The sequence below is a fragment of the Talpa occidentalis genome, unplaced genomic scaffold, assembly GCF_014898055.3.
Source record: "Talpa occidentalis isolate TD23 unplaced genomic scaffold, MPIMG_talOcc4v2.1 talOcc4.3, whole genome shotgun sequence".
NCBI classification, from domain to species: Eukaryota; Metazoa; Chordata; class Mammalia; order Eulipotyphla; family Talpidae; genus Talpa; species Talpa occidentalis.
In genome coordinates, this window is record NW_023603184.1 from 25,748,091 (window position 1) to 25,867,825 (window position 119,735).

A 119,735-nucleotide genomic window follows, 5' to 3' on the forward strand; every position below is an offset into this window, starting at 1 on the left:
TGTTAGGGGTAGGGAGAAAAGCTCACCCTGTGCCGAGTCCATCGTGCTGGGCTCTCAGACAGTGCAAAGTGGAAATGGTGTTTCCCCAGAGCCACCCCAGCCCTCACCATCCTTTCAACCTGGAAACCCGACTTGACAGAAGTATTTCCCGGGCTGACAGCACTCCAGGATGTTAATTAAAAACAAAAGACTTTTGAAAGTATTGCAAGTCCAGCTACCACAGAACGTTGGAGAACTTATCTCCAGCTGCTGAAAACCCAGGCTTGTTTTCAAGGGTTAGCTTAATGGTGTTCCCGGGTCCTCAAACAGCGGCTGTTCCACATAAAATCCCAAGGCAGAACCTGAAGACTGCAGGAGAGCTTTCCCGTCCCGAGGAGCTGCCCCGACCTCACAGACCTACCCGGCCGGAGCCCTCAGTTTCCCCATCTGCACGGTGAGGCGCTGCCCGGGAGGCTCCAGCACCGTCTCCCTGCTCAGCCCTGGCGGGTCTGGCCAGCCGCGCCCTCCGGGGACTCCGGGCGGCGGGGTCGGGGCGGGGAACTGTCACCAGCCCCGGGTCCGAGGCCGGGCCGCGGCACTCGGGCCTCCGGCCTCTGGCCCCAGCGGTGGCGGCGCCTTGGCCTGGCGGGCGGGCGAGGGACCCAGCGGCGCGGGGTCCCCGCGGAGCTCTGGCGGGCGCGCTCCCAGCCCGCCTCGGCCCCGCGGGGGCGACCCCGCTGGGGACTCGGGTCACCCTCGGGAGCCGGACTCTCCCGCGCCCTGCCAGGTGCGCCCCCGAGGCCGGACACTCACCCTCCGGCGGCCCCGGGGCGCGGCCCCGGCCGGGCGGGACCGCCTCAGGCAGCAGCAGCGGCAGCAGCAGGAGCGGCAGCAGCGCCCGGGCCGCCCCGGGACGGCCGCGGCCCGCGACCCCATGGATGGCGCGGCGGCTGCGGGCGGAGGCGGGGAGCGCGGGCAGCGCGCGCGGCGGCTCCGGGAGGTGTGTGCGGGCGCCCTGCGCGCCGCGCTCTGACACCCCCGGCCCGGCCCCGCCCGGCCCCCGCGCCCCAGCCTCATTTTCACACGGTCCTCCCCGGCCCGGGGCGGGCGGCGCGAGGGCAGCGCGGCCCCTCCCGGCCCCCTCGCTCCCTCCTCCCCGGCCCCCGGCGGAGGGGGCGCGGCCGCGGCGGCCCGGGGGCGCCTGTCAGCCGGGCGGGGACCCGCCGAACGCGCCGCGCGAAGCCCCGCGCTCCCCGGGCAGGCCCCCTCCCCCCACGCCAAGCCCGCTGCAGCCCTCAGGGAGTCCGCGCTCCGCCTGTTTGTGGTGTCTGACAACTTGAACCCAGTCCCTCTTGTGAAGAACCGCCCTTCGAGCCTGAAATACTCTGCCACAGGGCGCCCCGAAAGTGTCCTGTGTAACTGAGGGGCCTGGAGTTCTGAAGTACTTCGGGAGGGGGCGGGTGGATGAGTGGGAATGAGTGACGTATTTCTTTCTTTTTTTTTTAAATTTACCTCATTTATTTATTTATTTTTAAAGATTTTATTTATTTATACAAGAACTGGGGTACAGGCCAGAGGTGCGGGGGGTGAGAGGATTCACCAGAGACAGAGTGGGGAGCAGAACAAGTAGACTGACTGAAATACACTGCTGAGGGGAGCAGCGGGCGCGACAGGAGAGGTCTGCGGTGCCATGTGGGTTGCTCCGAGGCCAGCGGGGATCGAACCGGCACTGCAGAGGCTGTGGACAGCTTCACAGCGGGGCGCTCAACCGCCTGCTCCACAAGGGAGGCCCAAGTCCATTTCTGACCCTCAGGAGAACTCAGTGAGGAGAGCGACCCCAGCTTTTCTGTTCATTGCAGCACACAAGCTGCACCTTTCTCCATTCTGCTGGGCCCCCTCTGGCCTTCACCCCCACCCCCAACCCTCACATCCAACAGTCCTCTGAGGACAGTGGCCCACTTGTCCCACTGCCTGTCACGTTAAGCTGACCCTCTCTTAAGCTGGGCCCGCAATCACAGCAGAAAATGTTGCTTTCACTGAAAAATCAGTTAAATGTATCTCAGGGCAGCCTAAAAGATGAAGGGAAGGAATGGGGGCCTAGAGGTGAAGGGTGGCCAAAGGGTCAACTTTGTCTACAGGTCAGGTGATATCTACCACCTGAATCCATAAACACCAGGTCTGGCCAAACGTAAATACAAACAGCGCCTGAACCTGGCCCTCCAAGTTTGACAGTCTTTCCAAGGTGACACCAGTGTACAGGACTTTCCCACAGTCCCAGGCACAGATGAGTATATCGCTCCAGGAACAAATGTAGCAATACCTCCTCATGCAACAAAACACCATACTCAGGGATTTTAATCAGAGCATCTCCATTTTTTTAATTTTCTCCTGTGAATATATACAAACTTACACGTGTGTATGTGATATATATATGAATTAATTAATTAATAGATATATTCATTGCTTCAGTAATAGCAGAAAAGAAATGTCACAAAAAATCCCCACCTAGCTCATGCACAAAAACACATCTTTCTGAGGTCCAGCCTCCACACAAAGTTTCCCTCCACTGTGCCCAGGACCCTCCCATGCCCATGAGCCAGGCTGAGACTGCCTCTTCCTACTGCCTCCAGGAGAATCTGAGAGAATAACTTTTCTGTGGTTGTTTTTCTTTTGACCTTTTCATCCCCAGTGAAGGCAGGCAGGTTGCATCTCTTTTTCAGTCTTTTGCCCCTCCCTCCTACCCCCTTTTGTTTGGTGCTGAGAGAGACACTCAGCTATTTCTAGTCCAAAGGGTGATTTTTACACATTTGTAAATCTTCACTTAGTGAAATGTTCCCTCCGCCTTTGTCTTTGTGTCCTTAATGGTAGCCATAAATTACTGCCTTCTTTTCTCTCCCTTGTATCAGGCTTCATTGCTTTTGAAATGATCAAAGTTATTTTCCTTTAAAATCCAACTAGAAGCTGCCCATTGTGTGGCACAGACCGCTTTAGCTCCAGTCAAAGCATATAAATACATAAAGCTGCCCATTAAACTCTAGAGGAGCCTCCTCCAGCCCCCTTGTGCCTGGTAAAGAAATAAACATGTGCTGTGCTTTCACCATTTCCCCAAGTTTATGGTTCAGTAGTATACAAATTAATAACAAGGCCCAGTGCCTTTTGCCTAAGAGGGTCAGTTTTTGTCATGTTTCCTAGAAAAGTTCGCCACTGGCACAGATCTCAAAAAATGTCCTGAATCCTATTTTGTTTGCTCTGACTTTCATACAACAGTGTTTTCAGTTGGTTGGCTCCCAGACTCCTAGGTAACCATTCTGACACTGCAGATTAAAGTCAATATGGTTTACAACAGGGAATTTCCATAGGGGAAAGGCTCCAGGGGAAATCTGCGCTCAGTTGTCTGTTTTCAGTGTTCAGTCAGGAGGTATTTGATGGGCTCTGAGTTGGCTGCTGTCTGCCCTCTGTTGTCCAGCTGAGGTCCCCACAAACTTTACAGAAAGGCCACAGGCACCATCTATGGCCTGAGCTTGAATCTGCTTCTCCCTCTCCCCTCCCCTACGGCTAAGAGTCCATGAACCAGGCCTTGGGTGACAGGCAGTTCAGCCAGGCCCTTGTGACACAGAATTCTTGCACAGCTGAAAAAAGACTGAGAAAGTCAAGGACCATGGGTGACTGTGCACTGAGCATGGCAAGGTTGAACTCTGTAGTCACTGGGCACCTTTTAATGCCCATCTTTTTTTTTAACCTTTGTAGCTCCTTTTGGAAACTCCTTTTGAAAATTCTCCCCCCACAGCCCCTGGGTTTTCATCACAGCAGGCAAGCTCCTGGTTTCCCTCCAACCTCTCAGGAAACATTCTCTAGATCATCTTGGATCCTCTTCCTACACCCTTTCCCTGAGGATTCTATAGCAGAAAGCTCTAGCACAGATCTCTCCTTCTAGTTTCAGTTCTGTGTAACCAGTTGCCTGTTGGATACCTCCACCTTGACCTTTCACACAATCCTCAGACTCAAGATGTTCAAAATGGAGTTCATCTTCTTCCTCAGTTCTGCTCCTTCACAAGTGCTCCCTCTCTTAGAGGACACCGTCATTCTGCCAAGACCAAGTCAGAGACCTGCCATTCATTCCAGCTGCCATTCTCTCCTTTCCCTCTGCATCCAAACATTCATATCAGGGGCCTCCCTGGTGGTGCAGGGGTTAAAGTCTCAGTACTATCAAGCTATCACCTGAGTTGAATCCCAATCCAGGCCAGGGAGCTAAACCACATGGCGCAGCAGACATCTCCTATCTTACCTACTGCTCCCCTCAGCAGTGTATTTCTGCCTGTTCTGCTCCCCACTCTGTCTCTGGTGAATCCTCTCACCTCCCAATACCTCTAGCCTATATGCCAGTTCTTATATGCATAAATAAATAAAAGTAAATCTTAAAACAAACAAACATTCATATCAATTCTACTTCTCATCATCCATCAAAACCATCCTCTTCCTCCAAGCAAGCTGCCTGAGCTAAAAGCCTCATCACCCCTCACTTGGTCTCTTGCTCCTACTCTATAGTTCCTTACTGGTCTGTTAAAAATCTCATCCCCCTCTTGGAGCTGGAAGGGATCATGCTCAGCGAAATAAGCCAGAAAGAAAAAGAAAAATACCGGATGGTCTCACTCATAGCAGGAATCTAGAAAACTTAAATAAGGGGCCAGGAAAAAGAGTAACTATAAGAAAGAAAATATCAAAATCAAAAAACAACTATGAACCAGAGACACTCTATGGGGGGTGGAGGGTGGGGAAAGGAGGATTTGGGGTCAAAATAAGGGGGTTGTAATTGTATGGGGAATATAAAAATAAAATTTAAATTAAAAAATTTTTTAAATTAAATTTATAATGTTAAAAAAAAATCTCATCCCTCTTTGAGTGCATCTTTTACCAGATAATGCCAGAATTAATCATACGTTTCATCATACTACTACTCCCAGTCTTCCCTGGTCTAAAGTTAAAACTCCCTTGCTACAACCACTCTGGAGAACTACTGAACAGTGCAACTAAAGTGAAATGTGCCTACCACTTTTTGAACACACTCAAGAGAAATTAGTGTGTCTATGCACCAAAAGACATGCATAAGAATGTTCACTATAGGGCCTCCCCGGTGGCGCAGCGGTTGAGCGCTGGGTTGCGAAGCTGCTCGTGGCCTCTGCAGCGCCGGTTCAATCCCCGGCTGCTCCCCGGCCACCAGAGGAGGGTCCCACATGGCGCAGACCTCTCCTGCCGCCCGCTGCTCCCCTCAGCAGTGTACTTCTCTTCTGTACCCAGTGCATGTATAAACAAGCAAACAAACAAACAAATAAATAAAACATGCCTCTATTAGAAAAGAAAAGAAAAGAAAAGAAAAAAAAAAGAATGTTCACTATAGTTGTATCCAAACTAACACAAAGCTGGAAATAACACAAATGTCTACCAACTAGAGGATGCACAAACCAACCATGAGGTGTTCATTTAATAGACTGCAATAAAGTGAAGAAATTCTGATACACTCAACAACATGTTACATTGAGTGAAAGAATCCAGGTACAAAAGGGTGTTATATAATTTCACTTCTGTGAGACTTAAGAACAGACAGAACCAATTAAAATTGTGGAATAATTTTTCTAAAAAGATTTAATTCTTTGGGCCTCCCTGGTGGCACAAGGGGTTAAGCACCGCACCGTGAAGCAATCCGAAGCCTCTGCAGCATGAGTTTGACCCCCAGCCATCCAGGGAACAACCCACATGGTACAGCAGACCTCTCTATCTTGCCCGCTGCTCCCCTCAGCAGTGTATTTCAGTCTGCCTGTTCTGTTTCCCACTCCTCTCACCACGCCCCCCCCCATCTCTGGCCTGTGCCCCAGCTCTTGTGTGCATAAATAAATAAATCTTTAAAAAAAAAAGATTTAACTCTTCATACCCTTTGGGATGAAGTTGTAAATGTATATAATGGCATAATATAAGTTTAATGTATATAATATAAATGTATATAATATAAGTTTAAGTGTAAATGTATATAATGGCATTTCAGTACTTTCTATGCCATTTCCTATAATTTGCTAACTGAAAGTGGTTTCATGAGTTGTATGACTCAAACCCCCTGCTTCCATATTCATCACTGTATCTTCAATTTTAAGGAAAATTAATTTTAAAATGATCTTCCTTGTTAATGATTGGTTAATCTGACGCTTTATATAAAAGTGGTGTTCTATATTTGGTTTCTATTTCTAGGCTTTGCTTCACACCATTGCACCAAAGGTTCTAAACTAAACTTCAGCAAATTCCAGTAACTCTCTGCCATGCAGGATTTCAGTGTGCATGTACTTATTTTTACTCTGTAACAATTTACTGACAAAGTTTACTGCCTGAGGGTTGGCAATTCCTGACCCAGCGCTCAGAGTTAATATTTGTACAGACACACAGGAACAGACTGGGGTGGATAGGCCATGAGATCTCAGCACTGCCCCATGCAGGGACCCTCTTCTGTGGCTACTTCTGCTGCCATTGCCTCAGCTGCCCATCTGACCCAGCACTAGTATCTGAACTAGTTTATTATTCTCATAATAGGAAAGTCACAGATTCTACTTAAAGCAATGTAAGGTGAAGGATATCATAGAGGGTTATAATTATGAAGGCAACTATAAGAAGAAGATTTCTAAATAGCAGACATGAACACAAAAGTCTTTGAAAAGAGAGCTAAATGATGGCAACCAATTTGTATGGTAGTCAAGTCTGTGCTCTGACTGCATGGTAGGCTGGCTTCTTCCCACACCCCATGCCCCCATACTGTCTCTAGCCCTCTATGCACAGCTATTGGTGCTAAAAGCACTTCCTAATAAATAGCCTACACACTAAACTCCATCTCAGAGTTCACTTTCTGGAACCCCCAGTGTTCAGCATAAGCCAACTCCAGAGAAAAGAAAATTTGTAGAAGGACAATTCATCATAGTTTACAACACCACATAGCTACAAACAGTGCTTACATAACCACAATAATGTAAATTCGGCATTATAATTGACAATGATGTTACAAATGATGTAACTACCACATCATTTATCAAGAAGATAGAAGAGTGAGGAATGTGCATGAGTCTTGGGAGTGTAGAAGGAAAGTGAGGTAAATCCTCAATTTCCATAGCAAGAAACCAAGAAATAAAATGAAAAGTCACCAAATTACAATTCTAGCCAGTTATACAGAGACACAGGGATAAATACTAAAATAATGCCAAATACCAAAATAAATAATTAGCTAAAAAGGAGGTCAAAGTGATTGTCTCTGTTCCTAAGTAAAGAAGGAAAGAGGGTAAAGGATTACTATTTTTCACAGCAAATTTTATAAAAATATTTGACTATGAGCATGTCTAACTTTCACAAAAACACAAACCAAACACTAAGCTCATGACAGTCAGGGATAACTTCTGGAATCTATGACAAATATGCATAGAAGTTGACCAGATGTCTTCTGGCAGGAGGAGACTCATTTACCAGCTTGATCCAGCCCAATTTTCTGCCGAGAAAGGCTATGTTTTATTACTGGCCATGTATCAATATAGTCTTAGAAATTATCTATACTAAGCCAGTTTCCAAATCAGTCATATTTCTAAAGTCTCAAGTGTCCCTTGCAATTGATCTTTCATGATTTTGCAATAAAAAGGTGTTCCACAGACCTTTAAATTTAAACCTTCCAAATAACAGCAAATTCCAATATGCAACAGCCATTTCTAAATCTGTGGCCATGCCAGAGCACTACAGTGATTCCTGTGGTCCTGCTCATTAGTCTACACCCTTATCACTTACTAACATTAACTGAAATCTATACTCAATTCTCCTTCACGATAGAAAACTCTGAAAGTGTGAGCAAGGGATTTGAGAGAAGGGCAAAACTTTCTATGACAGGGTCCTTAGCAAAGGTGAATGTAAACTGACAGCCTTAAATTTTGCATGATCTTTGTGCTCTTGCTCCAGTCTGAGCAGAAGGGCTTTCAGCTTGTCTGCGCTATTGCAGCCAAGCTCTGCCATACTCTCTACAAATTCCTTTTTGCTAAATTCACATTGAGTTGCTGCCCTGAATTTCCATGCTACGACCAAAATACTGATGCTGGCAGGATCTAGGCTCAAATCATCACAAAACTGATGCATCCCATCAATTCTGATTTTCTTTTCATTTTGTGGATCTCTATACTGGTGGTACAGCTACTTCATCTTCCTCTCGTCCACTGCGCTTCTCATGACTTCCTTGGGGACTGAGCCCAAGTTGTGGAAGGAGGTGTCCATGGCCACATCTAGTTTTTGACCACTCTGCACTCTGCAGCAGGTGGCAGCCCCTCGCCTGCCTGAGCAAATACAGGACATGGTGCCCCGGTCCTTCCAAGATGACTGAGCTTATTCATACTCTTGGATGCAGGAGCAGGAAAGCCGTGGAGGCAGGCCCCAATCTGCTCCAACAGCCAGTGCTTGGACTTTGTTCTAAGTGGACTTGGTGTTTCTTGTCGGATGACTCAATGTCACTGCAATTCAGATTCCCCTCATCCATTCCTACCTATGCGCAGAGCAGTTTCCTTTCTCCTGGTGCTCCCCAGCTTTTCTCCAGCCTGGCTGACTGTGCTTTATAATTCTTTTGTTAAAGATTCCCAAGTTTTTTATTCTTTTTGATGCTACTGCAAATAGAAATATTTTTTAAATTGTTTTCTGTCCCTGTATAAAAGTATGATTTATACTTGTAGGTTGATCTTGTATCCTGAAACCTCGCCAAGCTCGTTTATTAGTTCTAGTGGCTTTTAGTCAGACCCCGTAGGATGTTCCACATACAGGATGATGTCATCTGCAAGTATTTTTACTTCTTCCTCTTCAATTCAGATACCTTTTATTTTCTTGCCCAAGTGCTACTGATTCGTTTTTGAAAAGCATTTATTTGCTAGGTCACTTTATCTTCAGCATTGATGAGACTGATGTGCTCATTTTGTGTATGAGGAAATCGAGGAACAGGAAGACACATTACCTGGGTGTGAGGGTCCTACAACACTCTAAGGCTAAAATCTAGCAGCTACACCTTCCCAGATTAATGCTCACCTTTGAGGTTTAGCAACCTTATCCTAAATTAAGAACCATCCAATGGAATCATCTACAATTGTGATCTAATAGATTGAATTTTGTTGCAAACAAAAGCAAGCACCAATTTTAATTTTAATTCAACTTTGATTGCTTTTTGCTACAAACTCAGACAAATGCATGTGGTTTCACGATGTTAAAGAATTAATGAGGTGAGTTACAGTGACTGAGGTTACACAAGTCCAGCCTTCACCAGAGGTGCCTCTAAACCCCAAAACTAAAATAAAGTACAACTCCAAGATCAGGAAAAACAACTTTTACAAAGTCATACAAGATCATGGCTAAAGGTTTTCTGTACTGGAAACACTGTCCCTACTGTGTTCTACATTTTTGGTTCTCAGTTATAACAGCACCGTGACAGCATCATTTTAGGAAAGTGGAACGTAAGGATTCAAAGAGCTCCCTGGCCCTATCCCTATAGGGATAGGAGACAGTGTTGCCTGACCCCAGTGCTTGCACTTACCAAGGAAAGATGGAAAATAACAGTTTGGTCCAGGGATGCCCTTGGCCCACCTCAGGGGTCAACAGTTGAGCAATCAAAACCAGGTTTTTTGCATTTAATCCTGCAGTTTCCGAGGTTGTTACAACTGTCCAGCCTGTGCAGCTCAAGTTAAAGGTCAGACCCTGTAACAAACTTCTTTTGGAAGTTGAGGTCACTGTGACCCCAGTCTCAGGGCCAGGGAAGAAGTGTTCAGGACCCCACTTGGAAGAAAGAGCAGGATCAAGGAAAGACAGGAAGGAAACTCAAGTCCCAGGAATGCTTCCTTAGAAGCTCAGTGAACCCCCACCCCCAACAGTCTGAGTAAAGGAAATTCAAATCAGTTCCAGGGTGTCCCACAGGTGACTATGAGCTAGTGAGCATAAGCCACCCGACACATCCACCCGGCTGAAAGCACTTCTGTGTAGTGGACTACAGTGGCAACTGTGTACTCCCAAGACTTAGGCGACATCCCTGCTGTAGGGTTGACTGCTGTATGGCACCTTTCAGTAGGCACATAGCCAAGTGCTGAGTGCTGCACACCCACCACGCAGAAGCATACCCACTAGATAGTTGAACAAGTGAGACCCATGATAACATATAGTCACTTAATTCAAACTGATCTGAACAAAGCTGGAAAAAGATAAGGGACTCCCCAGGCTCCCTAAACAATCCTCTCCTTGCCTGAGATATATTGCCCTGTCATGGGGAGAGACCCTTTGTTATGTACACACATTCCCAGTACTTGTTCAGGCCACATGCTGCACTTGAAACAAGCAGTCTTTATGTCTCAGCCTAGAAGCTGGGCTCTGACCATGAGTTCCCATTACTCCCATCAGACAATGACCCAGCAGCTCAACCTGCCCAGGTCTAAGTGTGCCCTGGGAATGGTATTACTGGTGGCATGGCTCTGGGCTTTAGTGCCTAAAGCATGTATTCATACACTCAGTCCATGTCTACTGCACACTAGCAATAGTCAAGGCCTTGGGTTACCTGCCAAGGCTTTTGCCTCCCACTTTTTGGCTGTGGGGCTCACAAATCTGCTTCCCTCTCCTACCTCACCCTCTGTTCCAGCACTAGTCTAGCCTACACCTAGCAATTTGCAATTTTCCTGATACTGTTACATCTTCACTCATGCTGTTCTCTCTAGAGGCAATGTCCAATTCTCTGAAAATCCTGAATCCTAAGCAGAACTCCTCATGGTACCTCCCCTGATGTCATACTGCCCACAGAATTTGCCTCTGAATTCCTTGAAATTAGGGGTTGATAAAACAGGGTAATAAACACCAATAACATTTATTGAGCACTTACCCTGGCCTTGTTTCAGGCATCTACGTAGACTCACTTAATTCTCAAATCCATCCCAGGAGGCAGCACTACCACCATCCCGTTTGAGATGCTGAGCAAACTGAGGGTTGGGAAAGTTATGTAGCATGCTCTGAGGTCACAGCAGCAGAGCAAGAATTCAACCTAAGGACTTCAGTGTCCATACTCTGTAATCTTATCACTACCAATGAATTCATTTATTCCACAGATACTCACGGAGTACCTACCTACCTGCCACGTGCCAGTTACTCCTTAGTGGACAAAGTAGACTGTGTCCCTCCTTTAAAAAGCTTATACTTAGAATCAGTAAACAGTATGATGGCTGCAGGTGATAGGAAGAAAAATAAAGCAGAATAATGGAGTAAAATGTGACAACAGGACCTGCTAGTATTTTAGAGTGGTCAGGATAAGCCTCTCTGAGGACACCTGAGGAAAGACCTGAATCAAGTGAGTGGTTAGCAATGGAAAAGCCACAGCTGGGAAGGAAACAGTCTGGTAACTGCAAAATATTTATGTGATGTGTGGCCTTGGACAGGTGACTTAACTTCTCTGAGCTTCAATTTCTTTATCTATAATCTAGGGATATAATGTGTATTTGTCTTATAGAGTTGTGAGGAAAAGGGAGAGGTGTGTGTAAAGCACCAGGCTTAAAGTCATCTCTGGCCTAGGCCAATAGACACATACAACTCAGTTCCATGTGCCCCTCTTGCCAAGCCAGGAATCCCTCTTCCTGCTCTACAGGCTAGGTCCACTTCCTCTACCCCCAGAAAAAAAAAAAAAAAAAAAAACTGGAGACTCCCCTTCAGGTAGACAACTGCATCGCAGCCCATTCACAGCTCCTGATGGCAGATTGTTGCACTGGGACTGTCCTCAAAGCCTCTAATCTCTTTCTTCATCTCTTCAAAAAGCCTTACCTGAGCACTCACCCCCTGCCAGGCACTAGGGATGGAAATGAAAGAGACCCTTTCTGTCCTCCAACAGCTCAGACTAGGGGGTGGCCTCAACATGAGGCAAGAGGAGCCAGTAAAATAAGGAAAGGACTCGCTGTGCCAAAGGGGGTTAGGAAAGGCTTCATAGAGGCTGCCTCCTAAAGTAAACCTTGAATAGTGAACAGCTAGCGGACATGAGGTGAGGCATTCCACATAGCAGGAACCGTGCAGGCAAAATCAGGGAAGCTAAAAGAGGACATTGATTGGTTTGAGCTACACTACGCCAGCGTCCTATCAGAGCAGCTTGGTTGAAAAACTGACCGTAAAGCTCTCCACTTGCAATCCTGGAAAAAGCAAACCCTTTTCTCATGAAAAGGGATTTCTTCCCAAGGGTCTCATGTAGCTAATGTTGCCCAATGAATGGCCCACCCGGTCCTGATGATCAAGGGACAATCTTTACAACCTTGGCCGGGTCTTTTCTTCTCTGTGCCTGTCTCCTCCTCTGTGGAGCAGAAAACTAATCCTTGTCTGCATTCCTCTCAAACAGCCATCTGAGCTAACAGCTATGAAAATGGGAAGGACTTACCCCTACACCAGCCCTCGGGGCATCCTGTGCGGTCCACAGCCCTGAGAAAGAGGACGGGCAATATCTCGGTCATCTCAGAGACACCAAATGACAGCCTCCAATCCCCACTGCCCACAAACCCCCACAAAAGTTAGGGATCCATACAGTTTTGTTTCAGGTGTTTTATTAAGTGGGCCATATTGTAGCTGGTTTCTAAGTTGCAAAACAACATAAACTGAACAGTAATAACATAGCCAGTTAGACTGTGACAAGCCTTTCCTTTCCTTAAAAAAAGAAAAGAAAAAGACTTAAAAACACACAATGGAGGGTTAAATAAATAATACATTAAAAAAAGAAAAGAAAAACCTGTTAAAACATGCTTATGTTTACTTCTGTGCAACGCCTGTGTGATTTTTCTGCACGATGACACATCCCGGCATGTCTCCCTCCCAAATAATACTGACAAAAAAGAAAAGATGTGGGACTGACTCATCATCAGTGCTTGCAGAGGCACTACTGAAAATCCCTTTGATTGGAGCTTGGGGCTTCCCGCTCAGCACACCTGTGTGTGGCCCATGAAAGCCAAATATCCATAATAATGTTAATATAGAAAACATTAGTTTAAAAACGATGTAGAATGGCCTCATTGACACGGCAGGAGGAGGAAGCAGAACCGCCCCACACACAGTGCCGCAGGCTCAGTCTGGGGAGGCCGCAGGCTCCCAGCAAGGGCCAAGGCGAGGGAGGGCACCAGCTTTAAAATAAGCGGCACCAACCTCGTCTCCCTCTCCCTATCACTCTTTCACATGAAAGTGTGTAAAAAGCAAATCGGCAAATAAACTCTAAAATAGATTATTTATTCCAAAAATCCTCTAGTTTTCTTTTTACAGTGAGTGTACATCTCTCCGTCTCCTACACAAAGTCCCTCTGGGAAGAAGGGTCAGAGCTGCAGGTTGAGTCTTTCTCAGTCCTGCTCCTAGCTGGTGCTGGGAGGTCAGATGTCGATGCCCTTGACAAGTGATGTTTCCAGCGTGATGTTGAACTCCTGCAATGTCTGCAGCACGCGGATCAAAGAATTGACAAGTGTATGGTCTTTGATCAGCGCCACATCTTCATACATGTGTGCGGTGATGGGGCAGTCAGCCAGCAGGGCAATCCAGTGGTGTAGGAGGTGATCTCTGGCAGGGCAGGAACAGTCCAGATGGGTCAGAAAAAAAAAGGTAGTTAGTGCAACGTTAAGAGGGAAACTTGCTTCCCATCACTCCTTGAACAAAGTCTGAAGCTGGAAAGGCTGATTGCTCCTTACAGCTCCTTCCCCTTGCCTAGCAGGAACTGGCAAAGAGGACTGGCATGGCTTTAAAAAGTTCCCACTTGGGGCTGCTCAGCCCCAAGGACATCAATCCAACCTGACCCAAACTGCCCTGTCATCCATCACCAGGCCTGTTCCTCTACGCCTCCCTCTCCCTCTCTGGACACGCCCACCACTAATCAGACACCACTTTCTCCACCTCAACGGCCAGAGCATCACTCAGTAGTTCCCAGAGCATCACTCCTCCCCACAGCTACCACCACCAGGAAAGATACTCACAGCTAGCATCTACAAAGCACTTAGCATGTGACAGGTACTGTTGCAAGAACTCTAACCTTCCTCACAACCTTATTGTATGAGATAGATGCTATTAGTGCTATTATTATCCCCACTTTACAGATAAAGAAATTGAGGTACACAGAGATGACAGAGCTTGTCCATGGTCACACAACTACCAAGCGGCTATTCTAAGGTATGAAGCTAATCAATCTGCTTCCAGAATCTCTTCTTAACCATGTCAACTCTCCCCCGCCAATGCCTGCACAAACTACTGTTGTTAAGTTTATTTAGGCTTCGTGTCCTTGCCTGACTTACTAGAACAGGCCCTAGTAATCTTCTTGCTCAAATGCACCAAAGCAGCAAGTCAGCCCCTGATTGAATAAATCTGCTCTGATATGGAAGGACTTTCCCCAGCCCATCTCCTCCAGGGCCCTGTCCTTTCATCTGTTCCACTACTGTCCTTCCCACATTACACCTGCTATTTCCTGACTCTCTGTACTCCCGTTAGGGCCTCTTCTGACTGTTCCAAATTCCCTCTGCACTACTTCTCTTCCATAAGGCTTACTCAAGCACTACTCCATGATACCTACTCTGACCTTCGTCTGCACTTTCAGCATACTGTATGTATTGGTACTTCTGCTTTGAATTCTCACAATTAAATATAGTAACTATGTTTAATTAGGGTGAGTAAACTTCTGAATGACACTCTGCTTCAAATCTCAACAGTGGGGTGGCTTTTTTCCTTCACACCAGAATGTGGCTCTTCCTCCAATTACACACAAACTCTCATCCCAACTCCCATGGATCCCAACACATATGCGCGGTAGATGAAGGAAATGGAGGACCTCTAGAAAGCCCTCCAAGGCCTCACCTGCCCAGTAGTGTCTAATCATTAGCTACTCCCCACTCCTGCAACACACTAGGGCAACAGCAACAGCTCTGCGGCTGGCGGCTACACCCCTGAGGCCCGAAGCCTGCAGTACCTGGCCCCCAAGCACACCAGCGTCTGAAACTTGCCGTCCTTGCCAATGTTGCGGGGAGTGTTGTTGATTGCAGTGACAAACCGGCAGAAGTTCCGGGCTCTTGTATGCCAGTTTTCCTCAGGAGCAGCTTCATTCTGCTCTAACGTCTCATAATAGGTTTGTGCTTTTTCTGTGAAGAAGAGAAAAGCTTGCCAATGCAAAAGATTTTCCAAATTGACCTATCTCTGACTATGCTGCAGGCGACTTGCCATGGGTCTCTCCACATTGAGGCAGGTAACTTAATGAGAAAAACACAAATGTTCTGATGTCACTGATCACATTTCAAACAATCCTTATGTTCTCGATCCTTATGCTTTAAGTTTATTTATGTGGCCTTTCATATGAAGATGGTCCTTTACTTAGTCTGAAGATTAAAAATTAAAGAGAGAGAATGAAGTTTCCTGCATGAAAATTCTCCAAGTAGATACAACACAGAGCATGGGGTCCACTGCTATGAACTTGCTTTTTGATTCTAAAGGAGAAAGGGGACTTATGACTAAGTCCGTACTATACAGCAGATTCCTAGAATCTTTCCCGTCCGATTCTCAGGAGATGAGGGATGAAGGTGGAGGGAAGGCTTCCATCACTTACTTCAAGAAAAGCCAGAACAAACAAACAACAGATCTAATTTGAGAGTCACCTGATTCAGGTTCTCACCTCCGGGCCAAGTGGTAAGCACCTACGTTATGTTGACAAGTTCCCATGTCTCTGCATGCTTTTCCCACCCTCACATCCCAGCCCAACTCACCCAGGAAATCCCAAATGAAGACATTTTTGAAGAGTCGGGGTGATTTAAATCCATGCTGGAAAGCCTGCTCCAGGGCCGACACCAAGCCACACTCTCCACAAAGCAATAATGTCAGACTGCCTCGCTACATAAGGAAACAGGGGAGAAGCCAGGCTTCCTTCAGTCAAGCTGCCTCCCACCACTGTATCTCCACACCTACCACCCATGGTGTGGGGCAGAGGGTGGGGGGATGGGGTCCACAGCAAAAGACAAGCAGGGACCTTGCCTATCCCCCCCCCCTCCCCAGCAAGGCTCAGAGTAGTTCGTTCAGAGCTGCTGAATGAAGAGATGATGGATCTGGGTCATACACAAGAGTCCACACCAGGAGGACAAAGCCCCTGTCGCCAATGATCAGGGAGACTCAGGCACATCCAGAACAAAACAGGAATACACACTGTTTGCCAGGGGACTTCAGTGAGTCATCAGTGTTTAAAAAATATAGGGCAACCCAAGGCAGAGGGCCGTAGAAGAAGTCATCTACTAAATCCCAACATGCTGAGCTGTCCACAGCACATAGGTCTGGAACAAAATTATTCTCATCTAGTTAATATAAGGCCCTGAGTTGCAGAGCAGGAAGGCTTACCTCTTTCTCCGGCTTATGGAAGTGCTTCACAATGCCATTGACTGCCTCCCCTATGGACTCCTGGATCTGTCCAGTGTTCAGCTCTAATAAAAATCAAGCAGACATCCCTAACAAATCAGAATCAAACAGACATCTCTAAACAGTCAGAGGCTAACACTGCTTAACTGACTAAACAAGAGACTGAGGACACAGGGCAGGCCCACAAGAAAGACAGGGCAGCTTCGACCCTGGAAGGGGCGATTCTTACCAAGAATCTTAGCTAATTGCTGAGCTAGCTCTTCTTACAACCTTGGGAAAAAAAGAAAAGCCAGGGGCCTCCCCTGGTGGCGCAGCGGTTGAGTGCTGGGCTGCGAAGCTGCGCGCAGCCTCAGCAGCACCGGTTCGATCCCCGGCCGCCGGGCAAGGGTCCCACATGGTGTGCAGACCTCTCCTGCCGCCCGCTGCCCCCTTCAGCAGTATACTTCGTCACTCTGCCTGTTCTGCTCTCCGCTCTGGCTCTGGTGAATTCTCTCACCCTCCTGCGCTTCTGACTGTACCCAGTGCTTGTATGAATAAATAAATAAATCTTTAAAAAAAAAAAAAAAGATATAATCATTCTTTGAAAAAAAAAAAAAGCCAGTACCTTAGCGTTCTATCTCTAAGAGATGCTGACAAAGTTTATTTTTCATTGTACTTTAGAATTTTTTGCAACCAAATGAGTGTCACCGTGACTGAAAAGGCCAGGAATAAGGAAGAGAAAGCCAAAACGCAGAGCCCTCTCCTTTCCAGGATTATATACGAATAGCACAAAGGATCCAGGGTGAGCTGTATGAGGGCTTCCCTCTCATACAGCTCCCATCTTAGAGTCCCTTTCAGGCCTCTAAGGAGAGCATTGATTCAAAAGTGGAGGGTGACAGATGCCTGTGGTTGCTTTGCTAGCAGAAATGATTCCTGAGTAGCTACAAAGGCTGGAATCTGGGCTCCCATATCAGGGATCCCAGATTCTGCCCACCCTCCCCAAGTTGGTTGACATGAAACCCTTCTCTCTCTTACTGGGCTTGTTGTTGGGTGAGATGGTAACAAGCCTCCGGATGACGCTGGGGGACTGCTGCAAGGGCGGTGTCCGGCATGGTCTCTCATCCACCTCGGGCTGGGATGTAAGCAGTTCCCCAACTAGAACCCGCTCTAGGCTTCCATCATCCATGCCTTTTCCCAACCACCGGCCACATGGGAACCTAAACGCCAGGAAAGAACTTATTAGAACTGCCAGCTTCGCCACTGTCCCTCCTCTTGCTGCTCAGCAAGAGCAACCAATAAAGCTGTTCCCTAGCCTACTTATCCCACTATGTCATGAAGAAGCCACACAGCAATCAACCTGAACACAGAAATACCATATATCTTCACTTGGAAAATGCTACTTCCATTTCTTTTCGAGGTGTGAGTGAGAGCCAAATAGGTAGTTGCTTCAGCCTATCATAACATAATGAGTCCCCTAGAGAACTCCAAATATCCAAGCATCAAAGTCCCTGGTGGTAAACTTTATCCCTCTATCTTAGGGCATCACTGAGGGAACACTTACTTGTAGGTATGTCCTGTGATCTCATTCCTGACCATCACATACTCCACCAGCCATTTGGCATACAGCCCCGAGTTATCATGGCCTATCTGCACAGTAGTGAGCTTCCCCAAGTTCTGGCACTGTGAAAGAACAGTCAAACAGAGAAGATGGAGTAGGTCAAGAAAAGAGGAGAAAGGAGCATTACTCCTTGGAGGCACAGATCTGAGTGGCTACCTGCAACTTGGGCACTCAGCATGTGCAGGAACAGAGCTCATGGCTCCACCTACCTCCAGAGCTGGGAGTACAGCACTCCCCCTAAGGGGGTCCATAGCTAAGAAAGAAGATGCTGCTACCTGGAGGAAGACTAGGGCATGGGAGCAGAAGGTTCTGGAAGTGGGAAGGCCTGAGATCCAGGGGTTTCTAGGGACACCTGAATTCAGCAAGTGAAAGCTCTCTCAGGATTTCTCAACACACCATGGACAGAAAGGTCTGCAAATCCAGAGAGCTAAGTGCCTTTTAGACAGAGATAATTTAGATAAGGTAGGCTTCCTCCCTCTATTCATTCAGGACAGCTCAGTTATGCTGATGCATAATAGTGTAAATAGCAAGGTCTCTGTGAAATCCTGAAGAAAGCTCCACAAAGCAGCTGCTGCAAATTCAGATCCCCACAGAGCCTGGAGTTTTGATCCCTGAGCACATACCTCAAAAGTCATCTCTAACACGTTCCTGGGAACCTGCAGGATCTGTGTTTCACCCAGTTCTCCCGAGATGCAAATCCATGGGTTGGCAGTGAACATGGAGCCCCCCAGTTTCTTGCTGGGTACAATCAGGATGTGGTATGGGATCACTATTTAGGAGAAGGCATTGAGAAGAATCAGGAATTCCCTGCAAGCCCTTGCCACTCCAGGTGTGCTGGCATGACGGCAGTCCCTGTATTAGCAGATCCCCCCACCTCCAGTATCATTCCTCCCAGGGTTACCACCCAAACAGCAAAGATCCGAGCACAGCTGCAGGTTCAGGACCTATGTAAACCTGTTTCTTAAATAACACACAAATCGTAACACTGTATTAAACTGTTTCAGAGCACTTTTCAAGCTACCATCTTACGAATTCAAATGACAATTTTAGGAGAAGCCACACAGGTGTTAACCATCATTTTTGAGGCAGTGATGAGGAATTACTTCCCTTGGGTCTTCTAAATTTTAGCCCAGTGCTGCTTTTATGGAAGCCTACAACCCTTATCTCTAAAAAGGAGGACTGGTGTCATACAGAAATAAAAGTCCACAATGATGAGGCTACTGAGCCACTGGCCAAACAACCAGTCATGGGGCAAATTTAGAGAATATCCCTACTCATCAAAGAAAGATGAGGTTCCAAAGGTCTCCTTAGACCATACTGAACTGTTTTCTTCACTATGCAAATAGCGGGAGTGAGGCCCATAGCAGGGGTAGACTCTGCTCACAGACACATAAGGAGTTAAGGCAGAGAGCCCCAGACCCAAGTCTCCCATTACCATCTAGAATTCTTTCTGTTAGTTCAGAAAACCTGTTTCTCCCTGCAGGCTAGTCTGAAACTCTCTGTGATTCTGAGTGATTCTCTCAGTCCAAAAAAAGGGGGGATATTCTTTGCAGATGTGCAAGAGGGCAGTGAACTTCACCACCCTACCCCATCCCACTCCAATTTCATGACCTTGGACTTTCAGAGCAGTGCTTAGGACAACCATGATAACACAATGGTGGAAAGGACTGAGTTTCCCATTTCAGAACAATAATAACAAGCTTCAGAGAAAAAAAAACTTCAAGGCAGGCAAGTACACCAGGCAGAAGCAAAAGACAAAGTATAAGTAAAAACCTTCTTTGCTAAAAAGGGGAGCAATGCATTAGCCTCATGCAGGCTTGTGAAGACTAGAGCTGAGAAGACCAGCAGGAGCACAGGACTACTCACAGATAGTTGTGAAGACATTGGTGAAGCAAAAGTAATCGACGGCATTGAAAGAGAGGAGGTGATAGAGGAACTGCTCCTTTTCATCGTCACAGCGCAGGAAGGCATAGCGTTTGTATAACTTTCTGTAGAAGAGAAGGCAATATATCAGTCTCCCAACCAAAAGGAGGAGAAAGTGGCTAGAATATTCAGGCCTTGAAGGAAATAGCTACAGGAAGAGTAGATGTCAAGCCTCAAGTTTTTTAGGGTCAACTGAAAAAGAAACAAAACCAGCTACTCTAAATGAGGGCTAGAGGAAAGTGACTTCAGTCACAGTGGGAACAACAAAAACCAAACTTTTTTTTTCAAGGTTGAATATCAAGTGTCAGAGGGTCATGGGTCCTTCCTAAACTGGAGGCTGGAATAAATTCCATCAGGGATGACCCAGGCCCTGCAGGGTTCTAGCTAGGTTACTGCCCCAGCATGTGATGTGAAGTAGTAATGGTAGGAGGTCTCTGATCACCATTCACACTAGAGCGAGGCTGACCCTCAGCCAACCTGAGACCTATGAGTCAGAACATTGCTCTGAATGTGAATGTGAGCCCAGGAAAGCTTTCCAGGTAAAAAGGGAATGATCCAATCACAGGCTGCACAGCTCATGTACTTACTTAACATCTTCTCAGACTTTCTCTCTTTCCCACCTCCCCTCTCTACTGCTTACTTAAAGGTCCACTTCTCTGTCTGGCAATGTGAGCCTTCTGCAATTTTACAACAATGACATCTTCCCCAAGTAGAGGAGATGTAGAGAGCCAAATGCGCCGGTCCCCACCACAGAGAAATACAGAGAACAAAAAAGGCAACTGTCCTGGTTGCCAAGACTACAATCATAGTAGCCAGAGAGGTATGGGATTTAATAGACTTGTAAGGTTCTGCCTAAACAGACTTTTAAGTTATTTTCAACAAATAATTCACAACCAAGGCCTACTATCTAAAGACACTAGAGAGGGAAACACCTGTCCTCAAATACAGTCTAGGTAAATAAATCGGCTCAAGGCCATAAGACTGCCCAAGAGTTGCCAAATGAAAGGCTCTCTCGGAGAATTTAAAGAGCCAGAAGCTGCAATGCTCCTGGAAGGTTTTCTACAAGAGGGACTTGGAAGACAACATGAATTTAGACAGGAAAAAAAGGGGTGTGCGTAGAAACCAGTCTGGCTAGAGCTGAAGGCTCAAGGAAGTGAGTGGTTAATAATGAGGCTGAAAAGTAAGGCTAGAGTCAAATGAAGGAAGGTCCTAAATGCTGAAGTTAAAGAATCAGCAATCTGCCTTGTAAATCATACGTTTGCAATTTGCCCTAAAAGTAAAAGCCAAAACTAACTTCAGAAAATTTAAATTCAGTGCGGCTGAGAGATGAAGAGGGAATTAGGATGAAAATGAGACCTTGGTAGGGAGTGATAGGTGGGGGCACAAACTAAGGACCTGAAATGTGTATATGGGCAGTAAAGCAAAGCAAGAAGTCAAGCTGACTCCAAATTTTGAGCCTAAGAAGGGAGGTATGGGTACAAGAGAAGAGTGGTGACATTAACAAAAATTTGAGAGAAAGGTAGTTATAGTGAAGACTGTAAAGCTTGCTTTTGTTCTCTCTCAGCTAAAAGACATTTGAATGAAAATAAATGCAGAACTAGAACTCAGAAGAAACGCCAGAGCTAGAGCTTCAGATGTGGGAGTCACCTGCTTAGCAGTAATAGAATCCATGGAACAGTGAGATCACTAAGTGAGACGAGCAAGTGAGACAGAGAAAAGAACGTGTGTGAGTGCAGAGAACTGAGAACTGTGGAAGCCAACATCCTGAAAGTGTAAGGGGAGAGAGAGAGCAGATGGTATAGGGTCATGGCAGTCATGCAAAGTGAATTTCATGGTAGAGGTGGCACTGTACAGGGAGCACCCTACCTGCAGAGACATCAATGAGAAGAGTCCGGGCCCACTATATGAGAGCTAAGTAACTTTTCCCCTTGGAATCATAGTTCACTAGCAGGTACAAACCCAAAAGACGGCAGCAGTTGGATAGGACCATCTTGGAGCAAATGGCTTTGGCCCTTGCTGCTCTGGAGCCTGAGCCTGCCGGCCACAGTATTATTACCTCCAGTCTGGCTCTCTCATAAGAAAGCTGTTAATAATTATGAATATCCTAGAAATGTGAGTTCCCTTGACAAGACATCTAAAAACAGTGGAACTGGATCAGTGGGGGCTCCAACATGTGATGATATGATGAAATTACAGATTTAGATGAATGAAAAGGGAAAGATTGAGATACCAGGTTTAAAACATTTTGCTGTGGTTCTGCAAGTGCCTCCAGCTCTTTAGCCACTGAATGGCTAGAAAGGAAGACAGTGGAAGAAGCCTTGACAATAAAAAACACAGACATTGGGCCTCCCCTGGTGGCGCAGGCAGGTGAGCACTGCGCTGTGAAGCTGTCCGCAGACTCTGCAGTGCAGGTTTAATCCCAGCTGGCTGGCAAGGGTCCCACAAGGTGTAGCAGACCTCTCCTGTCTGGCCCACTGCTCCCCTCAGCAGCATATTTCGTCAGTCTACCTGTTCTGTTCCCTGCTCTGTCTCTGGTGGATCTTCTCACCCTCCTGCGCATCTGGCCTGTACCCTGGTTCTTGTATAAATAAAATAAATAAATCCTTAAAAAAAAAAAAAAAAAAAAAAAAAAAACCACAAACAGACATTGCCAGAAAACTCTGCCTTCTTCCTGTTAAGCCACAGGAAGCATGCTGGCTGAAAATGCAATCAAGGTCACCCTGGCTGATTACAAATTAAAACAACAACCCAAGAAAGGAAAGGCAGAGAAGAAATGATCCTTTGGCAATACCCTCAGCACATCACATGGCTATTTGCTCAGCTGCCATGCAATCACCACAGATTAACTGAAGCACCTCATACCGCAATAAGAGAGCTATGAAATGGACACATTTGCTGTTCACATTGTGGCACCGAGGCAAGCAAAACACAGTTTCATTGTTCTGAATCTGTGGTTCCTTTCAGCCTACTTTTATGACCTTAACTCAATTCACATATATTTTAAATTGTGGGTCTAGCCTCAAAACTGAAATGAAAATGAAGTCTCAAGTTTTTGATGTCCATGAAGTGCACAAATACCTAATTTTATCTGAATCCATTTTGGGGAAACTTAGTAACAGGATGCCTTGGTATGATTTGTTGGTAGAACCAGTAACTGACATAAAGGCAGGTCTGCATATGTACAATATATAAAAGAATCTAAGATATATTTTAAAAAAAGAATTCATAATTCAATAGGCCCCATAAATATAAGACCCCCTATGCTACCTCCACCTTATCTCTACCTCCAAGCTACAGTCTTGGGGCAACCTGGGAATTTCAGAGACTCAATAATAATCCTCCCAAGGTGGTTTACCTCTTCCTATACACAGCCAGGCTCACATTTTATGTGCACAATTGAATATCTACTAGGTGTTTGGCAACAGGCTCAGCATTAGGAAAGGTACATGATTCATGCTTTCAATGAACAAATTTATTTTTTTTTTAATAATAAATTTTATTTTTATATTCCCCATACAATTGCAGCCCCCCCATTCTGACCCCAATCTCTCCCCTCCCACCCCCGCCCCCTTAAAAGTGTCTCTGGTTCGTAGTTTTTTGTTGATTTTGATTTTCACTTTCTTATAGTTATTCGTTTTCCTGGTCCCTTATTTAAGTTTTCTAGATTCCTGCTATGAGTGAGACCATCCGGTATTTTTCTTTTTCTTTTTGGCTTATTTCACTGAGCATGATCCCTTCCAGCGCCATCCATGTTGATGCAAATTGCATGTGTTTATCTTTTTTGAATGCTGAGTAATAGTCCATGGTATATATGTACCACATCTTCTTGATCCAGTCATCTATTTTTGGGCATTTGGGTTGTTTCCAAAGCTTAGCAATTGTAAACAGTGCTGCTATAAACATAGGGGTGCAGGTGTTCTTTGGAATTGATGTTTCTGTGTCCTTTGGGTAAATACCTAGGAGTGGAATTGCTGGATCATATGGAAGCTCTATGTTTAGTAGGTCCAGAAATCTCCACACAGCTCTCCACAGTGGTTGGACCAGTTTGCACTCCCACCAACAGTGCAGAAGAGTTCCTTTTTCTCCACACCCTCGCCAACATTTGTTGTTGCTAGTTTTTTTAATATGTGCCATTCTCACTGGTGTAAGATGGTATCTCATGGTAGTTTTGATTTGCATTTCCCTGATGACAAGTGATGTTGAACATTTTTTCATATGCCTGTTGGCCATTTGCATTTCCTCTTCAGAGAAGTTTCTTTTTAGCTCTTCTGCCCATTTTTTGACTGGATTATTTTCTTTGTTGTTGTTGAGTCTCATCAGCTCTTTGCAGATTTTTGTGATCAGTCCTTTATCATTAGTGTTGGGTGCAAAAAATGTTCTCCCAGTTGGTGGGGTTTCTCTTTGTTTTTGTTATTGTCTCTTTTGCTGTGCAGAAGCTCTTTAATTTGATGTAGTCCCAGCTGTTTATCTTTGCCTTCACTATCACTGCTTTGGGTGATGTGTCTGTAAAGATGTCTTTGATGTGCAAATCCCGTAGTGTTTCGCCTATATTTCCTTCTATGTATTTTATGGTTTCAGGTCTTATGTCTAGTTCTTTAATCCATTTTGAGTTGATTTTTGTGTATGGTGTGAGGCAGTGGTCAAGCTTCATTCTTTTGCATGTAGCGACCCAGTTTTCCCAGCACCATTTATTGAACAAACTTTCTTTGCTCCAATGCATAGTCTTTGCTCCTTTGTCAAAGATTAGTTGACCATAAATCTGTGGGTTTATTTCTGGATTTTCTATTCGATTCCATTGGTCTGTATGTCTGTTCTTGTTCCAATACCATGCAGTTTTGATGATTATGGCTTTGTAGTAGAGTTTGAAGTCTGGGAGTGTGATGCCTCCATTCCCTTCTTTTTTTTCAGGAGAGCTTTGGCTATTCAGGGTTTTTTGTGATTCCATATGAATTTCATCAATAATTGTTCTATTTCTTTGAAAAATGACATTGAAATTTTGATTGGAATAGCATTGAATCTGTATATTGCTTTTGGGAGGATGGCCATTTTAATAATGTTTATTCTTCCAATCCATGAGCAGGGGATGTCTTTCCATTTCTTCGTGTCTTCTTCTATTTCTTTTAACAGTGTTTTATAGTTTTCTTTGTATAGGTCCTTTACCTCTTTTGTTAGATTTATTCCCAAATATTTGATTTTTTTTGTTTCAATAAAAGAAGGGATGGTTTTTTTGATTTCTTCTTCTTCAGATTTATTGTTTGTGTATAGGAAGGCTACTGACTTTTGCGTGTTGATTTTGTATCCTGCCACTTTACTGAACTGATTGATGAGTTGAATTAGTTTTTCTGTGGACTTTTTGGGGTTCTCTATGTATATTATCATATCATCTGCAAATAGTGATAGTTTGACTTCTTCTTTTCCTATTTGGATTCCTTGGATGTCTTTCTCTTGTCTTATTGCTCTGGCTAGGACTTCCAGTATTATATTGAAAAGCAGTGGTGAGAGTGGACATCCTTGTCAATGAACAAATTTAAATAAGCAGCAAGCAAATAGATAATAATAATACAGGCCCCATCCATGGTAAAACAGGGATGAGCGAATATTGTAACAAATGCGATGGCTACATGGCGGAGGAACCGACCAAATCTAAGGAATCTAGTCAACTGCAAAAATCTCTTCTGAGTAGGCCTTAAGAGAGTTTACCACGTAGAGTGAGGAAAGGGACTAGGTCACATAGGAGTACAGCAAATAAAGTGCTAAAGCTATCTTGAGACAGGTGAGGGGTTTGATGTGGCTGGAGCATTAAACAAATTAAGTAGAAAGAAGAGACAGAAAAGAAGAGACAGAACAGGATGGAGAAAGAGGTAGCTTTGATGAAGAACCCCTTTCTCTCCCTATACTCCATCAGAAATGCAATCTATAGCAGCCAAATTCTCCTCATTTTCCAATCACTGGAGTAGCACTGGGGTCAGAATATCAGGGGAGGAGTTAGTAAATACTGAGTAAATTCTGAGCTTATGTCCTCTAACAAGGATACGGTTTACAGAAACCAAGATTAGCCTCCTCACTGAGGTCTCTGCCCTTTTGTTATTTCCTCCCACACCCCAAACCTACCCAGGGTCCTGGATTCATAAAGTTCTTATGCTTGATGCCCTTTAGTTACTTCTCTGCCTTCAGTTACCTCTATCCTCCTGATGACTTGCAACCCTTCCTGACATACTGGCCCACAGGAATCATTCCTGTTCTACCAGGCCTTGGTGCCCACAATTACAGTTACAGAATTTTCCAGGACACACAATTGTCCTGTTATATCTGGTTTGCAAACATTTTTCTTTCAAATTCCAGGCTAACATATTCATGTGGTCTCTTTTAGTTATCTTTTCAAATTTTGTTTCTAAACCTTGTTGTCCCTACAGGAAATCAAATTTAAGCGCTGCTATCTTATAATCTCTCAAAGTGAGCTCTTTAATCTATCACAGTTCTAAATCTGTTTTTTTGCTGTGGTTTATACATTTAATAAACTGTCTAAAATATTATGCTGTTACTCTGAATAAAAACTGATTTTGCAGTTTTAATCAATTGGCTTACACAGAATTTCTCCAAGGTCCACTGCTCTGTTTATTATCCTCAGGGAAGTCACACAATAAAGGATACAATAAAAAGCCAAAGATGACTTAAAAAAAAAAAAAAAAGAAAAACACCCAGGAGCCGCCCTGGTGGCACAGGGGTTAAAGTCGCAGTGCTATCTAACTATCGCCAGCCACTGCAGCATGAGTCCAATCCCCAGCCTGGGAGCTAACCCACATGGCACAGCAGACCTCTCTGTCTCTCCCGCTATTCCCTTCAGCAGTACATTTCAGTAAGTCTGCCTGTTCTGCTCCCCACTATCTCTGGCGAATCCTCTTACCCCCCCACACTTCTGGCCTACACCCGAGTTCTTGTATGCATTAAAAAAAAAAAAAAAATACACCCAAAAGCCTTGCCCGTGAAGGAAGACCCAAATATATTGTATTCAGGAAAAGACACAGAGAAGTGCTAGTTGCAGAAACCAAGGAGAGCTTTCCTTCCCCACCTTCTCTAGCAGCCAGGGTATAGAAAGAATGCAAAGGATATACAATCAAGAGTAAGGAACTGTAGGTTTAGTGAAATTATTGGAATCCTTCCTTTCCCTCTCTCTCTGGGTGGAAAGTCTGGAAGGAAAGGACCTAGAAGGGTCATCTGAAAAAGCCCTTTTAAAAAACGCCAGGGAGATTTAGGCAGGGTCCAGAGAGGAACAGCAAGGACTTGGTTACTTTGGGCTGGCCCTGGGCTCAGGGGAAAACAAAAGGTAACAGGTCATTTTAATTCCTTTTAATTCTCCAATCCTCTTCTCCCCAGGACAGGAAAGAAACTGAGAAAATGTCCTATGCCCAAGTCACAAGTGTGTAAAAAACATAGGAGGAGCTCCAAAACTGAGGTAATTGATGAAAAACCCATCCTTCTCACTACTTCTTCAAGAAAGCCATTTTTGGGCATGCAGATTGAGAAGGCAGGAAGAGCAGATATATTTAAATTAATTGTTCTTCCACAGACAAAGAGAGAGAAAAGAGGAAAAACTGCAAAATCTCACATGCAATGTGAGTTTAGCTAAATATAGCAACAATAACATACTAAATACATCCCCTACCCACACAGGTGGTTCCAACCCTCCCCACCATTCCTGGAAGCCTGTTTCCACAGGTGGAGTGATCTTACTTAGTAAGCTCATGGTCTGAGAGAAGCTGCTTCAGGTGTCTGGAAAGTAACTTTTTTTCCATGGACAGTCGCACCCATGCTCTGGCCTTTCCCACATCAGTCTTGATTTCCCCGATGTTCTGGATGTGCCTGAGGAAAGAATGGGAAAAGGGAAATGAAAGGTAAGGTAGGAGACGAACTCACTACCAATACTTACCCTCTAAATCAAAGCAGGTCTTGGGAGGCAGCCCTATCCCAGCCTATGAGTTCACTTCTTTTGTTCTCCAAATTCTGGGCCTCCATTTAGCTTTACCATATCTGGGGGAGGATTAGGAGGAGAAAGTGCAAAAAAGCCAGGCTAACCCTGTAACCTTGAAAGACATTGGTGTAATTCTCTAAAAATGTCAGGAAACCCAACTATTTATATATCTCTACAAATGTACCATGAAGCACAAGATAAATGAGGAGAGCTTCCTAGTTAACTAAGATGCCACAGAAAACCAAGTCACTGAGACCATAATTTTCAAAGTGAACATCTAAGCAGCAAATGAAAACAGGATTTTAATGGCTTATTACAGATGATCCCAGGCTGACCTCATATCCTGAATAAGAGAGATCCTCAGGGGAGACATGACTGAGCTGGCATCAGACTTCCTCCGTTCTGAATCAAGAAGTATTCCTAGGACAAAAAATGTTGGTCATATCCAAAGAAATCTGAATATCCAAAGTGCTAGCTATACTTCTTTATCTCAAATTACAAATTTCTGCAGGAACAATTGGTTACTTTGGTAAAATTTTGACAGATCATTTCACTAACATTTATTAAGTACTTAACAGTATCAGATTTTATGCTTTTAGGGATATCATCTCACTTAATTTCTCTAATAATTTGCAAGACAAGAAAGGTATCTCCACTTAACAGAGGAGGAAACTGAAATTCAGAAAGGTTAGCTACTTTGCCCTCGTGACCAAGTGGCAAACTCAGGACTGAAACACAAGAGTTCTTGGTTCCTCAGCATAATCTATGGAGGCAGTGCTTCCACTTGAAACTACTATTCATGTCCTCCTCAGCCTTAAAATGAGTTACAAAAGAGCCAAGGGGATGTGTTAAGTGCACGTGAAGTATAAGCTTAGGACCTATAGATAAAATACTTATATATCTTCGTGTCTAACTCAATATTTAAAACTTAGCATCTTCATCACCTAAGAATTTTTGGTTACAGTTTATAACCCTTAGCAATAACTTCTATTGCCTTCCTGAAAAGACACTGCTCTCATAACCAGCAAGTAGACCAAAAAACTCCTTATAAAGTTACTTAAGGAGCTGTAGTACCTGATCTTAAACAGCTATCATCCCAATGTTCAGTGCTAGTTGAGGTTACTAGCTCAAAGACAAAGATAACACTGAGGATGATGCTCATCTTTTCACCCCCATTTAAACTCACCCATTAAAATAAGAACATCCCAAAAAGGTAAACTCTCTGGCAGAGAAGGAAGAATGAGGACGATATGAAGGGAAGATGCCATCAATAAATAATAAAGAGGGGACTGCCAAAAAAGGGACAATGTAGATGGGATTAAGAATATCAGACCAGGAGGCCAGAAACCTGGCTCTTAATCTGATCTCTTTCATTAATTCACCATGTGGTCTTGAATAAATTCAATTCCTCTCTGGATCCCGGTTTCCTCCTACTATAAAATAAGGGGACTGGACTAGATATCTGAGGTCCCTGCCAACTCTGACATTTTTAGAACACAAAGAGTGTATAAGGACTCATTCACATCAGGCCTTGACATTGAGGAATTCTAAGGTAGAACACTGACAAGCAAAACTCTCTTAACTGATAAGACATAACATCAATGCCCTTCAAAGAGAAATAAAAGCCTGAAAACAGCTTGTGCCAAACAAGGGATATCGGATTCACACAAATTCATTTAAAACTTATATTCATTCTAAGACTGATATGTGGATATAAATCTTCTAACTTGATCAAAGAGGCATAGAGCCACATGATGATAACAAATACCATGGCTTTGGCATGTTCTAGAGAGTATATGGTTTAGAGAGTACATGGTTTAACACTTAAAACAGAAAACATTCCAGACCAAGTTTCATGAACCTGGAATAGCCTGCACTCCATGGGGATAGGAAAATGGGGGGAACAAGTTCCTCTCCAATTGTGTAGAGACCATCTTACCTGAGGTATTGAGGCTTCCCGAAGTGAGTTTTCTCTGTCTGTTTTCCTGATAATGTAACAAGTGGGACCACAAGGCTGATTTCCCCTGGAGTCAGTGCAAGTGAGAAATATCTATCAGTTTAGATTTTAGAGGCCAAAACATGCAGTGAAGAGTCAGAGATAATTTGAACATATACATACAGGCTTTTGCTGAACAGTATCAGTATTATTTCTTATCTCAATGCACACCCAAATGCAATGTATATAAATATATCCCCTCCCTAAAATCCAGGAGCAATATAACAGAGATGGAAGGGAACAGAAAAGGGAAATAGTCCCCCACGGGAAACAGAAAGGATATAGCCAAAGAGAACTCACAGAGGGACCAGTAGATACAAAAGAAAAGGTAAATAACCAATTAACCATCAAATGTCCTATTATTGGTTGAAGGTCAGCTTGGAAAGAGCATGATGACTTTTGCACTGAAGAGTTGACATCCAGGCTATAATTCTATGATAGTTCCTGAATTTCATTTTTCCCCCCAAAAAATTTATTTTTATTATTTATGCATACAAGAACTGGGGTGTAGGCCAGAGGTAAGGGAGGCGGGGGTGAGAGGATTCATGAGAGTCAGAGTGAGGAGCAGAACAGGTAAATCTACTGAAATACACTGCTGAGGGGAGGAGAGGGCAAGACAAGAGAGGTCTGCTTCACCATGTGGGTTAGCTCCCTGGCAGGGTACAAAACTCATGTGGCAGTGGCTGGTGATAGCTTGACAGTGCTAGACTTAATGCCTTGCACCACTAGGGAGGCCCAACAATTCCTGAATTTCCTAAAATATCTAAAGATATTCTTGCCCTTAGTAGTGCAGGCTGGGAAGAATAAGTCATCACTATAATGAGGATTTACTATTGAAGGTTCATTTGAAGAGGTCTGCAGGAAGATAGGCTAATACTTACTTGCAAGCTGAATAAAGTGCCCCTAAAAGGGAGGGATAAGATCACTCTTTGAGTGAATTCAGTCACAATCTAAATGCATGATGGAGGAGACCAGGTAACCAGGTTACTACCTCTGGATGAGAACAGACCTGAAGATTATCTCAGCAGGAGAAAGGTTTTCTAGAAACAATTCAGTTGTTCAAGGATCCAACACAGACAGGACTAATCCCTAGCTGAACATGTCCCTAAAGGCATAAATACGTTGCCAGCAATGAAGATTCTCACTTCCATTTGTTGACACTGACAGTGCTCTACTTTTGGAGCTCCAAAAGCAGGACTCAGAACAAAATGGGACCTCAACTGAAAAAACCCCATTATTTTGTACTGGAATGTACTGTTTCTCACCAAAAAGGTGCTGTCTAATGACAGGAAAATCAAGCAGGCCCCAGAAGAAATTCCCTATGCTTTGGGAATTCTAGCAGAGTATGGCTGCAAAGCCTCCAAGAACAGTTAAGAACACCTGATGATATGGAACTTTTTAATTTAGGAAGAGGCTCACTAACTCCCTAGAGATTTTTGATGGTGAATATTCAAAAGTTCTGGGAGTAGACTTCAAACTATACTACAAAGCCATAATCATCAAAACTGCATGGTATTGGAACAAGAACAGACATACAGACCAATGGAATCGAATAGAAAATCCAGAAATAAACCCACAGATTTATGGTCAACTAATCTTTGACAAAGGAGCAAAGACTATGCATTGGAGCAAAGAAAGTTTGTTCAATAAATGGTGCTGGGAAAACTGGGTCGCTACATGCAAAAGAATGAAGCTTGACCACTACCTCACACCATACACAAAAATCAACTCAAAATGGATTAAAGAACTAGACATAAGACCTGAAACCATAAAATACATAGAAGGAAATATAGGCGAAACACTACGGGATTTGCACATCAAAGACATCTTTACAGACACATCACCCAAAGCAGTGATAGTGAAGGCAAAGATAAACAGCTGGGACTACATCAAATTAAAGAGCTTCTGCACAGCAAAAGAGACAATAACAAAAACAAAGAGAAACCCCACCAACTGGGAGAACATTTTTGCACCCAACACTAATGATAAAGGACTGATGACAAAAATCTGCAAAGAGCTGATGAGACTCAGCAACAACAAAGAAAATAATCCAGTCAAAAAATGGGCAGAAGAGCTAAAAAGAAACTTCTCTGAAGAGGAAATGCAAATGGCCAACAGACATATGAAAAAATGTTCAACATCACTTGTCATCAGGGAAATGCAAATCAAAACTACCATGAGATACCATCTCACACCAGTGAGAATGGCACATATTAAAAAAACTAGCAACAACAAATGTTGGCGAGGGTGTGGAGAAAAAGGAACTCTTCTGCACTGTTGGTGGGAGTGCAAACTGGTCCAACTACTGTGGAGAGCTGTGTGGAGATTTCTGGACCTACTAAACATAGAGCTTCCATATGATCCAGCAATTCCACTCCTAGGTATTTACCCAAAGGACACAGAAACATCAATTCCAAAGAACACCTGCACCCCTATGTTTATAGCAGCACTGTTTACAATAGCTAAGCTTTGGAAACAACCCAAATGCCCAAAAATAGATGACTGGATCAAGAAGATGTGGTACATATATACCATGGACTATTACTCAGCATTCAAAAAAGATAAACACATGCAATTTGCATCAACATGGATGGCGCTGGAAGGGATCATGCTCAGTGAAATAAGCCAAAAAGAAAAAGAAAAATACCGGATGGTCTCACTCATAGCAGGAATCTAGAAAACTTAAATAAGGGACCAGGAAAATGAATATAAGAAAGTGAAAATCAAAATCAACAAAAACTATGAACCAGAGACACTTTTTGGGGGGTGGGGGGCGGGAAGGGAAGGATTGGGGTCAGAATGGGGCTTTTGCAATTGTATGGGGGAATATAAAAATAAAATTTATTATTTAAAAAAAAAAAAAAAAAAAAAAACAAAAGTTCTGGGAGTATATGTTCTACCAAAAAGCTAAAAGAGCTCAACTATTATGTCAAGCGTGCTTTAAGGAAAATGATAAAATATTATGTATATTCTTATTTGCTATAAATAGAAATCTTTCACATAGAACCCAGAAGTTAAGAACAGGGCCTATTCAATTAAAAAAAAAAAAAAACCTAGGATAATAACAGCTAGTAAGTGTTGGATAGTCCATGTGTCAGTAGTTATTTTATTACATCTTATTATCACAAACAACCTTGAAAGGTAGGTTTTATTAACGCTGTACAGTATGAATAATAAAGATGAGGCTCAAAGATTGCAAGACTGTCATTCAGTGGAGACAGGATTCAAATCCAAGTCTGACACTAAAGCCTAGAGTGTTGCTACTACATTACAGGGTTCTCAAAATTTTACTACCAAGGGTAGGATGTGATACACAATTGTTAAGATTTTTTAAAAATCTGTATCATACCGTTGTTTATAATGCTGAAAAATTAAAAATAACCTAAATGACTAATAAGGGGCTGATTCAATTATTACACATCAATACAATGGACAGAGTCATTAAAAATGAGATTTTAAGAATCTGGCAAGATGCTGGGGTTACCTCCTACATATACTCACAATTGAATTGCGACAGAACAAGGTCAATAACCCATCATAGAAAAATGGACGCATACAGCACGCCTCAGGAGCCACAGCAAGGGGTAGGGGAAACTTTAATAATTGGACTGTGTTTACAGCAATACCAGGGCAATACAACCACACAAGAGGGAGGAGGGCTGTTGTATGTAACCCCCTGCAGTTTTTGAGCCAGGGAAACATACTGTATCAGGGACTTTGGGGACCTGGCACTGCAATTAGGGGGTGCAAAGCATTGGCATCCAGGACACAGGGTGCACTACTGGAGAACTATAGGAGCAGGGGAAGACTGAAGATTACTAGCTTGAGCCTGAAACTCCCAATATAAAACAGCTGGAGCCTGAACTGGTGGAGAGAACTAGGTTGGATCACCTATGTCTCTTCATAGAAGAAGCTACTACTTACAGCCTGAGATTGGTATATTCAAACAAACACACACAAATAGCTAAAACAGACTACAAATGAACATTTTCATTAACCAGAGTTTAAGCACCTGTTAACAGGAACAAACTTCCCAAAAGAAAGCTCTGTGCTGAAAAAGAAAAAAGAACAACTCCCAGACTATGAACCTATCTCAACTGTGATTCATGTCCAGCACTGCATAGTACCTAGAGGGTGGGAGAAGCTAGACAAGACACTATATAAGACACTTGGACCAAGGAGCTGGCCTGGAGGAAGGGATTACTATAAATTCCTACCACACAACTCTGGTATCCACAGCACAGTAGGAATACTTGAATGATTCTCAACTATGGACAATTCAAAAGAAGATATCCAAATGGACAACAGATATATGAAAAAAATGTTCATCACATCCAGTAAGACAGATGCAGGTTAAAACGATAATGAAGGTACCATCTCACACCTATGAGAATAGCACATATTAAAACGACCCCCAAAAACAAGTGCTAAAGAAGATGCAGAGGAAGCGGAACCCTATTACACTGTTGGTGGGAATGAAAACTGGTGCAGCCATTATGGAAAGCAATCTTAATTTACCTTAATAGAGGTAAGCTACCCAAGAACATGAAACCATCAAAACAAAAAACTATATACTTTACAGTGTTTACCGCAGCACTGTTACAATAACTAGGACATGGAAGCAGCCTAAACATTCACCAACAGATGACTGGATCAGGAAATATGATATGGAATACTATTCAGCCATAAGGAAAGATGAAATGTAGCCATTTATAGCAAAGTGGAAGATGTTTGAGGGAAGTGAGTGTAGTAAAGCAGGTCAGAATAACCAAGACAAACACTAGACATTTATATAGTGGACAATCTGACAAAGTAAAATACTTGAAAAACCAGAAAACATTAATAAACGCCATGAGGACTCGGAAGTTAAGAGGGAGGGAGGAGGGAAACATGATATAAGGGATGGTGGTGGTGAAAAAAATACTACTACCAAAATAGTCTAGTGGAAATTGTATTATTATCCAAAGAATGAAAAAAATAAAAAAGAAATAAAAAATTAAGAGGCAAAACATTGTCTTTTATGTTTAATCAAGAATGGCAACAAAGTGTAATTTGTAGTCTTCATAACAAGCAGAAAAGTAAAACTAAGGGTGAATCTAGTTAGATATACATGGTTTACAGACCACTGATGGCCAGGAGAAACTGTTTCATACAAGCACACACTTCAAAGTTCCAATGATATGATAAAGGAACTAAAGCAACTTTTTATTTATTTTGAAATATAAACCTCAATGAGATACTGTTTGCATACGGAACTAAATGCAGAAACAATGCTGATGTGAGTTTAATTTGTGAAATGAGTATAAGATTTGATGAGCTGTGATGTTTATTATTTAGAAATAGAAAACTTCTTTTAATTTTACATAGTCATCTGAGGATTGACACAAACATAAAATATAGAAGCTCTTTGAATTAACTTAAAGTCTGCTATTAATCTCACCAAAAAAAAAATTTAATGTGTAAAAATATGTTTAACTCCATACATAATACCTCAATTAAAAAACACTCGGATTTGAAACAAAGAGAAACCCACCAACTGGGAGAACATTTTTGCATCCAACACTAATGATAAAGGACTGATCACAAAAATCTGCAAAGAGCTGATGAGACTCAACAACAACAAAGAAAATAATCCAGTCAAAAAATGGGCAGAAGAGCTAAAAAGAAACTTCTCTGAAGAGGAAATGCAAATGGCCAACAGGCATATGAAAAAATGTTCAACATCACTTGTCATCAGGGAAATGCAAATCAAAACTACCATGAGATACCATCTTACACCAGTGAGAATGGCACATATTAAAAAAACTAGCAACAACAAATGTTGGCGAGGGTGTGGAGAAAAAGGAACTCTTCTGCACTGTTGGTGGGAGTGCAAACTGGTCCAACTACTGTGGAGAGCTGTGTGGAGATTTCTGGACCTACTAAACATAGAGCTTCCATATGATCCAGCAATTCCACTCCTAGGTATTTACCCAAAGGACACAGAAACATCAATTCCAAAGAACACCTGCACCCCTATGTTTATAGCAGCACTGTTTACAATTGCTAAGCTTTGGAAACAACCCAAATGCCCAAAAATAGATGACTGGATCAAGAAGATGTGGTACATATATACCATGGAATATTACTCAGCATTCAAAAAAGATAAACACATGCAATTTGCAGCAACATGGATGGCGCTGGAAGGGATCATGCTCAGCGAAATAAGCCAAAAAGAAAAAGAAAAATACCGGATGGTCTCACTCATAGCAGGAATCTAGAAAACTTAAATAAGGGACCAGGAAAACGAATAACTATAAGAAAGTGAAAATCAAAATCAACAAAAAACTACGAACCAGAGACACTTTTAAGGGGGTGGGGGTGGGAGGGGAGAGATTGGGGTCAGAATGGGGGGGCTGCAATTGTATGGGGAATATAAAAATAAAATTTATTATTAAAAAAAAAAAACACTCGGATTTGAGAAGAATAACAACCACAAACATGTATATAGAACCTATAAGATACCATGCTCTGAGCTCAGCTCAGGTTTTACATGAATTATCTTATCAGCTCTTCACAAGAATCCTATCAATGTGGATACTTTTAACATTCCTTCATATATATACGGAAACAAGTTTAAAGATGCTAGATATCTTGTTCAATTGTATGAAATTAGTAAGCAGGAATCAAATCTATTTGATTTACAGACTCAACCCATAGTCTGTGCTCTTAAACACTATACTATCACCTAAAACTTAGTTAAGAACATGGAAAATATATTACCAGTTGACTAAAAGCAAGTTACAAAATATTATGTATAGCATGATGCCATTTCGATTAAAAAAAATTCGTTGAGGTAATTCATATCACATCACAATAAAATTCACACAAAGTATAAAATTTCTGTGCAAAAAAATTCTGGATTTTAGTATATTCAGAATTGTACAACCATCACCACTAATTTTAAAACATTTCATCACTCCCAAAAGAAGTCCCACAGTCATTAGCAGTAACTCCCTGCTTTTTCCCTCCAGCTTCTAGCAACTCTTAATCTACTTTCTGTTTATGAATTTGCCTATCCTGGACATTTTATATATAAATGGGTTCAAACTATACATGGTCTTTTGTGACTGGATTCTTTCACTTAGTGTGCTTTCAAAGTTCATCCATGTAGTATCATGATTTTTTAACTTGATTACTTAACTTGATTTTTTTTACTGTTGAATATTCTATTGTATGGATTTACTATATTTCACTTTCATCCATTCATTAAGTGATAGACATTTGGGTCGTTTGGCTATGAAAACGCTACTGTGAATATCTGTACAAGTTTTTATGCAGAAATATGTTTCCATTGCTCTTGAGTACATAGCTAAAAGTATTGCTTGGTCATGTAACTGTAGGTATAACATTTTGAGGAATTGCCAGACTGTCTTTCAAAGGGCTGCACCATTTTACATTCCCACCAGCAATGTATGAAAGATGCAATTTCTCCACATCTTTATTAACACTTGTTACCATCTGTCTTTTTTGTTTTAGTTATCTTAATGAGTGTGGAAAAGTATCTCATTGTTGAGTCTGTAGTATTTTTTAATATACCACTGCATATAGGTATACATGCACAGAAAAATGTTTTGAAGTACAGACAGGGTAAGACTGTCTCTACATGACTAAAAACAGAAACTCCAAGAGGGCAGGTATCTAGGTCTGTTTTGTTCACTAAGGTAGCTCAAGTACTTACAAAGACTAACTGAAACTCTATCAGCCCTCCTTAAATATTTTCAGGATATTTACATGTATTTTCTAATTTTTCCACAAAAAAAACTGCTTTTGGGGCCTCCCTGGTGGTGCAAGGGGTTAAGGCGCAGCACTATGAAGCCATCCACAGCCACTGCAGTATGAGTCGGATCCCAGGCCCACCAGAGAGCTAACCCACATGGCACAGCAGACCTCTCCTGTCTGGCCCACAGCTCCCCTCAGCAGTGTATTTCAGTCAATCTGCCTGTTCTGTTCCCCACTCTTTCTCTGGTGAATCCTCTCACCCACTCCCCGCACCTCTGGCCTGTACCCCAGTTCTTATATGCATAAATAAATAAATCTTAAAAAAAAAACTGCTTTTGAAAAATTTTCAGGTTACTTGCAATTTTAAAAATACATAAAAGTGAAAGTTGTTCTACTTGACTAGCTATTCAAAATAGAGTATTTTGAAATAAGGAAATTTTCTGGGTGTTAAGTAGTAGAAATCAAACTTAACTTCCTGCAGTCTTCCTTTCGATGGTTAAATTCTCTACATATAAGAGAAATGTTAATGACAGCCTTTTCCCACTGGAAATATAAAATTAGTGAAGGATACTTAGAGTATGTTTGTTATTTCCTGAGCTCTCTTTGTGTTCTATCTCAAACTGGAGTCAGCTGCCAAACAAGACCTATCAGGTTGTTTTACTCTATTTGCAGGAAATAATATGGCCTTTTATAATCTCAGACATAGAGATTTATGAAGCTTATTTTTAAATAAAATAATCTGGATTACATTTATTTACTTGTTTGTTTGTCTACTTAGCTATTTCACATCTCACTCCATCAGCACTGTGCATATAATTCAAAGGTATCAGTGGAGGAGTACAGAAAAACTAGTAAATGAAAACAGGAAGACGGGGCCTCCCCGGTGGCACAGCAGTTGAGCACTGGGTTGCGAAGCTGCCTGCAGCATCTGCAGCACCGGTTCGATCCCTGGCTGCTCCCCGGCCACTGAGGAGGGTCCCACATGGCACGCAGACCTCTCCTGCCGCCTGCTGCTCCCCTCAGCAGTGTACTTCGGTCCTTCTGCCTGCTCTGCTCCCCGCTCTGGCTCTGGTGAATTCTCTCACCCCCCCACGCTTCTGACTGTACCCAGTGCTTATATAAATAAATAAATAATTTATTTTTTTTGGGGGGGGACAGGAAGACGATTTGCTCAGCAGGGCAAGGTTACCTGTTTCATTACCTGTTTCACTTGTAGTCCATGACTCCAGATCCTTTCCAGAAGGTCACAAAGACTGGCAATCAAGGTGTTCTCTTCCACTCCTGTGATGTTCACTTCTCCATGCCCTAGCTCCACAGCTTCTCGGCCCATCTTCTCCACCAGCATCCTCTTGGTCTACAAGAATCAATCGGGAGGATTAGATAACCACAGTGAGCAGGATCACATGCAAATGCATTCTTTAAAAGTTTGTTTAAAAAGAACACAGTAATCACTGTATGATCCTGGGCAAACCACTCTGGGTTTATTTTTGGCATTTATGAAATGGAAAGAACAAAACCCATTGGTCAAACTCACATCTTACAGTCTCTGTTTCTCACTGTTTAACTGACCTTATTAAACAAACCTTCAAGCATTTAATTCTAGAAATATATCTGAACTAGCTCTCAAGGGGATAAAAAATGAAGAAGGAATAATTTACTTTTAGGTAAAACTTTTCAAATGCTATAAAAGAACAAAAATGTATAATGGTGGCCACAGCTTTTATTACTATGTATCAGGCACTTTATTAAACATTCCATTATTTCACTCAGATAAACATTACTGCTGTTTCCAATTTACTGGTAAGGAAATTGAGGTCAGAAAATTTAAACTGTTTAAAAATCACACAGCAAAAATGTAACAGATTTGACCTTTGATCTAAATTTAAGTCTGCCTAAACACTGAGTCCAAGTTCTTAAGATTCAATCATGTCATAAATTTGTGACATATAAAAATCTAAAGAGCACGAGAAAAAAAATCACTATTTCTACATTTCAAAAGCAACAACTCTTAATACTTAAGCATATTTCTTTCCAGTGTTACTATTTTTAATGCTTTTATTTATTACCTCATACATATAATATACATATGTGGACACATGTGCATACATTATACTAACACAATTATAACTAATAGTATCTGCCAATACGCTTTTATACTATTATAACCATCACCCAGGATAAGAAATAAAGTACTGCCCATCGTATTCCTATGAAGTACCTCATTTGCCCTCTCTAATCACCTTCCCACTTAATACCCTGACTTGTACAATAAAACTAAAAAGCAAGGAAATGACTCTCACCTAATTTGGATCCCTAAACAATAGTTTAGTTTTCCCTATATGTTTTCTTTTGTGATTTGCTTTTTCACTCAACTTTATGAACCTCATCCATGTTGATGGGTATAGCTACTGAGCATTCTGATTGCTGTGTATTACTTCAATATACGAATATACTACAATTTATTTATTAACTCTCCTACTTATTAGTATCTAGTTTATTTCCAGTTTGGGGCTATTACAAAGAAAGCTCTTGTGAACTTGTATGCATTTGCTGGGTCATGATACAAAACTTTTTTTTTTTTTAAAGATTTATTTATTCATTTATACAAGCACTGGGTACAGTCAGAAGCGCGGGAGGGTAAGAGAATTCACCAGAGCCAGAGAGGGGAGCAGAACAGGCAGACAAGACGGAGGACACTGCTTAGGGGAGCAGCGGGCACAGCAGGAGAGGTCTGCGCGTCATGTGGGACCCTCGCTGGTGGCCGGGGATCAAACTGGCGCTGCAGAGGCTGCGGGCAGCCTTGCAGCCCAGCGCTCAACTGCTGCGCCACCGGGGAGGCCCGATACAAAGCTTTCATTAGGGAATATTCTCAAAAGACAAACGCTAGATAATGCTTGCTATTTTCCAAAACATTCATACAATTTACACTTCCAACAGTTTCAGAGTTCCTATTGCTGTACATTATAATCAACACTTATTAGTGTTAGAATGATCACTGTATATCTCCAATTCCAAGTGCTACATTTTCTTATATATTAACACCTCTGAAATTTGCATGTAGCTCACAATCCTTGTTGACCAGGAATGGAATGTAAGGAAGCTGTCGTTGACTGGACATGCATCTCAGAACTTGAGGATGAATGTCAGTGGTTTGGAAAGTAAAATTCCACAGACAATAGAGGAGTCCTCTTTCAAGAAAGACTGCATCATTAATGTTCTTGATGGCATGAAAGGCAATGTTGTGTGGGAAATCATGGATATCAATGACTCAGAGTAAACTGATGGAAGCTTTTTTTAAAACACATAAAATTAAATTATTGATACTGATACATCAATCTAACTTGTAACAGCAATAATGTATTCTACAAGAGAAAGCACATTTGATTTCATCCTACAAATGTGTGCCACTTAGAAACTGAAAATAAATAGGATGTAGCTGAGACCAAGTTAGTAGGGTTGTTCTAAAAGATACAACAGACTGACTTGGTTTCATGAAAAACTTTAATTTTATAGAAAAGAAAAGTCAATAATTAAAACATTAAAAATTAAGATGTCTTAATCAAGCAATCCACTTCTGGGTATATCTGCAAAAAAACTAAAATAAGGATCTCAAAGAGACATCTGCACCTTCATATTTACTGCAGCATTACTCACAATAGCCAAGATGTGAAAACAACCAAAATGTCAGATGAATGGATAAGCAAAATGTGGTAAATAAACACAATGAAACATTATTCATTGTCTTAAGAAACAGGAGACCCTGTCATTTGCAGTAACATGGAACCTGGAGGACATTTTGCTAAAGAAGTCACAGCTCGACAAATCTCTGATTCCACTAATATGATGTATCTAAAACAGTCAAACTCAGAAAAGAGAATAGACTGGGGGTTTTCAGGGACTGAAGGGAGGGGAAAACAGGAATTGTTGCTCAGTTTCAGTGTACAAGATGATTAAATTCTAGAAATCTGCTGTACAACATGTACTTATAATTAACAATACAACAACATGTGCTTTAAAATATGGTAAGATGTTATATCTCATATTCTTACCACAAAAATAACAAAAAAATACAAAAGAACACAAGGAAATTTTAGGAAGTAATAGATATATGTTTACTGCCTTGATCATGGTGACAGTATCATGAGTGTATGTATATACCCAAACTCATCAAAATGTATACATTAATATGTATAATTATTTGTCTATCAATTATAGTTCAATATAGCTTTTTGAAAAACAACTATCCTATGAAAAACGTAGTGGTTACCAGAGGGAATGGGGGAAGGAGGCAAGAGAGGATAAGGTAAGTAATAGAGTACTGGCACTGGACCTTTGATGGAGGGTGAATAAGCAAGTGTACATGTGGAGATGTGAAATTATACTACCAAATTTACCATTATAGAAATGACTAACAAATCAATAAAATTTGCAAAGGAAAAAAAATGCCAATAAACTGAAATTGAATAATACACTTTGGCCAGGCACCTAGCAAGTAAGCTTTCAGTAAATTCTGGTTTCTAGATATGAGATCATTGCTACAAGATTAAAAGAGAAAGGCAAAAACATTTTCATATGTATAAGATTAATCTGCTAAAGACAATTCAACTACACTGATTTTAAGTAAATAGGGTATAATGTCTAAAATTAAAAATTATATCATCTCTCAGTTTTAAAGACTATGTTAAGTTTATATCAAGCAAAGAGTACTTACTCTCAATTATGGTATATTTTATTTAAAACAAATATATCTAATTGCAAATTAATAGGATCTTAAAATGAGTACTATTAAAAAAGAGAGGTCAAAGCCAAGACTTGGCTGCCAAGAGAAATAGCAATTATACAGAGGCATCCACAGCTCACCTTGTTGCGGCATTCCTTCAGCAGACCCTCTACAAACTTCCAGTTAGTTTGAGCAATCACTGATGGGGAGAGGTTGGACAGTTTGGGCTGGCGGATGGTGCTGCCCATGCTCCTGGCTTCCTGGATGTATTTCTGCAGCAAACAGAAATATCAGTGTCAATGCACACAAACCACAGGTGACCAGTACTGATGGGTACCTGAAGAGGGCACTATCACCTCAGGCTCTCTTACCTCCTCTTTCCTAAACTCAGTTAAAGTTGGAAGCAAAGTTTAAAATGCAACTCATATACTAAAGGGAAAAAATGAGGCAATGCGATGAATTCCATTTTCCTTATGATGAAATGCACTCCATAAAAGGAAAGGTCCTGTAATTACTTTTGTTTTAATGATACAGAAAGTAAAAAGTATATGGTTAGAATATGTATAGTCCAGTATATAAACCCACTGAAATCAGTGAACTATTGAGAAAATAATTTTTCCCTACCAAATTGTGAGGAATATAACTCCTCTGCCATACCAAGAACATCTACCCTTGTAACAGGGTGGTCCCCAGGGAAAGGGAGGTTCCAGATTTCCTGCCCCACCCAAGGAAGGGTGGAGCTGAGCAGGGAGAGAAGAAACGGAAGAGGAGACTGAGGGAAAGAAGGATGGAGAGTGAAAAGGAGACCTGCAGGAGGGACATGGAGCAGTGAAGAAGCTGCACTTGCTTTTTGGTCTTGGACTGGTTGAAACAGATGTGGGTGAGAGACTCTTGGGGAGGTTAACAATGGCAGCTTTTATCTTGATTTTGCTCCTTCTGCCTCAGATATGCTAGGCCCTTTCTACCCCTTTCCTACGGGTCCCCACCAGGAGGTGACTTAGACTTGTGGCAGGCTTTCAGGCCTCAGTGACCCTGCTTTGGGACAGCCCTGTTTGACTGGACATTTACTCACGAGGTGACGGGTAACTTTGGGTGCTTGATTTGAAAACTACATTCTTTGTCTTTTCTTTGTTGCACACTGTTTCCATTAAAGGTCTTACGCACTAGAATATGTTTTGTCTTGATGTGGAGGATGGCAGAACCTAATCAGAGCAGGCAGGTTTGAGGGTTATGGGTGCCCCTCTCCCTGCCCTGTAATACCCTTTCTTTTTAAAAAAAAAAAAAAAGATTTCTTAATTTATGCATACAAGAGCTGGGGTACAGGCCAGAGATGCGGGTGATGAGAGAGGATTCACCAGAGACAGAGTGGGGAGCAGAACAGACTGACGACTGACTGAAATACACTGCTAAGGGGAGCAGCGGGCGAGACAGGAGAGGTCTGCTGCGCCATGTGGGTTGCTCCCTGGCTGGCTGGGGATCGAACTCATGCTGCAGAGGCTGCGGATTGTTTCATAGTGCTGTGCCTAACCCCTTGCGCCACCAGGGAGGCCCCCTGTAACACCCTTTCTACCATAAAGCATAACCTTGCTAAAGTAGGGCCTAGAAAATTTAGACTGCATATTCAAAACAACTCTTTTTTGTTTTTCTGCACTACTGGGGAGTCTCTATATATTGTTTAACATCACATCAAAGCAATTAACTGCATGCTAATATCCACTACATATCCTAGGTTCACAACCAACATTTTATTCCAGACTTCTTCCTCCTCTATATTTTTTTTCCACTATAAAATACTCTCCATTCTATCTTCGGACCCCTCAATCAGTCCCTAACACCAATCCCCAAGGTTAGCTTTCAATTACTATCACCAGGACTATTGCTACCTGCCTTTCTACTTGCTAGTTATCTCAACTATCTCCTTGCTCTGAAATATTCTGTTTATAGCCTCCTTTACACATCACCAAGTTTTTGATTGTCATTTTCTCTACTTGAGATACTGTTCTTTGTCTCTAACAATTCTATCATCCTCCAAAATTTAAATACACGCTGGTTCCTCTAAACAGTCTTCTTTGATAACTAGTCCAAGTAGAAATTACCTGTTTTCTCCAGCAGTGATCAAATACTGCCTCGCCTCTCATAAGTTATTTGTGTACCTGACTTTGCTCCCTTAACAAACTAGTATTCACTGAAGAGCAAGTCTACCTCCTTGTCATCTTTGTGTTTCAACATGCTTATTACAGGAATTTTGACCAAAAAGGGGGAGGGGAGGAGATAATGTGTAGTAGAAGAGTCAGAGGAGATTATATTTTTAGTTTTAGTTTTTTCTTTTTATTTGAGGTTATGGTAAACTATTAAAATAGCACCAATACTTTATAATACCTTCACAAAACCTCCAAGCACAACTATAGCCTCTAAATCAAGATCATGGATTAAAATCCATTATCTTAATTTGCAATTTTAATTTAATCATTTAAAAAATAACAAAAGCAAGCTGTTATTTATTTTCCCATTCATTGAGGTATCAGACATATATGAAAAACACTAAGCTTTATTGGGTTTTATGTATACAAAATAAAAAGTCTGCAGGATCTTTACTCAAAGAAAAATTCCTGAAATGGATTCCTGAAGATGAAGCTTCATTTCACAATTTCCTTGCAGCTAAGAAAGATAGGGTCTCTTACTGCAAATAAGTTATGGCAGAGCTGAGAAACTCAGCTTACAAGCAAAAAGAACTAAGGAGATAAATTAATCATCAATCCCTAGTCACCTGATAATAACATTCCTCTCCTTTACTCTTCTAACAGAAAAAAGCTTAGGAAAAAAAAAAGAAAAAAAAACTCCCTCCACAAGTTCAGAGATCCACAACATTAACTCAAATTCAAATTTTCCTTCTTCTCACTCTAGCAGAATTCTTAGTAATACACTAACTATATCACCCCCACAAAAAGCCTCATGAATTTAAATGAATTCCTCCCCCTTCAGATTCCTACCTTTTGAAATTTCTGTCACTCCCCCTTTTCCCCCTAGTCCTGCCCCTCCAAGCCCCCAGCCCTAGGGCAGGGAATGAACTGGTTCAGGGAGACAGTTGACTATGAGGTTGGAGGCAAGCAGTCACAGACAAAACAATGTATATCCTGGATCTGTCACAACCACAGTCCTGTATCAGAAACCAACCCAGTTATTAATTCTTCTTTATAGGGAGAGGTAACTGCTAAAGCATCAGAATCAGACCAAGGGCCAAAGAAATGGGAAAGATAAGAGCGTAGCATGATAATTCTTTGTCCTTCTTAAGGTATCTTACCTCTCTCTGATCATTGTCTAAACGTAGGTGCTCTGTGTGCTGTTTCTGTCGATCTTTCCGCCTCCACTGGGCAGGAGCATTCCTTTTTGTCCACCTGACAAAATCCAAGCAGACAATTAAGAACATCCAAGAAATTAAGGTGACAGGTGAAAACTTAAGTATCTAGAAAACAACACTAACCACAGGAAACCATCAAGAAATCACCAGACAGAGCTCAGTAACCTTGCAGAAAGGTTAACTTAAAGATCAGTGAATGGGCATGAAAAAGATAATTCCCCAAGGAGCACAAATAAATTCCTTTTGAAATATCTACAAAAACTTCAGATGCAGATCTGTAAGTATACTCATTCAACTCTGCCCAGGTTTTGATATACTTATCTGCAAAATAACTAAAGAATAGCATCCTGCTATATGACCTATTTTCAGTTCAGATACTAACTCAACTACAAATTATCAAAGACAAACGGCTACACAGGTGTTGTCTGAGAGATTAACCCATCCACAGCCTCACTTTTTGCAGTTCCTGGACATGTGTGATCCCAATTTGCACAGCGAAGACAGGAGCTTACAATACTCCTGATAGTTTGGGTTTCCTCCATATTTGCTTTAAAAAATTCATGGGCCCTTTGGGGAGATCAGCTCAGGCCACAGGTAACTATTTCCACTAGGGCCTGTGAAGCTATATAAAAGGAATCCCTGGGGTTGACTCACTTGTTGCTGGCTGGTCCGGTGGAAAGCACATCAGACTGAAGTTTAGGGAAGAAGCCTGGTTCATACTTCCCTTGTCCAATCTTCATGTCAAGTAAATGTGGGTGAATTGCAGTATGGTCAATTTTTGCCAGACGCAACTCAATTGCTTTCTCTGAGTAAAAGAATAACGACAACAAAGATAAGTCAAACACTTTAAAATGTATATCATATTCTGGGTCATAAAACAAATCTCAACAAATGTAAAAATAATTTTAATCATAAAAAGCATATTCTCTAGCCACAATAATAGTATCTTAAAACGAATACACTTGTAAATAACCTATGGTCAAAACATAAAGCAAAGAGAAAATAGTTATTTGAACTGAATAAAAATGAAAACATAAAATATCAAAATTTGTGGGAAGTCATTAAAATATCACTTGAAAGTACTAAATTCCTCTTAGAAAAGATGTCAAACTCAAAAGACTGTAAATTGGTCATTGTTAAAGTGCAGGTGACAAGGATATTTGCCTAATATTTAGGCATATGATATTTTAAAATAATAATCAGAATTGTGAGTAATAATTTAATACCAGGACATTTTAGATTTTTTTGTGATTTTAAGATCTTTTAGTATTACTTCTCATTTGACCATGCTTGTTCCCATGCAACTGAATAAACCAAGTTAAGACTTAATTAATTTTACAGCCTTCTTTTTTATAAGGAGAGTGAACAAATCTATGTGATATTGTTCCAGGGGTACTGTGGGGGAAAAAAATCTCATAGTAACTAAGTCAAAGGGCATCATTTAGAATTTGTTTTGGGCAAGTTTGTCAAAAACATTAAAAGAGTTTAAAACACTTGAATAAATGGGATCACAGCTATTATAAAACAATGCTTAATTATCCACTTAACCAAAGATTTTAAAGGCATATATATAAACTATACATAGTTCTAAACTAAACTTAGCTTTTACTATTGAAAAGACTAGACTTACTTAGTCAATCAAAGATCTGATGATAGAAATAACATAAAGCACAAAACTACTTTGAGGGCTTCCCTTGTGGTACAAGGGGTTAAGCACAGCACTATGAAGCTATCCGCAGCCTCTGCAGCACCAGCTCCATTCCTGGCCCGCCAGACACATAGCACAGCAGACCTCTCCTGCCTTGCCTGCTGCTCCCCTCAGCAGTGTGTTTCAGTTAGTCTGCCTATTCTATTCCCCAATCTGTCTCTGGTGCATCCTCTCACCCCCTGCACCTCTGGCCTGCATCTCAGTTCTTATATGCATAAATAAATAAATCTAAAAAAAAAAAACAAAAAAAAAAACTTTCACTCTCTAGGTAGGTATTTTTCACATTGACAAATTATATAACAGAGATAGCTTGAGCTTATTTGATTAGTAAGCCCATGTATAATAAAAAATATAACTCTAAAGACACGTTTGTTTTTATTTACGCAAAAAATTTAAGCTAGGTAGTAAAAAATTATTCCAGAGCACATGAACTTGAAGAAAACATTTGGGGCCTCCCTGGTGGCACAGCGGTTGAGCACTGGGCTGCGAAGCTGCCCACAGCCTCTGCAGCGCCAGTTCAATCCCCGGCCGCCGGCAAGGGTCCCACATGGCAAGACAGACCTCTCCTGCAGAGCCCGCTGGTCCCCTCAGTGGTATATTTCATCAGTCAGCCTGTTCTGTTCCCCACTCTCGGTCTGGTGAGTTCTCTCACCCTCCCGCGCTTCTGACTGTACCCAGTGCTTGTATAAATAAATAAATAAATAAATCTTTAAAAAAAAAAAAGAAAGAAAAGATGTCAAACTAATGATTTCAGCTTCTACCCTAAGATGCTAGAAAAAGGAATGCAAATTGAATCCAAAAAAAGTACAAGAAGAAAAACAATAAAGGCAAGAGTGAATGCAATGAAATAGCAAGCAGAAAATTAATAAATCCAGGAACTAGTTCTTTCAGAAGATCAGTAAAATAGATAAACTTCAATTATTCTGATCAGGATAGTAAGAATAATATGACAAAAGAGATGAAAAACCTATACTCTGAAAAGTACAAAACACTGCCGAGAAGAACTAAAGAAGCTCTAAATAAATGAGATATTCCATTATCATAGATCAAAAGACTCAGGTTATCCCATTCAGAATCTCAGAAGGTTGTTTGTAGAAAACGGTAAGTTAATTTTAAATACATGTGAAATACAAAGAGATCCAAAATAGTCAAAACAACTTTGAAAAGAAGAACAAAGTTGGAGGATTAATATTACCTGATGTCAAGATTTAATATAAAACTACAATAACCACTTTTACTCAGCCTGGAAAACCCATCTCAGCTTAATTTCACTTACTGGGTAAGCTTCCTTGTTCCCTAGCCTATTCCTCTTTGTTATAAGCTCTATGTAACTTCAAGTTATTCTTTATAGTCTTAAGATCATTTGTAATCAATTACATGATGACCTGTTTGTCCAACACACTCTACCAGACAATAAAATGCTCCTAATGGCAGGGAGCAAATCATTTTAAATCAAATCATATCAGATCATCTAAACAACATCAACTCAGTTCCACAATTTTTTTTATTTAATATTTTATTTTATATAATTCTTACATCATTTTTCATCTTTGTGCAATGTACGCATTTTCATTTTGGTTATATTCCCCATACAATTGCACCCCCCCCTTATTTTGACTCTAGTTCTTCCTCTCCCTGCCCCTCCCTAATCCCCCCTCCCACTCCTGTAGTGTGTTTCTGGTTTATAGTTGCTTGTTGATTTTGATTATTACTTTGCATTGATAAGTCTTTTTCCTGGTCTCTTATTTAGGTTTTCTAAATTCCTGCTATGAGTGAAACCATCCAGTATTTTTCTTTTTCTTTTTTTTTTTTAAGATAGATAGATAGATTCATTCATTCATTCATTCATTCATTCATTCATTTATACAAGCACTGGGTACAGTCAGAAGCGCGGGGGGAGGGTGAGAGAATTCACCAGAGCCAGAGCGGGGAGCAGAGCAGGCAGAAGGACCGAAGTACACTGCTGAGGGGAGCAGTGGGTGGCAGGAGAGGTTGGCGCGCCATGTGGGACCCTCCTCCGGTGGCCAGGGAGCAGCCGGAGATCGAACCGGTGCTGCAGAGGCTGCGGGCAGCTTCACAATCCAGCACTCAACCACTGCGCCACCGGGGAGGCCCCAGTATTTTTCTTTTTCTTTCTCACTTATTTCACTGAGCATGAGCCCTTCTAGCTCCATCCATGTTGCTGCAAACTGCATGTGTTTATCTGTTTTGATTGCTGAGTAATATTCCATTGTGTATATGTACCTCATCTTCTTGATCCAGTCATCTATTTTGGGGCATTTGGATTGTTTCCATATCTTAGCTATTGTAAATAGTAACTCAGCTCCACAATTTATCATATAAACCAATACTTAAGTTTTTGCCAAGAAATTAGTATACAAGCAGACAGTGGATAAAGAAATACTCTATTTAAAAATATAGATTTGGAGGTACAAGAAGACCAAAACAATTAGATTCCTTATTCCCTTTAAGAGGTATTTCAGTTTCTTTAGTGATATACATAATAAAATAATGGAGAAAATAATGAAACAAACAAACAAACAAAAAACTACAATCAACACAGTTATGTATTGGAGTAAATGCAGACTATCCAATCAATGAAATATAAGAGAGCATTAAGAAACAGACTTACACTTATACAGATCTCTGATATTTTGACAAGGGTAAAAAGGAAATTCATTGGTATAAGACAGTCTTTTCAACAGATGATGCTGAAACAACTGGATATGCATATGGCAAAAAATGAACCTGTACACTTAGCTTAGCTTAGCTTCTGCTACTTACAAATATTAACTCAAAATAGACCACAGACCTAAATGTAAAGCCTAAAATCATAAAGCTTCTAGAAGGAAATATAAAGGGGGAAAAAAATCTTTGTACTTGGGCTATGCAAAAAGTACTCAGAAACAACAGCAAAGCATAAACCATTTTTTAAAACCTAATACATTAGGCTACATGAAAAAATTTGGGCCTCCCCTGTTGGTGCAGGCGGTTGAGCGCTGCGCTGCAAAGCTGTCCACAGCCTCTGCAGCACCTGTTCGATCCCGGCCGACCAGCGAGGGTCCCACATGGCATGGCAGACCTCTCTTGTCACGCCCGCTGCTCCCCTCAGCAGTATATTTTGTCAGTCTGCCTGTTCTGTTCCCTGCTCTGTCTCTGGTGAATCCTCTCACCCTCCTGTGCATCTGGCCTATACGCTGATTCTTGTATAAAATAAATAAATCTTTAAAAAAAAAAAAAAGTCAGTCAAAAATAAAAAAGAAAACAAAAAAATTTGCTCCTTGAAAGATGGCTTGGAAAAAAAAAAAAAAACAAGCCACAAAGTACAGCAAATATCTGTCAAACATATATCTGATAAAGGACTTATATCCAAATAATCAAAAAACTTTCAAAATTCAGTAATAATAAAGAAAGCAAACAATTTACATAGGCATATCACCAAATGAAAAAATATTTAACATCATTAATCATTAAAATACACAAATCAAAACTACAGGGATATCACTACCACTGACAACAATATAGAGGAACTACCATTCTCACAATCATCATGACTCCTGGGAGCAGTAGCCTGAAGAGTGTCTGTGACACCACTTCCCTGAAATTAGTCATAAAAATGAAAGTTACCCTCCTTCCATATCTCAAACCCATATTCTAACATTAGGCCTGTGAGGCCTAATGCTGCTGTTTAGTACTCAACAAATGGGTTTCAGATAGTTTGAGAATTCATTGCCTCAAACCTCCATGGCAGATGAGCAAGACCTCAAGTGACTAGAGCCTCTTGCTTTATAGCCTCTAGCTGTAAAGTCTCCTTTCTTTATTTCAGTGAATCACAATTAAATATTCTCATTTTTTCCAAAAGTGGCACAATATAGGGAGTCCTGATTTAAACTGATTTGGGTGATGCTTCTCTAGATCTACAATCTTGTAGAAATCTCCATCAAGCTTCCCAAGACCCAAAGCCTGAGTCACGGTTTGGGAATCTCAAGCCTGATGCTTTCCAAAAGGCAAGGATGACTGTATTAGAGTACAATGGGCAACATATCACCTCAAATTTTAGCCAAGAGATCTGTCATCTTAATGAAAGGCTTGGAACAAGAGCTAAAAGATAAAGAAAGAAGACTAGAGACTATAAGGTCAATGAAGGCAAGATTTTGTCCAAACTCTCACTAACTGTATCTTCAAAATCCAGAAAAATGCCCAGCAGGTTCATTAACTCAGTAATTTTTTTTTTTTTGAGTATCATTCAATGTTATTATAGTATATATTGTATTTGGTAAATGGATGAACAAGCTATACAAAAAGGTTACAACAAGGACACTGAACTTTCCATAAGGAAGTGAAACATTTCTTAATCTGACACCTCAAACTGAGATTATTACTCATCTAAACTCATCTAGGATGAGCCTATTGTGTGTGTGTGTGTGCGTGTGTATAAAATAAGGTATATCAATCCTTCATATAGCAAACAACTTTTTACATCTCTGTGTGCTAGGCTCAATGCTAGCAGATTGGGATTGAGAAAATGAGTAAATATGGTGTCTGTCTTAAATTGTTCCCCAATAATGATAGCTTATAAAGGGGAGGCAAGAACAAACACCACAGGAGTAAAAAGACACCAACCAAATAAGCCTGAGGGTCGCAAGAAGCCTTCAGAGGAGGAATATATCTGCTCGTTTTTTTGTGATAAACACTGTCAAATGCTTACTCTTTTTTTTTTTTAAATAGAGGCATGTTTTATTTATTTATTTGTTTGTTTGTTTTGTTTATACATGCACTGGGTACAGTCAGAAGCGCGGGAGGGTGAGAGAATTCACCAGAGCCAGGGAGGGGAGCAGAGCAGGCAGAAGGCCCGAAGTACACTGCTGAGGGGAGCAGCGGGCAGCAGGAGAGGTCTGCGCGCCATGTGGGACCCTCCTCTGGAGGCCGGGGAGCAGCTGGGAATCGAACCAGCACTGCAGAGGCCGCGGGCAGCTTCGCAACCCAGCGCTTAACCGCTGCGCCACCAGGGAGGCCCCAAATGCTTACTTAACTCATTTGCCCCTTCTTTCTTACTGACTGAACCCAATTCAGGGTTAACATTATACCCAGTTCAATACTCATTTTCACAGCTACCTTTGCACTTAAGGTTGGTGCCATAACATGCCATAACATGCCTTTGCACTTAAGGTTGGTGCCAACTCTAGTCTCTGAGACAACAGAAGTTGTTGGGAATTTCTGGGAATACTTTTGTTTCCTAATACAGAGGAAAAATATATCTGGCATCAACCTCCCCTCCTCTTACTCTGAATCTGAACATAAAAAGCCTCTTGTAACCATGAGGCAGTAAGCATTAATATGAAAGTCAACATGCTAAGAATAACTGAGTAAAAAGATAAATCTCAGTTCCTAATTACATTTTTAGTAACTGAGTCAAATCAGCAATCACCAATTCTATACTTTTTGCTAATTTAGGAAAAATAAACCCCATTTGTCTAACCCACCACTGATTAGATTTTCTATTACTTATAGGAAGATCTGCAACTTCTAACTGCAACTGAACTGAGACAGAGTTAAAGGAAAGAAATCTGTCAGGCAAAAAAAGCAGATAAAGCAATTCAAACAATGGGGATGAATTAAGCAAAGGTAGAAATGTGGGGGAAAGCTGGCATGTTTAGGAAAAGGGACATGTTAGTATCTTTTTTTTAGTAAGATTTATTTATTTATGCATACAAGAACTGGGGTGTTGGGGGTGAGAGGATGCACCAGAGACAGAGCGGGGAACAGAGTATCTTTATCCAATAGGCTGGAAAGTACGACAGGGAGGTCTTACCTGCTTCATCCACCGTGGTACACTTCTGGTACATGGATGTACGGAGAGTTGGTGTCCGAACATTCAACAGCCTGATCTTGTCTACTCGGGTATCAAATACCCGAAGCACCGGGTCTTTATCATCATCATCATGACACATGATTTTGTTGTCAATGAAAGAAGCGAACATCTGGGTCTCCAAGAATCTTGAGAGGAAGGGCAGGTAGGGTTCAGGCTGATCTGACAGAAAAGATGCCTGGTGGGAAAAGGAAAGAGTCATTAACAAGGAAGAGGGAAGAGGAGATATCAACATTGACCAGCAATGTCAAAACACCCAAGGGATTCAGTAGGCTAATTCTCTGAACTTTCTCAGGTCTTTATGAAAAGCAAACAAAATCTCTTCAGCATTTTGTTTGTTTTTTCAGATATCCTGATAAAATATCAGATATGCTGAAACTTTGACAGACTGGCCTAAAATTACTCAGATATAGCCAACTGTGGCAATTAATCTTCCCTGAATCTTCATGTCCAACCTACATGTACAACTTTCCTAAGATAGCTCTGTGACTGATGATAAATCACCTGATAGTAGAAACTAGCACTGTTTGAAAGCAACAAAACCTTGTATTTTATCAACATCAGAAGGACTATGAACTTGTTCCTAGCACATAAGAAAAAGTCATCTTCAATAGGGTCTAGCTAGCACTCTGGTTCCTCATCACCTCCCCAGCAGGATTATACTCACTTTATCAAAGTTTTGCATCTGCTCCCTGTTGGTAAACCAGGACTCCTTATCCTGGCTGGGCTGAATGACAAACACCTCATAATCTGCAAACATCTGAGTGAAACGATTTGCAAAAACTTCCCGGATCTGAATGTTTAGCTGGTAAATCCTGAGTTCTTCTTCATCACACTGAACTTTGAGATCCTTATTGCTACTGGGATCTTCACGAACTTCCAGCTACAAAAAGAAGCAACAGTTGAGAAGACAAGATTTCCCTTTAATTCAGAAGAAGTGTAACTCATCTGTTTTCCCCCAGTGCCATTTACTTTGCAGCAAATGGAGAAAATAAACAAAAGAGGGGACAAATGGAAAATTCTTCTTTCTCTCAAAGAATTTTTCCTTACTGTGTTTTGTTCAGTTTTTAAATCTTTTTAATCTCTCTAAATATTTTTCCTCCTCTGTAAGTGGTCATGACTTTTTAAAAAAAAGTCTGCCCTACTAACTCTAATTCTGTTCATCTAACTAAAAGAAAATGAAATGTTTCACATTTCACTAAAAAAGAAGCCCAACAAAATTATTACATTGGCTCATTTTGTTATATGCAATTAACAAAAGTAATTTAACAGTGAGAATAGGGTAAGGTAAAAAGATGGGTAAACAACTACAAAAGCTTATCATCTTATCAGTTAGGAAATCAAAACCTAAGTACACACTGGAAAGAAGACAGAACTAGACTACAAGAGGACTAGATTCCAGTTTCTCTCCCTAGTCACTTACTAGTCTGAGGTAAAACTCTCAATCCTTCTGTTTCTTGACCTATTCTGTATGCTTTTGTTACTGTGAAACTCATAGGGCAATGGAAGAAATCTGAACACCAAGATTACTATAACCATCCTTCCAAGTCACTTCCAACTGTAGTATTCACATGAATCAGGCTTGCCTTGATTCCCAAGTGAGAAGCTACCCAAATTCAGGTTCAAGTAGCATTTACTAGGATAACATTTGTTGGCACTAAACCCAAAATCTCCCATACAGAGCATTCTCTCATTGTTCATAAATATGCCCTGTCCTGACCAGGGTGTTTTCTTTTTTTATTATTATTAATAATTTTGTTGATTTTTAAACAATATTTGCTTCCTCCAACCCCCTCAGGTGTAGTCCCCATAGAATTTCCTTCACCAATGCACCCATGTACCATCACTTCAGTCCCCTGTGCTCCTCCCTCCTTCCCTCTGATCCCTCTCCCTCCTCCTCCCCTGCAGTGTCTCTGATTTATAATGGTCTGTTTTTGCTTTGTTGTGTTTTGTACTGTTTTTTTTTATACTGATGTCTTCTTGGGTTCCCCCATATTCCTGCTATAAGTGAAACCATCCGATATTTTTCTTTTTCCTTCTGGCTTATTTCACTGAGCATAATTCCTTCTAGCTCCATCCACATTGCTGTGAATGGCATGAGCTTATCTTTTTTGATTGCTGAATAATATTCCATTGTGTATATATACCACATTTTCTTGATCCAGTCATCTATTTTTGGGCATACAGGTTCTTCCCAGGTATTGCCTATTGTAAATAGTGCTGCAATAAACATAAGGGTACAGGTCTTCTTTTGGATCAATGTTTTTGTGTCCTTTGGGTAGATCCCTAGGAGTAGAATCGCCGGGTCATATGGTAGCTCCATTTTTAGTAGACTGAGGGACCTCCAGATAGCTTTCCATAGTGGCTGGACCAGTTTGCACTCCCACCATCAATGTAGAAGAGTTCCTTTTTCACCACATCCTCGCCAACATTTGTTGTTGCTAGTTTTTTTTTAATATGTGTCATTCTTACTGGTGTAAAGTGGTATCTCATTGTGGTTCTGATTTGCATCTTCCTGATTATAAGGGATGTTGAACATTTTTTCATATGCCTGTTAGCCATTTGCATTTCCTCTGTGGAGAAATATCTTTTAAGTTCTTATGCCCATTTCTTGACTGGATTGTTTGTTTTTGTTGAGTTGTGTGAGTTCTTTGTATATCTTTGTGATCAGTCCCTTATCAGTTGTATGGAGTACAAAGATTTTTTTCCCAGTTAGTGGGGTGTCTCTTTGTTTTGGTTTATGTCTCTTTGCTATACATAAGGTTTTCAGTTTGATGTAATCCCAGGTGTTTATCTTTTCCTTGACTTTCTTTGCTTTGGGTGATGAGTATTTAAAGATGTTACCGAGATATATGTTTTGTAGTTTTACCTACATTTTCTTCTATATATTTTATGGCTTCAGGTCTTATGTTCAGTTCTTTTACCCATTTTGAGTTGATTTTTGTGCATGGTGAGAGATAGTGGTCTAGTTTTATTCTTTTGCATGTGGTGGTCCAGTATTCCCAGCATCATTTTTTTTTTTTTTAATTGATATTCATTTTCTTTTTTTTAAAGATTTATTTATTTTTTGTTTTTTTTGTTTCTACAAGCACTGGGTACAGTCAGAAGCGCGGGAGGGTGAGAGAATTCACCAGAGCCAGAGCGGGGAGCAGAGCAGGCAGAAGGACCGAGGTACACTGCTGAGGGGAGCAGCGGGCGGCAGGAGAGGTCTGCGTGCCATGTGGGACCCTCCTCTGGTGGCCGGGGAGCAGCCGGGGATCGAACCGGCGCCGCAGAGGCCACAGGCAGCTTCGCAACCCAGCGCTCAACCACTGCGCCACCGGGGAGGCCCCTCCAGCATCATTTCTTGAACAAACTATCCATGTTTCATTGCATAGTCTTTGCTCCTTTGTCAAAGATTAGTTGTCCATATAAGTGTGGCTTTATTTCTGGGCTCTCTATTCGGTTCCATTCTGACCAGGGTGTTTTCTTTGTTTGTTTGTTTTTTTAATTGCTTTTTTAAAGATTTATTTATTTATGCATACAAGAGCTGGGATATAGGCCATAGATGCGGGGGGTGAGAGGATTCACCAGAGACAGAGTGGGGAACAGAACAGGCAGACTAACTGAAGTACACTGCTGAGGGGAGCAGCAGGTGAGTCAGGAGAGGTCTGCTGCACCATGTGGGTTGCTCCCTGGCTAGCTGGGGATCGAACTCGTGCTGCAGAAGCTGCGGATTGCTTCATAGTGCGGTGCTTAACACCTTGCACCACCAGGGAGGCCCCTGATCAGGGTGTTTTCAACCCATATTTTATTTCACCAGAACAGTATTCTAGCACAGACCAAACTTGTCACAGACATGCATATGTATGTGTTTGTGTGTGTGTATGTGTTACACATATATATTATGTGTGAGATATATATGTATATATATATCACCTTACCTTTTCCAGGCTCACCCCAGTCCTCTTGACCAAGGCTTGCAGCCGAGCAATAGTTTCGTTCTCCTTGAGGAGTTCATAGGAATGCAAAGGGGAGCCAGCAATGTTCCCATTTCTCTTGTCAGAGACAAGTTCAGAGGCCCGGAGTCTTTTCAGCTTGGAGGCGCTCTCGCTGCAATGAAGATTCCCTTCAGGGGGAATGCCAAATGCCATAAGAATCTCAGAAACTTCCTGGACAAACTCCAATTTGTTGGGAAACTGAGGCAAGTCCTCTGGCAGCTCAATAAAGTGGTTGTCAATGTCTACAAAGCAGAGGTTAGCCTGGAAGACAAAACCAGAACAAGGAGTATGAACAACTCCAGAGCATTTTAGAAAGGATAACAAACAAAACACAAAGTAAACATCTGAAATGGGTGCATTTGGTATTGTATAAACAAAACTGGGCTCAGGAATGAGACACATCTGAGTCCCAATCTTTCCCTGCCACTATCCAGCTGTGTGAGCTTCAAAAAGTTACTTAACCAGGCCTCCTTGGTGGCTCAGGGGTTAAAGACAGAGCTATCAATCTACTGCCAGCCTCTACAGCAGTTCAATCCCTGACCGGCCAGGGAGCAACCCACATGGCGCAGCAGACCTCTCTTTTTCTCAACTATAAGTGGAGATAAAAACACTTAAAGAGTGGCAAGGATTATATAATGATACTTATATAGATGTTTAGACTCTCACACAAAGTCTCGCATATAGTAAATGCTTATTAAATGTCAAATTCATGAATTCTTACAGTAGTTTAAGTAAGTCAGAAAGCCGAGGTTCCAGATCTGTCACCATCATTATCTCCCTATGAGAATCTGAGCATACTATTATCCCTTTCTGAGCTTTAGTCCTGGTTTATAAGATTTGGCGGCTACTCTTAACGATTTTTGTGCTTCCTTCTAATTTTATTGCTTCTGAGAGGATGTAGAAACAGCAGTCTCATACAATGCTGGTGAGAGGGATAATCTGGATTAAAAATAACAACCTGGCAATATCCACCCCTATTTTACACACGAAACTGACATAGACAGATTTTGTTCAAAGTCACACAGTTAAGTGAGATTCAAATTCAACTAGCTTAGTACCAGTCATAAACTTAAGCTCTTAACCACACACATTTCTTGTTCAATTTAACTTAAATATTATATAGTTCCCATTCCTATTGGAATTTTCTTGTGGCTATAAACTAGAAGGTCCTTTATTTTTGTATATTTATCTTATAACCATGAACCTGTTCTAAGCAGGACAACTGTCCTTTCCTTCATTGCAGTCTATTATTAAATTAATAAAACTATGTCTGCTTCATTCATCCCATTAACAGGGATAACAGAATTACCTATGCCATAGATTTGAGGCTTGTGAGACAACAATGTCAAGGGTTTAGCACAGCACCAAGCCCACAGTATATAATAAATGTTAACTGATATTGCTATTAACAGTGTGGAATATAAAATGTCAATAAACATATATAAATTAGTAGATGGGAAAATTCTGAATAAAAAGATGTTAATAACTTCCATAATTATACGTAAATTTACTCAAAATTCCAGAAATATTTATACTTAAAGGGCGGATCTAACAATTGTTTCCAAATTTTGCATAAGAGAATAAAAGAAAACAAAGAGCCAAGAAATTTTGAGGGAAGAATTGCCTTACTCGATTCCAATATAGACATAAAATAACAATCTACTTGAAAAGAACAGTCTTCAGCAGATCCACATCCATGTATTGTGGATGGATTGATTATTCAATCAATGTTTATGGGACAAATGGCTGTCAATTTAGAAATATTAATATTCTCAAAAATAAATTTTACACGGAAAATTTAAAAATAAAAAGTAAATTCATCCTATTTTTTTTTAAAGTTTCTCTATCCTTTACAAGATAAACTTGGACTACATTTGGATGACACAAAAATGCTATATAAGATTTCTTCAAAATAATCCAGTAGGATCAGAGGGAGAGGAAGGAAGATACAGAAAAATTGACCATAAGTTATGTAACAATGGATACTAGTCTCTTTACTCTTACATGTACTCAACATTTTCCAAACAAAAGTAAACAAACCAACAAAAGTATTAAAAGAAAATACAAAAGATTACTATTCCATCTTAAGGTATAGCTGGGCTTTCTTAATTTTACACAAGGCTAAATGAACATAGAGGTAAATGCTGCCATAAAAATCTTAAACATAACAAATTTAAAAAGTAACAATTCACATAAATATGTAAAAAGGTTAGTATCCAAAGAAATCACTGAGACAAAAATAATTCACCCAATTGAAAAATGGGAGTAATTTATGAAAGGCAAACACAAAACTAATGGTTAACTTTAAACACAGGAAAAAATGTTAAACTTCCATAATAAACCAAGAAACACAAAATATTTTTTACTAACTGGGCTGACAAATATTTAAAAAGTTTTGTTTTGTTTTTTAATACAATCACTGGGTACAGTAAGAAGCACGAGAGGGTGAGAGAATTCACCAGAGCCAAAGTGGAGAGTCCAACAGGCAGACCGACAAATACACTGCTGAGGGGAGCAGCGGGCACGGCAGGAAAGGTCTGCGCGCCAGGTGGGACCCTCGCCAGCCGGCTGGGGATCAAACCGGCACTACAAAGGTTGCGGGCAGCTTCATAGCCCAGCACTCAACCACTGTGCCACCGGGGAGGCCCAAAAGATTTTTTTATGTTCAATGCTAGCAGAGTTTCTAAGAAACAAATATCTCATGCTATTATTGGTAATATAAACTTGATAACTTTCTAGAGACAATCTTTTTATTTATGTATTTATTTTATTTTTTTAACATTTATCATTTTTTACATTTTAGTGGAATTGCTGGATCGTACGGTAGCTCCATTTTTAGTAGACTGAGGACTCTCCAGACAGCTTTCCACAATGGTTGGACCAGTTTGCACTCCCACCAGCAATGCAGGAGAGTTCCTTTTTCACCGTATCCTCACCAACATATGTCGTTGCTTGTTTTTTTTTTGAGATTTATTTATTCATGTATGCAAGAACTGGGGTACAGGCCAGAGGTGTGGAGGGTGAGAGGACTCACCAGAGACAGAGCAGGGAACACAACAGGCAGATTGACTGAAATACACTGCTGAGGGGAGCAGCGGGCGAGTCAGGGTAGGTCTGCTGCGCCATGTGGGTTGCTCCCTGTCTGGGGATTGAACTCATGCTGCATTGGCTGCTGATAGCTTCACAGGTTGTGTCTTAACCTCTTGCGCCACCAGGGAGACCCTAGATTTCTTTTAGCCATTGAAATGGGTGCATTTAAATTTATACTTCCCTGAGTGCTACTAAAATTAAGAAATGTGCATTTTGGGGGGCAATACCTATGCATGTCTTCAGCCAACTTTTCTATTGGGTTATTTATCATCTTACTGATTTGCTGGAGTTCTTTGTAATATCCTGATGCTATATTTTGTAGGTTATGGCTTCTTCTGGTAATGAATCTTGGCCTTCTCCTTCCTCTTCCTCAGGGTGGCAGTTACTGCCTGGTACTTCCTCACGAAGTACCCTAAATAGGCAAATTTCCTAGTAGGCTTTTGAGGCACCACCTTGTGGGCAGAAGGAAACATCCATTTTTTTTCTTGTCAAAGGGTGGTGGGATCCCATCAAACACCTTGAGACAGTCCAGGGCGGCCTTGCCTCACTTGGTCTTGGATGCAGTGTGCCTCTCACCATCCGCCAAAAGATGTGGCTATGACCCTGGAGGTGTTAGGGACCACAGTGGGTTGGTATTCATCCACTTGCAGAGGAAGACGAGGTATTTCAACTTGTTCCTATACAAATTGCCATAAATTGTGCTCACAGAGCACAACCACCACTTTCTGGCCAGGCCACAATGGCCACCAGGTAGTCCAGAAGATGGCCTCAGCCATCCAGCACCAAGGCCTGCACCTCTTTGGTACATCTCTAAATTTTTTGTTACCTTTTTCATCTTAGAATGTCTTATTGAGTTATTTTAAAAATCAAAATATTAATCTTTTATTTTATGGGTAGTGCTTTCTGTATCTTGTTTACCAAGTCCCTACCCAAAGGTCACAAAGGTACTTATTAATACTTTCTTCTAGAAAATTTAAACTTTTGCTTTTAACATTTAACTTCTTAAGTTGATAAATGTTTGACATTTAACATTTAATCCATCTTAATTTGCTTTTGATTATGGTATGAGGTAGGGATCCTTTCTCACTTTTTTCCCTGCAGGCAAGCAATTTTACAAGCTCCATTATTAAATAATCCCTCCTTCGGTATGATTCCTCAATTATATATCAAAAAGTTATTTCATTAATCCTCTACTTATCCATGTACCAATGAGTCACATTCTAAAAGAAGAGGCAGTAAAGTAATACCGTAGGTCCAGAGGAATATAATTCCACAAATTTTCAATCTGCACATTGTACAAACTGCATGTTATAATATGTCCACATATGCATTCGTTCAATAAACATTTTCATAAATCACTCCATTTACCAATCTATAACTAAAAAAGAGCTTTCCCATAATCCAAGATTTAAAGATGAGAAGAACTGCGTCAAACTTCATCTTCTAAATACCACTTAAGCCCTACCTAGTTAAGGGGCTAATAAATGTTTGACTTCAAAAATAGTCTACTTTTTGCTTATTCCTTAAAGAGTTTAAAATTATAATATAAACTTTCATGTCAAACCATTTAAAAAAATAAGAGAATTTAATCATCTAGTCATTCCTCCCACCTGCCTCATAAACCCTGTCCACAGAGCTAAAATAACAAAGTACTGTGACCTACCAGAGGCACACAATGCAATCATTTACCCTCTTAGTTCTCCTTTCTTTAGAGGAAAAAAAAAAAAAAGGCAGTTTGTCCCATAGGGAAAAGAGGCAGCTAAAAATAACTGTATCCATTCACAATGCTTGGTTGGCTTTTCTCCCAGGGCTGTGAGCCAAATAAAGAATGTCTCTAAAGAAGTTATAAAATTCTCCAAATGCTGTGTCCAAATATCATAGATACATCTGGTCAGAGGTGACTAGAGGAGAGAAAACTACTCAGAGATACTTCAGAAATGAGCTAGATTAAGAGAGGAGCCTTTACACAGGCACCACTACCCATTCTTTTTGTAATGTTGAACTGAGAGAGGTAAGAATAAGGAGGCAAAGTGAATAAGAAGGCCATTGAGTTACCAGGCTCATACAATAGCCTCGTGTTATTTCCTCCCAGCACACAGACTGCTCTGGCAAACAGAAGCAACTTGCAAACTACCTCAAACTCCTGTGCCCCTTTCCTCAGCTGAGAAGAAACCAACTCTACAAAACAGTCTGGGGGATAGGAAGTAGCATGGCAAATGAACTGAGCCCAAGGGATGAGTTTTCTTCAGTTATCCTACTGCCTTGTTGGGAAAAACCAAAATCGCAAAAACTCTCCCAAATATCTTCTTGCACGAGGTCACAATGCCCTTTCCCAAGCCTGAATACCTAACCCCAAATCACAACCAACCAGTCTCACTTACTAGTCAATCTCTGTGCTATTCACTGAAAGGAGTTCAATGCAGAGATAACTAGGGAAAAGTTATTGGAGGTATATTCTGAGAAAGGAGCAATAAAAGTAGGAAAGAAGAGCCTAAGATAGAAAGAAGCTTCCCTTGATATAGCTGTGGATGAAATGCCTCCTTCTGGACAAAGAATGAAACCAGAAAGAGAAAGCATAGGACAAAGGATGCCTCACAAAGGCAGCTCAGCACTCTCATTTGCTCAGGGCCAGCTGAGCTCATGTGTTGGTATAAAAAGGAACAAAGGGCTTTTCACAGACTTCTGATGCTGAAAGACGGGGCAGCAACTGATGAATTTTGATTTTGGGGGTAGGGAGTGAACATTCTCTGTCCCTCTGGAGAAAGTCTCTTATAAATCAAGTTTTGCCCCAATCCATGACCCTGAGGGTGCACACACCCACATGAATTTCCCAGTCACTGCTGCCTTAGAGCTTCCTTCTAGCAGTATAAAGATACCACAGAATGTATACCAAAATGTTCAAAGTTATCTCTGAGCAGCAAAATCTGAGGTAATTTTTAATTTATTCTATTTGCTTTTGTGTATCATTTCTGAGACATTCCAAAGGTCTCTTTCAGAGATATTATCATTCTCCATTCATTATGCATACCTTTCAAGATGCTCCTTGAGAAAGCCAGTTCTTTTCTCCCCAGTTGAACATTCCAATGAGGGCTACACAAATTCACATCTACCAGAGGTTATCTGCTAAAACTCAAGGTAGAAAATATCCATCTATGTATTTGCTACACAAATATGTGACCTTCAGAGGGATAATGTAGATTAAATGCAACTCTGATACCCTATTCCACAATGCCACTGTCACCACTCCTTCCCAAGTAAACCACAGGCAGAGACAAAGAATGAAGCAATTATGGGAACACTACAAAAATGGAATGTTACAATACCCCAGAATAGAGCAAAAATTTGGGCTTTTCAAACAATGCAGTTTCTAGACAGTTCTACTAAGAAATTTTGTACCCCAGCAACCTCTCCATATACTGACATGACGCACTCTAAGAATGATGCTAAGAGATGTTTTCAGGGAACAGAACTTGCTCCAAATATACAGCAAGCTGATGCCAAAGATGAAAATAAAACTGAGAAATTGGGTGTCTTGCCTAGTGACCTATATATTGCATTACACATGTAGCATATGTAAGAGGAACAAAAATTGGCCACCCCAAAATAAAACTTTTTTGGCAAAATGTTGATTTCATGGGAGGGGCTCTTCAAGCTGGGTGGAAGTTGACTTAGAAAAAGATAATCACCCGAAAACCTAATCTCCTTATCTCTTTTCAAAGGAGAAGGCAAACTTAATCTATATACTTTTGTCTCCTGTGCCTTGCCCGGTAATCTCCCTAACTGGCCTTCCCTTTGTCCCCCACAGTCTTTCTTGGCTAATCAACCTATTTAAGATGGCATCTGAAGCCATGTACTCATTGATGTGGGCCTTTCCCATGTACATCCAAGGTATACATATTATTAAACTTCCTGACTTTTTCTCTTATCAGTCTGTCTGATGTTTGATTATTTGCCAGGATAGAAGAACCCAAAGGGGTGTAGGATGACATCTTTTGTACACAAACAAAACTAGTTCGTGTTGCTCTTCTTTGATTTTACAAAATTATAATTGAGTTTACAAAGAGTAACTGTCTATATTAAACATGTATTTGCTTAAAGCAAACAACAGAAAACTCTCCAAACTTCGATACTTTCTCTTCATGCATATTTATTGGTAGAGTAATAAGGACACATACAAAAGAAGAATAAAACCCCTTAAAACCTTAATTAGTAAGAGGTCACTTTAGATCTTTTCTTCCTTAATCTTATCCCACCCCAAATACCATCAAGTTACATAGAATCAAAGGAGCAAAAGGGGTAAACATGGAAGAATCTACAAGGAAGATGTTTTAATTCTGAAAGCAAAAGAGGATGAGAAAGTAAAGATATGTATTTGACTATAATTTAAATATAGACTATAATTTAAATATAAATATTATGATTCAAAATCATCAAGGGTGTTCATTAGGGATGCTGCCCAGATATACCCAATGACATGAGCTCTGGTAAGGTCCATGAGAACACTCTCTTCTTTAGAGGTCCCCGTACTCATCATATTCATAAGTTAGACACAAAATTCTAACTCCTCACCCCCCGATACACACACACACACAGATTTTTTTGTAGAGAGAAGAAAAAGAGTCTTGCTGACATCAGTATATGTATATTCCAAAGTCCTCTTCCCAGGCCTTTCTAATAACTAAGAAATTCAGAGGAGGAAAGCCCTTTCTCCAGCTTATTTCATACCAGTCTCAAAATGACATTAAAAAGGCAGAGAATTCTATTGATAATTTTAGGAAAACAGAAAATGAAACAGTCTTATTTCTAATAATGCTTTAAATTTATTTTAGAATATAGTAGGAAAGGGACAGACACATATTTTTAATAAATGATTTTGGCAATTGAAACAACAGGAAAGAGGAACAGGCCATCCTCACAGCAAGAGAGGAAAAGTATTCTCAACTGGTTCAGTACCACAAGAATCAGTTCAGGTTAACTTGTATAGATCAACTGTGATCTATAAAAGAACACCATGTATTTATTAATCTACGTCTGATCACTTAAACAGTTATAAAATTGTCTTATATGGCTTTTCCTTAAAATAATAGGGATCAGAAGGGACAGAAGCTAAATACAATTTAATATGTATGACAACTGTTGAAGCTGGGTATTAAGAACACAAAGATTCATAATGCTACTTTTGCAGGTTTAAGGTTTTACAGAATAAAATATTTTCTAATGTCTTTAAAAGTATGTAAAGTACTGTTTGAAAAAATGTACATGAAAAAGACATTTCATAACAGTATAAACACAGAGATTACAATGAAGTATGCAGGTGACAAAGATGACAAGTGTTCCTAGAGTGATAGGAATTGAGGTAAGTGTTCATTGTTTTTATTATTTTTATTTTTCCTGGAAGGCTATTCATGTTAACTACACTCAGTAACACCTCCTATGCTCATCCCAAACCCTTCTTTCCCCCTTCCAGGAGCAGAGCAGAGACACCAGCACCCAACACTACTTTTTCTCACCTCTTGAGGCAGCTCCAGCTTTGACCGGTCATCCAAGCCATTAGAATGCAAACCCATCAGGTATGGAACAGGAGCATCTAAGAAATGTAGGAGAGAAGCTGGGAGAATAGGGACATAGACATGCTGCCACTGGAAAGGAAACATGAGAGCTGTAATTGTCTCCGCCACAGTCATCAGTCTCTGGTAATCTAGGTTAAAAAAAAAAAAATTACACACACAGTCAAAAACAAGATACTTTTTTCCCCAACTAGTATGTTAAAACCTTCAGTACAATTTCACATTTGGAAAGGATAAGGCTAAACTTCAGCAAGGGTACACTCACAGTATGTTCCCTGTGGATGTTAGGAGAGACATCCCAGAGACATCAGTGGACCACAAGTTGAAATATGCCCTCCTCCACACACATACATCCCTGCTAGTAGAAAACTGCATATGAAAATACAATAGAAATCATAAATAGATACCTTGCTCCAAAAACTGAAACTGAGAATTTTAAGGAAATTCTCTTAAGCAGAAAAGGGGTGGGGAAACTGCAACAAAAGTAAACAAAGTGGTCTAGGTCTCCATTCAGCATAGAAGCCAAAACAGGTTCATTTGCCACTCAGAAACATCTGCATTCTATAGAGTTGAGCTTTGTCTTCAAAATCAAGACCAAAAAACTACCCAATCAGAAATTGGTTTTCCACATTAGTCAAGTCTGCCCTCCATCTGGCAAACTTTCCTGAATCAGATTAACACAAAGTGTTGTTTTAAACCCTTCAGTAAAAAGCCTCCTGAACTTGAAAGATCCAGAAAATTGACTTTCATGAATCAAAACTCTTCTTCTAGGTTATAGATATCAGCTTGGAAAGAAAGGCTTATGCTCAAAGTTTAGCTTTTTTTTAGAATGCAACTTCTAGATATGTTCTATTTTAAAAAAAAGATTAACAAATATACTGGAGAAGTCAACAAAATGGATTGATTAAAACTGATATTTAATAAGTTACTATTCAGAAATGTTATGATGGTTTCAAGCATTTAAGGACAATGAAGAAGTTTTAAAATTACATGAATAATATTTTCTGAGATGGCTGATTTCAAATGAACTTTTTCATAAGGGTAGAAACAGTTTTACAAAGTAAAAACCCATTCATATACGACAAAACCTTTCCAGAAAAATGAGGAACAATGAGTAGGAAGTGAGCAAAAGCTATACATGTCAACTAGGTAGAAATTTAACAAAGAATTATCTATTTGCTCACTAATAAAGCTTTGAAAGCTGATTATCACCTTGTTCCTGGCTAAACAAAGCTGATCTAAAAATAGTTTTTTAAAATTAATAATGCAAACAAATAGAAATTACTGTGTAAAATCTCATCATCTCAAACAAGTTAGTGTTCTATAGGTAAATGCCTTATGCACAAGCAAGGTAATTAATTGGTGGGTGCAGCTGAGCTCAGGAATTTGACCACCAGTGGTTATAAAAAAACAAAGCACAACTGGTTTAGCAGAAAGACAACAGTACAAGCTTTTCATATTTACTAAAAATCAGAGGCAGGTTAAAGGGTTCAAGATAACAGTCTATCTTATTTTTTTCATTGCAAACACGCAGCATCATTTCCATATTGAAAACTATTTTGCGACCCTCCCCCAACTGAGGCAACTACAAAAACACTTCCCAAATTAAAAAAACAACTCTTTCAAGGATTAAATTAGATTATCTAATTTAGATATCTTTTCAGAGAAACTGTTTAGTTCCTATGTGAAAGTAAGCAATAACAGTAATAACATTTAAACTACTGCCAGCTCTACCTTTATTCTCTTCTGCAATACCACAATCCCATGGGACACTTGGACAATTTTGTTTATCTGCTTTCTGCTAAAATCTTTCCGTTCTATGAATACACTAACAATTATTAAAAAGAATTCTAGGATAAGACCAGGGTAAGACCAATTCTTGTATTTTTTCAGCTCTTTTTAGATATGAATATCTGTAAATAATCTACTCAAGAGCAATAATCTTGAGAATCTCAGCCATCATAAGAATTTACTTTAAAATTCAACATTAAGATGAATCAAAAGAATGTTAAAGTGTGGGCGAAAACTTTCAAGTGATATTTAAAGCTGACGATCTATGTCCCAACAACTGGGTCTTAAACACTTATTTTGAATAAATACTACATTGAATAATCTCCCCTTCCCTTTAGTGTACACACCCCATTTCTGAATTAAAAAAAAAAAAAAAAAAAAAACAATAAAAGCAGGAAGTCTGAAGGAAAGGGCCTTCTCTGTTCCCTAAAAGCAAGTTTTCCAATAGCATAAAAATCTAGTTCTGGCTTTTCCCTAATCTTCAGGATGAGTCTAATCTAGTATCTGAAACACAGTTTATTTATTTCTACTTAAGTAGATAACTTTATTTGATGCGGATTAAAATCCTTGAAGAATTCATTGAAATAGGGGGTCTTAAAAAAACACTTCTGGGGGGAGAGATAATCTCCTCTTTCAAGATTAAAGTGCTTCGCCATTTACATGGTTTGGCTTTATAAACAATGGAAATTTGGAATTTTATGGCCTGTCTGGTCTATTTGAGTTGTGGGTTTCTTTCCCCTATATTTTTGTATTTTAAAAAAAGTAACATTCTATCTTGAAGAAAGGCCAAATAAACAATGCCTTAGGGATCCAGCAAATGTTATTTACTCGGATGCTGACCCCAAAAGCTGTAAGCAATAGTTTCTATATACCAGTACAGAGGCCTCCCTGGTGGTACAAGAGGTTAAGCACAGCACTATGAAGCAATCCACGGCCACTGCAGCACGAGTTCGATCCTTGGCCAGGGAGGTGACCTGTATGGTACAGCAGGCCTCTCCTGTCTCACCCGCTGCTCCCCTCAGCAGTGTATTTCAGTCAGTCTGCCTGTTCTGTTCCCCACTCTGTCTCCAGTGGGTCCTCTCAGCCCCCGCACCTCTGGCCTGTACGCTATTCTTGTATGCATGAATAAATAAAAATTTAAAAAATAATAATAAAAAATAAAAATATATATACCAGTACGAAAGGTAAAAATCAGTACTTCTTTGCCATTGCCTCTCTCTGTGCTCACCATTGCAAGTTGAAACCAATAAACAGAAGCAGATGAAGGTCATCTGCTTCCAAAGAGTTTCAGGCAATCGGAATTATTGAAAGATACTAAAGTCCCAGGCAACAATTACTTTTAACAAAAGAAGGTAATACAAAGCATAGTGGCATTACAACCACCAATGCCTCGTGAAATGGGAAGAATCAGAACATTTTTATGACTTGTCTCTGTGCAGAGAAAGACAGACTTGTCATCATTATAAATAAATCCACTCTTAGAAAACTACAGGGCATTAGAAATTGAAGTATAAACTATCCTTGCATACTTCTGTGAAGAGAGACGTTCACATGGTGCAGCGGACCTCTCCTGACTCGCCCACTGCTCCCCTTAGCATTCTATTTCAGTAAATCCACCTGTTCTGCTCCCCACTCTGTCTCTGGTGAATCATCTCACCCCCCCCCCACACACACACCTCTGGCCTACACCCCAGTTCTTCTATGCAATAAATAAATATTTTTAAATAAATAAAAACTATTACTGTCATTAGGGATACACAGAAATTTGGTGTTCTGGTTACCACAGGAAGGAGAGAAGGAGATTTCACTTTATTCCCCTTGTAATTATTTTAACTATAAATTCTTTGACAATAAAATGTCAAATTCTTTGACATCACTTTTACAATAAAAAAATTAATGAATGCATAACAAAAGTCAGTTGCATTTATCCTAAACTTGTTTGTGTTACCTGAAATTACTGATTATATAATTTAACCAAATGTAAGTAAATGGTAAAATAAAAGGAGCAGAAAAAGACTTTTTTCTCTAACACCAAAACTGAACACTTCAAAAAGACTCACTAACAGTGGCTCAGTGGTTTAGTTAAATTCACAAATGTACAGAGACATACAGAGTGAGAGCAATAAATATGATCAAACATTAACAACTGATGAGCTATAGAAGAGTGTACATGACACTTCTTGCAACTTTTTATAAGCTGGATATTATTTCAAAATAAAAAGTCAAAAAACTTAAAATCTCCAATGGTATACATCTCAGGGTAACAAATTTCTCCAATAGCCTATAAGACTGTACAATCTGGCATCCCATTAAATCTCTACCACCATCTACTACTTACTCTCCCTCTACAACCACCCAGCTTCCTCACTGTTCTTGACCATATGAAGCACATTTTTATCTTGGAACCTTTATATTTCCTATGTCTTTTGCCTAGAATACTTTTCCTACAATATTAACCCAGGTCACTTAGAGAGGTCTAACCTACCCACTATTGAAAACCTATCCACTATTAAAAATTTCCCTAAATAGTATTCTCTTTCCTGTTTAGTTTTTTCTCCACAGACCCAATTACCACCTCATATACTACATATTTTATTTATGTATTTAATCATGTCTCTTTCACCACCAACATATAAGTTCCATCAAGCAAGAATTTTTTTTATCAGCTTTGTCGACCACTGTTTTTCCAGGCCCTAGAGCAATGCATAGACACAGCAAGTTCACAATAAATATGCACTGAATTAGTTAATTTTATGTAACTTGCTGGCTCATTTAATTAGCATTTGTTTCCTTCTGATATACTTTATTTTATCCAAATCTGTTGCCCACTTTCACTTAGCTTCTTGTTATATAACTTTACTCAGTTATAACAAACAGTAGAAAGAAGAAACATCTCCTCATTTTCTTAAAAAAAAAATTTTTTTTTTCTAAAAATATGAAGAATCATCATTTGTAAATCCCTGATTTTATTGTCAGGCTGAAAAAGGGGGAGAAATTATCCTACAGAATGACAGGACAGAACTGATGGAAAGTCAGCTTCCCAAAACTACAACCTCCTGCCCCTCTTTTTAGCATTAGTCAGAAGGAATGTCAGGAGGTTCACATCCCAGACTGCACTGTCCAGAAAAAAGGCCATAATGGTAGTTAATCAGAAATAGTAGCCCTCTCATGTTGTATCAGTTTGTCACCCAACACCTAACTGCAAAAGATCTGGGTTTTGCTTAAAGTGAAACAGCCCTTGATCTTTACAGTCAGCCCCACTGTACCTGCTATTCAAAGAAAGGAGACCTATGGGGTGGGGGTGGGGGGGGGGGAAATGTAAGCACTGACTTACGCTGTGAGTAGAGTAGGATTTGAAACTCCAGAAGGGCACAAGTAAAAAGTTGAAACACATTCTCCACCCCAAGCAGTTCAAAGACCTCTTTGACAGGAAAGTCAAATAGGGGAAGCTCATTGGTACTTGGTCTCTGGCAAATTATTGGCCCATACACCCCAGAAAACTTCAAGGACCGGCCAGGAGGTGGGAGTGGCACCTCATACAGTACGTTGTATATGTAGCTCTCCAGGGGCAGTGGAGGAGGCTGAAGTGAAGTGACTGCCTGGTGAAGTTGCTCCAGCACACTCCGACATGCTTTCATGAAGGACATGGGTGTGATGAGGCAGATACACTTAGAGACATAGAGTGTGTCCCGGCTAATGTCGTAGGAGTTGAAGCGCTGCAGCTTGGTGCCAGGAGTGCCTTCACCATCCTCCATGCCACTGTGATCTCGGCCATCAGCAAGGGGAGCATGTAGGACATCATACTCAGCATTATGCATGTGGTAGAGGGTCTGCATTGCGCTGCAGATCTGCTTGCTAGTCACCTCCTCATAAAATGTTAGGGCAAACCCAAATGTTCGAGAGCCATCCTCCCTTGTGATAATAAAGGCATGGAACTGGGGCTCCCTGGGATCAGCCTGGGTCTTGAATGCCAGCCCTTTGGGCATGCACAGCTGCAAAAGACAATAAGGAAACAAGTGCTGAAAACACTCACTACTGATCCTCTTTTTAGAACACAATCACTATTTATACACCATGTACTGTTCGGGATGTTTGGGATATTAAGAACACAGCAAAATATCTGCCCTAGAGCTCTCCCGATCTAATATAAAACACACAAATAGATAAAATTATGATGTAGGTATCAGGGCTATACAGAAATATATGCTAATTAAGTGCCAGGGTGACACAGGACAGTCAAATAAGCCTAGGAACATCAGAAAGTTTACAAATGAGATTATGCTAGAATTTATCAGGTAGATAAGAGGGGGAAAGTGTCTCAGAGACAGAAAGAAAATGCACAAAGATAAGGAGGTAAAAGAAAGCTTGGAGAATATAGGTATGTGGTTAAGCATGACAACATGTATTAGGAGACAATGCTAGACTGCTATCTAAAAGCCAGACAGATGCAACTCTGTACCTAAAAATAAAGATTTTGAAGCTACAAGCTCACCTGATTCTATCATCAATAAAACCTTTTTTCATGGGCCTCCCCTGGTAGCGCAGCTGTTGAGCGTTGGACTGCGAAGCTGCCCACAGCCTCTGCAGTGCCCGTTCAATCCCCGGCCACCGGCAAGGGTCCCACAGGGTGAGACAGACCTCTCCTGCTGCGCCCGCTGCTCCCCTCAGCAGTGTATTTCATCAGTCTGCCTGTTCTGTTCCCCAGTCTGGCTCTGGTGAATTCTCTCACCCTCCCAAGCTTCTGACTGTACCCAGTGTATAAATAAATAAATAAATAAATAAATCTTTTTTTAAAAATTAAAAAAAAAAACACCTTCTTTCATATCAAAAAAGGTGTTCTTTCATATAGAGCCAAGAAATGACATAATTAGGAAAAAGGTGCACCTCTTTTCACTTTAACTCATATGGGTTATATAAAGAAACTGGATAGTTATTTAAACTGACCTGAATCAATCAGTCCCCATTTTTCAGTTTTACACAAACCTGGCTATACAAATGAACTGTCAGCAGTATGGATTAACAAATACAAGGACCTACATTATGTTATATCTATTAGCCTTGAACTTGACTTCCCAAAGCCTACGTGTTTCTAGAAGATAGCATGTTAGAATGAAATAAGCACTTGAACCAGAAGTCAAAAAATCTTGAGCTTTCTAAGATTCAGTTTCTCTAACTGTGAAATGAATATAATACAGTTTACTCTGCCCACTCCACAGGGCTGCTGCATGCATCAAACAAGTTCATACTCTAAAATAAAAAGCTACCAAAAATGTAATAGAGGCATTATATGATATGGTCATAAGATTATAAGATATGGTTAAGAGCAGAGCTCTGGAACCAAACATGGTGTTCAAACTCCAGCTCAACAGTTTCTTAGCCATATGACCTTGAACATATTACTTAACCTCTTTAGATCTTTTTTTTCCTTGTTTGTAAAATGTGCGTGTTTGTTGTTTGTGTGTGTGTTTAATATTATCTATATAAAGGGTACTGTAAGGATTAAATTAGTTAATTCATGTGAAATTCTTTACACAGCTCTCAGCACAAGTTGGTTACTCAATAAAGGTTGACTTATTCATAGCAATATTCTTCTATGATATTTTAAATGCTATCCAATCTAAAATTATGATGAGGGATTAGGGTCAAAATAAGGGGGGGGTGGGAATTGTATGGGGAATATAACCAAGATGAAAATGCATACATTGTGCAAAAATGAAAAATGATGTAAAAAATATATATAAAATAATTAAATAATAAAAAATAAAATTATGATGAAACAAAAACACTATAAAATATAAATTAAGAGAAAATTCCCTTAGCCTATTCATCTGGTAATCTCAGTAGCTCAGCACCACAAATAAAAAAGGTTATTGACTCACTATTATATACTTGTCTGACACATAAGAAACACACCATGACTTCTAATATTTTTATATAGTGATCAAAATGTAGAATTATGAACACTATGCATAAACCCCTTGAAAAGCTATTACTTGGTGAAACCACTGCTACTAAAGTACGTACTGACAATCCTACTATAAATTACTCTGAAAATTATCTCATACTTGTAGTTAACAAATACTGACCATTCCCACTGCATCTTGGTCAAAGGGATTCCATTCTACATTCTCAGGATATCTTGCAAGGACCTTAGATTTGAATGTTCGTCTCAATGGTGTCTGCTCAAAATTTTCTCCTGCAAGAAAAAGAACAGAGCAAATCATCTCCACAAAGTTCCTTTAAATCAGGGGATTATGCATGCCTGAGCTTGGTAGTCCAGCAAAGTACAGAAATGAAGGCAAAGGGGTTAGTATGCCAACCATTTAAGAACAGGAAAGGTATTATTAAGGTTATTAAGTCACTAAAAAAGCTGAGTAAGTTTAGAATGGTTAATATTGGGCAACACTAGCTGTCTTTTCTTCACAATGAAATTAAATCCAAAGATTAATTTTCTTGAGAAAAAAGGGAGAAAACTGGGAAATGCTAAAAGATTGTAAACATATTCCCCCCTCAAAGCAACATTCAGTTTGCTCAAAATCCACTGATATCATCATAGAAGCATAAATTACTTTAAATTCAGGATGAAGTATGCATTTCTAGGATCTCTGAAAAAATATGAAGAGACTGAAAGATTAAAAAATATTAACAAAGCTGATTTCAAGGTAAATCTAATGAACTATTTTATTAGGTCAGAACAATTTGAAATTTCTGAAATTCCTTTGTTTCTCCCTTTCCCCTCCTAAGGAAAAAAAAAACAAAACCTCTAGTATATACAGAAACAAGACCATTAAAGTGAAAAGAGGAAGAACCAAAGCACCCACCACCTAGAAGGATATAAATGTGAAAAATCTACTGGTCAAAAAAGATACAAGGAAGTTAGAATGTCAAAGAATACCAAATGCCACTGAAGAAACACATGTAAGAACCACCAGAAAGCTCTGAGTGTTCTCAATTTTGCTTATTTTTACCTTCAGTTGTACTTGAAATGAAAGGGCTGGCACCATCCCTGGCTTTAGAAGCCTGTATGTACTGGCATAATGCTATATGATAAATGAAATAACAAAGTATTACAACAAAGTAGTAGTATTCAAACCTTTTGACCATGAATGACTCCACTATGAAACAAATTAAACACACATAACATATATTTGCTTAAAACAAAAATATCACAAAATACTTACCCTTACTATGTCTGATGCCCTCTCATAATTGCTGCTTGTCTCACTAAGCAAAAATGCTAACTACAACCTACTAATGGTCACAATTCAGAGTTCAAAAAAATTGCAATAGAGTATCATGAGATGGAGGATCAAAAGGTAAAGCAGTTATCAAATTACTTTAAAGTCACTAGTGCTTTATCTGCCTCAAATACTGCTTTTCCTAAGGAGGTAGGGAGTAGGGGGGAAATTTAATGTACCTAAATGTTTCAAATAAATAGATTTAGTATTTGCTATGAAAAAAATATGTGGGAAACATGATCAATTCAACTGAATTCTATACCTATTTACTGAGTAATTGTGTATATAAGAGCCTTAGGTAGTGTAAGGGGTACAGAAGAAACAGATCAAACACCTATCCTCAAGTCAAATGTACAGGAAAAAGAACATATGCAAATAACCATTTCACAGAGAGATTATTATCCAGAAAGCTCCAGATCTTCAGCCTATGTGGTCTAACCATTCAGATATACTTCCACAGGATTCTAATCACATCCTCTAGTTAACAGAATAAATTCTGTTCCAACTACACATTTTCCATTTTGATTTGGAAGCTAAAGGATTGGTAGTTATTAAGAAAGATGCATTCTTCACCAACAAAAGGTTGGGATAAACATGAAGTCATATATAGTCCTTTACTTTAAATCATCCCAGAGGTATCTCAAAAGTTTCTAATAAACAATTCATGGTAAATCTAAGGTACCTGTTCTAGAAACTAATAGTGATTCCAGTCAAAGTTACTGCTTTTATAACTAAACCCTCACTTCCATTTTCTCTTGTTTTGTTGACCCATCATCATCAGAAAATGACTTACTGATAATTTTCGACTTTTAACAAAACCCAACCTTCTTTTTGATTATAAAGCAAACACCCCAATTTCAATTCCTCTCATTTCCTGATCCCTTATTTCATACATACTAATTTTTCTGAAACTCTTTCTCAGCAAATATCATCTCTCAAAATAAATTTGGTAATCTTCACTAAAGACTGGCAAAATCAGCAGTCAGCTACAAAGCCTTATGTAGATAGAGCTAGTCTCAGTAACACCTGCAAAGAGGCCACCCATGGTAAGCCTGCACTTACTATACAACGTAATTAAAGAGCAAGCAGCTGACATAATGATCTTGTCTACTGTCTGAAATTCTTAGAATGTATTTTTAAACTGCATTCAGATCTGAGAGAAGATAACTATCTTCCTCCTCAGCTTCTTCACTTTAAGATGTCAATTTGTTCATTTTCTTCCTTACAAGGCTAGAAACGTTCCTCAGTAAAAACCACAAAATATTTGAACATAATACAAAAATCATAGTATTTAACAATGCCCTATAGAAAAGCCTTTAGGATACATCTTTCCCTAAGATAGGTACGAGGTACACCCTAACTGTGATAAATATTCAAAGGATATAACAGCTGACTATTTAAGGAGAGAATTTTAAACATCTAGTGAGATGACAAATGAAGCCAGAGGTGAACATAAGCTGACTTGTAGTTTAAACATGGAGAAATTATGAATCATAGGGGGAAGTTATCTTTAAATTCTCTGTCCCTGTTAACACCTGTCCAACTCCTGTCCCTTCTTCAAACAAGCTGAGTAAAGAAGTTTTGTACACAAAAGTCCTTCTGTATATTAGCTCTACCAGCAGCAGAAGTATAGTATTTTCACTACAAGGGGAAAGGAAGTATACGAAGAAGTATGAGAGCCCTGAGAACAAATTGTGTTCATTTCGATCATCCTATAAAGTATCAAAAAAGTAATAAAAGGAGATTCACAAAACTAAGATTTTTATTAAAAACAATTCAAACTTTCATCATTTATTGAGAACTGAGCTTTGCAAATAACTTAATGCCTCAAGAACATCTACATGGGGCCTCCCGGGTGGCGCAGCAGTTGAGCGCTGGGTTGCAAAGCTGCCTGCAGCCTCCACAGCGACGGTTCGATCCCTGGCCGCCGGGCGAGGGTCCCACATGGCGTGCAGACCTCCCCTGCCGCCCGCTGCTCCCCCCAGCAGTGTATTTCATCAGTCTGCCTGTTCTGTTCCCCACTCTGGGTCTGTGAATTCTCTCACCCTCCCACGCTTCTGACTGTACCTAGTGCTTGTATAAATAAATAAATATTTATTTAAAAAAATCTTAAAAAAAAAAAAAGAAAAAAGAACATCTACATGGGACCCATCTTCTGGAGCCTGCATATGTGTCACAGATTGCATAAAGAACTATTTATACCATTGGAAATTCAAAGACTATTAGGAATATGACATCACAACCACAACTGTCCTACTGTCCTAGAAACAACAACAAATTATTTGTGCAACACATACAAAGTACATAAATATCAGTAGATATGAGTATCAAAACTAAGGCCCATTTCTAACAGCAACTTAAAAAGTTAGTCAGCTAGGTGTTGGTTCATCTTTTTGAATATACTCCCTAGGGGTTTAAATAAATCATAACAGGGCCTCCCCGGTGGCGCAGCGGTTGAGCGCTGGGTTGCAAAGCTGCCCGCGGCCTCTGCGGCGCCGGTTCGATCCCCGGCTGCTCCCCGGCCACCGGAGGAGGGTCCCACATGGCGTGCAGACCTCTCCTGCCGCCCGCTGCTCCCCTCAGCAGTGTACTTCGGTCCTTCTGCCTGCTCTGCTCTGGTGAATTCTCTCACCCTCCCGCGCCTCTGACTGTACCCAGTGCATGTATAACCAAACGAACAAGCCAGCAAACAAATAAATAAAGCATGCCTCTATAAAAAAAAATAAATAAATAAATAAATAAATCATAACAGATTTTTTTTAAGCTTGCAAGCCTTAAAAGGACTTCTAATAGGTCCTTTGTTTACTTGTTCTTTTACCAAACCAGAAACAAACTGACATTTGTATTGCTACTAGCCCATTGGTATTAGCTTAATGTGCATAACCCTAAACAAGAGATGCTTATGCTGAGAAACTACAAAGGAACGCCTGAACTTTCTGAAACGATTTACAAAATTTTATGTAAAGATAAATGCATTTTTCTGGGGAGAGAACACACAATACTCATCAGATTCTCAGAGACCCAAGACCCAAAAAAGTTGGAAACCATAGCTTCACATTTCTTCTAATTTGGGCAGGAAACATTTGACCACTTAACAGATTAACCTAAATGGGCAGGTTTCCATAAAGTCTAAGATAAAATATATGTGCTACAAAATAACTGCTTTCTAGACTGATGCTGCATTTTCTCCTTTCCTATCATGAGAAGCCCGTGTTGATGGGAAACATATCAAAATTCTCCCTTTAAACATATACACATATGTGATTAAGACAAAAAAAAAAGATCATATCCTCAAAACTTCTGCCTGAAGTAATCTGAGAGATCACCAGAAAATGTTCATCGAAATCTCTGTATATCTTACAACTGCATAAAAATCTATAATTATCTCAAATTAAAAGTTTAATTAAAAAGAATTTAATTTTAAGTACTTTTTTAATTTAAAAAATGCAATTAAGTGTTGTTTAACATATCATTTTTAAACCTGTCATGGTTTTAAAGCAGAGGCTGCAAGCGAAACATTTCAAGCATTCAAAGCTATCCCACGGAACTGTCTGAAAGCAACTGAGCTATCCTTTCTCCAGGGCTAAGAAAGAAGTGTCACACAGACTGCTTCACTTCAACACATCAATCAACCATATAAGGTCTATTTCATATCACAGCAAGAGTGATAGATTTTTTTTTCCCCTTTGGCAATGAATACAAATAGGTTATCATGCTATTCTTTGAATACTGGTATTCTGGGATGTCCGGGAATTGATCCTATTGGTGACACTGCTTACCAATTCAGTGCCACTCATGCTATAATCAGTTTACTTCCTGCGATAATAGATGCCACTCTCCTGTTACAAACACTCCTGAAACATTCTGCCTATCAGAATAGTATTACCATCAACTCACACTTCTATTTTTTGCACATGTTGAAGAACCAGCTGTGTTTTGTCTTCGACTCACTTGCTGTCTCAATATTTCAATTCTTTTTGTCTTCCAGATAATTTCTAAACCCCTATACAAACCAGAGATCATCTCCAGTCATCTTGAACTGACGAAGCACAGTGTAAAAGGGAAGGGACACCGTAGGGTAAATAAAGTTGGTCAGGCTTTTACGACATTGGCCACTGTGGCTATCACCTACAGCCTTGATCTTTTTAACATATAGGGTACATGGGTGTGGGGCAGGTATGAACCACACCTGAGCATGGGTGTGTACACATGTGCAAGTGTGCATATCTGAGCCTAGAGCCTATGGTGGAACAGCTATGAGAGGAAAAGAACACCAGAGAAATCCACAGAAAACTGTGGAGATTCGCAGGGGCTCAAGTTACTGTCTCTCTGCCAGCTTGTTTCCCCTGTTTATCGTTAAAACCTGTCAAATTGATGCCAAGGGCTCCAAAATTCTCCTTCAAATTGCTAGAACCAACCGTGGGTGAACCCACCAGCCTGGGATGGTTGCAAAACAGATGCAAATTTCTCACTAAATGAGAATTAAACAAGTTATTAATTTTAGATGACTATTTCATTGCTTATCAGCACTTTTTAAATAGACATCCTAAAAAACAAACAAACTCACACAGTGAGGTTAGCAAGCAAAGTTTCGATAGCTACAGAAAACTATCTAATACTGCAATCTACTTATCACTTTCCCTCACCTCACGCACACATAATTGCAGTAAATTTATAGCTCCTGCAGCATGTTAAGCTTGAGTAACTGTTCCTTGAAAAGATAGCCTGGACCTTGCCCATATCACCAGGTGACTGCAAGTCAGAAATTCACAAATAAGTAACCCAGAATGCAGTGAGCTACCCCCCTATTTTTGTCTAGCCACAAGGCCTCTCCTAAGGTACTAACCCAAGAAAGCTGCCTACCATGCTTTTCACTGGAAAAACAACAGAAACCACCTGTTATTCCTTTGTTTTACCCTTGAGACAGATTTGTTCACTTCTTTCTCAACTTATTTTCTTGGTCAGATAACTTTAGCTCTTCACAAATGGCCATTACTACTACTGGTGCTTTGCCTACCATTTAACATCTTCCAGGTACCACACCCAGTTCAATTCATACACCCAGTCTTTCTAAAAATGGCTGAATTCTTTCAGAATTTTTTGAGAATTTTAACAAGAAACAAGTTTTCAAAAACCTACCCATATAGAGCTATTCCAAACCACACCTGGGACAGAACTTTGGTAGCAAGATATCAAGTGTAAACAATGCCTTCCTTCCAGTCCAATACCCCGTAGGGTGATACATCTGTAAAAAATATCTCAAACCAGGCCTCCTCTGGTGGCGCAGGTGGTTGAGCGTCGTGCTGTGAAGCTGTCCAAGGCCTCTGCAGCGCTGGTTCGATCCCAGCCAGCAGGTGTGGGTCCCACATGGCGCGGCAGACCTCTCCTTTCTCGCCCCCTGCTCCCCTCAGCAGTGTATTTCATCAGTCTGCCTGTTCTGCAACCCGCTCTCTCTCTGGTGAGTTCTGTCACCCTCCTGCGCATCTGGCCTGTGCCCCGGTTCTTGTATAAATAAATAAATAAATCTTCTTAAAAAAGCCTCAAACCTAGATGATTTGCTGCATTTAGTGGGGGAAGCAACAAGCTGCCAAATTATGGTCTTTCAGACCAATCTAAGGAACCCCATCCTGTGAGTTGTGTGTGTGTGTGCATATGTACATATATATATACACATATACATATGTATGTATACGTGTTTTTATATGTATGCATGCACAGGTACATATGTATGTATGTATGTATGTATGTATGTATGTGTATGTTTCCAAACATCGAGTGAGGAGTCCTGGTATATTAAGTATACTTCAAGTATATAAGTAATACAGGGGCCGCCCTAGTGGCGTACGGGTTAAGTCTCAGCACTATCATGCTATCACCTCCACAGCCAAAGTTCGATCCCTAGCCAGAGAGCTAACCCACATATGGCGCAGCAGACTTCTCTTGTCTCACTCACTGCTGCCCTTAGCAGTGTATTTCAGTAGGTCTGTGCAGGGGCAGGAAGACCACAGTGCAGGTTTTCTGATCCAGCAGACCAGGTAAAGGAGGAGTCGGAGTCCTCAGTGGTTTTTTGCAGGTCTTTTATTGGGATTTAGCAGGTACATGGTAGGCAGGAGTGCTGGGTGGCCGGGAAGCTGGCAGTCCTCCCAGCCCCCAGCAAATCTTCACTCTATCTGGGCTCTCTGGCGTTCTCTCTGCTTCTCTTCTTTCCGCTTCCGTTCGTTCTTGGCTTCTCCTAGCATCCCCGTGACGCCGCCCTTAAAAGCAGAGTCTTAGCCCAGCTGAATCTCATCTACCTATGCCCACACCCTACTTCAGGTGCCCGCCATCAGGCATGCATTCAAGACCACAAGCATCCATCATCTATCCTGATGGCGGGAGGGCAGAAAAGCCTGACATCTTTCCTTACCCTACAGTCTGCCTGTTCTCCCCATTCTGTCTCTGGCTAAGCCTCTCATCCACTGCACCTCTGGCCTATACCCAGTTCTTCTACGCATAAATAAGTAAATCTTTACAAGTAACCCAGGCACTTTTATCTAAAAGCTAGCCCATGAAGAAAACTAGGCTAAGGCAAATCCACTGGTATGGATCTCTAATTAACAAGTAACAGAGAACAAATCTGAGCAATGGTTTTCACACTCAATTCCAAATTTTAAAATAATCAGCCTAAATTAGGTCTAAGCAACTAGCAGGTGACATAGTTAAGGTCCCACCTTGGCTACTTAGTAGCGATATGATGTAAATAATTTAAGTCTTGCAGACTATTTTCCTCAACAGAAAGATGAAACAAAGGACCAATTTAGAACCAGAAGGGTTTTTCCAGCTTGATCATTCCGTGACTTAATAACTGCAAGGCCTAGTAACTACACACAGCATGGAAGTTCTACCTTTTAAATTGTGAGCTGAAGGCATGCCATGCATTAGTTCTCCCTCTGCTGCCTCTCTCCCGCCAAGCCCACTAAAACAACAGTAGAGAGATGAGAATGAGGAAGCATAAACCCAAAAAATGAAAGTGAAGGTGTAGGGTAAAGAAAATATCAGGCTTTTTTGCCCTTCCGCCATCAGGATAGATGATGGATCCTTGTCCTGAATGCATGCCTGATGGCGGGCACCTGGAATAGGGTGTGGATATAGGTAGATGGGATTCAGCTGAGCTAAGATTGTGCTTTTTTTTAAGGGCGGCGTCACAGGGGGACGCCAGCAGCAGTAGTAGCAGCAGCAGCAGCAGCAGCAGGAGCAGCAGTAGAAGCCGAAGTAGAAGCCGAGAAGCAGCAGAACGAACGCTAGAGAGCCTAGATAGAGTGAAGACTTGCTGGGGGCTGGGAGGCCTGCCAGCCTCCCAGCCAGCACCCCTGCCTGCCATATGCCTGGTGAACCCCAATAAAAGACCTGCAGAACCACTAAGGACTCTGACTCCTCCTTTACCCGGTCTGCATGGGATCAGAAAACCTGCCTTGTGCCCATGTCCTGCCCTTACAATTGGCGTAGTTGGCAGGATCCATGCAGACGGGTATGGAGCCCTCCGAAGACCTGGAGGGACTAAGGAGAACAGACTGCCTGTGATGACGCTGGAGGCGCCATGGCGGCACAGAAGTTGGATACGGTCCGGAGCTGTGGGACGAGACCTCGCATGGAGGAGACGCCCGAGAGGACCAGCCAACAATATCGGAAAGGACCAGCCAATGACCCCTGAGGCAGCAGGCCGTTGCTGATGCAAGGAGAGGCCAATGGACTTCAACTGATGGACATGGACTGATAAACTTGGACTGACAATCTCGCCAGAAGGCGGAGGACCTTGCAGGTTGATATGTTTTGGGACCCTGGGGGTGGAACAGTTTTGTTTGTAAACCCCAGGAGATGGGAATCTGGGGGTGGCCAGTGGGCCTTGATGGCCAAAAGCAGCCTGTGCATGCCCAGCAGCCAGGTGGAGGAGAAAAGCCAACTAAGGCGGCAAAAGCTGGTACTGATGCTAAGTTGAGAAGCCCTAAGTGGCTGTTAAGCAGCCTGGGTATGCTGAAGCCCTGTGAGTCTCGTAAAATCACCTGTGGGTGATGCCCTGCTCATTCTTGAGTGAGGGTGAGTTGCTGAGGAACCCGTCCTTGGAGGATGGGTGGGGAACATGGCTTGGGGTGGAGCCCAAGCCGAATGCAGAGTTTGGATCCCCGACCCATGTGATTGTGCAGTGGGTTGGCCTGAGTGCAGGGGTCTGCGAGTCGCATGGGTGGCCATGAAGGCCGAGTGTTGGAGCGACTGCAGACAGAAACCCTGAGGGTTGGCGATTACCCCCAACAGAATAAAATTGCCAATCCCAGAGCTAGTGCATCCTGGGGGTGGATGTGGTGTGTGCCTTGTAGCCGAGACTACAGCCAGAGAAGGCCAGGAAGCCTGACGGCTCCTGGTGTGATATAGTAGATGCCGTGAGTGATTTCCCTCCCTCGTATGAGCAGTGCCTTCGGCAGCAGATTTGGTGGCTTATCTGTTGGTACCAATAATTGTCTTTTGCACTAGGTTGGTGCCCTGCCTGCACTTATTTGTGTTCTGTTGTATTTTGTTATATTGTATTTTGTTATATTTGATGTATTTGTTTTTGTGGGCCATGGCTGCATTGTTTGTTTGCTTAGAAAATTGTATATAAATATGTATAGGCTGTATGGGAGAAAACCCTGAGGGGGTGGACTGTAGGGTAAAGAAAATAGCAGGCTTTTTTGCCCTTCCGCCATCAGGATAGATGATGGATCCTTGTCCTGAATGCATGCCTGATGGCGGGCACCTGGAATAGGGTGTGGGCATAGGTAGATGGGATTCAGCTGAGCTAAGATTGTGCTTTTTAAGGGCGGCGTCACGGGGGGACGCCAGCAGCAGCAGCAGGAGCAGCAGCAGCAGCAGCAGGAGCAGGAGCAGCAGCAGAAGCCGAAGTAGAAGCCGAAGTAGAAGCCGAGAAGCAGCAGAACGAACGCTAGAGAGCCTAGATAGAGTGAAGACTTGCTGGGGGCTGGGAGGCCTGCCATATGCCTGCCTGCCATATGCCTGGTGAACCCCAATAAAAGACCTGCAGAACCACTAAGGACTCTGACTCCTCCTTTACCCGGTCTGCATGGGATCAGAAAACCTGCCCTGTGCCCATGTCCTGCCCTTACAGAAGGTGACACAACAAAATTTTAGAAATGGAAAGCAGAGGGATGAGTGGTTACTAACAGACAACTTGATAAAGTTGCAATACAACATAACTTCCAAAAGCTCAAGCTCAACTTGTAGTACTAAGTTATTGTGGAAGTGAGGATAAAGATAAAGCTAAAAACAGGACTAGACACAAGTCTACTTAAGAACCACCTGGCATCAACTCATGAACAGATAAACAAAATTTTGTATAAATATACCACGGAACATTATTTGGACATAGAAAGCAATGAAGTAACCAGTACAAGCTACAACAGAAACAAACCTTGAAAACATTATGGTCAGTGAAATAAGCCAGACACAGAAGGCCACATATTGTATAATTCTATTTATATGAAATGTCTAGAACAAGCATAGTTATAGAGACAGAAGATGGTTGTCAGGGGCTGTTAACAGGTATGCAGTTTCTGTTTGGGAAGATGGAAATGTTCTGGAACTAGATGGTGATGGTTGAACAACATAGTGAAAATACTAAAATCTGATGATTATGTGCTTTAAAGCATATGAATTTTCATTACGTGAACGACATCTCAATTAAAAAAAAAAAACTATATGGGCCTTTCCAGTCCATATAGCCTCCATTCCAGAAGAAAACTAGATTCTTTACAAAGCATAAAAGGGCAAAAATGGATGATGGTGGTCAAAAGGCATAAACTTCCAGTTATAAGATAAATAAATACTGAGATATAATGTAGAGCATGGTGACCACAGTTAACAATACTGCACTGTATATTTGAAAGTTGCTAAGAAAGTACATCTTGTGAGTTCTCATCACAAGAAGAAAATTTTATAATTATGTGTGGTGATAGATGCCAACTAAACTGATGGTAGTAGTCATTTTACAACATATACATATATCAAATAAGTAACTTGTACACCTAAAACTAATATGTTACATGTTAATTACATCCCAACTAATAAAAAATAGAACGTGTTATTTTTGTTTAGGATTACAGCTGAGGTATCAGACATCAATCACTGATAAACCACAGACACAGCTGAAGGACATCATTCTAAAAATAAGGAAATGAGAGAAATTTTACATACCAAATGTTGACACACTAATGCTATTTCACTAACTTGGCTCTCAGAAAATTGGCAGCCCTCAAGGCAGAAATTCGGAGGACCCTTCTCTGTGAATCTGAGCAGTCCAAGAAAAAAAGAGCTAGAGATACTGTTGGAAGGGAAGAAACTGCAGCCAAATCATTCTACAATGAATCTCAGTACCCATAGTCCACCTACGTACACAGAGTTTTCAATCAGTGGTTTGGTGTATTATTCTTAAATGTAAATTGAAAGCCAGAGATCAAGAGACATTTGGCAAAGACTCTACAATTAAAGAAAGACCCCTCTTACAATCAGCGAATGCAACTTTGAGGAAGTAGAAAATCATGCAGAGAGTTGAAACTTTAAAAATACTATCACTGGGACTAAAAGCAACAATAGTCCAGTAGCATGCACAACTAGTGCCCAGATTTTGTTTTCTAATACGCTTCTCTAGATAAAAAACAAAAAAGACAGTTACTTAGAGAAATGGCTAGTTCTATAAGTGGAACAGGAAATACACAGGATGAGCCTAGAGCATTTTGTAGTGCCAGAAACGAAGTACTCAAAAAAAAAAAAAAAAAAAAACCACTTTTATAATCATGGAGGTGTATTAAAGAGACACTGCAATATCTCCCAAAGGCCAAAGTTAGAATAATTCAAGCAACAAAATAAAGTAGTTGAAATGTAACCCAAAGTATAAAATAAATATCCATGAATGCATACTAATATAATGATTAAATACATAAGAGAAAATAGACAAACAAGAGAAAATAGACAAATACATAAGAGAAAATAGACAAATACATAAGAGAAAATAGACAAAATAGACAAAAGATAACTTCACACTCCTTAAGTATGGGTTATCCATAGGGAAAAAAGTAATTTTACAATGGAAAAACAGTATAAACACTACCAGATGATCAAGATTAATCAACAGTGATAAGGCATGATGATTACTATGTATGTGTCCTTGACATATATGTGCTGCTGAAGCAAGCACTATGTGTCCTTGATATAATATGAAAAGAATGACAATTTACGTCTTTAGTTTTCCTTTTTTTAAAAAAACATAAGAAAAATACCACACACCTTCCAATTGAGGTACATTTACAAAACAACTGATCACTACCCTGCAAAATTGCCAGTATTTATATATATAGATATATATATTTATGTCATTTCTCATTGTTTTATATTGTATGCTTTCTCCTCTCAGGTTTAGTCCTCATAAAATTCCCACCACCAATTCACCTGTGCTCTATCACCATAGTCCTTTATGTTCTTCCCTCCCCTGCAGAACATCTCTGATTTACAGTTGCCTGTTAATTTTGTTTGTTTAATTACAAGTTTTTTTTTGCTGGTCCCTTATTTGATTCCTCTATATTCCTCCTATAAGTGAAACCATCCAATATTTTCCCCCCTTTGGCTTATTTCACTGAGCATAATCCCTTCCAGGTCCATCCATGTTCCTGTAAATGGCATGAGTTTATCTCTTTAACTGCTGAGTATATATACATACATAATACATTTCATTGTGTATATATACATACCACATCTTCTTGATCCAGTCATCTAATACTTTTGGGCATTTGGGTTGTTTCTAACCTTACCTATTGTAAATAATGCTGCAATAAACATAGCGGTGCAGGTGTACTTCTGAATTAATGTTTTTGTGTTCTTTGGGTAGTGGAATTGCTGGGTCATATGGTAGCTCCATTTTTTTTAAAAGATTTATTTATTTATTTATACAAGCACTGGGTACAATCAGAAGCGCGGGAGGGTGAGAGAACTCACCAGAGCCAGAGTAGGGAACAGAAGAGTCAGAATGACGAAATACAATGCTGAGGGGAGCAGCGAGCATGGCAGGAGAGGTCTACAGGCCATGTGGGGCCCTTGCCGGTGGCCGGGGATCAAACCGGCACTGCAGAGGCTGGGGGCAGCTTCGCAGCCCAGCGCTCAACCGCTGCGCCACCAGGGAGGCCCAGTAGCTCCTTTTTTAGTAAAAACTGCCAGTCTTCAAAAAGAAGGAAAGCCTGAAAAACTGTTACAGCTAAGAGGCATCTAAGAAGACATAACAACTAATTGTAATATGATACCCTAAATGAAATCCAGGATCAGAGAGTATTAGGCAAAATCTAAGAAAATCTGAATAAAGTATAGAGTCCGTCCAGGAAGTCCAATGTCCACATAACAGTATTTCATAGAGAGAACAGAAAAAATTACGGGGAAGATATTATCAGTACAGTAATTCAACACATGCTCCCGAAAATGAAGGGCATTAATTTCCAGATTGAAATGTTTTTCAAAGATCTAATAACATAGTGGATGAAAACAGACCCACACTTTACTTAATAATAATAATAGTTGGGACAAAAATGGCTCCTGTCAGAAGGGTATAAACCCAGAAAGAATGAGACTAAAATTTGGCCCATCTTGCCAGTAAGTAAGCTTTGTAAGAGAGACCTGTAGATGATGCGCAGTTCTTCCTTTCATCAGTCTTTGGAAGAAAACCAAGACTGAAAGTCATCACTACTGTCAAAACTGTAAGCAAAAAGTTACAGCTTCTTAGAAAGGGCCCAAGGAGTAAATGCTGTGCCAATTATTCCTCTCCACATCTTCTTCCTCGCTCGTGCTCCCTTGCCTGAATAGATCCTAAAAATGTATCAGTTCCATTTAGATAAACAACCCTACAAACACTGATCCTCCTTTTCTTGGAAAATCATTAGGTCTGCTAAATGCTAAACTAAGGACCCTAGCAGACTGACTAACAGGATAACAATTTTCCTGCTATATTTATAGAGGCAACAGCAGCAGTCTTCCTCTATTACAGTGAAAGACCATCATCTCTCTTTTCCCTAACCCTATTGTTTTTTCATTATCTATCTATCATATCCTTGTTTCACTTGTTTCCTCAACTCTTTAACCCTCATTCCCATTACTACCCTCTACAAAGCACACGTTCTAGCCAAATAAGATGACTCAATATTACCTCAACATTTCCCATAGTTCCCTGCTTTCCCACATTTTGCCCATCTCCACTTACATCCTCCTAGTCTAAGTTCTCCCAATCTGTCAAGCTCTTGTCCATTTACCATCTTTATTATGAAGTCCAACATACATGACTATTCTCCCCATCTAGTATCATCCACTCTCCAAAAGATCTAAATGACAAACGCATACTAAACTATGACTTCACTAAAAACAAGCTTTACAATTAATGCATTTCTATTTTACATCTGATTCCAATTCCAATTCAATTCTCTTGAATAGGAGAAAGTTTATTCTTTTTACCAGCCTATTAACATGCCTTCAAAATTTGGAATCAGAGAATTAAACACTGAACATATACCAACTGACAGTGACATCTTTCAAAGAAGCTCAACTAGCACAACATTCTAAAAGCTGTAAAAAATAACCACACCCTTTGATCTATAAAATCCAATAAAATATCACCTAAAAGACACAAGGAAAAAAAAAGTGCTCACTAAAACAGTACCCACACAACATTAAAAAAGTAGTAATTTCTTATAGTAGTGCCATTTACAACTACAAGAAAAAGAAAATAATAAGAAGATAGTTTGATACATCAAAGCAATGGTTATTCCCCTCTGCCACCAGTCTACACCCTTAAAAAAAGAAAATGTCGTTAGTTTGACATAATATACTGTTAGTGGGTCCATGTTGGGTTTTAATAATCAGTTCCCTTTTCTAAATTCTCATACTGTATCAATAACAAACCATTCTAGATTGAGCAGGAGTAAGAAATTCTTACCTTCTACTCAATCTTAAAAATATGTCTATTTGTGGAGCAGCAGACCTCTCCTGTCTTGCCAGCTGATCCCCTCAGCAGTGTGTTTCAATGGATCTGCCTGTTCTGCTTCCCACTCTGTCTCTGGTGAATCCTCTCACCCCCTGCACCTCTGGCCCACACCCCAGCTCTTGTATGCATAAATAGATAAATCTCTAAAAAAAAAAAAAAAAAAAGTCTAGGGCCTCCCCTGGTGGCGCAGGCAGTTGAGCGCCATGCTGTGAAGCTGTCCGCGGCCTCTGCAGCGCCGGTTCGATCCCAGCCAGCCACGAGGGTCCCACATGGTGCAACAGACCTCTCCTGTCGTGCCCGCTGCTCCCCTCAGTAGTGTATTTCGTCAGTCTGCCTGTTCTGCTCCCCACTCTGTCTCTGGTGAGTCCTCTCACCCTCCCACTCATCTGGCCTGTGCCCTGGTTCTTGTATAAATAAGTCAATCTTGGGGGGGTGGCGGGGAAGGTCCATTTGTGGTAATTCCATGATTCCTTAAAGATAACTGGTAATGACCAAATAATGTCATCCCAAAATTCCTTCAGAATTCAGAGGTATTATTTGTGTGATTCAGGAAACCTAAATTCATTCAGAGGAATTAAATGTTCCTATATAAATGCTTAATGATGTCAGGTTTCAGTATACGCTAACCAAGTCAGTTCCAACCTTTCTGATCTATAATTTACTTTGACAATGGGCTGTAAAACACTATGCAGCCATTTCAGTCTTGGAATTTTTTTTACAAGTGTGGTTATTTGGGACTTCACATTTTAGAGTATCATCCTGCATAAAATACCCTTTTTAAAGAAATATTTACCACAATAAAGGTGGTTTTTTTTTTTTTTAAGTTCTTCAAGACAAATCTATAAAACTTAGAGGAAGCAGAGAGGCTAATTATAACACAGGGTTAGCTCTGGTACTGTAGACCTAAATGTGAAAGTTAAAACATTAAAGACTTTTGGAGGAAACAGAACATCTTTGTGACTCTGCAATAGCAAAGATGACCTAAACAGAACACAAAAGGCACTGCACATAAAGAGAGAAAGCTAATAATTTAGATCAAATAACTAAAAGCTATTACTCAAAAGCTGTCATTGAGAGAATGAAAATGAAACACAGATTACAAGGTATTTGCAATACATATAAATGACAAGACTCCTATTTATAACATATAAAGTAATTCATTAAATCAGTAAGAAATAAGACCACCTGAAAGAAAAATGCCAAAAGACTTGGACACTTCTGAAAAGAGGATATTACAAATATCTGATAAACTTCTAAGAGATACTCAAATTAATTTAGTCATACAAAAAAATGCAAATTTATTTTATTTTTTTTTTTTTTATTAAATTTTATTTTTATATTCCCCCATACAATTGCAAACGCCCCATTCTGACCCAATCCTTCCCCTCCCGCCCCCACCCCCCAAAAAGTGTCTCTGGTTCATAGTTTTTTTGTTGATTTTGATTTTCACTTTCTTATATTCATTTTCCTGGTCCCTTATTTAAGTTTTCTAGATTCCTGCTATGAGTGAGACCATCCGGTATTTTTCTTTTTCTTTTTGGCTTATTTCGCTGAGCATGATCCCTTCCAGTGCCATCCATGTTGCTGCAAATTGCATGTGTTTATCTTTTTTGAATGCTGAGTAATATTCCATGGTATATATGTACCACATCTTCTTGATCCAGTCATCTATTTTTGGGCATTTGGGTTGTTTCCAAAGCTTAGCTATTGTAAACAGTGCTGCTATAAACATAGGAGTGCAGGTGCTCTTTGGAATTGATGTTTCTGTGTCCTTTGGGTAAATACCTAGGAGTGGAATTGCTGGATCATATGGAAGCTCTATGTTTAGTAGGTCCAGAAATCTCCACACAGCTCTCCATAATGGTTGGACCAGTTTGCACTCCCACCAACAGTGCACAAGAGTTCCTTTTTCTCCACATCCTCGCCAACATTTGTTGTTGCTAGTTTTTTTAATATGTGCCATTCTCACTGGTGTGAGATGGTATCTCATGGTAGTTTTGATTTGCATTTCCCTGATTACAAGTGATGTTGAACATTTTTTCATATGTCTGTTGGCCATTTGCATTTCCTCTTCAGAGAAGTTTCTTTTTAGCTCTTCTGCCCATAAAAAATGCAAATTTAAATAACACAATACCACTACATACAACCACCAAATACATTAAATTGAAAAGGAAGAAAATACCAAGTGTTGGTGAGGACAGAGAACAACCTATGTTCTCATGCACAGCAAGCAGAATTTACACTGGTACAACCAGTGTATGACAGTAAAACAGTATGGCAGTATCTACGAAGACAAAACATAAATCTATTACCCAGCAATTCCACTCCTAGGTACATATGCAAAAGACTAAAGGGTATGTTCACCAAAAAAAGGCTCAAACAGTAATGTTTGTAACAGATCACTACAGTAATACTCTAAATCTAGAAAATACCCTACCTACATATAACCAGCAGTGGAAATGAGAAATAAAATGTAATATTGTTACACATTGGAAAACTATGTAACAGTAACAATAAACAACCAAAAACATATAAAAAAATGAACCTCTCAGACAAAATGTGCAAAACAATTCAGTCACAAAAGAGCACTTGGCGTATGATTACATTTATGTAAAGTACAAAGACAGGCAAAATTAATCCATACTGTTAGAAGCCAAAACAGTGATCACCTTTGGTGGGCAAAGAGTGACAAGGAAGTATTCTGGGATGCTGGCAATATGGGTGTGGCTCTATGTGAAACTATATCACAGTGTATATTTGATATGTATACTTTGTGTGTGTGTGTTAAACCCACACTGTTCTGTTTCAGTTTTCTCATCTACAAAATAGGAATAATAACTGAGCTTCCTCATGTGGTTGCTAAGAGGCCCAAATGAAGATAATGCGTATAGTACTATTTCCTATCAATGACAAGTTATATAGAAAGTTAAGTGATACAAAGAATAAAAATGTAATAGCAAACACTTAATGGATACTTAACATGTGCCAGACACTGTTCCAAGTCATTTAATGTATTAACTCCTGTAATTTTACAACAACCGTATGAAATAGGTTCTATTTCCACTTTTAAGATGAAGAAACTAAAACACAGAAGTAAAATGCATAATGTCACACAAATAGTAAATGGAGGATCTGGGTTTCAAATCCAGCTAATGTAATCTTTTAGACTATACGATCTCTTTTACTATCCCAGTAAGAAACCTCAGCTTTGGAGGGTAGGGAGGGAAGGTTAGGAATATATATGTAGAACCTTAGCTTTAAGGGGAAGGGAATATATGTATATTGTATATATTTATAATCACAACAAATATTTACTTTCCAACAGCTTGTATATTGTATCTTGAAACACTCAACCAAGGGTTGAGGGATTCCAAATTTAAGTTTCAATTCTGTCACTAAGCAGCTGTGAGAACTCAGATAAGTTATTCACAACTCTCATACCCACACCTTCTTCCTCTATAAAATGAGAGATTTGGAATTCTAACCAGCTCTTGCTTCGCTTCTATGATAACTGTTTCCTATTTTAAAAGAATAAGGCATAAATATAAGTTCTGGAAATGATAGTAATGATTTTTGATGACAGTGACAATCTATTTGACTGGTTTCAACATCACTGTGTTACTAAAGAAATACTTTTAATATAGATCAGAATGTTCTGCCATAGAGAAATGTGATAGTTGTCTGCGTTACAAGGCTTCTCTGTCAAATAAAATTAAACCTAAGTTCGTTTTTATCTTAAAATTCTATGGCCTCTCTAAATAGAAAGTATAGTAATAGTACACATGATATTAGCCTCTCTCCCCCTTAACCATTTTTCCTGAGTTCTCTTTTATTTCTCTCTGCTGCCTGTTCACACTTGAAGAAATGCAAGACCAACCCCTTACATGCTCTGTAGTGGGCTGAATGCTAGGGCCAAAAAAAGATATGTCTATATCCTAATCCCAGAGCCTTTGAATATTATTTTATTTGAAATGGATCTTTACAGATGTAATCCAAGATCTGATGAAGATCATCCTGACTTAGTAGGAAGGGGCCTTAATACAATGACAAGCATCCTTACAATGACAAAGACACACACAAAGGAGAAGGCAACATGAGATGTGAGTGATGTGGTGGAAGCCAAAGAAAATAGGGAACCACCAGAAACTTAAAGAGGCAAAGAATTACTGTCCCCTAGATTCTTGGAAGGTCTGCTAACACCTTCATTCTATATTTCTGGTCTCTGCAACAGCAACAAAATTAATTATGGCAAGAAATTAATACACCGTCCAAGCCACAGTACTTTACCTAGCCAACTACTATAGCAAAGTACCAACTTTCCCAACAAAAGCAATCCATAATTACCCTTCAAAATCACCCCAATCTCAACCTTTTCCACTACCTCCCAAAAAAGCACAAATGAACAAAATAAGAAATTATAAAAAATATACACAAGTATTTACAATACAAATAAAAAAATTAACAAATAGCTTTTCTTTAAAAAAAATCTGTTAGTCAAAGAAACAGATTAAAACACAAAGACAGGGCCTCCCCGGTGGCGCAGCGGTTGAGCGCTGGGTTGCGAAGCTGCCCGCAGCCTCTGCAGCTCCAGTTCGATACCCGGCTGCAACCCGGCCACCTGAGGAGGGTCCCACATGGTGCGCAGACCTCTCCTGCCGGCCGCTGCTCCTCTCAGCAGTGTACTTCGGTCCTTCTGCCTGCTCTGCTCCCTGCTCTGGCTCTGGTGAATTCTCTCACCCTTCCGCGCTTCTGACTGTACCCAGGGCTTATATGTATAAATAAATAAATAAATCTTTAAAAAAAAAAATAAAATAAAACACAAAGACATTATAACAGGTAAGAAAGGGAGTCAAATGGCAAAAGAGTGAAGACATCGGCACTTATCCTTCCTACACTCACAGGCAGATTGCAGCAAAACAAAGCCAGTAACTCCTAAAAAAGAAGGAAAAAAAAAACAACAGAAAATTACAGCACACATTAGGGGCAATATGGAGAGTAGAGGAGCCTATATGAGCAGTAGAATGGGCCAAGCAAGAAGTCCAAGTAAGCAAGGGGAGCCCTAGCAGCCTGGAGGAACCTGCAAACAAGCAAAGCACAACTAGCAGGCAGACTTGATGTAGTAGGCACCTGCAGACCCCAGAAAGCCCTGATGCAAAACCTGGAAGCAGTCCAGATACAGTAGGCCAGGCAAACAAACAATGGAGCAGCCCCTCCCATGAGGCACAGATGCAGCAAGTCCCAGCAGAGGCAAAGCAAAGCCTGGTCCCTACTAGCTTCAGTTCTTGGAGCAGCAAGCCAGAAGGAACACTGCTCAGAGAGAAAGTCCTGCAGACAGGACTGGGACTGATTGTCCCTTGAAAAGCAAAGACCACCGGGTTGACAGTGAAGAGATTCACACTACATAGAACAGACATTGAAAGGGGAGAGGAACCTGGGGGTTGTAGTCTACAATAGGACATACAGTGGCAGGGTTGTCAGTTCAACCAGGAGACTTGCAGATGGGGGAACAAAGGTTGTGGGGAGGCACATTCCTTTGACAGGGGAAAAACATGTGGAGGAGCTACAGCGCTCCACACAGGCTGGGTTTCCAGTACAGACAATAGCAGAGCAGGCATTCTGACCGCACTCCTAATTCCCATCCCCTGGGACTGGTGTTACCTTGTGAGCGGCACTGAGAGCACAGTGCCCGCCAAGTCAATCATCCCCCAAACCCCAGAGAAGAGAGTTATCAAAGATAAGACAAACACAAGCCAGCCCCATCCCAACTCTTCCACACCACGTCTGGATGCCCATGCTCCTCCCCTAACCTGCTGATTCAGCAAAGGCCAAAATGGATGGATACAAACAAAGAAGGAAGGAAGGGAGGGAGGAAGGGAGGGATGGAGGGACCGAGGACAGATGGATGAATGAATGGATGACTATACTACAAGGTTACAGAATCAAAACAGTACAGTGTTGGAATAAAAAGAGACACATAGACCAGTAGAATAGAGCTGAGAGCCCAGAAACAAACCCATATTTATACAGAAACTTAATCAAAGGAGCCAAGAAGATGCAATGGAGAAACAAACAAATGATACTGGGAAAATTGGACAGCCAGATGCAGAAAAGTGAAACTAGACCACTCTCTCACATCATACACAAAATTTAACTCAACTGGTTGTAAGACCAGAAACCATAAAAAACACAGAAGAAAACACAGGCAAAGCACTCTGTAACATCAGCCTTGGTGATGTCTTTGGGGACTCAACTTCAAAGGCAAGGAAAATAAAGGTAAAAATAAACAAATGGGGCTACATCAAACTCAAAAGCTACTGCAGAACAAAAGAAGCTATCATTAAAATGAAAAGACATACTATATCAAATGAGAGAAAACATTTGCACATCATACACCAGTAAGAGGATAATATCCAAGATCTAAAAGAAATCAACAAAAAGAAAAAAAGAACTCAAAACATGGGCAGAAGAGCTAAAAAGACATTTCTCCAAAGAAGACATATAGATGGCCAACACACACGTGAAAAAATGCTCAACAGTATGCATCATCAGGGAAATGCAAATCAAAACTACTATGAGATAGATAGCACCACAGTCCCACAAGAATGCCCACATCAAAAACATCAGGAAAAAAACAAATGTTGATAAGGGTGTGGAAAAAAAGAACCCTCATAAATTGTTGTTGGGAATGTAAACTGGTTCAACCTCTGAGGAAAAAATGGAGGCTCCTCAAAATATTAAAAATAGGTCTACTATATGATCAACAATTCCACTCCTAGGCAAATCTACTTAAAGAATGCAAAGATATTAATTCAAAAGGCTATATGAACTCCGATGTTCACTGTAGCACTATTTATAATAGTCAAGTTATGGAAATAACTTAAGGATCAACAACAGAGGAGTGGATTAAGAATGTGGTATATAGGGGCCTTCCTGGTGGCACAAGACTTAGCACTGTGAAGCTGTCTGCAGCCACTGCAGCATGAGTTCAATCCCCGGCCAGGGAGGTGACCAACATGGTACAGCAGACGTCTCCTGTCTCGCCCACTGCTCCCCTCAGCAGTGTATTTCAGTCAGTCTACCTGTTCTGTTTCCGACTCTGTCTCTGGTGAATCCTCTCACCCCCTACACCTCTGGCCTGTACCCCAGTTCTTGTTTGCATAAATAAATAAATCTTTAAAAAAAAAAGAGAGGGCCTCCCCGGTGGCCCAGCAGTTGAGCGCTGGGTTGCGAAGCTGCCCGCAGCCTCTGCAGCGCTGGTTCGATCCCCGGCTGCTCCCCAGCCACCAGAGGAGGGTCCCACATGGCGCGCAGACCTCTCCTGCCGCCCGCTGCTCCCCTCAGCAGTGTACTTCGGTCCTTCTGCCTGCTCTGCTCCCCGCTCTGGCTCTGGTGAATTCTCTCACCCTCCCGCACTTCTTACTGTACCCAGTGCTTGTATAAATAAATAAATTAAATTTAAAAATGTGGTATATAGGGCCTTCCCGGTGGCACAGCGGTTGAGCGCTGGGTTGCAAAGCTGCCCGCAGCCTCTGCAGCGCCGGTTCAATTCCCCGGCCACCGGAGGAGGGTCCCACATGGCGCGCAGACCTCTCCTGCCGCCCACTGCTCCCCTCAGCAGTGTACTTCGGTCCTTCTGCCTGCTCTGCTCCCCGCTCTGGCTCTGGTGAATTCTCTCACCCTCCCACGCTTCTGACTATACCCAGTGCTTGTATGTATGTATGTATAAATCAATCAATCAATAAATCTTAAAAAAAAAAAAAAATGTGGTATATATACCCTGTGGAATACTACTCAGCTATAAAAAGATGAACTCTTCTCATTTGCAACAACGTGCATGGAGGGACTATGCTAAATGAAATAAGTCAAAAGAAGAAAGATAAATACCAGATGATTTCATGATGTGAAATATAGAGAAAGAAAAAAGAATCAATAAAACTAAACCAAAACAAACTCTAGAACTATGACTGTAGAACTGAGGTTAGTAGAGGGGGAACAAAGGGGAGAGTGAGAACAATCAGGAGAATGGCCCAGTGGTCTACAGTAAAGAACTATGGGTGCTTTAGTGGTAGGTATGGTGTGATAACATACATCTGTGGAAGTTTGAACCTATTCCCCTAAATCATATACAGTATTGTAAATCAGTGCTATCGAAATTTTAAAAAATTCTTTACAACACAAATATACACACATATGTATATAATATATGCACACACAGAGAAAATAGCAGTATCAGCAAGGGTGTGGAAAACTGGAATCCCTATGTGTTAAGGGATCCCAAATTTGGTCGGAGTTTAAACTTTGAGGAAGGCAATTTGGCAACACCAAAACTTAAAATGTGCATTCTCTGGATGCACAAGGTCTAGTTTAAGTAAGTAATCCTATAGAATGACTCCTATATATGTAAAAATAAATGAAGATATCTGAAAAAAGAACAGTTGAAAATACTTCATATATCTACTAAAAAGATCTCTAAAGTGATATGGATATTACTTTAAGAATTCAGTTATAGGGCCTTTCTGGTAGCGCAAGGGGTTAAGCACCACACTATGAAGCAATCCACAACCTCTGCACCATGAATTCGATCCCTGGCCTGGCCAGGAAGCTACCCACATGGCGAGGAAGACCTCTCCTGACTCGCCCGCTGCTCCCCTCAGCAGTACACTTTGGTCAATCTGCCTGTTCTGCTCCCCACTCTGTCTCTGGTAAATCCTCTCACCCTTCAAACCCCCCCAAACCTCTGGCCGGTACCCCAGCTCTTATATGCATAAATAAAAATAAATCTTTAAAAAAAAAAAAGAAGAAGGGCCTCCCCTGGTGGCACAGTGGTTGCACACTGGGCTGCTAGGCTGCCCGCAGCCTCTGCAGCGCCCATTCAATCCCCAGCTGCGGGCGAGGGTCCCACGTGGCGCACAGACCTCTCCTGCTGCGCTGCAGTGTATTTCATCAATCTGCCTGTTCTGTTCTCCGCTCTGGCTGTGGTGAATTCTCTCCCCTTCCCGCACTTCTGACTGTACCCAATGCTTGTATACATAAAATAAATAAATCTTTAAAAAAAAAGAATTGTTATAATTATCTTACATTATAATTTGAAATAAACCCTTTTTTATGTCTACTTATCGGAATGAGTTGCTGCTCCTTAAAATTAACTCTCAACCAGGATCAATAAAATATCAGTATAATACTTCACAATACTGAGAAATAGTCATGATAGACACTAAGTGAAAAAAAGTTAAAACACAAAATTTTACATTTCACTTTATCACAATATGTAAAACCATATACACATTCATCTACATATATTAAAAACTGGGTTTGATCTGGATAACTACCCATATGTATATACATATAAAAATATGTTAGACTATATACTTAAAGATTTATGTTAGTTATAACTGCAATAAAAAATTTTAACTGGACAAAACTACACAAGCACATTAAAAGTTAAACTTAAGGGCCTCCCCGGTGGCGCAGCGGTTGAGCGCTGGGTTGCGAAGCTGCCCGCAGCCTCTGCAGCACCGGTTCCATCCCCGGCTGCTCCCCGGCCACCAGAGGAGGGTCCCACATGGCGCGCAGACCTCTCCTGCCGCCCGCTGCTCCCCTCAGCAGTGTACTTCGGTCCTTCTGCCTGCTCTGGTCCCTGCTCTGGCTCTGGTGAATTCTCTCACCCTCCCGCGCTTCTGACTGTACCCAGTGCTTGTATACATAAATAAAATAAAATAAATAAAAATAAAAAAAAAGTTAAACTTAATTCTGGATGAAAGAGCTAATGTGTGACTTACTTCTGTTTTCTTCTGTAATTTTAAGTTCCCCATAGAAATACACATTTTCTAACTCAAACTTTATTTTTAGAGAAATATACCATTCCTTACATAGTTGACCTTCAACCATGTTTTTTTCCAACCCTTAAATTCTATAACTTATGTATATTTGTACATAATAAATGAGCATGGAATTAATCAATGAATAAAAAGAGAACCATGTTCCTTGTTCCAGGTCCCACCCAGAGTCAAGGCCTCTATGATAAATTTTTCAAGACATAAACCACAAAGCTAGAGAATAGTATTCTGTACCTCTCTTAACGAACTAATTATTTTCTGTAGTAGTTGGTTTATATGCCTGACTTCTAATAAAAAACAATGAGCAAACCAAGGACAGGAACTATGTCTCACACATCTAAGCAAACAACTGTCCCATCAAGTTGGTCTTTCAATAACAGACATATGTGATAGAGGACTTTAGATACAGGGGAAACAGGCTTCCATTTCTTGCTATGGGATCTCAGGCACATTCTTTAAATTCTCTATACTCTAATTTCCTAATCTGTAAAATGAAAATAATGCCATCTGGCATCTGAGTGAAGTATATTCATTCAATGAACAATAAATTCCTATTAATTATCATCTATGAATAACAGGAATGGAAGCCTACTTTGGCATCATTTTCTTACCTGTGTCACCTCTGCCCTAGTGTACTTATAAATGGGACAGTCAGCTGAGGCTAGCACAAAAATGGGTAGAACAAAGCTAACTGGTCCATATGAAGACAAACTCAGTGACCTTGACCTCATTAAATACACCACATTCATAAGCAACTGAACTAAGCAGACAACAAGCTAGAACAGCAGACCTACAATCCTCCACAAAATACTAAACATTCTTCTAGAAGGTAAAACTACAAAAGCTTAAATACCACTTTCCACACAATAAAAATACAAGGGAAATATATGTTTCACACAGATATGTATGAAAATGTAGATGGGAGAATAATATTAGGTAATTATAGCAAAGAAAGGGACTGAATACTATTTGGACATATAGAAGCCTCAGAATTTAGCAAACGTGAATAGATGTCACTTTAGGAAGCGATATTTCTAGATATTTGATTTTTCTCAAAGAGATTGTGATCCTGAGCCAATAGCTATGGTTAAATAAATTAAAAGTAAAGATTCATTTTTACAAATGAAGGTTCATCTAACCTATTGTGTAATTTAGCTTTACAAATTAAAAAAAAAAATTTAAATATCAGTTCAGTACAAAAAAACCACGCCAACCACCATCATAACCTCTAAATCTGAATTTGACCCTCAGTTTTTTGAGTACAGGAAAACAATCATTGCTATCCCTCTTTTCTAAAGATTCCAATGTTCTTTACTTAGCACAGAAAAACTGTGGAAGTCTGGTTTATTTAAGTTCTAAGGGCCCTCCCTGATATCGCAGGGGTTAAAGTCTCAGTGCTATTCAGCTATCTCCAGCCACTGCAGCCTGAATTCGATCCCCAGCTAGGAAGCTAACCTACATGGCACAGCTGACCTCTCCTGTTTCTCCCTCTGTTCCCCTCAGCAGTGTATTTCAGTAGGTCCAACTGCTCTGCTCCCCAATCTGTCTCTGGTGAATCCTCTCACCCACCACATCTCTGGCCTAAACCCCAGTTCTTCTATGCATAAATAAATAAAAATGAATCTTAAAAAAAAAGTTAAGTGCTGGGTTGGGGCAATAAAATAAAATTAATACAGTTAAGTGCTATATCTTATATTGGGAGAAAATAACAGATTTCTTAGTTTTGCCATATAACAGTCCTTCATGTAATAGTTGCTTGATAATAAAACAAATGTCTATGAAAAGGTAGACGCTGTCTTTTCAGAGTTTCAAAGAAGTGTATGTAACCATGTTTGCAACAAAGTTCTGCAGTGTTGTAATTTTTATAATAAACTGTGGTTTTTATAATCAGGGAAAAAATGAGGGAAAATTTTAATGGTCACTGTCAAATAAAGGCTCTGGGGAAAGTAAGAAAGGAGATACCTAATTAGCCCAAAATAAAATCTCTGGTTTTCTTCAACATAACGATAATTAATACCTACCTTTATAATTTAGCAAAAACATTGCTAGAAGGTCATTATTTTATTTTATTTTAAAACTACAAAAACAAAGGAAAGCAAGGGCATCAGAGATGACATAATTGAGAAAAGAACCAAGTCCTTTGACATGCCTGGAAAGTAATTCTAATGTATTATAACAAAAACGCATGCATATTATTATAAATTGGATTTATTCACGTATCTTATAAACCATGGTTTATGGTTATTATTGCTAAATCATTTCCTCCTCTGTCTTCCTGCTTTTAAAAATCCTATAACTTTCTTTGTTTCTTCCCATCTCCTTTCATCATAAAGAATAAAGTAAACCGGAAGTCACAGTCAGCCCCCAAACCACAACCACAAAAGATGCAAACTGCAGGTTATACTGAGGGATTTCTGAGGTTAGCGGATATAAACTGTTTTTCCCCAAAGAAAACAGATGAGCCTTCCACACACAAAAAGGGAGTTTCTTAGAAACAAAGTCCTAGTAACTATGTGGTATACGAAAAACATTTTCGGAATTGATAAGAGTGGTGAGAGAGGGAAAAATATATAAAACAACAACTAGCCTTAACTATAATTCAGAAAATGAGTGTCCAGTTCCTCTGCTGAGAGCTCCTCTACTGCCATGAAAGTTGAGGACTGACTAAAAAGACCATACCACAAGTACTGCTATTCAATGATTGTTTTCCCAAATCTATAATTTAAAAAAACTAATATCATCAATGGTGGGAGATCAGACAGACGGCCTGGATTCTGACAGTTCTAACTTGCTTGATAACACTGGACAAAAACTGCATTTTAAGTAGGGATAAAAAGTTTTGTTTTTTTTTTTGGTAAAATGGTAATATCTGCTTTATTCAGAGAACACAGTAATTGCACCTTTACTATATTATCCCCTAATTAATAATCTAAATTCAGGAAATTTAGGGTGTAATGGAACAATATTTTTTTTTTAATTTTTTTTTTTTTTAATAGAGGCATGTTTTATTTATTTATTTGTTTGTTTGTTTGTTTTGTTTATACATGCACTGGGTACAGTCAGAAGCGCGAGAGGGTGAGAGAATTCACCAGAGCCAGAGCGGGGAGCAGAGCAGGCAGAAGGACCGAAGCACACTGCTGAGGGGAGCAGCGGGCGGCAGGAGGCAGGAGAGGTCTGCGCGCCATGTGGGACCCTCCTCCGGTGGCCGGGGAGCAGCTGGGGATCGAACCGGCGCCGCAGAGGCCGCGGGCAGCTTCGCAACCCAGCGCTCAACCGCTGCGCCACCGGGGAGGCCCTGGAACAATATTTTTTAACTGAACAAATAAAACTATGTATATGGTAAAAGTTTTCAATACAATATACAGTAAAAATTTACAAATGTGATGAATCTAACAAAAATGAAGCTGAACAGACATATATTCAAACATTTCAAAACTAAAGGCAATACACTTCCACTTAGGGATAAAAAAATTTTAAGAACATCTTTAAAGTATAGTATAAAACTACAATCTTTTCAAATATCAATCACTACCATCTGTTTAAAATGAGTGGATTATCTCTATTATCTAGCACTAACATTTTTTGATTTTGTGACCAATATAAACAAATGCACACTCAAGATTACGTTTTGCCAGCTACATTAATTTAGTAATTAAGGAATCCCATACTCACAGAGCAATGAATTTTAATAAGGGGGACCTGCACAGACTTTCTTCTTTTTTTTTTTTTTAAATAATAAATTTTATTTTTATATTCCCCCATACAATTGTAAACGCCCCATTCTGACCCCAATCCCTCCCCTCCCGCCCCCCACCCACAGACTTTCTTCTTGCTAAGGTCTCTTAGCACTGTATGAAAACATTTTAGACTAACCCAACTAGCTCAGCCCAAACAATAGACCACAGAGGGAACATTAAAATTTTGACCTGACTTACCCATCATATTAATGAACAAAATAACCTACTAATTTAACAGGGAATAATGACAGATCCTATGGATGACAATCAAGCAAATATCCTAAGTATTATATTTGAGTTACTTCATGGTCCAAACTCTGCCTGTTCCCTTCTTAATTCCTAGAGTTAAAAGAGGAGCTACAGAGCTGGCACATGCTCTCATTTTCTGCCACTCATAAACCTAGTCAAGAGTTCTACAGGGGCCTCCCTGGTGGCGCAGCGGTTGAGCGCTGGGTTGCGAAGCTGCCCGCGGCCTATGCGGCGCCGGTTCGATCCCCGGCTGCTCCCCGGCCACCGGAGGAGGGTCCCACATGGCGCGCAGACCTCTCCTGCCGCCCGCTGCTCCCCTCAGCAGTGTATTTCGGTCCTTCTGCCTGCTCTGCTCCCTGCTCTGGCTCTGGTGAATTCTCTCACCCTCCCGCGTTTCTGACTGTACCCAGTGCATGTATAAACAAAACAAACAAATAAATAAATAAATAAATAAATAAATAAAAAAAGAGTTCTACATACTCCAAACTAAAACCAGCCATAACAAAACATTGGGAAATGGGCATTTGACAATATCTACCTCACTTAATAACTCTAGAGAACTCAATCTAAAATTCTGGCAAGGTCAGCATATATGTAATCTCTGAATTCCATCAGCATGTGGAATTTTTTTCTCTTTTTTTTTTTCTTTCTCTCTTTTCCTATGCCATATCCAGAAGAAATCTAAATCATATCAAGTACAACTTTCTCATGTATTCTGAGAGATCGCCTAAGACCACTTTAGAGCAATTTGAATCCAGGAATGGCAACAAGAATTGAGGGACTAAGTCAAGTCCATGTATATCTTCCACTAGAGTTAGGAGAAAAAAAAAAAAAAAACAAGCTTATAAAAGGATATAGGACTGGAAATGGGTGTTGCCAAAGGTAGCCTTAAGCAAAGAAAACTTTATTTTTAATCCAGGAAGGAAGGAAGGGCTGAGCAGAGTCTAAGAGAATTTGGTTTAAGCACCAAACATTATGACTCAGGATTTCCTAAGGCGAAAAGATCATGGTCCCAGTGTCATTAAACATCCATTTACATTCATGTTATCCTCCTTCTAGGAGGGAGTATGAAATGGGATTCTCTTATGTTTAAGAATATACAGTCTCACCAACCAAATTTAGCAAGTAATTTTAAACTGCCTTGGGTTGGATGCTCTGTAATTGTTTTGTCTGTCAATCTCTTAACTTATTTGTCCTACCTTATAAAAGAAAACACATTAAAGGCTTCCGGTGGCGCAGTGGGTTGAGTGCCAAGCTGTCCGCAGCCTCTGCAGCGTGGGTTCGATTCCCGGCCAGGCAGGGAGAAACCCACATGGCACAGCAGACCTCTCCTGCCTCGCCCACTGCTCCCCTCAGCAGTGTCTTTGGTCCGTCTGCCTGTTCTGCTCCCCGCTCTGTCTCTGGTGAATTTTCTCACCCTCCCACACCTCTGACCTGTACCCCAGTTCTTGTATAAATAAATAAATCTTTAAAAAAAAACCACATTCATTTATGCATACAAGAGCTTAGGGAATAGCCCCCCCCCCCCCAGCAACCTTGATCTCCAGCAGTATCCCCAGATGCCCACGGGAAACTGTCAGGATTTGAGTTTTGTTTCATCTATGAGTTAGAGTTCCTGAGCAGAGATTCTTTTATAAAATGACCATGAGAGAATTTGCATAGAACTATCTAGACTAGTAAATTAAAATTAAATTGAGTTCATAGTAACTTCTTATTTGAAACTGACTTATCAAAACTTTTTATAGTCATTTCCTCTCTCGCAAGAGATCACTTTTTTTTCCTTTAAGGTATCTTTCTTAGGGCCTCCCTGGTGGTAAAAGGGGTTAAGTCTCAGCACTATGAACCTATCAGCAGTCACTGCAGCATGAGTTAGACGCGCCACCCCCCCCCCAAGGAGTTGACCCACATAGTGCAGCAGACCTCTCATGTTTCGCCAGCTGCTCCCCTCAGCAGTGTATTTCAGTCAATCTGCCTGTTTTGCTCCTCATTCTAGTGAATACTGTCACCCCCTGCACCTCTGACCTATATATACCCCAGCTCTTGTACACTTAAATAAATAAAATAAAACTTAAAAAAAAAAAGAGATCTCTTTCTTACATTCAACTGGGGGAGGGGTAGGTAGAGGGATCAAAACATGGGAGAGAAGAGCACAAGAGACTATGGTGACAGTTCATGAGTGTCTGGGTGGTGGTAATTTTATGAGGAGTATACCAGAGAGGAGAGTGAATGACGATGTAAAAAGTATATAAACAAATAAAAATAAATAAAAGACATCTTTCTTAGACATCAGATATATGCAAATCCAAACCACAAAAAGATACTTCATACCCACTAGGATGTCTATAATCAAAAAGACAAAAAATTGTTGGTGAGAATAAGGACAAAGTGGAACCCCCCTTTGCTGCTCATGGGAATGTAAACTGGTACAGCTATTTTCAAAAACAACCTGTAATTTCTCAAATGGTTAAGCATACAATTACCACATGACCTAGGATTTCCATTCCTCGGTATACACACAAGCGATATGAAAATATATGCCCAAACAAAACATGTACACAAATGTTCATAGCAACATTATTCATAATAATCAAGAAGTATAAATAACCCAAATACCAACACCCATCAACTGATGGGTAAATGTGGCATATTCATACAATGCAGTATTACCTATCATAAAAAAAAAATATATGTACCAATACATCCTAAATCATGGGTAAACCTTGAAAACACACTAAGGGAAGAAAAAGCCAGTCACAAAAGACCATATATGATTTCATTTATATGGAATGTCCAGAATAGGCAAATCTATAAAGATCAAAAATAGATTCATGGTTACTTGGGGTTGGAGGTTAGGCTGTTGGAAGGAAATGGAAGTGACTGCTAACAGGTATAGGTTTTGTGGGGAGAGTGATGAATATATCTTAAAAGCTGATTGTAGTGATCAATGTAAAACTCTGACTATACTAAAAAACACTGAATTATACATTTTTTTAAAGATTTATTTATTTATACAAGATTGATTGATTCATTGATTGATTTATACAAGCACTGGGTACAGTCAGAAGCGCGGGAGGGTGAGAGAATTCACCAGAGCCAGAGCGGGGAGCAGAGCAGGCAGAAGGACCGAAATACACTGCGGAGGGGAGCAGCGGGCGGCAGGAGAGGTCTGCGCGCGATGTGGGACCCTCCTCCAGTGGCCGGGGAGCATCCGGGGATCGAACCGGCGCTGCAGAGGCTGCCGCCAGCTTTGCAGCCCAGCGCTCAACCGCTGCGCCACTGGGGAGGCCCTGAATTATACATTTTAAATAAATTAATTAATATATGAATTATAACCCAGTAAAGTTGTTTACATATATTAGAGGAAAAGAAAGGGAAGGAGGGAGCCCACACATACAAGTGATAAAGCAAAATGGAGCAAAATCCTAATCAATGCATATGGGGAAAGGATGTACTTAAATTCCTAATACCACTCATGTCAATCTTATCTGTAAAGTTATATCTGTAAGTTATATAAACTTATCTGTAAAGTTATAGCCTTTTCAAAAGAAAAGGCTAAAAAGAAGATATCCCTTATAACCATCATGCATAGCATTCTTTCTTAACAAGAAACAGAAGCGGAGGCAGATTAAACCACCATGTCTGCTCCTACCACTGCTAGACAAATATTTTACTTGTCCTCTCTAACTCATCAGATTATTATGTAGCATGCAAAGTAGCAGAAAAGAATGAAATGTGGCAAGGGGACAAATATTCTCAAACGTTCTCATGGCCTCAGTTTCCTCACCTGTAAAATCAAAAGGTTATATAATCCTCAAGAGTGTTTCCATGTTTGACATTCCATGATTCTAAAGTTCTAACTTCACTGCTCAATATGATTAAGGAGTACAATCTGACCAGTCCACTGGCATTTTTCCTCTCTTCTAAGGGTGACTTGAAAAGACGATTTCATTGTATTCAGTGTTCTAAGTAGACTCATACAGAACACTCTGGCCAGTCCCACATTTATCTATGTCCCCAACCTCTTCAATTCTTGGCAAGGTCCTCTGCTGAGAACCTGGGAAAACTGGAGTAGTGGATACATAAACCTAGGACACTTACATCTCAATGCTGTGTGCAGGTCAGTTCAGAGAACTTAAAGATTCCAAAGTAAGAAACAGGTCATTAGCATTCTGGAAACACAGCGCTCTGACCAAAAGAGGGAAGTAAACTCCTGAGTTCCACCTCATAGTATACCTTCTGCAGTCACCAGGTGATGACCAAAAGAAAAAAAAAAGGAAAATGAAGATACCAAAAACATCCATCAAAGGCGTAGAAAGAGGGACTATATTTTACTACCATCTGTCCCGCCTCCAGCCACCACTTAACCAGCAATAATGGAGAAAGTAAAGCAGGAGTAATTCTTCCAGATTTCCTTATCTAACTGACAAAATCAATCAGCTATTAAGCAGATACCATTTCCAAAAGTCAGCTAGACTTATGCTTCACTCACAGATTATCTTCCTTTCCTTCCAACACAAAGTACTTCCTCAAATAACCAGAAAGCAACATTTTTCTGTTTCTTACACAACAAAAAACTACATAACTTGCCTAAATGCTTAAGTTTCCAAGAAAGGAAAAGACTCCTATAAAATCCAATGATCAAAGAGCATAATCAACACAGCAAGCTCTATGCTGAATACTGCAGAGAAAAATGAATCTTAACCCTTCTCCATAAAACCAGAGGGAACACTGACGATCTTTAACTTGCTTGTTCTGGATTGACTTCTTAAAAATATAAAAGCTGCCTGAGGTATACATTAACTTCATTTGCTCGAAGAGAATAGAATCCACATTACCTCCCTAGAGAATCTGGGTGCAATTCACAGTTTCCTGTAGTTTCACTTACCATGACATCATCAGTTTGGGAGCTATAAGGCAGGCTAAGGAGAGAAAATGTGCCCTGGAGAGTAAAGGCTGACCCTTATAAAGCTACTTGTTCTGTTTTGTTTTATTCGAAGATTCCCTCTGGGTAATCCAGATTTCCCTACCAACCCACCAGAAATGAAATGAAGGAAAAAAGAAATCCTTCAATCAGTGCCTATTCTAACAAAGGCGACCTACTGAATAAATGGTCTTGGCATTCCACTACTGCAACCACATTTAAAAAGAGAAAAATACCCCCCTTTTAAATACAACTCATCCCCCTTTCTTTATTCTCCCAATAAGCTTTCAGAAGGATATAATTTTAGCTTGCTTAAAAGCCAGATAATTAACAGATATTCACTAAAAGATAATTAACATTTTTGAGGGTGTACTTGATGAGTTTTTTATTTACATTCTCTTTTTTATAGATGAGGACCCCAGCAGAGTATCTAATTTGCTCCCAGTCATCAAAATAGTCAATAGTGGGAATGTTTAAGGACAAAACCAATGCTGTCACTAACAAATCACTTCCCAGCTTCTATACTTTATCATTTGGAAACTGTTCTGTTTTCTAAAATCAAGTTTCTATATAGTTAAACTGACACACAAAAGCACAGCATATTCCACCACCTTGAAAGTTCCATTTACTAGGGAGAACTGTGTTATTTTTAGTCTTTCTCAACATGCTGGTGTTTTTCTAGAGATCCAAGTAGGCAATGAAACACAGTTTAGTGTCATGAAAAGAGCACTGGACAAAAAGTCAGGGAATTAACACTAGGAAGCAGGCGCTATACTCCTTACCCAACTTCATTTTCCTCTCTAAGGGAACTTCCAGCTCCAATGCCTTTAACTGAATTCCAACAACACCACAAATTCACACTTAAAAAATATGAAATATAGATGAAAAATTCACATCTGTATTGTAAAAATTTGAAGACCTACAAGAGAATTTGAAACTAAAGCTACCCCCAAAAAAAGTGAGAATTAAATTGTATTATTGCTTTGTATATTTTAATTTAAGAAAATACATATTATGACCTTGTTAAAAGTCATAAATTTACCCTTTTTGGAAAGACAGTCCACTTTTATCATTTTAAGTATGCACCTATTTTTTTTTTTTTTCATAAGAAAAGCTGCTGAGAAAGAAAAAAATTTAAACCTGTCAGCAGTAGAAAAACTTTACAGTGGATACATTAAGACAGAAAACTGGAAGTTGTATCCCTCACCAAGTCAGGGTGACACAACAATCCTCCACCCACAAGAAACCAGCAAACTGGACACTCCACAGACAAAAACTTTTTCGAAAATGTTGCAATCCACAGTTCCAATGACGATGCAGTGGAATTCACCGGAGTTTTCAATTCTGACACTCTTGTGCATTTACTGTCAAATCTTATCCCAGCCCCATCTGCACTTCCCAAAAAACCTCCCCTTTGAAAGATGCCTTGAGAGGCACCATCACAACGCCACCCAAACTCTGCAACTAAGTTGCTACCCTTTTATTCACAAAGACCCCGGCCTCAAATAAAAGGCAAATTCGTTCAAAAAACAAAAAGATAAGGCCCCAGGGCACAAGCCCTTTCTAAACTACAGGGGGAGAGTTCTCATCCTACCCTTGGTCACTTCACTGTCCCATCCACCCGGAGGCCCAGCCTAGGGCTGGGTTAGAACGTCTGAGGAACTGTTAGCCCAGGCGCCTTGGGAAGGGGCCGAATAAACTCACCAAGCTTTTGTTTTGCCTTTTATTTTTTTTTTTCCTAGTCGGAGTGGAACTTACTTTCCCTAGGACCTGGGAAGCCTTCTGCCCCCTTAACGGAGTTGCAGGGCGAGCTCCCTTTATTTTATCCTAAGTCACTCAACCGTCACCAGACGGGGTACACCCCTCCCTCTCCGCGCCCCCAAGCACAGACACAGCGTCCTTCACCCGCTTCCCCCTCCAGCCCGACGCCCCCCAACCCCCGCCTCCCGCCACCGCGGCGACCCCGCGCACCCGCCCCGGGTCCTTCCGACGACCCCCGCCGGGCTCGGGGGACAAAGCGGGCGAGGCGGCTCCCGGGGGAGAGGGGGGTCCCCGAGCGCTGCGCGGTCGGGGCAGCCCCGGGCTCGGCGCGCACTCACCCGACAGCTCGTCCGGCTCCAGCCCGGTCTCGGTGTCCAGCCCGCAGATGACAAAGTAGTCGGCGAAGCGACTGGGCGCCGAGCCCCCTCCGCCGCCGCCGCCGCTCATGGCGCCCGCCGGGGCCGAGCCGGGCCGGGCCGGGCCGTGCGGAGCGCGGAGCCCCCGCACCCGGGCGCCCGCCCGCCTCAGGCCGCCCCTCCCGCCGCCGCCGCCGCTACCGCGGCTCGGGCCGCCGCCCCCGGCCCTGGCCCGGTCCCCGCGGCCGCCGCGGCTGCCGTGACTGGGCAGGGGGGCACCGGGCCGCCCCGCGCCGCATCCTGGTCGCCTTCCTCCGCCCCGAGCCGCCGCCGCCAGCCGAGAGCGCCGCGGCCGAGGGCGCCTGGGGGAGGGCGGAGAGCGCCGCGGAGCCCCCGGCCCCCCCCGCCGCGCCTGCGCAGGCGTCGCGGGGAGGGGCGGGCGCCGCGCGGAAAGGATGACGTGATGCTCCTCGCCCCGCGGGCGGCGGACTCCCGGGCGGTCCCCGCGGCGGGGCCGCCACGGTCTCGTCGCCCGCAGCCGCCACCGTCCCCGGGGCTGCGACTCCCTTGGGGAGGGCCGCGGGGGGGGCGGGAGGGGCTGGCGCACCCGCAAAACCGCGGCCTGAGCCCTGCCCCACCCCCCACCGCCGCTCTGACTGGAGGTCGGGCGTCCCTTCCTCAGCCCGGCCCTGTGGTAGGAGTAGGAAGGGTCGCAGGACTAAACGCCGAAGGTGACAGACCCCCCCTCAGATCTGCGGGTGTTCAGCCTAGATCTCAGAGAGCGCCCCCTCCCTGCCACGCGCCCCGCGCCGGTGCCCAGCACGATCCCTGGTGGAGCGGAGGGTGGAGATAGAGGAGCAGGTCCTGTATTTACAAATGGGGAAACTGAGGCTCGGAATGCCTTCGGCTCAGGGTTTTCCCCAGCATTGAGTCTTAGAGAGATGAAGCCTGGACTAAGGTCGTGGTCAGCTCCCTGGCCCACTCCAGCTAAGCCTTTTCCCACCCACCAAATTGTCTGTCCCCTTTTCTTTCCTGGAGACTCCAGACTTCCCTGCCACTTTCCCGCTCCCCTTCTGTTTATGAGAATTCTCAGTCCATCCCTGAGCCTATCCTCCTGAGAGAAGTGGGGGATGAAAAGAAGAGGTATTTTTCTCCAGGTCCTTGTCTTGGTCTGCCCATTTGGTTTCCCACAGAGACTGGATAGAAAAATGGAGATACGAAGGCAATCTGTATAGTGGTTACTAGCACGGATTATACAAACAGAATACTCATATTTGAATCTTGACTTTGTCGTTTGCTATGTGACCTTGGGCAATCTCTAGGTGCCAGCAATCAAGATTTTTTGTGAATATGTTGCAATAGGAACTTTGTTGCCACTTTGCAGGGGAACAGGATGAAGGACACAGCAGTCCTGGAGCAGGTTTGCAAGGTGAGACTCTGCTACTTGAGTTCTTGTGCCATTTATTGAAAGCATACAGACTAGTAAAAGCTGATCTTGTGACGATGGTATGAGGAATAAAGTCCAGAGGGTGGGATAGGAATGGGGGACAAAGTTTTAACAGGGACAGGGAAGGGGACATCATGACCTTACGTCAATAGACATTTGCGTCAGCAAAGTATGATGTTATCACAGGCAGAGTTATCTCAAGACCACCATGGAAATAGTCACATAATTAGGTCAACAGCAGCCTAAGCATCCCCAGACCTGCCTCATGCTACGGGCTATGCTCTGTAAGTAGTCAAGGAATTCTCTGCTGTGATTTATGATAGCAAATATGTCACAGTTGCCCATGAGTGGCCAGCTAATAGCTAGTCATAGGAACCCACAGGTCCCCCCTTTCTATTATATGGGCTAGAGAAAAATAGGGGGAAATGATGAAGAGTGGTCTGGCAGATCAGCATGGCTTGTTGGTGGCTAGGTGATAGGATGTAGAGGCAGCACCAATGTGCTGTGTCACTTTGGAGGAGAGATGGAGTCCATAGAGCTTGTTGTTGACTCCAGAGTCCAGAGGGCCTATTGATGTTCACCAAGCCAGGTACAGCAGTCTCAAGGGCATCAAGTCTTGATTCTGGAGGACTGCACAGTCAATGGAAAGGGATCCATCCTGGATGGCAACTGAATTGCTAACAGCTGGAGATCTGGAATAGGATTGGTCCTTCCTTGATGCCAGCTCATGATAGGGGCATACTGCCTTCACTGGAACTCAAGGAGGTCCTGTAGGTGATAAAATAGAAACATACCCTCTCTCCTATGTTAAAAATTCTATAGGTCCCAGCCAAGTTGGTCCTTGCAATGGGTAGCAATACAAGACCAAGGGCCTAGGGATTAGAGGCCAGAAGAATTAGGAATGAAATGTTGCTCAACAGCTGTTAGGCTGGAAGAAGTACAATTTAAGAAGTTAAAAATAAATGAATCTTTGTATATTTGTACATATGGGAGCAAGTTACTCTCGAGATGAATACATAAGATAATACACACACAGATGAAGTGGTCAGAATAGTGGCTGGGAACTGTTAGAGATTGTTATTATTCTTCTTCCAGCAAGAAGTATACTCAAGATTTGTTCTGGCAGGCTGCTACAAAGTACACTGGAAGGTAGCTCACCTCCCCAAGGACTGACTGTGGACTCCCTCCTGAGTTCTCTCCTGTGTACTTCTCTCAAGTACTGGTTCCCTTGGGGAGGGTGGCCGAGAAGTCACAGCCAAGGATGTCACTTGGAACCATGGCACCTGCTCCTCCCCATATCTAACCTGCCTGAACTGGTAGAAGAGAAGTAGAGAAGTTAGCTTCACAAAGCACTATTCAGGGAAATGCCCCCAGGCTATCCTATATGCTGGGAACAGGGGACAGTATAGAGCTGGGAGAACTAAATAGTTACTAGTTACAAAGAGCAGAAGGAGTATGGTTCCACTGGTGGTTTGGGGGGGCGGTGTGGAAGCTGCCGGTCTTGAAAAGGAGGTATCATCTGACCAAAATTCCAAAGGATTAATAGGAATTTCTCAGGTTAAAAAAGATGTTTCAAGCACCATGTGCAAAAAAGAGTGACAGATAAACTGGTACAAATCTGGCAACCAGTAATTCACTTTAATGAGAGAGGGAGAATTAACCTCTCTGGAATGAGAATAATCATGCTTATTTACCCTTCCCAAAATTGCTTCAAAGAATCACAAATTAATTTTTAAATGAAATAATAAAAAGAAATTCAAAATACCTGAGACATAATATTACTCTTAAGAGGGCACCCATTTCAGCATGAAGGAATAAAAGAGAGCAAGTAAACATCTAAGGGAAGCTAATTCCAGGAAAAGGCATAAGCCAGGAGTGTGCCTGTAGTATTCATGGGGAAATGAGACCAGGACTCTCATTTAGGATAATGGTAATGTAACCCACTATCCAATGTAAATAGGATTAATGCCACTAAATGGTACACTCAAAAAATGGTTAAAATGGTAAGTTTTGTGGGGTTTTAGCATAATTTTAAAAAAGAGGAGGGTAGCTGTAGAACATTGGAGTTGGGTAGAGAGGAGAAGATGGTAGAAGATGTGGTGGAGTTGACTAGCAGATCACAAAAAAAAAAAAAAACCTTGTTTCCCCGTCCCAGTACATGAAGTTATCCCTAGGTAGCAACTGTCTAGTTAGGGATATTTCCCAGTCCCTTTGCAAGCAGATATGGCCTAGTGACTAGTTCTCACCAATACAATGTATGTGTAAGAGGTTATGTAAGTCACTGAAAAATTATAGCATTTGAGAAGTAAGTGAGGCTTGTCCCCCTCTATTTCACCTTTCACCATCTAGAAGTAGAGGATTCTGAAGTTCTAAGGAATGGCAAAAGAGGAGACAGAAAGAGCCTCTATCTCTGAATAAAGCACATGAAACAACGACTCCAGTTGACAATACCTATGCTGGACTGTGTTAAGACTTCAATTGTGTTAAGCCACTGGTACTGTGGGTACAGCAGCTAGCATTACTATCACCAAAGTAGAGGGTGAGGAGGTAGATCATGGAAAAAGACTTTTCCTTTGTCTCTGAATAAAATGACAAAAAGTCACTGCAGAGTTTTGAAGAACATTAAGAAAAAGCAAGTGAACATCTGAGGGAAGATAATTCCAGGAAAGGGCATGTGCAAGGCAATGTTTTAAGTAGTTTACATTTATTACCTCTACCTAGAATATGTCCCTGACCTTAAGATTTGTATATCCAATTGGCTTCTTACCATCTCAATTTGGAGGTGTAAGACATCTCAAAGTTAGCATAGTCCAAATCAAACTTTTGACTTACCCCCATAACGGTACCTCTTCCACATTCTTTTCCCAGCTCAGTAACTGGCAACCACATTCTTTCAGCTCATGAAAAAAACATTATTCATTCTTGATTTCTCTCTTCCTCTTTCTCTTCCCCTCCCTCTCCCTTTCACACACGCATAAACAAATACACACTCCACATTATATCCACTAGAAAATCCTATTGGTTCTGAAAAGTTTAACAATAAATAAAACATAGCACAGTTCTTTCTAATGCTCAAATCTTTTCAAGTTATTTTTTCAGAAAATTGTAAAAGGAAACTGAAGAAAGAAAAAGCTATTGAAAATATAAAACATGGGCCTCCCCAGTGGCGAAGCGGTTGAGCGCTGGGTTGCGAAGCTGCCCGCAGCCTCTGCAGCGCAGGTTTGATCCCCGGCTCCTCCCTAGCCACCGGAGGAGGGTCCCACATGGCGCGCAGACCTCTCCTGCTGCCCGCTGCTCCCCTTAGCAGTGTACTTTGGTCCTTCTGCCTGCTCTGCTCCCCGCTCTGGCTCTGGTGAATTCTCTCACCCTCCCGTGCTTCTGACTGTACCCAGTGCTTGTATAAATAAATAAATAAATCTTTTTTTTTTTTTAAAAAAAGAAAGTATAAAACACTGCAGCTATATGAAATCCAGAAAATCATTAAACATGTTTTGAAAAATACTTGTAACTGTATCTTACATGATACTTCTATCCTTAATGAGTATTGCTAGATAATGGTATCAATGATAGAAGTTTCAGGAAGTAAAAACATTCATATTGTATAAAACATAATGATATATATAATACATATAATAAATTCCTTATTTTTAATGTGAAGAAAAAATGTACAATTGCATTAAAAAGTCGGTTTCTTTCATTTTGCTTTATATATATTCAGTAAATTTTTTTAAAAGATTTCTTTTTATTTATTTATGCCTATAAGAACTGGAGTATAGGCCAGAGGTGCAGGGGTCGAGGGTGAGAGGATTCACCAGAGACAGAGTGGGGAGCAGAACAGGCTCATTTAGGGCCTCCCTGTGGCGCAAGAGGTTAAGACACAACCTATGAATCTATCCGCAGCTACTGCAGCACAAGTTCTGTTCCCTTCTCAACCCCCACACCTCTGGCCTGTACCCCAGTTTTGGTATGCATAAATAAATAAATCTTTTAAAAAAAGAAAAAGAACAGGCACATCTACTAAAATACACTGCTGAGAGGAGCAGCAGGCGGGACAGGAAAGGTCTGCTGCACCACGTGGGTTAGCTCCCTGGCCAGGGATCAAACTCATGTTGCAGTGGCTGGTGATAGCTTGAGAGTGCTAAGACTTAACCCTTTGCACGACTAGGGAGGCCCCTCAACAAATATTTTAAAAATACCAGTTTGAAGGAATACCAGATTACTTGCCTTTGTATTGGTTCTGCCCTGGAGGAATAGAACAAAAAGGCTATACCTTGCAAGCTGTACCTTGCAAAAACAGCATCAAAGTAAAAGGGGGAGAGGATATGTTCATATTAAATTAGCCTAAGAGCAGAGCCAGTGCCTCCCCTGGTGGCACAGGCAGTGGAGCTCTGCACTGTGAAGCTGTCCGCAGCCTCTGCAGCACCATTTTGATCCCAACTGCCCAGCGGAGAGGGTCCCACATGGCACGCAGACCTCTCCTGCCGCACCCGCTGCTCCCCTCAGCAGTGTATTTCGTCAGTCTGCCTGTTTTGTTGCCCGCTCTGTCTCTGGTGAATCCTCTCACCCTCCCGCACATCTGGCCTGTACGCTGGTTCTTGTATAAATAAATAAATAAATCTCTAAGAGCAGAGCCAAACCCTTCTTTGAAAGCTGGAATGAGGTCATTAGTATATCTTGGCTCAAAACTAACTGAAAAAATTATATTTGCAGTGCAGTGTTGTAAGTAAAAGCAAAAAATTTTAAAAATTAGTTCAGTTGGGAAATGAACTAAATATAAGGGACAGGTTAAAGAATTTATAGTCTGTGCAAACATTGAAAAAGAATGCATCTGGGGCTCCCTGGTGGCGCAGCGGTTGAGCGCTGGGTTGCAAAGCTGCCCGCAGCCTCTGCAGCGCCGGTTTGATCCCCGGCTGCTCCCCGGCCACCTGAGGAGGGTCCCACATGGCGCGCAGACCTCTCCTGCCGCCCGCTACTCCCCTCAGCAGTGTCCTTCGGTCCTTCTGCCTGCTCTGCTCCCCGCTCTGGCTCTGGTGAATTCTCTCACCCTCCCATGCTTCTGACTGTACCCAGTGCTTGTATAAATAAATAAATCTTTAAAAAAAAAAAAAAAAGAAAAGAAAAAGAATGCATCTGTAAAATAAAACAAGGGAAAAAAGATTAAAAAAAAAAGGAGACTCATGTACTGATACAAAGAAAATATCCAAGATGTATTGTAATATAAAAAGCAAGGAGCAAAACTGTATATGTAATAACTAAAACATGGAAACAACCATAGTGTTCATTGATGAATGAAATGGATAAGCCAAATGTATTATGCATATACATATATATATAAAGGAATATTATTTGGCCTTAAAAAGGAAAGAAATTTTGGCATATGCCACAACATGGAAGAATCTTAAGAACATTATGCTAAATGAAATAAGCCAGACACATATAATTATGAGTCCACTTACATGAGATTCCGTTTTGCAAGGTGATAACAGATCTGGAAATGGATGGTGATAATTGTTACATATTATGAATGTATTCAATGCCATTGAACTGTACATATAGTTAAGATGACAAATTTTATGGTTTTTTAAAAAGATTTATTTATTTTTATTTTATACAAGAACCAGGGTACAAACCAGATGTGCAGGAGGGTGAGAGGATTCACCAGAGACAGAGTGGGAAACAGAACAGGCAGACTGACGAAATACGCTGCCGAGGGGAGCAGCGGGCGAGACAGGAGAGGTCTGCTGCGCCACGTGGGACCCTCGCCAGCTGGCCAGCCGGGATCAAACCGGCACTGCAGAGGCTGTGGACAGCTTCACAGCACGGCGCTCAAGAGCCTGCGCCACCAGGGAAGGCCCCAAATTTTATGTTTTGCATTAAATTTAATCCAGAGCTAGTCCCTAACTCTCTTCAATTCTATGAAAGCTGAGCGAGGAAAGGAAACTGCAGAGAAAAAGGAAGCCAGCAGAGTTTAGTACATGAGATTTAAGGAAACCTCTGTATTATAAAAATTGGATCATAAGATGTAAGGAAATTTCTCTAACATAAAAATGCAAGATAAAGAAGCAAGTGCTGAGGTAGAAGTTGCAGCAAGTGATCCAGAAGATTTAGTTAAGACAACTGATGGAGGTGGCTATACTAAATAACAGATTTTCAATGTACGTGAAACAGTCTTTGACTGGAAAATGCCTTCTAGAAGTACAGAGAAGTCAATATCTAGTTTCAAGGCTTCACAGGGACAGGCTGACTCTCGTCAGGGGTTAATGAAGCTTGTGGCTTTAAGTTGAAGCCAATACATATTTACCATTCTGAAAGTCCTAGGGTCCTTCAGAATTATGTTAATTCTACTCTCTGCCTATGCTCTAAAATGGAACAATAAAATCTGGGTGATAATACAAGTGTTTACAACACGGTTTATTGAATATATTAAGCCCAGGATTTAGACCCACAGCTCAAAAAAATTCCTTTTGAAATGTGACTGCTTGTTGACAATACACCTGATTTTGAAGTCCTATTACTTAAGAAATTTGTTTCATAAGGATATAACTGCCATACATAGTTATTCCTCTGATAAATCTCAGCAAAGTCAATTGAAAACCTCCAGAAAAAGATTCACCATTCCAGATACTACTAAAAACTTTCATGCTTCATGAGAGGAAGTAAAAATATCAACATTAATAAGAGTTCATATGACATTGATTCCAACCCTCATGGATGACTTTCAGGGATTCAAGACTCCAGTGGTGTCACTAACTGCAGATGTAAAATTAGCAAAAGAAATGCAAGGAAAAATGGAGTTGAAAGTGATTAAATTGCTGTAATCTCATGCTCAAACTTGATGAGAAATTGGTTCTTAAAGAAAGGGAATCTACTATTGAAATGGAATCTACCCCTATTGAAGATTATGGGAATATTGTTAAAATGACAATAAAGTATTAAGAATATTATATAAACTAGCTGATAAAGTAGTGACAGGTATTGAGAGGATTTTTTTAAGATTTCTTTATTTATACATACAAGAACTGGGGTACAGGCCAGAGGTGTGGGGGGTGAAAGAATTCACCAGAGACAGAGTAGGGAGCAGAACAGGCAGATATATTGAAATACACTTCTGAGGGGAGCAGTGGGCAAGGCAGAAGAGGTCTGCTATGCCATGTGGGTAGCTCCCTGGCTGGGGCTCGAACTCGTGCTGTAGTGGCTGTGGATAGTTTCACAGGTTGCGTCTTAACCACTTGCACCAACAGGGAAGCCCCAGGTTTTGAGAGGATTTACTTTAAAATTGAAAGAAGTTCAAACTGTAGATAAAACACTATCTAACAGTAGAGAAATCTTTTGTGAAAGAGTCCACTGATGTAGTAAACTTTATTGTCTTATTTTAAGAAATTTTCCAGCTACCCCAACCACTATCCTAATCAGTCAGCAGCCATCACCATGAAGAGAAGATGCTCCACCAGCCAAAAATTATGACTTACTGAAGGCTCAGATAATAGTTAATATATTTTTTTTAAGATTTACTTATTTATTTATACAAGCACTGGGTACAGTCAGGAAGCATGGGAGGGTGAGAGAATTCACCAGAGCCAGAGTGGGGAACAGAACAGGCAGAGTGACGGAATACACTGCTGAGGGGAGAAGGCGGCAGGAGAGGTCTGCGCGCCATGTGGGACCCTCCCTGGCGGCTGGGGATCAAACCGGTGCTGCAGAGGCTGCGGGCAGCTTCGCTGCCCAGCGCTCAACCTCTGTGCTACCAGGGGAGGCCCAATAGTTAATATTTTTAAGCAATAAAGTGTAATTAGCATATGTACTTTCTTAGACATAATGCTATTGAACACTTAACAGACTACAGTAAAGTGTAAATGTAATTTTTATATGCAGTGGGAGATTTTAAAAAATTGTGCAGCCCACTTTATTGCTGTTTTATTTGGTAGTCTGGAAGCAAATCTGCAGTACCTCTGAGGTGTTCCTGTGCTAGTAGGAGACTTCCACCAGTGAGACTAGCAACCTGACTCCACCCAAGCAGAACCAGCCCCTCCCCAGTTCACAGTATAGCATTCAAGAAACATCAGCTGATGAAACCAAAGATACTCAAACCCTTCCTCTTCAGCACTCAATGAAAAGTTCACCATATGCAACCTGAAATGAATCCACTGGTCATACAAAAAGATGTAAACTTCATGATGCAGGCTTCCTTAAGACTAGAAACATAAATACAACCAGGAATGGAGTGACATACTCACTTGTAGCTCTGGAAGCCAGTTTTCTCTGCACAATGATCCATCTATGTAAAAGACATCACCTTTCAGTCACCATCACCCCTAGCAACAAAGAAGCACCAGTCAAGCAACATCTGATGCCTCATGGCATAGGGAAGTGTGAAACTGAGCAACAAGAGTTGCAAATTGCCAATAATGCCCACAAGTGATGCAAATCTCCC

At 40.9% G+C, this 119,735-nt stretch overlaps 1 protein-coding gene and 2 pseudogenes across 1 annotated transcript; all 3 read right to left on the reverse strand.

Annotated features, from left to right (window-relative positions):
• Positions 1-7,593: 7,593 nt before the first annotated feature.
• On the reverse strand, positions 7,594-8,422 carry LOC119254576 (DCN1-like protein 2; annotated as a pseudogene).
• Positions 8,423-12,558: 4,136 nt separating this feature from the next.
• On the reverse strand, positions 12,559-110,228 carry DENND5A (DENN domain containing 5A). Its single transcript, XM_037522637.2, has 23 exons — positions 109,840-110,228; positions 74,687-74,758; positions 73,805-73,914; positions 71,053-71,710; positions 65,871-66,058; positions 57,214-57,531; positions 53,958-54,173; positions 53,234-53,468; positions 46,368-46,518; positions 45,657-45,750; positions 42,496-42,627; positions 38,837-38,989; positions 29,818-29,902; positions 28,214-28,298; positions 27,641-27,769; positions 19,853-19,974; positions 18,610-18,755; positions 17,930-18,048; positions 17,404-17,585; positions 16,372-16,454; positions 15,750-15,873; positions 14,963-15,131; positions 12,559-13,569 (listed from the first exon to the last, which is right to left on the reverse strand). Exons 1-23 carry the CDS (start codon positions 109,946-109,948, stop codon positions 13,386-13,388), a joined length of 3,864 nt encoding a protein of 1,287 aa, XP_037378534.1. The 5' UTR covers positions 109,949-110,228; the 3' UTR covers positions 12,559-13,385.
• LOC119254117 (60S ribosomal protein L13a-like) lies at positions 60,147-63,783 on the reverse strand (annotated as a pseudogene).
• Positions 110,229-119,735: the final 9,507 nt, after the last annotated feature.

What these genes read in the sequence shown, in the direction of transcription:
- DENND5A (XM_037522637.2), bottom strand. Translation starts at nt 109,948, where the DNA reads ATGAGCGGCGGCGGCGGCGGAGGGGGCTCGGCGCCCAGTCGCTTCGCC. An exon ending in CATTTCAAGTACAACTGAAG is followed by an intron (nt 73,915 to 74,686) that starts GTAAAAATAAGC and finishes TTTTTCTTGCAG; the next exon opens with GAGAAAATTTTGAGCAGACA. An exon ending in ACCGGACCAGCCAGCAACAA is followed by an intron (nt 45,751 to 46,367) that starts GTGAGTCAACCC and finishes GGATTTTGTCAG; the next exon opens with GTGGACAAAAAGGAATGCTC.